Source organism: Tursiops truncatus, chromosome 20 (assembly GCF_011762595.2).
Source record: "Tursiops truncatus isolate mTurTru1 chromosome 20, mTurTru1.mat.Y, whole genome shotgun sequence".
Taxonomy (NCBI): Eukaryota; Metazoa; Chordata; class Mammalia; order Artiodactyla; family Delphinidae; genus Tursiops; species Tursiops truncatus.
In genome coordinates, this window is record NC_047053.1 from 41093734 (window position 1) to 41220085 (window position 126352).

Below are 126352 nucleotides of genomic sequence, written 5' to 3' on the forward strand. Positions count from 1 at the left end.
AAAGAAAGAAAAACAGAAAGACAAAAAAGGTAGGTCCTCACATTCCCAGAGATCCCAGTCTGATGAAGGAGGCCAGATGTCTCCTGGGAACACAGACAGAGATCAGGACTCAGAGATAGAGAGACACACGTCTCTCCAGTCGAGCCGCTCAGGCTCTGGACATCTGGACTTGGGGGGATGGGGAGGGGCCAGAGGGATCAGAGCCAAGGGCTGGCAGGAGTCCAGGAAGAATATTGGGAGGGGAGCATCTGAGCAGAGTTTACACTGTGATTTGCAAAATGATGTTTCATCTATTTTTTCTCACATCTGACCTTGGTATTACCTGGTGCTGGGGGAAGGTGAGCAGGATGGGAAGGGTGGTGGTGGGAGACAGATTCAGAGAGGATTCACAGACACCCCCTCCCCTTAGGCCCTGCCTGCCAAGGGCTTACAGTTTCCACTGGGCGACAAGCTAAGTGCCGTCTCTGGTGACCCAGAGTCTGAGGCCGTGAGAGATAAGGGTTCAGGGCCTGGGCCATGCAAGGGACTGTGGGAGACGGACTAGAGGAAGGCAGGCACTTCTGATGAGGTTGAGGAAGGCTTCACAGAGGAGGCAGCATGTGAGCCAGGTCCTGCAGGCCTTGGGATTCCAATAAGCAGGAGGGGGTGTGGAGAGGAAGGGTGTCGCAGGAGGAGAAAATGGCCGGGGCAAAGGCAAGGAGAGTGGACTGAGTGCAGCAGGTTAGCTGACCCCACAAGCTGGGCTGAAGACAAGGCTCCTGCTTGTGGCGGGAAGAGAGGGCTCTATGCTAGGGGGGCTCTTTGAATGCCAAACCCAGGGGTCCACAGTTGAATTTGGTAGGCACTGGGAATCACTGCCAGTCTCTAACTGGAAAGAATGGGCTTACAGCATTTTTTGGAGACAGTATGTCTGTGGGGGCAGCCCTGTGCGGGATGGAACCAAGATGGAAGAGACCTGAAACAGGAAGAGAGAAAGTGTGTGTGTGTGTGTGTGTGTGTGTGTATGGGGGGAGGGGCTATGTGTGTACATGTGTGTACGTGTGGTCATGTATATACATATTTGCATGTATATGTGAGTGTGTGTGTGTGTCTAGAGCAGTGGTTCTTACTCTTAGGAGTCATAGATCTCTTTAAGCCTTGACGAAAGCTTAGACCCTTAGCTTAGAAAAATGCACGGACTCAAAATTTTGACTTCAGTGATGGGGACAGGAGACGTGTTCACGGATCTCCTGAAGCCCATTTGCTGGACCTCCTAGGGTTCAGATCACCTTAAAATCCCAACTCTCCTGTTTCGTTGCAGAGTCTGCAAAAAGCTGTAACTGAAGGCTCACCACGGTCTTGGTCCTGGGCAGCCTGGAGCCTCTCCCCATATCCTTCCTCTGGCAAGACAATTCTGCAGCCAGGACAGGGAGGACCAGTGGGTCATAGGGGCTTCAGGGCCACTTGGGCACAGGATCAGCCAGCCCGGGTGTGAGAGCTCCAGGCTGCCGGGTGCCCTTCCCTGGTTCCCAGCATCAGCAAAAAATGTCTGGCTAGACCCAGGAGAGCTGCCTCCCTGCCAGCACTGAACGCCCTTTGAGTTGCCCTGAAGTAGCCCTGTTCACTCCTTTTCACAAATCCTAGTGCTGAGAGCAGCTGAGAAGCGGGACCTGGGTGTCCTGGCCCCCAAGAAGGGAGCTCCAGCAAAGCTGTTTCTGGGTTTGCTGTGTCACTCCTGGGGAATCACACCCTTTCTGGGCCTCTGCTCCTGCCCTCTTCCTGCGGCGGAAGCCAGCCTCCCCCAGGAGTAGGGTGGCCCCAGCAGACCCTGAGAACACACCCAGCAAAAGCCACCCAGGATGGGACGGCCTTGGAAGGGGCTCCCCTGCCCTCCCTCCTCATTTTCTCTTTCCGTCGCCCATGCTCACGGCTTCGGAAGCATACATTCTTTGTGTAAGAAGCCTTTCTACCCCTGTTGAAATGGTGTTGATCATGACCATGCCCTTTTGATCGACAGTGGAGCTCAGAGAGGGTCTGTGCCTCAGATCCCACAGCCAGGAAGCAAAAGCTCCAGGAATGAAAAGAGTGTCCAAGTCCAGCTGGCAGGCTCTTCCCTCCACACCAGGCTGCTCCAAGGCCTGGGGGATGCCAGGGGGGGATGCCCCGCCCCACCTCCCTAGGCCACTCACTCCTCCCAGCCCCCACTGAAGCCACTCTCCCCTCCCCATGCTCTGGAAAGCTCCTGCTAGAAACATCCCCCTGACAACTGCATTAAGACTAATACCCCTTGGGACTTCCCTGGTGGCGCAGTGGTTAAGAATCCTCCTGCCAATGCAGGGGACACGGGTTCAATCCCTGGTCTGGGAAGATCCCACATGCCTAGGAGCAACTAAGCCCCGTGCGCCACAACTACTGAGCCTTCAAGCCACAACTACTGAAGCCCGCGCACCTGGAGCCCGTGTTCCACAATGAGAAGCCCGCGCACCGCAACAAAGAGTAGCCCCCACTCGCTGCAACTAGAGAAAGCCCACGTGCAGCAACGAAGACCCAATGCAGCCAAAAAATAAAAATAAAAAGTCTAATGCCTCTTGGTCCTCCACTGAAGCCAGAGTCTGACATTAGACTCTGGCCTATGATTCCCCCATCAAAGCTGGTGCATTTGCCCTGTCGTTAACAGTGGGCTCCTTTGTACCTGCTGCCACTCACATAAGCGCTCCAGCACATGAGAAGCAATGGCCACGCCCCCTGGGACGCACCCACTGTCCCTCCCACTCGCGATCTTCCCCTTGCCCTCCCCACCTGGCTTCCACCCCTTCTGCCACCTCCTTGGAGATGAGCATATTCAATGAGGCTCTGTTGGGGGAACTGTTTCTTTAATTTACGCCCCCCGCCCCACGTCTGTCCCTGGAATGTGATAAAAATACCCAGCATTGATTTTTTTCTTCCCCTTCTGCCGGGGATAATGTTTACCCAGGTGTCAATCAGGAGAAGAATTTGGCTTCCTAATTTCTCTTCTCCTCCCTGGGGGCCGTGCGTCTCCCAGCCTCACATGGACACTGAGCTGGAATCAAGGTTACTAATAATCCCCCAGCACACACAGACACCGAGAGCACATATATTAAAGTCACATATTGATTTATGTTTTCGGGTCCCTCTGCCTTGCTGCCCAGCCTCAGCCTTTCTCTCTGCCAAGGAGAAAAAAGAATTACACAGCTCTATTTATCGCCAAGATGTTTAGTGCAAAGAGCACTGTGTCCGAAGGTAATTTCCACCCCACACCCTCTTTGGGGGTCTTTTTAAAAAATAGTGTGGCATTGCCTATCCATAAGCATTTACCTTTTGTTGTTCATTCTTTAACTTTTCCCTGAAGGAAGCAGTGAGACATTTGAGGTAGACTGTCAGATGGACTTCCTGACGTGACAAATGATGGCTGCCGTCCCCACGGAGGTGGTGGGGTTGTCTTGCCAGTGGAGATAATCTTGTGGCAGGTGTGCGAAAGGGATGGGTAGGATGTGTGTGGACAGTGGGGCAATGGATTCAGTAACTTCTAGAAGTCACCCACCAGTCCAAAAGGCACCTTGTGATTAGTGGCTCACAAGTTATGGCCCCATTTAATAGCTGGGAAATTCAATAAGGTGAGGAGTGAGTTTACTTCCCAAGGCTTCAGGCTTGCCTTCCATCTGGACCCTGAGTTTGATGGGAAAAAACTTTCCTCCAGGCATGGGTGACTCCTACCCTGAGGTGACTCCTGCCCTGGGGGCATAGGTCTCTGGCTGGGGGGAGGTGGAGGCGGGAAGGAGGACAGACAGTCTGGAGATTCTGATTCTTTAATGTGAGATGGGGTAAGGAGGGGCTCTCAGAGCCCTAAGCCTGGCAACCACAGCCTCCCGCCACACCTCCCCTCCCACCCAGAGTGCGAGTCGCTCCTTTTGGTGGGGCAGCCATTTAAAAATGCCAAACTGGGCTTCCCTGGTGGCGCAGTGGTTGAGAGTCTGCCTGCCGATGCAGGGGACACGGGTTCGTGCCCCGGTCCGGGAAGATCCCACGTGTCGCGGAGCGGCTGGGCCCGTGAGCCATGGCCGCTGAGCCTGCGCGTCCGGAGCCTGTGCTCCGCAACGGGAGAGGCCACAACAGTGAGAGGCCCGCGTACCGGGGAGGGGGAAAAAAAAAAAGCCAAACCATTTGACTCCAGTTCCCCCAAGGAAGCTCTTGGAATGGAAGCAGTGCTGAGCGTGGGAACTCACATGGACTCAGCACCACTCTGTCCATGTCTGTCAGCGAGTTTCCTTCCCTCTCACATAAATACATCATCTCCTTTATACTTCACAAATAACTCTGGGAGGGAGAGGGTGTCAGCCCCATTTTACACATTGGAAAACGGAGGTTAAAGAATTTGCGCAGGGTCCTAGAGCAGGGGAAAGGCAAGCCTCGACTACAGCCCAATTCCTGATTCCTCCACAGAGCTCACCTGGGCCCCTGCCATGGGCGCAGCCACTGGTGACCTTCAGATCCCTCCAGCCTCCTTCCCCGGCCCAGCCTTGAGGGCATGGCTCACCTCCAGGCCCAGCTAACTCTCCATCCTTGGTACTGGAGAAGCAGTTCCTCTTCTGATTGTGCCCAGATGTACCTAGGCTGGAGGTCAAAACATTCCGTGATGGAGGCTGACCCAGGTGCCCCCCCCCCCCCGCCCGGCTTCTGCCAGGGACTCCGGGGGGCTGGCTGCCCCCTGCCTTCCCTTTGCTGGTCTCCAGGATCTTGGCTGAAGTGCTTACAAACCCAGTGTCCCTCACTTCATTCTGGAAGTTATTTTACCCCTCTTGCAGGGCTGAGAAGTAAAGCCACGATACGCCAGCCCAGGGCAGGGCAGGGTCCCTCTGCCGTGTTAACCCCATAACCCTGCAACGTGAATGTTGAGCCCCATAGTACAGATGGGGAAACCGAGGCTCAGGGAGCATAAGCAACTTCTCCTAGGTCATCCAGAGGATAAGTGGAGATACTAGGGTTGGGTCAAGTCCATGTGACCCGAAGTCCTTGCTCTGGAGCTCCCTCTATCTCACTGCTCCTCCCGGGCTGTCCCCATCTGACAGGCTGGATGACGGCCGGGGCGGGCGTGTGGGGGGCAGACAGCACAGGGCGCGGCGGGAGTCAGCAACGAGGACCCTCCCAGGGAACTTTTCCCATTGAAAATCTGTCCCCCTCGCGGCCACGGGTGATGTAGGGCTGGAGCTGATGAGAAGTGTGCGGCGGAATGGAGGCGGGCGGCGCGGGCGGCGCGGGCGGCCGAGGCTGGGGCAACGCATTGAAATTCCGCGGGGCGCGGGGGGCGGCGCAGGCCCTGACACGGGTCGGGTAATTGATCTGGAGGTGCCAATTTGCAGCAACTAAATATTTGGTTTCTGCCTCTGCCCGCTTCGCACTCTCCTCAAACTTCAATTAAAAGCGAAAAGCGAGGGGGTGGGGGGCTGCGCGCCCGGGTCTTCGCGGCCCGATCAATGGCGCGGAGCCTGCGGGCTGCGGAGAGCGGCGCGCCGGCCGCGGGGCACCGTGGACGAGGGCGGGCCGGGCGCCCTCTTCCGGATCGCCGAGCACCGGGCAGCGGGCCGCCCGCGAGAGGCAGCGCCCGAGGGAGGGCCCGCGAAAGCGGCTCCACCAGCCTGGAGCCGCGGCTAGCTCTCAGCCTCGCAGAGCCGAAGCCGCCCGCTTTGTGCCAAACAGGGCCAGGCCTGACAGCCCCATTGCGGACGTCCAAGCCTGTGTCCTCGGGCAGGGATCCCGGGGAAGGAGGGGCCCCAGGTCGCTGACCCCCTCTCCCCATGCACCCACCACTTTGAGGCCGACCTTGGCAGTCAAGAGCATTTGCTCAGCCTCTTTCCTGAGAGCCGCTGGGTGCCTGGGGGCACTGGGCGCAGAGGTCTGTCTCCTCTCTGGTGTCTGCCCACCTGTGTACCCTTGGGTTGGCCAAAGCGCCAGGGGTAAATCCAACCCAAGCCCCTCCAAGGGTGGGGGTCTGAAGGAGACAGGGCAAGATGCTGAGAAATTGGGGAGGGGTCCTGGGGAGGTGGCTACAGCCTGGAGCAGGGAAACGGATCACTGGGTCACAGCTGCTTCATATCGGGGTTCCAGATAAACATAGTACCCTGTTAAAATTGCTGTATTGTTAATTAAACAGGTGTAATAAGCAAAAAAAAAAAAAAAAAAAAGAAAAGAAAAAAAGAAAAAAAATCCCCTGCATTAGCAGGTGGATTCTTAACCACTGCGTCACCAGGGAAGTCACTGTGTGCAGTTAGTCCCTGTGGAAATTCCTGTCTGTCAAGGATCTTTCACTACTTTGGGGGAGAGACTCCAGCACTGGTAAAGGGAGCTAATCATTGGTGCTGGGAAGCAGCGGGACCTCAGGGTCTGTTGGGTGGGGCAGCCTGGAAGTAGTTAAGGCAGTTCTGGTAAAGATATGATGAGGCTTCTGGATGAGGGTGGGGGTGACAAACAGGCATCCAGGTCAGAATGGAAGGTGGGGGTAGATTCAGATGGATGGAACGTGAGGGAGTGGGGATTGGGATCTTTTCATCTGAGTGAAGGTTTCTTAAGGGCCAGAGCTGGGAAGTAAGGCAGAGGGGCTGGGAAGGTAAGTGAGGAAGCCCTTGTCCCCTCCCACATATCTGTGCCCCACCTTCTGGGGTGGAAGGATGCTACCAGACTTACCCCTTCACCAAGTGAGGCTGCTGCTGGACCACGCAGCTGCAGGCTGCAGCCCCTTTCCTCCCCTCCTCCTCTTTAAGCCCCTTCTCCCTGTCCCCCCAGGATTCCCTTGGTCTGCGGCTGGGTGTGGAAGCAGGGTCCTGCCCGTGTGGGCCCCAGCTTCCAGGTACTCAGATGGCCCTGCAGGATCCTCTGGACCAGGGAGGCCTGGGTACCAACCCCGTCCCCAAACACAGGGCTCTGGGGGAGGTTGGTCTCACCATCCCCCCTTTCCACCCCCTTCTACTCCAAGCAGAGGCCTCACCTCCTGGGCCCTCCTCATCAGCCATCAGTCCCATTCTCTCTCTTTGTGGCTTGGGCCATGTTTGAGGATGAGGAAGAACCCCTGCTGGGCCACCACCAGAAACCTCCCCATCTACCCCTGCTCTCCCACCCCAGGCCCTCCCTGGGGCTGCAGCAGGCCCCACGCAAAGCCAGAGCCCCTTCCCAGCCTGCAAGCTGGGTGCTTGCTCCCTCACATTCCCTCCCTCCCTCCCTCCCTCCCTCCCTCTCCCTGGGCCCTGAGCTGTGGAGAAGAATGATTTCCTGTAATTGGCCAGCAATCCGGCTGCCCGACTTGTTCTATCGACATGCTGGTTAGCTGGAAATTGTATTGGAATCTGAGCGATGGGGAGGGGAGGGTGGGGAGCAAAGGGAGGAGGCTCTTTGGGCCCCAGCTGGGTGCAGCCGCAGCTCTGCGGGTGGGACAGAGGAGCCACCAGCCACATCTCCCCTTCCCGGGGAAGGAGCAGGAGAGCAGCCCACAGAGCCTCAGCATCTCCTGCACTTTGCTCCTTTTCATCTGCCATCTCTGGGGTCTCCCCTGGCCACCCCATGTGGCCCCGAGGCCTCGGGTCATCACTGCCACCCTACTGCCTCTCCTGCTCCTGGGACTGGTTCCTCCTGACCTGGAGTGCCTTTGTGACAGCAGCCCTGGCTGTCCCTCTCCCATCCAATTTCTAGCCATGGTGGCCTGTTATGGAGTGTCCCAAACCTTCCCCTGCCCCTCCCTTCACCCTCCCAAGACAGAGAGAGACTGAACATCTGAAGAAGAGTTGACAATAACTCCTAGCTAAAGACCAGAGGCGTCATTAATGGGGACAGTGCAGGTAGTGGGAGGGGCATTGTACTGGGAGTCCAGAGCGTGGGATTATGCCTATTGGTTACTTGGGCCCCCGTGGCTCAACCTCTGAGGCTCCTGCACTCCTTCTCAGAGTTGAGGGACTTCAAGGAGATAGCTGCGGGATGTGCTTTGGAATCTGTAAGGCTCTGCTAGGTACCCTATGGCCAGCCTGGGCCTGGGGATAGGGATGGTTTTAGGGGCCCGCCTGTCCCCTTCATCCCCCCCGCCGCCGGGAGGCCGGTGCGCCTGCAGCCCTCGCTGGCGTCTTTACTGCTCCGCGCCGGGGCGGTGAGGCCCAGAGTGGGTGAACGGAGGGCAGGGCCCGAGCGCGCGGTTGCACGGTGGGAGGCCTGGAGAGCGTGCCGGTCGCCCTCGTACGGGGTGGAATGGGGACACATCCGTCCGCCCGGCGGCGCCAGCAAAGAGGACGCAGCGAGCCGCACGGCTTGTTAATTAGCGCCCGGGCCGGGGCCTAGCGCCCGCGCCTCCGCGGCTGGCGGGGGGATCTGACGCCGCCGCGGCACCGTAGGAAAGGCGGAAACGCCACCGGGAGAAAGTTAGTAACCGCTCGGCGGGCACCTGCCGCCGAGGCCCGACCCCAACCTGGGTGGGTGCTGCCACCTGCCGGCCGGAGGGGAGACCGCCCGGCCGGGCGCGGGGCCGGGGCTCCCGGGGTCCTGGCTCCTGCTGTCTCCAAGGGGCTCCCGAGCGACCTAGACATGAAGCGACGCCCCAGGGGAAGTAGGATTCTTGTAAGGCCGTCTTGGGCCACCAAGCCTGGGAAAGGGAGGCCGTGGGGAGGGAGGCAAGAGGAGGTGAGTGGGAGCTGTAGGAGGACCTGGGCAAGGGGAGGACCGGATGGCATTTTCTCCACACCTTAACAGGCTGGCCATCCTCTGACATTCTGACATCCAACTCAGTAGACTAGGCCAGGGAGGAAAATAACTCTGGAACTCTATAGTTTGCAAAGGGCTTTCGCTGTTCTCTGACATAAGCATCATGAAGTCAAGAGGTCACGTAAGTAGGAGACAAAGCCCGGTGGGCCAGAGCGATGCCAGGTCTGCTGCCCCTTCCAGGCAGGCCCAGGGACACAGCAGGCAGAGCTCTGAAGCCTGGCTCTGACACGAATAAGATCATCCCTCTGGGCCTGGAATCAGAATAATCCATGCTATGTTACCTCCGGGTGTCACACATCCAGCAGCTGGCATGCCACGCCTTCAGGAAGCACCGTCTTCTCAGTGACCAGGGTAACAGGGCACTGGGAGGAGTCCGTACCTGTCCTCCCTTACCCGCTCTTGCCAGGTCTCAAACCGGAGAAGCGGCTGCCCTCTGCCATTCTCATCCTGCCCTGGCCCTCACCCCACAGCCTGACACCACCTTACCACCCCTTGGCCCCTCACCGGTTTGCAGTGAGTTAATGAGCTGCTCTGAAGTATAAGCAGCTCTGGGAAAGGGGGCACTGAGTATGGCCACCACAGCAATCGCATTTGTCACACTCATTTCTGGTCTTAATAGGCTGCTGGCCACAGGATCAACACATCAGCAGATCTGCCGGCTCTGGCAAGGGGAAGCTGATGTCTACATTGGTCTAATTGGGTTGGGGAAAGAAGATGGAGTATGTGGGTGTGAGGCTGCCCCAGCACCTCCACCCACCTCCCACACAGGTACATCTGGACCTGGCTGGAATCCTCCTGGGACCCCAGAAGAAGTCAGAAGGCAACTGTACCTTCTGGGCCCAGGGAAGTGAGGAGCACAGGTCTTAGTGTGGGAGGAGGCCAAGTCTAACCCCAATGGTACCAGCCAAGTCTGGGAACCTCGGTCAGTCGGTGATGCTGGGGGAACAACGGCAGCACAGGGCATTTCAGATCAACACACTTTATTCAGCACCAATGGCGAGTCAGGCTCTGCACCAGGAACACGGATGAATAAGACACAGTTCCTGCCCTCAAAGGGCTTACAGTCTAGTAGGAGAGACTAACCAGTTTTTGGCTGATTATTATACTGTGGATTCAGGTAAAATGTGGGGCAGGGGGTAACCCAGAGCACCTAACCCAGCCTGGGGCTTCAGATGGTGCCTGAGCTGGAAGGTTGCCAGTTGTAGGGAAAAAAAAAAAGGTTTTCCAGATTGGGAAGCAGCAAGGTGAAGGCAAAGAGGCCAGAAACAGCCTGGTGCACCGCGTGCAGCCTAGCAAGAGCTCAGGGAGGTAGAGTGGTAGGAGGCGGGGAGCAGGGTGCGGAGAGTGCTAGGGAAATGCCACGGTGGGACAGTGGGTCATCCCAGAAGAGGCCTGGCCTCTGCCTCACTACAGCATCACGACAAGGGGATTGTTACTGCCTCCTGGCCAAGGGCTTCAATCTACAGGGGAATCCTGCTTGAAGGCAGCCCTTGGTCTAAACTGATTTCCCATGGTCCACACAGGGGGTTTTGGCCGTGACGGGGCACGTGCTAGGAAAGGGTTCAAGCCCAGGGACCCTCCCAGCTTTAAACACTGGTGACGTTCACTGAAGGTGCTCCTCACCCCCGCCCACAAGAAAGTTACAAGAGTCTACCACTGTTGCTTCCACAGCCCGTGATGGTCACTGTTCCAGAGGGAGGGGCACTGGGGGAGGTGGGAAGGAGCATCTGCTGACAGAGGGCTGCTTCTCTGCCTTGGACAGGATGTGCTCCGAGGAAGGGTCGGCCCAGTGCAGGGCTCCAGCCCAGATCCAGAGTGTGTGTGCTGAGGGGTTGGGAGGAAACCGGATGCATTCATTACCTGGTTTCAGCCTCTGAGGAGATGGAGACCCAGGAATTCCTGCCTTGCAGGGTCCCGCTAGGGGGAAGGCAGGAGGTAGTGGGTGAGCAGGTAGAGGAGACTGGCGATGCCGGCCAGCCCCGTGAGGACCCCGAGCCGCAGTGGCAGGTACTCCAGGGAGCGCTCCAGCTCGGCGTGCAGGAGGACCACCTGGCGTTTGGTGACGCTCCACTCGCCCGAGTTGTCTAGAACGTGGCGGGCCATGCGGGCCTTGTCCTTCAGGGGCAGCTGGGCCTTGATCCGGGCCTCTGCGTCGTCGCGGTTCAGGTTGTTCCGCTGCATCAGCCGGGCCAGCTGCGTGTCTCGGTCACTAGGGACCGGGCAGAAGGGCTGCTCAGACATCGCAGGTCCTGGCCTCCCTCCCAATGGTGCGTGACAGGGGTGGACAGCCCTGGAAGCTCCTGGGCTCCCCCACCACACCCCACTCTTTGTGAGCACCCTGGTAGCACTGTGAGCTACCTGAGCCCCTTAGTGTAAATGTGGAGGGAAAGGGGCAGCTGCTGTTTCCTGCCACCAGGCCCGAGACTCCCCAGTTCTAAGATGGGAGGATTTGATCACCTGGAATCAGCTACATCCTGCATCCCTGGATGGATAAGCTTTACTGAAAGACCTGTGTCTGCAAGCTGAACACTCCCTTCAGCTCCCCTGGGGGCCTGGCCCTGCGGCCTCAAAAACAGCTTCCCGGTCCACCACAAAGAGCCCTCTCCTTGTCTCCCCACACCTAGTCCCGCACATTCAGAGCAAAAGGACTGGGCTGAGACGGTGGCCACTGGGCTTGATGCCACCGATGAAGTGGGATGCACAGAGCCCAAGAGGAGCAAGGACTTGAGAACTGGATCCCCTCGGTCCTTGGGACAGGACTGAGCACTGCACAGTAAGCCAGGCAACGCCCAGTCTCCCAACGCCACAAAGGATGCCTCTCGCGCGCTCTGATGTTACCACCTGGGTCCTTCCTCGGCAAACTCCCTGTCCTGCTTTTGGCTACACAGGAACTGCCCAGCTGTCCTCTGGAATGGGGTCATCTCTGTGAATGCCTAAGCCCTCAATAGGAACAAGGCGGGAAAGGGCTGCAGCAGCTGTTTTCTGCCATCTGGGGTCTCTCTGCTTTGCCACTAGGCCTGAATTTTCCTGGTTATAAGATGGGAGGATTTGATGACTACAGTTTAGTCCCCTCCTACTTGTGGCCTAGACCCAAGGGCCTCCTGGGATGTGAAGGCAGACTTTCCAAGGACAGACATAACTGAACACTAGCCAATCCTAACGCCATTCAAAACTGAACGTGCCAGGAAGTCATTTCTGGCTGACTGATCAGGGAAGACCCTGTAGAAGGATGGCATTTGCACTAGCCTTGGAAAGTAGGTAGGACTTCTGATTTCCTTTGTTAGGAGGACAGCATACTGTCAAGGTCATGGGGCCAATCCCTGCCTGGCTAAGAACAAGGACTATAGCCAACCCTAGTCAGGGACACTGCAGATCTGTGGCTGGGAAAGTCTGGGTGAGAGAATGGAGATGGCCTGGGGCCACCAGTGAGCGCACACCCTTCAGACGGTGAGGCCGTGACCGGGGGCCTCCTGGGGTGTGAAGGCAGAACTCTCTGACAGCCCTTCCTGGAGCTCAGGGATAGTCCCAGAAGGTTAAAAGACTGACGTTGTTTGTGGTAAGGGAACTTTTGCCCAAACATTTATCCCACAATTGGCAAGCTCCTTGAAAAAGTGAATAATCACATTTTGGTATAATCACACTTTGGTAAACGCCCATATTATTTCAAATGCCAATTAAAGGAGTCCATGAGGGGGTCCTTATTTTTGTAAAGCGTGGATCCCTTTTATGAAAAGCAAATAATCACTCATTCATCTCTTGGGCATCTCTCAAGAGCCATACAACCACATGTGGTAAAAGTGGGGCATGTATGGTACCCGAGACCCTGGGAAAGGCTGCTCTGGCTGGTGAGTGGGGCTGGAGGATCTCCTGGGGAGCAGGCAGAATCTACAAAGCTGCAATTATGTGCCAGGAGCCACAGCTATCTCTGCTCTTAGCAAAAGGAAAGCATAGGATGAGGAAGGTGGCAGGGAAAGCGTGGAGTCACCTGGTGACTGCAGACGCAACCAGCCCCTGTCTTGTTTACTCACCTACACTCTAATAAGACTTTTTTTTTTGAATCCCTTGGTACAAAGTTTCAATTGTATTAAAATTCCAAGGCAAAGAGAACTCTGTCCTCCTGGAGTTGGCTTGGCCTCAGTTGACAGTACTTCACAAACGGAGAACAAAGAACCCAGAGAGGCTGCAGGATTACAGGGCGAGACACGGGCCAGTGGGGGAGCGAAAAGGATGCCTGAGTCCCTGCACCAGGCTCAGCAGATTCAGGCTGCCTTTAAATGCCAACCCACAGCAGGGCGCTGGGGCAGAGGGCAGGGTGATGCTTAGGGCACTGAGCGCTCCAGGCCCCGCCTCCAGTATGCTCGGAGACTCCCCCACCATTAGTCTGTTGAGAGCAACCCTGTGCCCAAAGTACCTGCAGAGCCAAGTGTCCACCTCTGTGTCTGCTGTACTTATGGGTGGCATCCAGGAAGTTTCTGGAAGGCAGACACACCCTGAAGCCTCATCTGCACTCTCACTCCGCTGGGACTACGACTCATTTTCTCTGACAGCTTGATCCTCCTCTGTTTGCCAAACCTGGATTCTGGTTTGCTTCATGTCCTGGGGGACATGAATAAAGCTCCTTCCTTAGCTGGGTTCTGACAACTCCTTCTCGGCAACTTTCTGTTCATAGATTTTGCCGATGGGTGACCCTGGACAAATTCTGTAACTCCCTGCCTTGAGTTTTCTATAACTCAGAAATATCAACTCCTGTCCTGACTACCTTACGTTGAGAGGTAAACTGAGGGAAGTAATAAATGTTTGCAAAGTTGAGAAGTGCTGCAGGAGGGAAAAGGGAACCAATGAATAAGAACACGGTCGCCCAGGGGAGGGCCCGGCATCTGGGCTGAAGTGCCTCCAATAGCCAGCAGGGGGAGCCCTTCCCAAGCACTAGAGAGACCTGGGGGCCATCACTCCCCCACATCTACTCCCAGGCACATCTGGGTCAGGCACAGAGGTCAGTTTCTATAGGCTCTGGGCCCTGCTCCCCAAAACCTCTGGGCCTCCTGGCCACCCTGTGGGGAAAGGGCGAAATGCAGGGGGCCATTTTGCAGGTACACGCCTTCCCCCAGGGGTCCTCCCTTCCAGCCTCGGCCAGGCCAGGCCGTGCCACACACTCACCAGTATACCACCACCGTGTGCTTCATGTACTTGAGCAGCTTCTTGGTCTCAAACAGCAGGGGGATATCCAGAATCACGTAGCGGTATCCTGGGGGGAGGCCAGGAAACCCACAAGTTCAATTCTGCAAGCACACACAGGACTATGTGCTCAGTGTGGGAACAGCGTCCAAGCCACCGCCCCCTACCATCAGGAGCTGCCCGGCAGAGGGGGAGACCTTCCGAGGAGAGGCATAACCTGAATGCTAGCCAGTTCCAATGCCATTCAGAACACAAAGCTGCAGAAAGTCATTTTGGGGTGGATGATCCAAGAAGACCTTACAGAAGGGATGGCATCTGTATTGGCCTTGAAGAGCGGGTAGGACTTCTGATACTTGAAAACGAGCAGGTGGAGGTGAGGGTTCCAGGAAGGGGAAGAGCTCTGCCGGAAGTGGAGGCCTCGAGCAGAGTGAGGCGGAGCTGACAAGGTGGTCGGGGCAGTCACAAAGGGCTGGGTTCACTTGATCTTCAACCCAAAGAGTTGTTATTTCTGAACAGGGAGGTGACACAGCCAGAGCTGTAGGAGACTGGAGAGAGTTTCCAGGAATAAGTGGGCCTATTCTGCCCTACTTCACCCACTTTTCCTCAAAAAAAGAGAAAAAAAAAAATGATAGGTTCTCCACCAGGAGCCAGGTCCTGCACGGCGCTCTCTGCCGACTCTCCACGAGAAACTCCTATGGGGTGGTGGCCGCAGCAGCCCCAGAGGGAAAGCAGCTGCTTCTCGGCGTCAGAGGCCGCCCCCAGCCAAGGATTACAGGTACGACTCTGGGGGGTGGGAGTGGTTATGACTCATACTACAGAAGTAACTCCCGTGGGGTAAAAGGCACCGACTAGCCCTCCCACTGCAAGCCAAGGCCGGCCAAGTGGGTGCAACCTCACCCACTGTGCGCGGGCATGTCCCTGGGTTACTCGCCCAGGAACACCTGGGGCTCCCAGTTCTCTTAGGCATGTGACCGCTGTGTAAGTGTGGAAGAGCTGGCAGGGATCCAGGAGCAGTGAGAAGCGTGTGTGTGTGTGTGTGTGTGTGTGTGTGTGTGTGTGTGTGTGTGTGTGTGTGTGTGTGTGTGTGTGTGTGTGTGTGTGTGTGTGTGTGTGTGTGTCATGAGATGGGCTCAGATGACACGCCTTGGTTTGTCGCCACCACTGTCTCCCTTTGGGCCCCTTACCAAACCTCACCTGTGTGAATGAGTGAACAGATGGCCCGCTTCACAGGAAGACGGTAAGGATTACATGAGCAAATGCCTGTAAACCCCTCAGCAGCCCCTCACCCAGACCCTCACTCACTGCTCCACAGATGATGGCTGGCTGTTATTACTACAGCTCCCTGGAGGAAGGAGGCTGGCAGTGCTGGCTCCCCAACTCCTGTCCAGCCCAGAACAGGGGCCGAGACCAGGTCCTCACTGGGCCTCTTACCTCCCTTTTCTGCTCCACTCCCGTCCCTTCCTCGGCCCTTTCTCCTCGGCCCCTCTCGGGAGCTCGCGGACAGCTCTATGCTTCGCTGGCAAAGGGCTATTCAGCTGTCACATCCCTCCTGCTTGATAAGCTCTGCAAACCACCCTGACTCTATTAAGACATCCGTCTGCCTACGCGGAGACCTCCCAACAGCTGGTGATCTTATCTGACGTTTGATTATACCAACTCTGACAGTTGTATTTGTTATACTCATCAGGGGAAAACTGGGACTGTGGAAGCCACAGCTGTCGTCCCCATTTTTCACCTTATCGAGCTGAAAAGAGCTTTCTAGCTTTTATTTAAGTGGTGGTGGCTGGGGAGAGGGGAAGTTGGGTGGATGACACAGCGGGAGAACTTTGGAGCGGGTGACATTATCCGATGCTTAATTTCAGAAGGGGAGAGCCACTGCTGCCTCAAAGCCCTGCAGATAGATGTACTCGCGCCTGGCCTGGGAGCGAACGCGAAAGGGCAGGAATGAAAGGCAGAAGGCCTCGCTCCTGGCGGGGGTGGGCAGTGACGGGAGGGGTCTTGGCACAGATACAAGAGGCAGGACAAAGGTAGCAAGAGTCCTGAGACTGCCCTTGAGGGAGGAGGGAGGAGGCCTGCGGCAAGGTACTGAGATGGGGAGCAAAAGCTGGTCCAGCAGGGAGGATGCTGGGAGCCAGCTCCTGCCTGGCCAGAGCTGGGGGGCGGGGAAGGGAGGGTCAACATCAAGGATGTCTGTCAAGTCATCCCTTTCCTTCTGGAGGGAGGTACTGGCCAGAGGGGACAGCAGTGGGGAGAGGGTCCCCACTCTGTACATGAGAACTTGACGCACGGGAGAATTTGGCCATGATCACAGTGCAAAAGCCCGAAGAAAAGCAAGAAGCCTCCCCCATACCCTCCAGGAAGCAAAGTCTCAGCCTCGTGACTGACGGGAGACAATCAGCCAGGCCTTCAACCCGGAGCCTGGGCTGGAGGCTCCAGGGCCCAGCGGCTGACAGGCCGCTCTGTAGGGGCCCTGGGCCAGCCTCTCGCCTGATCTTAAACCATTGCTCTCAGCTCTCCCCCTTCTCCTGGGGACTGACCCCATCCTGGACAGTAAAGATCAGGTCACCCCTGCCCAACGCCATCCTGAAGAACCGTGCTTGGACTGTAGCGTACGGCTTGGGAAAGGCTGACACAGACCCCAGCTTTTCAAACACTCTCCCCTTCCTTCAGTCCTGCCGCATCACTTGGCCGTCCCTGAGCACGCCAGGCTAGCTCTCTCCACTGAGGCCCAGCCCCCAAGGATCATCCTCCACTTAGAACCCACCCCCACCGGCCCTGGCCATCCCGGAGCCTCCCCACCTTACACTCTGCAAACTTACTTTCCCAGGCGGCTCAACCAGCACCAAACCTGACTGACTACGGTTTACATTGTCGTGGTGTTTGACAGTCACAGCGTAGACTTTTAGTCTCCCTAAGAACTTGCCTGGGTTGGCATTATCAGCCTTACTATGCAGAGGAGGAAACAGGCGCGGGTGTGTGTGTGTGTGTGTGTGCACTCAACAGTCACACCGCTGGAAACCGTGAGGGCCAGGACTTAAACTCAGGTCTTATGACTCCATTATTCGCCAGCTACTATGACTCCCACCCTATTAGAAAAATCAGCTTCCTGGGGTTCATGGCTCAAAAGCCTCAAGTGTCTCTTCTCATTAAACTGTCAGCCCCCTTAAGAGCTGAGGGACATCACTTCTCTCTGGGGCTGGTACAGGGCTGCACGGAGGATGCCGATGAGCAGAGCGAACTCAACAGCCTGGATGATAACCAGCTCCTCCCCCCGCTCCCACCCCCACCCCCGCCAACCTTTCTGCAGAGGAGAAGGGCCTGGGCCCCACCCCGTCCCAGGCCCCGGGTCTTACCCCGGAGGAAGAACTTGAAGGTCTCCTTCATCATTTCCTTGCAGATCTCAGGGTGGGTGATGGAGTTGAGCAGGTGCCGCCGGTCGGGCTGGTTAAAGATCAGGTCCCCCAGGACCTTTCGATCGATGTCGCCATTCTCCAGCAAGACCTCAGTGCCGAAGGCCTCCACGATGCGCCGGTGGGCGGGGTACCCTGGCTGGACGACTGTGGCATGAAGAGGAGCCTGGGTCACTCGCTGGAGCCTCCAGCCCAGCCAGGGGACTCTGAGTGACCAGAGGCAAAATGATGGCGGAACCCAGGGGTTCTTCTTTCAGTTGCAGCAAAAACAAGATGATGGGAGGGAAAGCAGAGAGGAGAGCAGAGTGCACAGAATCCCTGGTGTTGGTCATAGGGTGAGGGGAGCTGGAGGGAAGAGTGGGGGTGGGGCAGTAAGGGGCAGGAGACCAGGGCTGATGGGAAGGCCCCCCCCCTCCTCTGAGGGCTTGAAGAGCCTTATAAAAAGGTGAGGCCTCATGGAAGGAAGGGAGCCCAGGGCATCTGCTGTGTACAACCCGCCCCCCCAACTCACCATGCCGGGCGATGACGTCCACATCAATCACCGCACAACCCAGCTGCTGGAACACCTGGATCACCGAGCTCTTGCCTGAGGCAATGCCCCCTGTCAGGCCCACCAGGAACATCTTCCTAGGAAAGAGGGAGGTCACCGGAGGCCAAGCTCCCCGGTTGCGATGGTCCCGCACAGGAAAGCTGGAAGGACCTGCCTGTGGCACAGAGCAGGCCTGGTCAGTGTGGAGCCAAATGGCTGGGGGACAGCAAGGCAAAGGCGGGGGAGGGAGACACAGCTGGCCAGGCAGAGCCTCCCCTGTGCTCGGGAGGCTCAGGGTCCACCCGAGACAGAAAACTCTTTCAGGAGAGGCCTCCGGTGTTCTTTTAAAGACACTCATGAAGAAGGCAAACTAACACTATAAATTTAGCAATCAAAACGCTGAGCAGGCAGAGCAAGGTCGGGTGCTATTAAGCAAAGAGAGCTTTCTGGAGGCTGCCGTACCCCACTGCGGGCAAGCTCCCATAGGAAAGGGACACCTGTCCCTCTGGGGTGAACCCAAGGGGCTCTCCAGATGGCCCCAGCCTCCGCTTTCTAGTCTGGGACACTGAGGCTCACGGGGAGGAAATGGCCTGCCTGCCACACCCTAGCACCGGCACCAGGAGGCCTGGTGACTGGTGTACACTGAGAGTAATAATCCCTCCTTCTCATCTAGGAAGCAGCCCAGGTGGGGAGCTCAGTGAGAGGCAGTGGCTGAGTGGCCACTAAGCCTGAGGTTTACAGAAGTGTGGATCATGCCAAGAAGGAACGAGGGAAGGAAAACAGGCTTGGTGGGGAGGTAGCCTTCAGCCTGGCGTGGTGATCTGCGGTTCTCAGACTGAGCAGTTGCAATACAGCACAGAGGCTAGGAGCACACACCCTTCAAATCCAGTTGCTCCACTTGCATGCTGTGCAACCCGGGGAAAGTCACTTGCCTCTCTCAACCTCAGTTTTTTTCATCCATAAAATGGGGGTAAAATGCAGATGACAGAACCTGCCTCCTAAGGCTGTTGCGCAGACTGACTGAGAAAACACATCTACAGCCCTTGGTGCACTGCCACTGATGTGGTAAATGCCCTGGAAAGGAGGTGAGGGTGCTGGTGCAGGACGGATGCTGTGGTCAGTCATACTGCAAGGCATGGAAAGAAAAAAAAGACTTTCATGAGGTCAGGTCCCCATTCCTGCAGCCTCAGACGATCTCACAGTAGATTTTAAGCCGTGTTGCATTTTCAGTAAACATGGTTACCATGTCCTGGACTCTGTTCCCAAACTGGGAGAAATTAAATCAAAGGCCAGGTCTCTCCCATCCTTCCTTCAGCATCAAAGGAAGGATGTCCAGGACCCTGAAACCTGTCCTAGGACTTTTTTTTTTTTTTTTTTTTGGTTAAACAGCAGATTTACTGTCCTAATTACAGTTTGCTTGAGCTTATACTGAAATGAGTCTGCTTCCCCTGAGGACACACTAAACGACAGGGGGAGGCAGCCGCTCGGGTGTGGGCTGAGTGGATGGGTGGCTTGGGGCAGCGGGGGACCAACCTAGATGTTTAAATCTGCCCGCGCTCATTCTCACCCAGGGAAGCCAGGGAGGAGAGAGGAAAATATCCACCAGAATCATCATCCACATGGAGAGATCTAACTAAATTATTAAACCGTTTACAAGGCATTTCTCTACAATCTCTCTGAGACTGGAGTTGCCCCCAGGTAGGTCTCCCTCCAGCTTACAAAAGAGGAATTAAGGATAGGGTTCACTTGCGGGGGGAAAAAAAAATTCATCCACTCAGCTGAAGCTTTTAAAAATTTTTTTAATTAAAAAATTAAAAAAATTTTTTTTTGGCTGGGCCGCACGACTTGTGGGATCTTAGTTCCCTGACCAGGGATTGAACCTAGGCCCTCAGCAGTGAGATCGTGGAGTCTTATCCACTGGACCACCAGGGAATTCCTTATTTATTTATTTTTGGTGAAGCTTTGAAATGGGATATTCAGCACCAGCGTTTTAAATCCAAACTCTGTCCTATTGTCCCTAAAGCACTGGGTCCTCTTCTGCGGAAGACCCATCTTGAAAACAGGCCGCAGCTGAGGGAACGGGCAAGGGCTGGTTCTCCACAAGGCCCTGACCCCTCATCGATGAAAGCAAGCCACTGTCACCTGGTCACCCAGGTTTGCCGAGTTGGGTAAGGGGGCCTGTAAGACCATGTGGCCGAACAGACCTCACCTCCTTCCTGTACACAGGACCAGGATCCGCCTCGAGACCTACTGAGTCAGATCTTGGTGTTGGCGGGTGGAGGTACCCAGGCAGTTCTGCTGTGCAACAGGGCTTGGGATGGGCTCTTTGTTTACGATGGTAAAGACTGAGGACCAGAGAAGAAGGGACTTGCCCAGGACCACAACTAAAAGCAGAGCCTGGATGGAATTCAGGGCTCCTAACTCCAAGTCTAGACCCCTGCCTTAATGTACCCCGGGAATGGAAACTTAATTTACATTTAGATTAAGACAAAATAAGGATGGCGCATCCGTCTGTAGGCAAATCAATTTGGGGCCAAAGAAAAATTATTTCTTGATGATCACACTGGTGTTTTCCCCTGCAGAATAGGGGGCCGGATCTTACGGACAACCACCAGGGCACAGAGATAAATTCCAGGCTCAATTCTGCCCCAGCCTCCTTGGGTAACCCAGTGAAGAGCTTCCCTTGTCGGGGCCTTGGATGACCATCTGTAGAAACAGACTAACAGCTGCTTGGCCTCTGCCAGGAAGGCCGAGGGGATGGAGGAGCACATGCCCAGGGAAGCTGTGGGCCCCTGGCTTAAAGGGGCTGGACAAATAACAGCTGTTCCCATTTGACAAGCCCCTCCATCGCTCACTCCTTCATGAACCGCTGAACGAGTTCCTCTGGGCTTTGCAGCAACCAAAGGAAAACACAGGTCTTGCCCCACAGGAAAATTCTGAGAGACAGACAGTAACAAATGGAACCAACCAATAACAGAGCACTGACAGGTGAGCGAGAGCGATCACGTGGTACTCACCCTGGGCCTGGGGAGGGTGGGGGATGGGTCTGCCCAAGAGCTGCACTGACCGAGAGCCCACTGTCCCCTTAAGGCTCAGCAGGGAGGTAACGAAGGTTTAGGTTCCCAGCTGCCTCAAAGTCAGGCACCCAGATCCACGCAGACCTGTCCCGTAGCTCCTCTGCAGGCACCTACCAGAAGAGTGACCACCTTTGATATCCTCTTCTTGATCTGGCTCAAAAATCATCGAAAAGCTCACGATATGTGTGGCGGTGCTGAGTGGGAGAGGGCATCAAGAGTGACGGGGGTCATTGTTTTAAACGAGGGACCAAAGCAGTCACTCTGAGTGAGGACCTGAAAGCAGCGAGGAAGCAGGCCACCTCTCCCGGTGCAGCCTCGTCCACCCCCCAAACCCAAATCAGGCCTCTGACATCTCTCACCACTTCATTTCCTCTCCTTCCCTTGTGCCCACTGTGCTTTGTACTTTTGTGTGACTACGTGTTAGATAAAATAAGCTCCACAAGGTCACAAGCTGTGTCCAGTTTGGACCCTTTTGTCTCTAGCATCTAGCCTGGTGTCTAGTGACTGTCAGTCGCTCACCAGGTGAGTGATATTGGTCACGTTATTTAAGCTTTCTTTGACTTAGTTTCTTCACCTGTAAAATGGAGCTGAGGACACCTACTCTGGGTTGCCATGCAAAGTAAATGTGTTCATACATGCAAAGCACTTAGAACAGTACTTAGCACACAAGGACCCTCAACCAATGTTCCCTTCTTGTTCTGACAGTGTTTGATAACTATGCGTAGAATGAATGACTGAATGACTCCAGAAGCAGGAAAGGGAATGGGAAATACTTGGGGGTCACATTCTCCCCTCAGTGGCAAAGGAGAGGCTCCCAGCCTGCTCCTCTTTCCATAAGAACATGCTGCTCACTGCCAGTAAATCCCTCCAGGAGAAAAGTGCAAACAAACAAAACACCCAATGGGTTCAAGCAGAATAAGGAACTGAGGGACTTCCCTGGTGCTCCAGTGATTAAGAATCTGCCTTCCAGTGCAGGGGATGTGGGTTCGATCCCTGGTCAGGGAACTAAGATCCCACATGGCACGCCACAACTAGAGAGAAGCCTGCGTGCTGCAACTAAGACCCGATGCAGCCAAAAATAAATAAGTAAGTAAATAATGTGGGTTTTTTAACAAAAAAGAATAAGGAACTGATATGTGAATGGACACACTTTCTTTCCTCCCTCGGGAGAGCTCGGGACTTGGGTTGGAGGCGAGTTCTCTTGTTTTGCATCTCCCAGTCAACAGCCCCACACCGGCCTGCCCAGCCAGGGCCCGCTCCCTCATGAACTTCCAGCCTCTTTCCTCCTCCTTCTGCAGCCTCTCAGGATTTCACCCTGGGCATGTCTGACCAGCCACACGCTTCTCCTCTGAATTGCTTTCCAAAGGGGATGTATCCACGTTGCTCCAATGATCAATATAATCATTCATGAAAACGAGTTGTTCCCTGCCTTGGGACCCAATTATTTTCTTGTGGAAGCAGTGGTTGCAAAAATATATTGTTTTCCAATTAACTGATAAGTGCTATTTTTATCTACAGTTTCCTGGCTCCTGATCTTTCATTATTGGTGAGAGGTTGCTGTTCAAACCTGGGTCCAAGTTCTCTTCTCTTTGTCTGCTGGGCCTATTAAGTCACCACCTCCTTCTCCAGGCTGCCAATGACCTGGAGGGAGGCCCCAGAGCAGGTGCTGGCGGTCAGCCTCCCTCTCCCTCGGCCCTCACCAACACCAAGGGAAGGGAGGGAGGGAGGGAGGGAGGGAGCAGGTCTTTCTTCTAGAGCCCTCTCCAGGCACACACCATCACTCCAGGGAGCTTTCATGGGTGGACAGGGAGGTCGTTTGGACGGGACTACAACACTGGTGTTGATGCAGAAAAAAGGATCACGGGGAATGCCAAATCTCAGGGTCTGTGAATGCAGCCACGTGGCCTAGGGCAATTTACTTCAGAGCTGTGGGCTTCTATTTCCTTGCATATAAAACGGGATTAATAATGACTACTCACAGGGGTTTCGTCAGGACTGAATGAGGTACCATATGCCCCCATCACCTCATCTTCCCCAACTCAATGTGTGACACGTCGGTGACTGCTGTCTACTCCCTTTCCCTGAAGGGCACCTCCGTCCTTTCAGCTGCTCAGGCCAAAACCCTCGGCACCCTCCTGGCTCCTCTCTCACAATCTTCATCCAACTCACCCCGCGCCCCCTGCCAGCTCTACCTTCCAGCTTCACCACCTAGACAGACATGCCCGCCGCCCCCCCGACAGCCCCGCCAACCCCGCCCACCGTCTTGCTCCTGGATTACTGCAGCAGCCTCCCAGTGATCTGCTGCCACCTTTGCTCCCCGACAGTCTGTTCGTCATAACAGCAGCTAGTGTGGTTGGATAGTGTCATCCCTCTGCCAAAACCCTCCAAGGTCCCCGTCTCACTTCAAGCCCAGTCCTTAGAGTCCCGTAGGGGCCTCCTGACAGACACAGCTCCATTCTCTCCAGGCACTCACCACTCCCCCGCTTGAATGAGACCCTCCAGCCACCCTGACTGCCTTGCTGCTCCTTGACCGTGCTGAGCACTCCCACCTCGGGCCTGTGGACACGCTGTTCCCTCCACACATAAGGTCCTTTCCCCCAAGGGTCTCACGGCTCACCCCCTTCTCCGCTCAGTTGTCACCCTATCAGAGACTGCCGTGAATATGTAAAATAGCACCGTTTCCCTCGTGTTTCACTTTTCTTCACTGCACTTATCACCCCTCAAATATTATGTCTATGTGATTATTTATTGTAATCTTCCTCTCTCCCTAGAATCTGAGCACTATTGAATTCAAGGTGCTTAAAACAGGGCCCGATGAGCAGCAGGGCCTCAGACAATATCGGCTGAATACTGTACATAAAGCTCACAGCAAAATGTCCAGCTCATGGGTCAGCAGGAACTCAACAGTAACTATTTTAAAATAAGAACATATCTGTTCCAGAAAACGTACTGTGACAATCACAAAACCTCTTCCACATCACTTCCCACCCCCACATTCCTGGGCTGAGATATCTTGGGCTCACAAATGAGGAAACCGAGGCAAGGAGTGCCTAGGAAGCCGAGTGTCCCAGCAGGCAGGGACTGGAGTGTAAGAGCTGCCATCCACCGTCTGAGCTGCTCCCTGTGTGCCTGGACGTCGTGGATCCCATCTGATCAGCACAACGACCCAAAGAAGTCAGTTCTTACTTATTCCCATTCTAAAGGTGAGGAAATGGAAGGTAAAAGAAGTTAGGTATTTGCCCACCGTAGTTCCAAGTGGTCTTCGTACTGGAGGAGGCACGAAGATTTTCCAAGGGACACAAAAACATGGTTTAAGAGGAATAAATTTCAACTCAGTTTGCCAAGTGTCTCCCTATGAGAACAGATCAGACTTGGAACATGCTGCGGGCTATCTTTTCCCAGGTTCCCAGAAAGGTGTAACTACCCACCCATGCCAAATTTTACTAAGGTGCATTGTTCCACGGTGCAAAATACCCCTGACACCCAAAGGGGTAATTCAAAATATAAGTATTCATGCCAAGAATGTGATTGTTTATAGTGACCACGTAACAAATTCTCCTGCTAAGTCCGGTGCTTTCTAAACCTTTGCCTTCAGTAAAGTTAAAGGAGGACCTAAAAGAACTGTCAGCTGACAAGTCATTAGTAATTGACATCACAGTGATTTTTTGGCCCATAACTCAAAAGATGTTCAAAGAGTTGAGTATTACTGCCACAACGAAATGTCTTCAACTCCTCTGTATTTATTTACAAGAACCAACTTTTTCAATGCTTACGGGCATGAAAGAAAAAAAAGCTCTGCTCTTTCTAGCAAATATACATGGATACGTATATGAATTTTTTAAAAAGTTCCATTTGGCTTATTAAGAGAAGCATTTTAAATAAAACTTATGTTTAACAATGATCAAAACTAGTTGTTGTGGTCAATTGGGTATTTTACAATTTTTGAACTCAATCCAAAAGAAAATGTTTAATATTATGACAATACAATTTTCAAAAGTGTTTTAATTTTTGTCCGTATTTTTGTTGCAGAGAAGTAGGACAGCAAACCAAAGACTTCGAGCATAAAATTGATTTTACTAGAAAAAAATTCTGTGGAGGAAATATAGTGGAAATACGAGTTCAAGGAGGAAAAAGGAACAATGTAAAATTTCAACCGTTAAATAAAAACTGGTGGAATTCCCTGGTGGTGCAGTGGTTAAGAATCTGCCTGACAATGCAAGGGACACAGGTTCAAGCCCTGGCCCAGGAAGATCCCACATGCCGCGGAGCAACTAAGCCCCGTGTGCCACAACTACTGAGCCTGCTCTCTAGAGCCTGTGAGCCACAACTACTGAGCCCACGTGCCACAACTACTGAAGCCTGCGCGCCTAGAGCCCGTGCTCCGCAACAAGAGAAGCCATGACAATGAGAAGCCCACGCACCGCAACGAAGAGTAGCCCCGGCTCACGACAACTAGAGAAAGCCCGCGCACAGCAACAAAGACCTAACACAGCCAAAAATAAATAAATAAATAAATTAAAAAAAAAAAAAAGAATCCGCCTGCCCATGCTGGGTACACGGGTTCAAGCCCTGGTCCCTGGTCCGGGAAGATCCCACATGCCGCGGAGCAAGCTCGTGCGCCACAACTACTGAGCCCAAGCGCCACAACTACTGAGGCTGAGCTCTAGAGCCCATGAGCCACAACTAATGAAGTGCGCGCACCACGATGAGAAGCCCGCGCACTGCAATGAAGAGCAGCCCCCCCCCCCTCGCCACAACTAGAGAAAGCCCCCCGCGCAGCAACGAAGAGCCAACGCAGCCAAAAGTAAGTAAATAAATAAGTAAATTTATATATTAAAAAAAAACCCTATATATTAAAAAAAACTGGTTCATGTATTCTTTTCAAAGAATGAGGGAAATCAAATCACTATGGTATTTAGATTCCACTGCAAATTTAAGTGCCTAATGTAACAGTTTTATTTTTTAAATGTCCATATTTACAATTAACCAAAAATCATATCCTTTGAAACTTTCAGAGAAAAATTTTTGCAATCTAAAAATGGGAGAGTGGGTAGTTTTCAAAACAAAGCTAAGCTCACTGCTACTGCTGGCCTGCCTTCAGCCCTAAAGGTACAGGTACTAAGTGAGGTTCTGAACCCTTTAACCAGATTACCCAGGAGGACACATTCAGACCTTGTTCGAAAGACAGAAGAGGATCTGGTGGGAATTTAGGGCTCGAAGGAAGAACCACCCCAACTGGCCTGTCCACTTTCCGTCATCAGCCAGATCTCTAGCATTTCATCGTGTCCCCAGGCCTGTCTGCACCCTGCCAAATCCATCTGCTTCATTTAGGCAAAATCTGCACAGCTGGCCCCCAAAGACACCATATGCAAAGGCTTCCATTTCCTCAACTTTAAAACTAGGACTTAACGTCAAAGTTCATTCGGGTGACAATTTCTGCATAACTGGGAGAGAAACATCTTTGAAAACTTTGTAAACAAACTCAGCTCCAGAAGCGCCAAAGCCTCCGTTTGCGAAGCTGGGAGGCGGAGAAAAGCAGGGGGTCAGGCTGCCCTCTTCATCAATGCATAAGTGGGAACTCCATGCCTCCAATTTTTCACATGAGCAGAGTCGGAAAGGTACCCAAGATCACACAACTATAAGTGGCAGACGCTGGATTCAAAAATCAAACTTATATCTGACCACAAAGGTCTGAAGTGCAGTAGCTTTGGACTGAACCAGAGTTTGAATTCAATTTCCACCGCCTTCTAGCTGTAAATCTTTCTCGGTTTCCACAGCTGTAAAACAGGTAAAACATCACCTTACTTAGTAGGGCTGCTGTCAAGGCAATGAGCCATGGAGGTAAAATAGTATGTGCTCAATAAACTGTAACCAAGGCTTGAAAGAAAGGCGCGTACTCTACGCTACACCACGCAGCACGACTGGTGCGCCCAGAGCCCGGCACCGGGACACAATACCTCCGGGGTGGACCCAGCTCTCCGGGGTGGCCTGAGCTCCCAAGAGAGCAATGCAACCCCGGGAGCCGCCGCCGGGAGCCGCCGCCCGGCCCGCCCCTCCCCGGGCCCGGCAGCTCCCACTTGCCCGTGCGGCGCTCTACGTACCCGGGGCCTCTGACCCGACCTCGGAAGCCGCGTTTCGCCCAGTCCCACAGGCGTTCACTGGGTGGCTCCCGGAGGGCAGTCGAGGCCTCAGGAGCGCGCGCACGCGGACCGGACGTCCGGCCAGCGGAAGGGGGCGGGACCGGGGAGGCGGGGCGGGACCGGGGAGGCGGGGCGGGACCGGGGAGGCGGGGCGGGACCGGGGAGAGGAGAATCGGGAAAACGCGCAGCCCTAGAGCGCTGGGCCGCTGGGGACCGCGGGGTTACTCCTCTCTCCGAGCCAAAGCCTTTCCAAGCTGGGGGAGACAATCCGGAGAGTCCTAGCTTCGAATTCAGGACTGGCCATCACTAGCTGTGCAGCCTCTAAGCACATTGTACCTGCCAGGTCTTAAGAGCACTCTGTAGGCATTAATTATCTCATTGAATCCTCACAGTCCTTGAGGTAGATACCGTCATCCCCATTTTACACAAAAGGAAACTGACATTTAAAGGTTAATCTGTTTGCCGTCTCTTAAAATGTACGTTGGCCGCAGAGCTCATTATGTCCATACAAGCCTAGTAAGTCACTTTACCTCTCACTCTCTCTCCTCAAAGTGCAAATAATCGCTACTGTGCTGCTTGTTGAAAGAATTGGAAATACATAAAAGCATCTAATGGTGCCTCACATATAGTAGGTGGTCCTTAATTAACTCCTACTCTACCTCCTTTCCCTCTCCCTTAACTGTACTTCTGCTTTCCGCTTCCTTTAAGGTAGGAATCTTGTCTATCTTCACCACTAGTATCCTCAGTGCCTAGAACAGTGCCCATCATAGTAGGGATCCAATACACTGAAGGATGAAGTAATCCAACATCTTTCTCTGATCCCTCCAGTCCCTGAAACCTTTCTCCTTGATATCAACAGCACTGGCTGACATCACCCAATAAATAGGATTGCATCTCATGATCAAAGGGACCATTTGGTCCAAAAACCTGTCTAGATCATCTCTGCTACCTCTACTTGCACATGTCCAGAGTCAGCAAACTCACTGTCTTTCGAGACACCTTCATGCTATCTTTGAAGTCCAGTCCTGGCAGTTAGAAAGTTTTTCCTTAGGTAATATCTCTCCTAATTCTAATCCATAGGGTCATACTAAAACATTTCTAATTCCTATTCCATAGCGCCAGATCTAATGGCCCAGTTCCCTTCCTGGACCAAACAACTTTCAGATAACCTCGATTTGTGGTTCTCCACCTTTTCCCTACTCCTGACACATCAGAGGGGTACTCAGACTCCCAACAGTAACCATGGCTGGCCATGGCAGTGATAGGAATAGGAAGATGCCTGCCTCTCCCCCAAGGTATAAAGCTCTTCCTGGGGTACATTGTTAGGAAACCCCTGCAAGATGATCCTGCTTTTCCCGGATTCTGCCTTACAGTATTGTGAGCTACTGATGTACAAGTGGGGGCTCTGTTTTCTAAGTAAGCATCCTTGTGGTCCAATCTGCCAACAGCAGATGCCTCTCTGCTCTGGGATGATCCGGGAAGAAAGGCTGAAGGGCTGCTGCAGGGGCTTCAACCCAAGAACCTCCTCTGAACTGAAGCTCCACCTTTGCAGTTTTTTTTTTTTTTTTTGGCGGTATGCGGTCTTTCACTGTTGTGGCCTCTCCCGTTGCGGAGCACAGGCTCCAGACGCGCAGGCTCAGCAGCCATGGCTCAAGGGCCTAGCTGCTCCGCCGCATGTGGGATCTTCCCGGACTGGGGCACGAACCCGTGTCCCCTGCATCGGCAGGCGGACTCTCAACCACTGTGCCACCAGGGGAGCCCCCAACTTCGCAGTTTTGAGGTGTTGCCATCAAGGGCTTTTTTGGCTCAAACACATATCCTCTGTTATTCGGGATGGCAATAATAAACTTTGAGCTGGCTCTGGCTGCTTACACAATCTCACTTCATCCTGACAATGACCTGCATCTCAGTCACCCCTGTGTCCTTAGCATCTAGCGTAGTGGCTGGACTACAGAGTTGCATCAAGTTGTGTTTGGTGAACAACCTTATGAGTCCAATAGAGATGACTCCTTTGACTCCTGGGTCTTTGACTAGCTTCTTAAAACTAAACTTACTTTCCATATGTTTATTTTAAATAAATATTAATATGCAATTAAATTTATACCATCCCTCACAAATATCATTAATATTTATCCTTTATTAAACAGCTTAAGAAAACTTTCCCAGCTGGGAGATAAAGTCCAAACTCTGAAGATAAGCCTGAAACTTAAGGCCTTCTGTAACCTGGCCCCTGATCACCTCTCCAGACATATGTCTCACCATATGTCTCACCATATGTTCCCCCCCTGGGAAAGGCAAAGGAGGAAGGCAATTTAGTTACTACACCAGACTTTGTGTTAAAACACCAGGTTCAAGTCCAAACTCATCCTAGGTAGCAGTGAAACTTTGGACAAATCATTGCACTTCTTGTTTTCTGACTGTAAAACAGGAATAAAACCAGCCCTGCTGGGGCTTCCCTGGTGGTGCAGCGGTTAAGAATCCACCTGCCAATGCAGGGGACGGGTTCGAGGCCTGGTCCAGGAAGATCCCACATGCCACGGAGCACCTAAGCCCGTGCGCCAAAACTACTGAGTCTGCACTCTAGAGCCGTTTTGGTCACAACAGTCACATTGCCTGCCTACCTCCCAGAAAGGCTCTCCACTGAGCGAAAACTGCTCAGTTTGCAGTGAAATACAATGCAGAGTGTCTTACTTAAGCTTCGAATTGCAAGAATGGCAGGGGCCACAGACACCAGCACCATCATCCTCTACAATCACTCTTCATCAGTCATGTTTCATTAGCCTTTGTTTAACCTCTATGAATCTGTGGGAAAAGAAAATATAGGGCTGGGAATTAGAATAACAGAAGTGGGTTCTGACCTAAGGTCTGCAACTAGGTATCACTGTGATTTTTTTGTTTTTTGCAAGCACGATTTTCTTCAAGTTTCCTTCACAAAGTCGCATGAGGTATAATAGGTGAAACACTTAGAAAAGTTAAATCCATCTGACACATGTAAGGCTTTATTATTATCTCTGACCTCCTCCCTTTGCCTTCACTGCATATAAGGCATCGCAGCAGTCTTGGCCCTGGAGAGATGAGTGTGGGTAACAGCTCTCAGCCTGAGTGGGTGTCTTTGCCTCCCGAAGTTAAATATAAATGATTGGGGGCTATCTGCTGCTTTGGATCATATTTACTTCTGCTCTTGCCACTGATATAAAAACCAAAAGTTAACTATATTTAGCTGTTTTATTTGTTTTGTTTCCCTGAGTCAGATGGGAACTATTTCTTCCTACTCTATTCCTCTTCCCACGTTGAGAGTTTCCCAAAGGCAAAGATTATTTCCCTTTTTGGCCATTGGAGCTCTCTGATGATAAGAATTTGTCCTTCCCTCACCACCCACCATAACCCAACCTGAATGGGAAATCTCTAGGAATGCGACCCTTGTCTCTGGGCTTTGCTTCAAGAATCAGGTGCGATTATTCAGTCACAGGAGTGAGACCCAAGGGAGTGGACCACTCAGTCAAGGGTAAAAATAGCTTAAGATGTCAAAATTACCTTCTAATAACTGATTTCCTTGGGTAGATGTATCAGACAATGGGACTTTTGTGGTGGTGAAAAATTCAGAGGGCCTAAGACAGATCCATATTTGTACACTGATTTTGCCACTTATTAGCTATGTGATTGTGCAATTTACCGACCAATCTGGGCCACATTTCTTGTCTGTGAATAACGGGAACAGTGCCCACATTCTAGGCTTGTTGACAGGATTAAATGAGATGTACTAAAAGCCTTACCACAGAGCCTGGCATGTAAGTGCTCATTAAGATTAATTGTGAAGGGTTGCTGCGGAGAATGAAAGGGACTGTGGGTGTGGAAGACCTTCAGTATCTTCCGGCCAATTAAGCAGCAAGGCCTGACAGAGCAGTCAGATGTCCTTGCTGAGGATCACTGTTCCGCACATCACAATTCACCGCCTCTCAAGAGGCCTCGAGCTACCAACGACCAGGGGCTGCCCAGAGTCCCGAGTGAGGAAACGCGACCAGGAGCCAACCTGGCTTCTTGCAGTAAGGGCTCTTCAAGAAGGCCCTATGCATTTGGGCTCCCAGTGCGGCACTGCCGCGGGCTTCAAGGCCTCTTACTTACCCGGGAATGGTAACAGTCCTTAACGGCAGCCAATAACGGCTCACCTGCGGCCCAGACACTAGCAAGGGCGGGATGAGGTCAAACCTTGGATTTTGGAGCCCACGCCCCAAACCCTAGACCTGCATTGAACTACAATTCCCAGCATGCCACGCGGCCGCCCGGGTGGCAGAGCGTGGGCCTCGCCAACCTTGGGCCGTTCTTTCTTCCCGCGCGGCCGAACTCCCAGAACTTCCGGGTAGTGCTGTCTTCCCACCCACGACAGCCTCCCCTCTTGATTTCTGGGTATTGTAGTCCATCTTGTTCCGGTTTCCTGGGAATGACCTTCTCCTAGCTACGGATACCTTCGCCACAAAAACTACAAAACCCAGAGTGTCGCGCGAGTTCCCCTCGTCCAATAGGAACCCCCCATGTAGTGAGGCGCGGAGGCCGGCTCTCGCAACTCAAGATGGCGGACGAGAGTGATACAGCAGTGAAGCCGCCGGTACCTCCGCTGCCGCAGATGATGGAAGGGAACGGAAACGGCCATGAGCATTGCAGCGATTGCGAGAACGAGGAGGACAACAGCTACAACCGGGGGTAACAAGATCCTCGGAGTCCAATTCCTATCCAGTCCCCCACAACCTGGGTCTCTGGGGTGCGGGGAAGTCATCGGGAGCTTAGTGTATCCCCACCCCCAGCTTCTTATTGGCTGAGACATTGGAATCCTGCCTGGCGATTCGTTGCTGTCTTTGTCATTTATCAGGGGTGGGTGGTTAGTATATTAAGACCCAGAGACATTCAATACTTTTATTATATAAAAGTTCTTCTGTGTAATGTTCCACTCGTGTGGCTCAGGCGCGTCCGAGGAAAAGAGCATGTTGGACGATGGTCTTCAGTGGCACAACACAGGTCAATCTAACAGTGCAGTTCGAAAGGAACGTTTCTTATAAGGTGTGTGAACAACGTGATTAGCAGTAAACGAATAATAAAACGTTTCACTGCAGTTCACCTTCAATGAGGAAATTCATCAGGCTATACCAACCATAATTATGTTGTAAAATATCACTACTAGAGAATCCCAGGATATAAACTCACCTTATAAACCCTGCGTAATTACTGTATGATAATGTTTGGATGTATACCGTGTCTGTTGCTCCAAATAATCCATAAGTTTCCTGAACAGCACATAATTAGGTCTTCCAGTATCTTTGCTCTGTTAACTTTGCGAAGTAGCCTGGCGCTTCTAGAAATTGAGTGATGGTGCTTCCTTGGACAGTGTTTGGAAGTGGGTTTAATACTGCATCTCCTGTACTTGAGGGTCTTGCCTACTGGTAACTGTTCCTCGGGTAGAATAAATGCATCAGGCGTTTGAGTGTTGAGCTTTCAAATCAGTGTTCAGTCTTGCAAGCCACACCCTATCATTTCTCTTTCTCCATATTGTTAACAGTGGCTGGCGCTGACGCTTGCTCTCCCTGTCTATATTTACATATGTGTTTTCTAACGGAAAGTCATGAGAGGCTGTTTTGGATGTATAACTTCGGCTGAGTCTTTGGTAGTCTGATTTTCATAGCCATCCTGTCGTTTGCTGTATCGGTTGGTGGTAGTTCTGGAGGAAAAAGTAGAAGGTTGAGACCTTTGGATAAACTTTAAAGAGAAATTCTGCTACCTTAAGGCAGCGGGAGAACAAAGGATTATTTAAGTGGTTTATAAGTGGCTTGTGATGAAATCTTAGGTTAAAAGATCTAGCTTTATGTTCTTCAATCAGCTTTAAAAACCACAAGAAGAATGTAGGGGAAAAGGAAGCTTGTCAAATTTGGTTTTTATAGGACTGTGTTCTTTTGCACACATCTCATGTAATGAACGCCTTGTTTGGAAGTGTGAGATTCCTGAGAAAGGAAGAGCTGAGAAAGAGGAAGTAGGAACAGGAAGGAGGGAAAGTGCAGCCCTTCTGAGTAGAGATTCCAGTCATGTGAGAGTTCTTGAATTTGAAATTCGTTTCAGAAGTGAAAGTATGGCTTCATCTTTGCTGTGTGTGTAGTTGCTTTTAGTTTTCAATGCTAAACTGTCGCCTTAACCAGTGTCTGTAGCTCGTTAATTGGTTTATAGTCTATGAATCACTTTGCAAGACTGTTTGGCGGAAAGTTCTGTGTTTTATTTAAAGTACAACAAAGTGGTAACCTAAAAAAAAACCTTTGGAGGTGTGTTGTTGTTGTACATGGTTATGGTCTGGGTGAACAAATTCAGTTTTTTAGCAACCCGAATCTAGATATCTGTATAAATAAGTTTGGAGGTGGCAGGTGAAAAACAGAGGACCCAGCCTGGAGGACAGGGTCTAGTTCTGACACTTAGAATCTGGGATGGAGTCAACATTTTTCCATCAGTTGTCAGAGGAGACAGTTTTGGGAAGAAGCTGTGTGGTATGATGGGAAAAGCATAGACTTTGGAATCATTCAAACCTGAGTTCAAAGCCTGGTTCTGACACTTAATAGTCCTGTGACCTTGGGAAAGTTAGTTAGCCTCCAGTTGTAAAGATTAAATGACATAATATCTGAAGCAGCCTTCCCCTTTCCTTTTATTCTTCAAATCTTCCCTGTTCTCCTTCCCCCAGCTTGCCCCCCCCATCACATACTGTATTTTTTTTGTAGCTTTTATCATGACAGTAGTTAAATAACATTCATGTCCAGTCCATGTCTTACCTACTGTGAGGTCTCAGCACAGGGATCCTGTCTTTGAGATGCCTGGCAGTTAGTGGGTGTTAATGAGTGTTTGCTGGATGAATGAATGACAAATGTTGAAGTTTGTAGCCCAGTGTTAGTGGAGCTTCATTTCTCCTCACTGAGGGGAAGGAAGGATGTCATATTTTCTTACATGTACACTTCCTTTTCGCAAATAAGTCTCGTAAGCCTTACTACAGTTTTAGTGAAATAATCCACAGATATCAAGGATCCTTCAATTTTTCGTGGTAGTTTTCCACTGTTTTTTGGCTTCTTGAAATTTTTCTTGCCTTTACTTAATATTAGTTTAAATGTTTTCAAAAGTGATAAAAGAATTGAAGGGGAATATCTCCTTTTCATGCTAACAGTTCTAAAAGACAGTATGCAATAAAAGTTAATGATAGTTCAAACTAACCCTGGTTCTCTTGGGCCTTTCAGGATGGGCTCAGTGCTTTACACTAATGAAGTGAAATGCGTTCATGTACTGGAATAATAGGAAATACAGTTCTGCTAGTTCTTACATCCCTTCTTTGTGTAGAAGTTTAGTTCTTGATTTTTTTAGTCATGTGTTTCTTCCATAATTAAATATTTGGTGAGTATAAATTTTATGTATACATATAAGCATACATGTGCACATGTGTGCACATATAGTATATAGGTGTGTGTGTGTGTATGTATCTGCCTGCAGTTTTTCTATCTGCTATTTTTTTTTTAAATCCACTCAACAGAGGAAAGAAAGAGGGGTAGCGTTCCACCCCTCCCCCCTCCCCAGTAACTTGCCTGGCATAAGTTACCGTGAGCAATTGAGTGGAGAGTCAGACTAAGATCATCTTTATGCTGTATCTCCCTGCAGGTGATGATTCACCTATGGGTTTAATTTGCTTGTTTGGTTTTTCCCCTTTTTAAAATTAAAAAAAAAATTTTTTTTTTATTGGAGTATAGTTGCTTTACAGTGTTGTGTTAGTTTCTGCTTCTTGTTTGTTTTTAGTGAGAAACTTATCGCTAAAGAATAAATCTTATCAGCTGGCAGTAGATTTTAATTGTGCGATAACAAACAAGTAAAGTTTATCTGGGTGTTTTGGAAAGGGAAAACTTTTAGACTATTTTGTTTGTAGGATTCGTTCCTAGAATTTATTCTGCAGTGTCATCGATAGCACTGAGATGCTGGGAAGCCATGGATCAAGAATGCTTTGATAAGGGATGTCTGTTTCCCATTCTGTTCTCTTACTCCATGGGGACAGGTTAATATGGGTTCTTAAAAGTTTTCTTCACTTCCTAATCATGAGATATTCTCCTTTATGAAGAAACTTAAGAGAAAAGAAAGGTCTTTTTGAATGGAATTCCATAAAGCTATCCTTACTTGCTTCTGTTTTATTCTTCAGATTCTCCAAGAGTGGCTCTTTCCACATTTATTTGACGGCTTATAGCTGTATCTGGCTCTTAGAAGAAGAAATCTTTTTAGTTCCTTTTTCTTAATTTCTCTCTTCAGCTTTTGGTTTTTCAAAACTAGATCAAAGCAGAAATGAAAAGAGAGACCTCATCACTGATATCAAATAAGTGTTCTAATTTTATTTCCCAATTAAGTGGCAATTAAAAAGAAACTAATCAAGAGCTGCTTCAGAGAGAAGGGACTGGAGAGCAGAAGAAATGAAAAGTAAATGAGAGCCTATTTCAGGGAGACTGCTGTTCATGGCAAAGCAGTTTTGCTGATTTTTCACATTGTTTAATGTGCTCGCTCTAAAATTTCCCAGCTTTACTAAGTCTGCCATTAACCCTTTCCCCGCAGAGTCCATAAGTTTTGGGACCATAAATTTAGTAACTTTAGGAGGATGCTGCTTTAGCTCTTCCTTTTAACCTTTTATCTGAAATCTCTGCCCTGCAAGCCTCTCTTCCAGTTCCCCAAGGACGGCGCTCTTGTGATTGTTGCATTTAAGGCACACAAACACTATGTTCTCTCTTGAGAGCACAAAACAAAACGAAACTAATATTCTTCAACAGGGTCTGTACTTGCTTCAGAATTTTTTCTACTGCTGCTTTCTTCGAGAGGGAGCTAAGGAGGATTCACTGTTGTTAAGTGTTCAATAAATGTTCTCTGTTGCTAGCATTACTATGTGCTGGGCACTGTGCTAAGCCCTTTACATGGATTATCTCATGTAGACTTCCCTTATAAAGACTGATTTAGCTTTTGTAATGAGGCTTGGGATTTGCAAATCCACCTCTCCCTTTGACACCCAGGAGGATCCATTCTGAACTTGCTGGATTTCTTTTCCCTCCTACATTGACTCCTTCCTCCTCACTCTGCCAGCAGTGTGAGTCCTGTCTTTGGATGCATTCAATAACCCACGGACTTTCCCAAACTAGGGAGCCCGTTGGCGATGGAGGTGACTGGCCCCTTTAAACCGTCCTTGATAGACTGATATCTTTTTCAGAGTTCATTCCAGTGTGTGAAATGGCTGCCAGCATTGAGTCACTGCTCTGAAAATTACTGAAAATGGTCTCTGAACCGCATTTGACTTGACCTAGGAGTTGCCAGGTTACAGTCTAGCTCACCAAACCAACCCAGAGTATGTAGAATTTACATTTCTGTCTCATTCCCACTGTAAACTACTTAGTGTATCAGAGCTTTTGTGACCCGTAAAAACCAATTTTCCTTCATGACAGGAATTGGCTTGTGCGCGCTCAACATTCTGGCTAACCATCCCCGGGAGGGCAGAGGGTGGCAGTAAAAGCAGTAATCCTTGCCACAAACTGCCGTTCTTTTCACAGGCCTCCTGGGTACCTTGATGGCAGTAGTAGAGTGTTTTTATTTTTACAGTAATTTAGGACTCACTAGCAGCTTTTTATAAGAATAACTGATTGGTGGGAGTTTGCAAAGTTTGGGGGATTGCATTAAGGGATCCTGCAGTCTCAGCACGAGGACCGGCAGCTGATACAGATTCATGCCATGTAGTTTCTACCTGGGCCCCCTTGTAAATGCCATTGCATTCACCTGGCTTTGGGCCTTCTGAATACTGTACCGATAGGATTGCTGGTAAATCATACCTCATGAATAAATTGATTTGCAGAAGGGGAGTTCCCTGGCGGTCCAGTGGTTCGGACTTGGTGCTTCCACTGCTGTGACCCCGGGTTCAGTCCCTGGTCCAGGAACTAAGATCCTGCAAGCCACTGGCATGGCCAAAAAAAAAAAAAAAAATTGATTTGCGGAAGGATTTCCTGATGTCTACAAGTAGAATCAAAAGGATGTTAGAGGCTAGGATTTATTAAGTTTCTCTGGAAATTTTGAATTTTAGCCTAAAAAGTTAACTTCCAGATTTTAGGGGTAGAAAACAGGTAACCAAAAGTCGTGAATTTTATTTTCTGAACTCTTTTTTTCTTTTGATCTCATAATCAAAAGTAAACCATGGGGCTTCCCTGGTGGCGCAGTGGTTGAGAGTCTGCCTGCCGATGCAGGGGACACGGGTTCGTGCCCCGATCCGGGAAGATCCCACATGCCGCGGAGCGGCTGGGCCCGTGAGCCATGGCCACTGAGCTTGCGCATCGGGACTCCGCAACAGGAGAGGCCACAACAGTGAGAGGCCCACGTACCACAAACAAACAAACAAAAAACTAAACCATGGTCTGTGTTTAAGACATTGGAACCGTTTGAAGTCGTTAAAGTGGAGCTTTTCTGTTTTAACTCTTATAGAAATAGAACAGGTCCTAAGGAGGGAGAAGACAATGAATAAGAAAGTTGATAATTTCATAAGAAATTTGATAATTTAAAATCTCAAACAGTGGCTCAAAAGAGCACAGCATCGCCACTGCTTTCATAGAATGTTAACACAGCTGTCCTATGGAAACATTGCTAAAGATGTTTTGCTGACCCTCTTTTGGGTTCTAGCTTTTCAGGGTTTTATTTTAGTCTATTATGCCTGGAAAGCATCAGTCAGGCACATATTTGTTGAACTGTCAACTGTGTGCTCAGCATAACTAGGGATGCTGTGGGAAACAGCTGTGAAAGATATGGTCCCTATACCAGGAAAATTTTTATCTCATTGGGAAGCCAGGCAGCAACACATTATATATATGAAGTATTAAATTGTGTGGGAGATCATAATCTTAAAACAGATAGACATCAATGAGAATGAGAGCTGGAGGAGTCAGGGAGGCTTTCTGGATAAAACATGGCTCCCTCTCCTCACTGCCTTTACTGTCTGCTCCTCTGATACGCAACAATTTGTTTTAGGGCTTTCGAAGGTTCTCAGATAAATTCTCACAGGGAATGAGACTTCAGTGTTTGGGGAGGAATGGGCCAAGTGGTTAGATTGGTGACTTGTCCCTGGGTACTAGTTGGTTAGTTGATGCCTCACGTCCCTGGGCCTTGGTTTCCTCTTCTGTAAACAACAGGTTAAGCCAGATGGCCCTGAGATTCCTTCCAGCTCTGGTGGTTTAGCTCCCAGGAAAACAACTTCTGTCCCTCAGCCACGCACCTTTGAGTGGATTTTGTTATCAGTAGGATTAAGAGGAGGCCTGTGTCATGGACCTGCGCTGCTGCTGTTATCTGGAGGTTGGCAGCTCGAGCTGCTCTCTGTCAGCTTGCCCTTCCCTCCCACCAGCACACACTCTGGTGCTGCATTCTATTTCTAGAAATAAGTACTGAAGTTCATTTTCCATCTCCTCCCCCAGCCCTGACTTTATTTTATTATTTATTTATTTACATTTTATTTTTGGCAGCGTTGCGTCTTCATCGCTGCACACAGGCTTTCTCTAGTTGCGGCGAGCGGGGCGCTGCTGTTCGTTGCGGTGCGCAGGCTTCTCATCGCGGTGGCTTCTCTTGTTGGGGAGCACGGGCCCTAGGCGTGCGGGCTTCAGTAGTTGTGGCACGCAGGCTCAGTAGTTGTGGCTCGCGGTCTCTAGAGCGCAGGCTCAGTAGTTGTGGCACACGGGCTTAGTTACTCTGCGGGATGTGGGATCTTCCTGGACCAGGGCTCGAACCCGTGTCCCTGCACTGGCAGGCAGATTCTTAACCACTCCGCCACCAGGGAAGTCCCCAGCCCTGACTTTATACCAGAGCATCCATAGGATTTCTTATATGTTTGAACTTAGAATATTTTGACCTTCATTTAAAAATGACATTTCTTGATTACTTTACTTCTCTGTTCCTGGTTTGTCATTCTGCTCATTCATCCCATATTCACTAGGTTGGTCGTTAGTGACTTGAGTTGATCAACTTTAGAATGTACATTTCAAAATTTTTATGTGAATTCCCATCTCCCTTTCCACTGCAGGCAACCCCTCCCCCCCCAAAAAGGGGGCAAGTTTCACTAATTCTCTGCTCATTATTTTGGAACCAAATGAACCAAAGTTAGACTTTGATTTGCTGTATTCCAAGGTTTTGGCCAGTCCCTTTGAAGTATGTTAAGGTGACTGGCAGGTTTAGAGAGATCTCTGAGAGATTTCTGTTTTAATTTGCGGAGTCCCAGCATGCCCAGGGATACTCACCCAGTGGGTATGGACTCCAGGTCCCTTTAAAAATGAAGCCAAATTCTTTTGAGAAGGACCAGCCTAGCTTCCATGGGGTCGTTTGGTTTGGTTCTTCCCAAATCCAGATTGAAGCCATCCTGTGAAATGGTATTGGCTTCCTAAAGACCTGCTCTCAAGGCCTCTGAGCTTGGTTTCTTATGGATAATTAACGGTATTATAATCACCTGGAGAGCTAACTCTACTGTGCTCCTTGGAAGTCTCTTCTCCGAGTCAGTTGTCTTCCTGTTTGGGTTGTTGACTGTCAAACCATGTTGAGCTCATAGTGTTCTCATGAATATGGCTCAATACCTGGTAGCTCAGTGACAGTGACTTTTTTTAAACTTTCCTTTGTTCTTCAGGTGTCTCCGTATTCTTGATGTACAAATTGAGACAGGATCGTTGCTCAGTAGCTGCATGTGCAAATTCAAGCCAATCCAAGGAAAATGAAAGTAGCTCTTTGGTTTTAGTTTGGGTCTTGGAGTTTGCTGGGCACTTTTATTAATAATGCATAAAACAGAACAAGAGTTCTACCCAGGGTCTGTCCACAAAAATGGGGTCCAGAAAGAGATGGCTACACGGAAGTGGCTCCACTGAATTGCAAGAGCAAAGGCAGGAAGGGAGTTTTTAGCGGTTTTGCCTATTTGTGAAGATGTCTACAGTCGGAGGAAGTAATTTCTTCTATTTTCCTTATGTGAAATTGTGTTTAGTAAGTATTCAGTTAGTTAATATGCAGCAGTTCTTCACTTTAACCTTTTTGATTCTTTTTTCCATAAAAACAGTTCTTATGGTAATTCATATACAGGGACCAGATAATTCATTCCATAAGCTGAAATGAATAAGGACTTATAAATTGTATCAACAGTGGAATGCTGCTTTGTCTCCTACCATCAACCAGCTTTTTGTTTTTTTAAATTTATTTATTTTTGGCTGCTTTGGGTCTTCATTGCTGCACACAGGCTTTCTCTGGTTGCGGTGAGTGGGGGCTACTCTTCGTTGTGGTGCGTGGGCTTCTCATTGCGGTGGCTTCTCTTGTTGTGGAGCACGGGCTCTAGGCATGCGGGCTTCAGTAGTTGCAGCACGCAGGCTCAGAAGTTGTGGCACACGGGCTTAGTTGCTCTGTGGCATGTGAGATCTTTCTAGACCAGGGATCGAACCCGTGTCCCCTGTATTGGTAGGTGGATTCTTAACCACTGAGCCACCATGGAAGTCCCCATCAACCAGCTTTTAAACCTTATAATGCTGCATACAATCCGGAGACTGAAGTGAGACTGTCTCTGGAATCAGAAAACCACACAGGCTTGTCATAGGCTGCGAACAGGCCTGTGCATAATAACAAAATTGAGATAATAAGAGGAAAGCTTTATCTTCAGTCTGTAAATGGCTTTATGGTTCCTATTCTTTGCCATGGCCTTGGGGGTTTTGCTGAGCATCTGGTTTTAAGGTGTTTACCTTATTCCCCCTCTGAATGTTATCGGTCTTCCTTCCGTGTTATGCCTTGTGTGTCCCATTAATATGGTATCTAGGAGGTGCACTTGCATCTGGATGTCAGAACCTTACACTTCGACTAAAGTCAGGACCTTACTTGCTCTCCCTGGCTTTAGTCTTTCTGCAACAGGGGCCTGGTGAGAGGCCTGGCCCCACGGGTGCAGGCACAGTTATTCCCGAGCAGGGGAAGTAAGGATGGATGAGCTAGATGGGAACTGAATGTGATGGGCCGAGGGGAAAGCGGGGCTTGATACCCTCCAGAATAAGAAGCTGCTGTCACTGTAGGCTTTCAAGCGTGGGAGGGACTCATGGAAAGCCATTTTCACAGAGGTGAGTCCCACTGTTATGTAGCGTTTAGGAGGAGGCAGAGAAGTTGTGATGTCAGGGAGATCCAGGAAAGGCTGGAGATAACTTTAGTCCAAGTGCAAGGTTGTGAAGTCTGGATGCAAGCACTCCTAACCAGACTAGGACAAGAGAAATCTTAGGACATTCTGCAACGGGAAATAGCAGCACGCTACCTTCTCCCTATACAGTACCACGTGCTATGAGATGATAATTAATATTCATAATAACTCCAAGGCACTTTAAGACCATGAAGCCTTTCTGAATTATAAAATAAAGCTTAAATGATACTTACCATATGGTATATAAAATGTATTTTATACTGTTTGAATTCTTTGAAAAATTGATTATCTAGACTGTACAGCTAAAATAAAACCCTGCACTTAGCTGATTCTGCAGATTAGGGTTCACTGTACCCTTGTGTTCGACTCCTAATTTAGACTTTTTAATGGAAGATTTCAAGGGAGGATGGCAGAGTAATAGTCCGGCATTACTCCCAGTCTGACAATGCCCAAATCAATTTAGACATGGCAAAAACCAACTACAACAGTAAATTAGGGGGCTTCCCTGGTGGCGCAGTGGTTAAGAATCTGCCTGCCAATGCAGGGGACACGGGTTCAAGCCCTGGTCCAGGAAGATCCCACATGCCGCAGAGCAACTAATCCCGTGCACCACAACTACTGAGCCTGTGCTCTAGAGCCCATGCGCCACAACTACTGAGCCTGCCCTCTAGAGCCTGTGAGCCACAACTACTGAAGCCCGTGCACCTAGAGCCCGTGCTCTGCAACAAGAGAAGCCACCGCAATGAGAAGCACGCGCACCTCAATGAAGAGTAGTCCCCACTGGCCGCAACTAGAGAAAGCCCACACGTAGCAATGGAGACCCAACACAGCCATAAGTACATACATACATACATACATAAATCTATTAAAAAACCAGTAATTAGGAAAGCAGCCTGCAAGCTGAACCTTAAAATTCATCAATAAAATGAAGGAAACCCAGAATCAAAACTATTATCCTAAAATCAACAGGAATTGGGAAAAAACATTTGGGAGCAAATGAATGGAAAATGTTAGCAAAACACAGTATAATATATGATTTGTGTCTCAAAAATATTGGGAGACAATACAGAAAACGATAATGAAAGCCTGTAGGAAACTGTTAAATGTGGCTAAGAAACTGTTTTTGCTGCCTTCATTGGGTGACTCATGCAGAGGGAAAGCAGCATGAGAAATCCCCATTACTGTGGTTCACAGACACACACGTTTCATGTAAATCTCCTTTTAGCAGGGGTGGCTGGTTGTTCATTGCTGTTGTTTTCCCAAGATTCCTAGTGCCGTGTTTTGCTGGTGGTGATCACCCAGTCTGAGCCGGCTGGTGGTGGTTCTCAGTCCTACAGGCCTGATTTAGGTATTTCTCATGAGCGTTTGACTATTTTGGACACAGATCACAGCCACATTAAACTACCTTTTTCCTTGTTCCTTCGTCCCTTTCCAGTACTGCTTTGTGCTTTAGGTCCAGATGGGGCAACTCAGAAAACCTAATGCGTCAGGAGGGTGGGAGCAGAAGCGAGGGAGAGTTTCCAGAAGACCACTTTGGGCTGTCATCCCTTTAAATTCCAGGCTCTAAGGAAGTGTTGGTGGTATGAATGCCCTGTTAACAATTATCATTTGCCTTTGCTGCCAGCAACCTGGCAATCTAAAGAAAATAACCATTGGAATTCCCTGACTGTCCAGTGGTTGGGACTCCACGCTGTCACTGTTGTGGGCCCGGGTTTGATCCCTGCGGGGAACTAGGATCCCGCAAGCCACGTGGTGCGGCCAAAAATGAAAGAAAATAAACCGCATAAAATAAAAGCAAGAACAGAAAAGGTCCTTTCAAACAAATAGGCCATCCTTTGCACATTGCTCCCTCCCTGGGCTCTGGTGGGAGTGGAGAGGAGAGCTGTGTCTGCGGGTGTCCTCCAAGTGCCCCTTCTGGGCCCTGGACTCTCTGGTCTGCTTCTGAAGCCAACGGGCTTGATTAAGGAGGGTCTGGCTCTACAGAAAGCTCTTTGTCAGTGTAGCTCAAAACAGATGATTTTTTAAAAACCCTGCATCAGTATTTACTTTGTCTTACAGTGGTTTGAGTCCAGCCAATGACACTGGAGCCAAAAAGAAGAAAAAGAAACAAAAAAAGAAGAAAGAGAAAGGCAGTGAGACAGATTCAGCCCAGGATCAGCCTGTGAAGGTAACAAGGAGTCTCTGTTTTCTGGTGACAGAGTCGCTTTTTCAGATGAGAGGGTGTTGGGGTAAATGTATAGGAACAGTGTGGATTGACAGTCCCCACTGGTATTACTTCGAGAGGGAGGAGTTGGATCCCTCTGCTGCCCTCTGCTGCCCTCGACCTAGGTGATGAAACTGCTATCCTACCTTAAAAGGCACAGCACGTTAGACATTGACTCCCAAGCCTGGTGCCCCCTCAGAATTTATAGGTGCGTACCTGCATGGGGTGTTGTGCCGCGTGCCACAGAGCGATTCCCTTGTGACCGCCCCTGTGGCCTAGAGCAGTGGTTCTCGGCCTTTTCTGTCTTCAGTCCCCACCACTATGAGAATGAAAGGCCTGTTCCTATTAAGGCGGACCTTTATATATTGCAAGCATTCTGTTGATGCTACAGTTATTGTAATGAGAACTGAGACTCCCACAGAGCCCATTTCTGAGTTCCATAGTTGAGAACCATTGGCCTAGAGCTTACCTCTGAGACTGACACACCGACACAAAACCCAGAAGTATGGGTAAGGATTGTTTTGTTTCTTAAATAAAGCCACATTAAAAAAAGAAAAGCTTTTATTTCAGGTAAGTGCTGTCCTCTTCCAAGTAGGCCCTGGAGGAAGCTCGAAACATACCCATAATTCTTTCAGAATTGCCTCAGTTTACAGGCCTCACGAGAAGTCCAGTCTCATCATTCCAGTGTACCCGCCCCTTGCTTCTTGCCTCCAAAGTCATACTCCAACTTGAATCTCCTACCTTACTGAGATATGGCTTCAAGTCATTTTTTTTGATATTTTCAATACCAAACCCACTGTGAAAAAAAAAATCCTACCGTTATTGACCACCATGCTGGCCAGCTAGGTTCTTGCCAGGCACATGGTTTAAATTAACCCCAACCTTCAATTTCTCTACAGGGTAGGTGGGGGTCTTCCCATTTTAAAGACGAGAGGCGGTGGTTTACCCAGGTCTTTCAGTCAGGAATCCTAGCCCAAGCCCATGCTTTGGCTTTAGGGATTCTTGTTTGTTTCTTTGTTTGTCTGGCGGTGGGTGTTTGGATGACTCCAGGGGGGTTTGAACTGAAACCTTTATCAAAATGGTTCACTTTGAGATTAGAAAATCTCAACAAAACACCATTTATATAGCCGTTCTGTTTTTCTCTTTATGAGACTGTTGGAATACATAGTAAAGAAATTAGAAAAAAACATAGCAAGAGGAAGAAAATGAAAATCATTTCCAGTTCTACCTCCCAGGAATAAGCAATGTAAATATATTGGTTTATATTCTCTCTTTCCTTCACAATTTAGATGAAAAAAAGATGTCGGAAAGTAGAAGTGTTAGAAGTTATGGGTACTTGTATAATCTTAAGTTAGACATAAGATCCAGAAGCCATAAAAGAAAAAGTGACAGATTTCAAACTTCTCTGTAAAAGTCAAGAGGTAAACAACAAACTGGGCAAATACTTGCAATACATGAATCAGTAAATTTAAGAGAATGAAATGAGTAGGCCATTCACAAAGAAAAAAATCAAGGTTTTTATATGAAAAGATGGTTAAATTTGAAATGAAAATTAAAGCAACATTTTTTTTCCCCTAGATTGGCAGAGATTAAGATTTGGTAAATCTGATGATGAGGGTCTTGAGAAACACACGCCCATACACTGTTCACTGGGTTGATTGATATTCTCTTTTTAGAGAGTAAGTTGACAATATATATAATCTCAAACATGCATCTCCTTTTACCCAGCAAGCCTCCTTTCTTAGACTTTATCCTGTAGAAATACGTATTCAGTGAGCAAAAATAGATGTAGAAGAAAGTTCATTGCAGCATTGTCTGTAAAACTGAAGACTCAAATCACCAAAATGCCGTTGGTAGGGGGTTGGCCAGATATATTGTAGTCTGTGCACGCAGGGGACTCAGTTGTTGGAATGGGCAGGTCCATGTGACTGCGTGGAATGGTCTCTAAGACATAGTGTTTGAAGAAGAACAGTCAGTAAAATAATACTGTACGATCCAATTTGAGTCTTTGAAAATTGTGTGTGTGTTTGGAACTTGCATGCAAAAAAGTCTGAAATTATATTTGCCTCTTCTCACCCTACCTCCCAAATTTAAGACTGTTGATGACAAGGATTATATTTGAGGGATGGGACTGTTGGGTTTTTTATCTTCTGTGTGTTTTTACATTTCTGCATTGTTTGAAATTTTACGCTAAGCCACGTTTTGCCGTCAACCACCGTAAGACTAAGAAGAGGAGAAACCCTGTAGGAAGCACCTCCCTATCATACTGCTCGTCGTCGACCACTCCTTCTCCACTTGTACTTCAACAGCTGATCTCTCAGGAACCACACCGCTTCTTTGAGTTGTACCCCCTTAACTCTTGGACTTGAATGAATCAAAAGTGTTTATTAATATAATGGGCCTTTTCTCTCCCCAACTTTGTCTTGTTCAGATGAACTCTTTGCCAGCAGAGAGGATCCAGGAAATACAGAAGGCCATTGAACTCTTTTCAGTAGGTCAGGGACCTGCGAAAACCATGGAGGAGGCTAGCAAACGAAGCTACCAGTTCTGGGACACGCAGCCCGTCCCCAAACTGGGTATGTATTCGCTTTCTTCCCCAGACGAAGGCAAAGGCAAAGGCAAGGGCAGGGGCGAGGGATGTGCCTCAGCCGTGCTGAGGGTTCTATGCTGGATTTGTGAGGGAGGACGAGAGAGTTCCGTTGTTCCTTGGTGGTGGTTTTTAGAGGATAGTCTTTACAGTGCAGTTCAGAAAAGGCTGTTGTCCAGGGACCTTATCATTTCACAGTAACACATATTGAGAACAAGTAATGGTCCTTGTAGTGCATCATCATCCAGTATAAATCTACAAAGAAAAACAGGGCGTTGGCACATGGTGAGTGGGGATGTGCGCTCATGGACCTGTCTTCCCACATAGGTTTTATGGGGAGACTTGTTTATCTGGGCAGTGTTTAATCTGGAGTGGGCCAGTCCCCAGCCTCTTCCCCTTGTCTCTCAGACAGTGCGTGCTTCATAGATGCAAAATAATTTGACATTTTGCTTCCCAGTGATAGTTTAATTCCACCTGGAATACCGTATGCAGGTTTGGTCGGCACCTCTTTGAAAAGCTATGATGAACTCTCAAAGGAGTGGGGCAGGCAGAAAATAAAAGGATTCTGGAAGAGACTGGTCGTAGCAGAGTTAGAGATGCCTGCTGAGACTGAGCCACAGCTCACCTTGACGGCTGACTTCAGAGGGTGTTACTGACAGAACGTTTTTGCAGTGGGTTGCATCATGCCCCTAGACCCATTGATAGCCCAGTTCCTATTTTCTGTGTGACTGGGAAAGTAGGTATGTTGAGAAAAACGTGTGTTAACAACAAACATGAGTGACCTTCAGGCTGTCCATGTTACTGCTCCCCTCCAGTGACACAGTGAGGTTTGACAGTGTGTTTGGTGGGGAAGAGCGGGGTGAGGGCAGAATGAAAGCCTGGTGAGGGGAGAGGGGCAGCTGTGCCCAAGGAGAGTCGTCTACTCCAGAGTGTGCCCCTCCGGCCAGCAGGATGGACATTGCTTAAGAGCTTGTAGAAATGCAGAATCTCGAGCCCCAGACCTGCAGAATCAGAACGTGCAGGGGATTTGTGTCCACTCTGCAAGTTTGAGAAGCTCTGCTCTGGAGCAGATGCAGTTTGTAGACAGCTTAGTCCCAATCCAGAAGCAAGCTGAGACGTGCCCCCCAGAGGGTGCAAAGCAAGGCAGTGCCTGGATGGTTGTGAGTCGTGAATCAGCAGCAGGCACTGTTCTAGAACCCTGCCCTCACCCATCCACCAGGTCTGTTGAGCTGTCCCGGTCAGCCAGGTCCCAGGCCACTGGCTAAGCCCTCCAACAAGGCTTTGGGTCACAGCAATACTATTCTTAGGGTATTACAGGTAACGGGCCCCGGCGACCACTCCCCCACGAAGCAGCAGGAAGAATCGAGAGCCACACGCTCCACCTCTGAGTGAATTGCACGAAGAGGCATCCGGGGTGGGGGGCTGCTGTGCACCTTGGCTGTTTTCAGATGGGGTCTTGGTTTGGTTTTATTTTTCATTAAGAATTTGCAAATGGGTGACTTTGCTCCATTCTTCATAGACATGGAACCTGGTGAAGAGGCCAGTTGGGATTAATGGGCTTCTCTTCTGCTTTAGCTCATTTACTCTTTGATGTTTGCCTCAGTTTCTCCACCTGTATGTAGACAGTACTCCCGTTTTGTTCTCAGAAAGCTCGTGACAAAGCCACACTATTGCTCACAGGGACCTAGATGGCCTCGGGAAGGTGGAATGGGGCTGTTTTGTTTCTCCTCGATGTGCCTTCTGGGCAGTGTGTGGTGTGGGGCTCTGGGGAAGAGTGATCACTCCAAGCTTCTGGCCAGTCTGCCTTTCAGGTCCGCGGTCAGTCAGGTCCAAATAAAGGATTCCTTTGTGTCTGTGAGTCAGCACATAGAAAGTACCACATTATAGGCATCAGTTGGTCCACGTGGCTGAGGTGTCACCCCAGTTCTGCTTCTGACTGTCCTTAGGGTAGAGTGATTTACAGCTTCTTGCTTTAATTTTTTCCACTTAACTGGGGGCTAATAATTGTGAGACTCAAGCATATCAAGTGTACTGTGTTTGCAGCACTCCCCAACTTGTGGTGAGAGTTAGATTGCATTTCACTCAAAAGACTTAGAATTCTTTAGGAGTTTAAAATCATCTGGGACTTCCCTGATGGCGCAGTGGTTAAGAATCCTCCTGCCAATGCAGGGAACACGGGTTCAAGCCCTGGTCCGGGAAGATCCCACATGCCGCGGAGCAGCTAAGCCCGTGTGCCACAACTACTGAGCCTGTGCTCCAGAGCTTATGAGCCACAACTACTGAGCCCGCGTGCCACAGCTACTGAAGCCCGCGCGCCTAGAGCCCATGCTCTGCAACAAGAGAAGCCACCGCAATGAGAAGCCTGCGCACTGCAACGAAGAGTAGCCCCTGCTCTCTGCAACTGGAGAATGCCTGCACGTAGCAACGAAGACCCAACGCAGCCACAGATAAATAAATAAATGTATTTTTTTTTAAAAAATCATCCTAAGTTCACCATTGAAAGGCCTGTAAACAGCCAGTGTCTTCAGCTGTATAACAATTCTTTGTGCTCCCAGATCAACTTTTGATCTCCCTTTTCAGACCATGTCCTTCTCCTTTTTCAGTCACCCCTTTTCCTGCGCTAGTCGGGGGGTGGTGAGGAATCCTTTTACTTTGCCTGACCTTAGTGGGGTGGAATCTGGCCACTGTTAGATTAGTTTAAAAAGTAACTCTCCCGAAGAAAGGGAGAAGGCGGACACGTACTTGGTTGCCCCGGGCCCTGAGAGAGAAGCTTCCCCACTTTGTCCCTTGTCCTGCTCGTTAGGCTTAAGGTCTCCCAGATCTCACATTCTTTTCTCCCAAGTCCTTCACAGGTGCACCGTGGCGCTTGGTTTTGGATCTCGGTGTCGGAAGGCAGAGAGAGCATTTGGGGGTAGAGTGTACAGAAAGAAACCTGTTGAAGGTCCAGGGTTTTCTTTCAGAGTTCCCAGTGTCCTCCTCAGCTGCTCGCTGGCTCATGGTGGCCTAGAGACAGTTGGCTGCATTCCTGCCGTGCTCTGCAGAGCAGCCCGCACCGACTCAGCCAGAGGCGCTCAGGAGCCATTGGAAGGTGGCAGGCAGGAGCCCTGGGCCGCTCTCAGCCTTACTGGCGCCCCGAGCCGCGAGTCTGCTCAGAGTGCTGCTTTTCGCGGTGTTTGCTCTGACTCTGCCTCGCCAGCTATGTCTCGCAGATGGCACACAGCCTTGAGATAACCTGTGAGAGCTGGTTTGTCAACACGTAGATGAAGACTTACCAATTGAATATTGTATAAAAGTTCACTCAGTAATGTCACTTGACGAGCACTTACTGAGTGCTCTTTGTAAAATTCAAATCTCAGGATGTCACTCCTCCCTCCCCTCCCCCTTAAAGACCCGTTCAGGATGTCCCACAGCCTTGAGGATGAAGTCCAGCCTCGGTAGTAGCTCGCAGGGTCCTCCACGATCGGTCCCCGCTCTCCTCTTCAGCCTCCTCTCCTAGTTTCCTTCCTTCCCCCCACTTCATCTCCAGGCCTTGACTGTGCTGTTCCCTCAGTGTACCCACCCTCCCTGCCCCACCCAGTCCACTCCTGCCTAATTCCTAATTATCCTTGAGATCACATCTTTAGATATTTCTTCTGAGAGGTCTTTCCTGACCCCTCCCCCTCCTACCATACTTCATTGTCGTGGACTCTCATTATACTGAGTGACAGGTGCCTGCTTGCTTGTCTCTTTGGTACCCATGATGATGAGGACCTACGTCCATTTCATTCGCCAGCTCCTGCCCCAGAGCTGGAGCATTCTAGGATTCTGTGAACACATGGTGAAGGCGCAAATGGAAGTGCTTGGTGCATGCAGGACCTAGTAACCAGCCTAAATGAAATGATTTGGCCTTGAGACTATGGTCATGTAGTGGCAAAGACCACCAGTGTCTTGTCCATGAAATCATTTAGGGGGAAAAAATTGATAAAAAAGTTCTGAAGTTTAAAAATGTCTTTTGGAGGGCTTCCCTGGTGGTGCAGTGGTTAAGAATCCACCTGCCCATGCAGGGGACATGGGTTCGAACCCTGGTCCAGGGAGATCCCACATACCGCGAAGCAACCTAAGCCTGTGCGCCACAGCTGCTGAGCTTGTGCTGTAGATCCCACGAGCCACAACTGCTGAGCCCGCGTGCCACAACTACTGAAGCCCGCGCACCTAGAGCCTGTGCTCTGCAACAAGAGAAGCCACTGCAACGAGAAGCCCACGCACCGCAACGAAGAGTAGCCCCTGCTCGCCGCAACTAGAGAAAGCTCGTGTGCAGCAATGAAGACCCAACACTACCATAGATAGATAAGTGAAAACGTCTTTTGCAAAGGGTATAAGTTCAAAACAAGATAGGGAAAATTGATTAGCACCTAGACTAGAGTAGAAATCCTTGGTACCTTCCAAGGGTCCAGCCCTTGGCTTGGTAGGCTCAAAAAGTTATACGTGGCAGGGAATTGAAAGTGGATTGACTTATATTAAACCAAGTCACAAGGGCTGCTTTATGAATTAATCAAAAGGCCAATTTCTAAACCAGGGAAAAAATATATAACCGCTTTCCCAAGGAAACGTATTTGGGAGCCCCTTATAAATAAGAGTTAGCTGGATTCTTCCCTGCTGTGTCCCCATTGTTGCCTGTACTTTGCAATTTGTGACCCTTAGCACGTTGGTAATGACTCATTTCTTGAATATTTCCCCAGAAGATGGTGTATCTTGTGAGGCCAGGGACCTTGTCTTTTCTCAGCTCTGTCCTGGTACGCCATGTCTGACTGGTGTTCAGTAAATGTGCCGGGCGAGAGTTAGACGGTCAGTCCTGATGGTGTTGTGCTCAGCCCACGGCTGGATGCAGCCGTTTCCACTACACCTGCCCCACAGATCCGTCACTGGGAGGGTCCACAGCTTCCTGTTACGCGTTAGAATGGTGTGTTTGGGCCAGGAGTCCGAATGTCAGTAAAAGCATGAACTGAGTGCCTAGAGCCTTGTGCTGGGAGCCGTGTACTGAGTGGTCCCCTGAAAAGACTGTTTTCAAAATGTACTAAACATTTCATTCTTCTAAGTTGTGAATATGAATGAGCTCTGAATTGTAGAATCTGCCAGGGCCAAATAATTCCAGGGGCCAAAGTTAAGTGGCTGATTTGTCTGAGTTTATCAGATAGGTCTGATTTGGCAGGGGTTGGGAATCAGGGCTCTGTCTTCTCAGTACCCCCCTCACTTCTTATGTACTCCACAGGGGAAGGGTGTCCGTCCCGGGTGGAGATGTCCCATCGGAGGGTAACTTCCCAGCAGCGTGGTGTAGACTCAGTGATTCAGCCTGAAGGCGCTCACAGGGCTCTGTAAACACCGAGGGCCTGAGCTGGCAGCAGCAGTTAACTGGCCCACGTTGTTCAAAGCCAAGGCTGGCGGGGCCCATAGTGAGCCTGGCGCCTGGACGCCATTGTCTAGCTCAGGAATAGGCCCAGTACGTTGTTGTTGCTGTTGACACAAAAGCGGCCTTGTTGCAACTCCTTACAAATCCATCCAGGTCGATGGGCCTGGGCCAGGGCCATGACAGCACTCTACACCAACCAGGAGGCAGGGAGCCAAACTAGTCAAGATAAATGTTTGTCATTCAGGAACCAAAGGGAGATTTAAAAGAATGTCCAAGAAACCAACCACCTTGGATCCCGCTGATTGTTCTTAAGCTTGGCCATGAATTGGCCCTCAGCTAGGGGCCAAGGGCAGCTGGAGAGATGGTCTGCAGTTGCCAGGAACAGAGTGTCCTTGAGATGGAGGGCTCCTAGGGATAGGAGGAATTTGCTGAGGTCAGTCTTTGAGCTGAGCCCCTTCCTTCCCTAGGAAGCCGAGGGTGAGGCTTATGGCTGTGCTCTTCTTCCAGGGGAAGTCGTGAACACACATGGTCCCGTGGAACCTGACAAAGACAGCATCCGCCAGGAGCCCTACACGCTGCCCCAGGACTTCGCCTGGGATGCCTTGGACCTGGGGGACCGTGGTGTGGTGAGTAGGCCTGGGTGGGCCAGGAGTGTGGACCGGCTGCCACTTTCACTAACAGGCCTGCAGTCACATCGAGACGGCTTCTACTCAGGCCTTCCTCAAGGGCTGTCTTAAGAGCTGAGCCAAGCAGGTCTGAGCAGAGCCCCCATCTGTTGCCCCTGGGGCCTGCCCACGACTCCACATAAATAGCTCTTGGCTTCTCTGGCAGGTTGAGAGTTAACCCCTGCCACTCCCCGAGGCAGATACCTTTCCTTCATGCTTTCATTTTTCTTGTTCATCCATTTATTCAGTCCCTTGTCTTAACGATGGAGTGGTTGGTTAGTTGGATGACATTCTTGGTCTGCCCCTTCATGTACTTAAGTCTGCCACTCTACCCTTGGTGGCTCAGTTTCCTATTAAGCACTAGGGTACTTGTTCCAGGAGTCCCTGCCATGAAAAGGATTTGGGAGATGAAACATAATTGTTGGTAGTTTGCCTTGTCCTGAAAGGCTTGGAGCCCCAGGGTACTGGAGTTCGTCCCCACCCCTGGCAGAATACCTCTAAGGCAGCTCCTCCTCCCTGCAGCTGAAAGAACTCTACACCCTCCTGAATGAGAATTACGTGGAAGATGATGACAACATGTTCCGATTTGATTATTCTCCCGAATTTCTTTTGTGGTGAGTTGTAAGGGCTTTCTTATTAAGGTTCCAGAGCCAGGCATAGAGCAGAACAACGACAGGGCACCAGATTTTTCATCCCTGCTAAGAGCCATCCTTTTAATGACAAATTAGTATGCGATTTTTGAGTTTCTGCATCTGAAGGAGACTTGCTTCTCGTGGAGCTTAGAATCAAAACCTTATTTAAGACAGAATGACTGGGTGAGGGATTCCTTTATGGAATTGGTACCCAGAAGAAAAGATCGTCTACTGTATAGTGACTTTATGTAAGAAGGGAGGGAGGGATGAGACCTGCTAAGATTTAAAAGAAAAGAGGTCGTTTTCTATCCATGTCCTGAGCATGCTCAGTAGTATGAAAATGACCTCGCCTGGCTGGGCCACCCACCCTCCCGGGCCTCGTTTAATATCCGGGAAGGTAGAGGCATGAGGCCAGCACGGTGGGGGCCTGCCTGAAATGGGAGGGAAAGGAAGACTGGCCAAGCGGAAAGAGAGGAGGTGATGGTGCTTTGGGGAGGTGGAGCCCAGAGCTCCAGAGGCTCCACAGCCAGCTCCCGACCATGGGACCCACTGGACTCAAAGCCAGGGAGGCCGGTGCTCCGGCTCGGGCTGTCAGAGTAAGTGAGCACAAAGAAACCGGATCAGGATGAAATCTTCACTGTGACAGCCCTGGGTTGGATGAGCAAGTAGGCCAAGTGGACTGAGCAGAAAGAGCGAGCTGTGGCTCCATCCCATTGGTGTCCAGGAGGGTTTGGCCCTAAAGAGAATTAGGAGAATTGAGCTGTTCACCCCCACTCAGGGAGGTGGTAGCACGAGCTTAGAACCAGACTCGGCGGCGGAGCCCAGACAGTCCCCCAAGGCCGCTGGCGAGCAGCACCACGGCTACACCCCCGTCTCTCCTCTAGGGCTCTCCGGCCGCCTGGCTGGCTCCCCCAGTGGCACTGTGGGGTTCGAGTGGTCTCGAGTCGGAAACTGGTTGGGTTCATCAGCGCCATCCCGGCAAACATCCATATCTATGACACGTAAGCACCAGCGCCACTCCTACCCCCCGCATCCTCACCATCCTGCTTGGTCTGGGAAGGTGGGGGGGAAACACGCACATACTTACCGTAGAAGAAAGAGGGAAGTTCCCACGAAGGGAGGGAACTTGGGTCATGGGAAGAAATTCATCATAGGAACCACCTGTCTGGCTCTGAATTGTTGCTGGTGCTCTTGTCTGTGGCCTGGGCTGGAAGGAGTCCACCCTGAGGGCCGGTGCACTCCCTGACCAGCAGTTCAGCATTTGCATTTGTGCCACTCACGGATTGACACACTCAAGCCGCCGCTTCAGAAGTGGCGGGTGTGACTCACCACCACACGGTCACGGGGCCTTCAAGCTCTGCTCTTTGCTTTCCCTGGAAATGTCAGAACCATCTACCACAGCCTTCTGGGCTTAGAGGCTGTGGGTTCTTGGGGGAGTCAGAACCCCTGCAATCCTAGAATAACCCTTGACTTACTCTGTGGGGTTCCTGACGGCTAAAGGTGGGACCCCGCCAGCCTACTATTGGGGCTTCACCAGGGAGATGCTGTGGTGCCTTAAATAAAGGAGTTTGCTTGAGTCCCACTTACCTTTGGAGGCAGAGTCCTTAGAGAGTGGGCCCCTTGCCTGGTGCAGCAGAGCAGGGCAGTGGGAGGGCGTCCGAGTCCCGGCTGCTGAGTGCAGGCAGAGGCAGGACACAAGCCTGTGCTGAGGGCCCGGTCTCTGCAGGGCGCTCCATGTGCTGGACAGGATTACCTTGCCTGTTAAAAGCCTTGTCCCTGGGTTTTTTCCTTCCTCTTCAGAGAGAAGAAGATGGTAGAGATCAACTTCTTGTGTGTCCACAAGAAGCTGCGTTCCAAGAGGGTGGCTCCAGTCCTGATCCGTGAGATAACCCGGCGGGTGCACCTGGAGGGCATCTTCCAAGCTGTTTACACTGCCGGGGTCGTATTACCAAAGCCTGTTGGCACCTGCAGGTAAAAAAATCTCTTCTTTGCAAGGTCCTAGAAACGGCGACATGCCTGCTCTAGTTTGAGGAGCTTGTGTCACTGTGAGTCACAGTTCTGCCCCTCCGCGTGTGCCCTAGAGCGTCTCCTGCTCTGGTGTCTGATGAGGTGGGCGGTGGTCCCCACAGGAGCCGGGTGGGAGGCTGTAGGAACAGCAGTGTGCACAGAGCGTGCCCTGCCCAAAGGGGTTAGGCTTTCTTAGGTCCCCCCGATTCCTTCCATTTGGAAATGGTGGGGGTCAGTCTGCTGGGGTTTTGTTCTCGTTTTTAAGGATGAGGCCAAATCTGGATCTTTATGGTAAATGTCCTAAAGTTTTAAATGGTTGGCTCAATTTTGTTTTGAATATTATGTGGGCCGAAAGAGCATCCCTGTGTGCACCAAGCACAACCTCTGCCTTCGAAAGTTCTTTGAAACAATTGAATACTCTGCCTTAAGAACTTCAAAAGTGAAAACACCAGACAAATGCTGGAAAGGAGGAGGCAGAGGCTAAACATTCAGAGAACTAGAAGTCTTTTCCATTGACTTGATTCCAGGAGTGGTGATCGCTGTTCCCAGACAAATACTGTTACAGAGGAGTGGCTTGTGAACTTGACAAAGAAAATATAGGAAGCGCTGTGGCCACTCTGCACTCACTGTGGGGAGGTTGGCGATCTGGGGCGACGCCACTGGCTCAAGTGGGGCCCGACGGGTCTCTTACGCCACCTGCCGGCCATCTTGAGATCCCTGTGCAATTGTCCTTTTTTTTTTTTTAATATTTATTTATTTGGTTGTGCTGGTTCTTAGTTGCGGCACGTGGGCTCCTTAGTTGCGGCATGCGAACTGTTAGTTGCGGCGTGCATGTGGGATCTAGTTCCCTGACCAGGGATCAAACCCAGGCCCCCTGCATTGGGAGCGCGGAGTCTTAACCACTGTGCCACCAGGGAAGTTCCGCTGTTGTCCTTTTAATGAGACTTGCCATAGTCCTCTGAGGACAGGACATTGTGTCCCCACAGGTACTGGCATCGGTCCCTAAACCCACGGAAGCTGATTGAAGTGAAGTTCTCCCACTTGAGCAGAAATATGACCATGCAACGCACCATGAAGCTCTACCGACTTCCAGAGGCCAGTGGTGCTTCGGGGCCCTGGGCAGGGGCAGGAGGGAGGCCAAGGAGAGCCTTGCCCTCAGCAGGAAAGGAGCGGGGCCTGGGGGGGGGGTGGAGGGGGCTCTTACCAGAAAAGCAACTCAACCCGTAGTTTCTGGGTTCCTAGCCTTTCCATCCTGTCGTTCTGTTATCTGTAGCAAGGTTTTTATTTTAGTTGGACTTCCTCTGTTCTCCTGAGCCTACACCTGGGCTAGTTTCTCTGCCATCTGTTGGCAGACTCAGAGAACACCTATTCCGTGTAATTTTAGCCTAAGTGAAGCATAATGGAGAGAGGAATCCACTCACTGGTACGCAGCACATCCCAGGACCCAGCGGAAATGAGCCACAGAGCATCTGCTGCTCCCTCTGCCGAGTCAGGTGGAGGAGAGGTGGCTTGAGGTTGTGAGGGGAGCCCAGATTTCCAGTCCCAATCCTCCCGCCCAGATTTTGCCGCCGAAGGACTAGGCAGCCTGCAGTGAGCTGGTTTTCTCCTCTGGGCCTCGGTTTGCCTAGTTTGCCAGTGAGACAGACGCTCCTTGTTCTCCTATTGTGCCTGTCTTCAGGAGCCTAATGGATCTTAAAATCCCTTCTCTTCCCTCAGAGCTCTTCCGGGCAGTGTCAGCACAGTTATTGGATGCCTGCTGATCAGAGGGCTGCCCGCCTGGACTCATCAGCCACCAAACTGGATTAATCGCCCTGGGATTGGGCTGATCCACCCCTGGATTGGGGTCATTAGTGCCCTGCTTTGAGAGCCCGCTGCAGCATAGTTAGGCACTGCCCAGGAAACCAGCTTAGGGAGCCATGATGAGTGTCCCCTTGGGCCACTGGAGAGTGTTCTTAAAGTGTAGCAGCTGGAAGAATGTCTTTGGATCTCCCCGCCTGTGGGTGAGAACCCCAGCATGGCTGCTTTTTCAGTCCAGGATTTGAGGTGTCATTTGGGGAGCTACCATGTAGAAACAAGGTCACTAAGTGTTCCCTAGAGACATCAGGATTAGCAAGGAATTATGGCAGCTAGAGGTCCTGGAACTGCAGTTTTAAATTTATTTATTTACTTATTTATTTTTGGCTGCTTTGGGTCTTTGTTGCTGTGCTCAGGCTTTCTTTAGTTGTGGCCAGCTGGGGCTACTGTTCGTTGCAGTGCACGGGCTTCTCATTGCAGTGGCTTCTCCTGTTGCGGAGCACGGGCTCTAGGTGCACAGGCTTCAGTAGTTGTGGTGCCAGGGCTCAGTAGTTGTGGCGCACGGGCTTAGTTGCTCCGTGGCATGTGGGATCTTTCCGGACCAGGGCTCGAACTCATGTCCCCTGCATTGGCAGGCGGATTCTTAACCACTGTGCCACCAGGGAAGTCCCCTGGAACTGCAGGGTTTTTTTGGTTTTTTTGCGGTATGCGGGCCTCTCACTGTTGTGGCCTCTCCCGTTGTGGAGCACAGGCTCCGGACGCTCAGGCTCAGCGGCCATGGCTCATGTGCCTAGCCGCTCCGCGGCATGTGGGATCTTCCCGGACCGGGGCACGAACCCATGTCCCCTGCATTGGCAGGCGGACTCTCAACCACTGCACCACCAGGGAAGCCCGGAACTGCAGTTTTAAAAGCAATTCCTGTCCCCAATAAAGATGTTAAAAAAAAAAAAAAAGCAGCAATTCCTGTACACCTGAAACTAACACAACATTGTTAATCAACTATACTCTGATATAAAATTAAAAAAAAAAGAAGAAGAAGCAATTCCTGCATTAGGAAGCAGTTGTGTCAGGCAGTGACTGAGGTATATAAACTAACTCTACCCTGATTTCAGACTCGGCTGACCCCACCTTTGTGTATTAAGCCTTTGGGAATGTTCCCTCAGCCCCAGTATTTACTCCAGAGCATCACATGGGTTCATTCCACTGAAGCATTTTCTAAGGAGAAGCAGCTGTGGGGTGGGATTCTGGCATGAGATTAAATCCTGGGAGTTCTGTACTTTTCTTCTGAATTTTACTTGCAGCAGTGTCCTGCCAGGGGCAGTACTGGGGTAGTGGTGTCCAAGTGGATAGGCAAGGCGGGCATCCAGTGTAGGCTCTACCAGGCCCGGGCTTCCATGGTGCCTGTGGCTGGGAGGCTGTCTGTGAAGTGCTCTAAGTCTATAGGAGAGTGAGCAGTGTAGGAAGAGATGAGCTGCAGTTCAGTGGGAAAAGGTTGTGAGGCTCGGAGGAGAGGGGCCAAGAAAGGCTTTACTGAGGCCCAGGAGTAGCACCGGGCTGGGCCTACCCCAGCACATCCATGGGGTGGTCAGGGTTTCTCCACCATGGCACCATTGACATTTTGGGTTGGGTAATTCTTTTTTTTTTAAATAAATAAATTTATTTATTTTTGGCTGCATTGGGTTTTCGTTGCTGCATGCGGGCTTTCTTTAGTTGCAGCGAGCAGGGGCTACTCTTCATTGCGGTGCGCAGGCTTCTCATTGCGGTGGCTTCTCTTGTTGTGACGCACGGGCTCTAGGTGTGTGGGCTTCAGTAGTTGTGGCTCACGGGCTCCAGAGCGCAGGCTCAGTAGTCGTGGCGCACGGGCTCAGCTGCTTTGCAGCATGTGGAATCTTCCCGCACCAGGGCTCGAACCCGTGTCCCCTGCATTGGTAGGCGGATTCTTAACCACTGCGCCACCAGGGAAGTCCCTGGGTTGGGTAATTCTTCATCACGGAGACCGTCCTGTGCGTTGTAGGATGTTTAGCAGCATCCCTGACTTCTACCCACTAGATGCCATCGCACCCCTCCCTCTAGTTGTGACAACCAAAAATGTCTCTGAATATTGTCAGATGTCCCCTGGGGACAAAATTGCTCCTGCTGAGAGCCACTGGGCTAGAGAGACAGAAGATCACAGCCAGAACAGCCACTGGTCCCGAGGGTGGAAGGTCTTGTGTTCTGTGTTAGGGAGTTTGGAACAGGGAGGGGTGTGACGGGCTGTGTTTTCTTAGGAAGCCGGCCTGGGCCATGTGGATAAGAGATTGACGCAGCCTTAGTCAAGGATGGCAGCCTTAACCACGAGGGAAAGGGCCAAAGACACTGCAGGGGCAGGACTTGTGCCGGAGTGGATGTGGACAGTGGGTGAGAGGGAGCTGCCTGGGATAACTGAGGAGTCTCTCTCGAGGGCCTGGGTGGATAGACTCAGGGTCGGGGTAGGAAGGGAGACAGTGTGAGGTTTTTGGTTCATGTAGGACTTGAGAGGGAGCCAAGGTGCTCATGGTCAGCACACCTGATGCTCTCTGGTTCTTTCTTCCAGACTCCCAAGACAGCTGGGCTGCGACCAATGGAAAAAAAGGACATTGCAGTAGTGCACAAGCTGCTCACCCAGTACCTGAAGCAGTTTCACCTCACGCCAGTCATGAGCCAAGAGGAGGTGGAACACTGGTTCTACCCCCAGGAGAATATCATCGACACTTTTGTGGTGGAGGTGAGTGGGGAGGGGTGTTCTGGGCCTCTGCCCCGTTGGCGGGGAGGCGTCCTCCCTAAGTGGCTGGAGTCCCCAGCCTCGGTGACTGAAGAGCGATTGATGGGAGTGTTGGCACCCTAGACTTCCTTGACCATCCGTGCTTGGTCCCCACTAAAGACAGGAAGTTGTAGCTTGCGTTGGCTAAGATGAGCCCTTCCTCTCCCCCTCCCCCACCCCCACTGGTGACTCCCAGTAGAGAGAGCTGAGCCCCTCTCGGTCAGGTGAGCCTTCAACTCCCTGTCTGTCCCCGCTTGGTCTGGTGCCGGCCGGGTGTGCTGGGTCCTGGGAGCTGTGAGAAGGCCCTGGCACCACAGGCGGGGAAGGATCATGGCAGGTTCAGCCCATAGCCCCTCCTGGATTTTCCTTCCAGTTCTGTCCTCAAGTTCCCCCGGCCATGTGTTTTCTCCTCCGTGCATATCCTGTTTCAGTTTCCACCCATTCATCTAGAGCGGCAGAGCTGCCTGAGGGTGGTGGAGTGCAGTAGAAAACATTTTATTCCCAGGTTGCAGGAACCCTGTGCCCATGTGACACTGCCTTCTTCCTATTGTCTGCCCTTCAGAATGCAAACGGTGAGGTGACCGATTTCCTGAGCTTTTATACACTTCCGTCCACCATCATGAATCACCCGACCCACAAGAGTCTAAAGGCTGCTTATTCTTTCTACAACGTTCACACCCAGACCCCTCTTCTAGACCTCATGAGCGACGCCCTCGTTCTCGCCAAAATGGTAAGCAGCAGATCAGAGGGAAGGGGCCGTGGGGCGGTGGTGAGCACGGCTCGCAGGTAGCTGCCCACAGGCTGGGAGCTTTGAGGCCTCCTCCCCCTTGTGCTCCACCAGCCTAGCACTTTTCAGCCAGCAGCTCAAAACTAGGAGGGAGCAAGGAGCGCCCACACTAAGTGAAGGCATTGAACTCCTGATTTATTTCAGTGAGTTTTGTTCTCACGGTAGGCACTGCCAAGGAGCCCGAATAGCCAGGCCTGCTCGGGGAGTAGAGGTGTTCTCCTTACGACCTCCCCAGGGTGGGAATGGGGAGATCGGTGTCTGTTGCGGTGAGTCATTGGAGCGGCTGACAGTAGAGCATGGGGGGAGGGGCCCGGGCTTCTCTTACACTGGAGAGGTCTCCAGGCAGTCCTGCCCCATGGGTTCTGCCTGCGCCTGGCCCAGCCCACTGTGCGCCAGCTGAACAATGACAGGCCAGTCGCTGCCCTGGGAGAGCTTCTGATCAAGCTGGTGAGATTTAGGAAGTGTCTGTTGCAGCCTCAAAGCAGCGTATCAAATGTCGTAAAATCCCTCGGTGCACAGAGGCCTCGGAGTTGGAATGTCAGGGAGTGAGGGAGCAGTGCAAATGCCCAGTGGCTCATGGGAGTCAGCTTTTCAGAGGAAAAGGTTCAGGGCTTGGTCTCCAGAGAGGGCTGTGGAAATTACGAGAGTGTTTCAGGGAAGTGTAACAAGGAACAGTGGGAGCGGTGGCCTGGACACTGAGTACACAAGTGTGTACTGAGGCGCACGCCGAGGAGAGGCCGGGCAGGGTGCTCAGAGCATCATAAGAACCACCCCCAGGGAGCGGGGTGCTGGCCGCAGTCTGGATGTAACATGGAAGCAGCAGGAGCTTCTGAAGGAAGATTGCTCCCCTGGCCGCCTGTGGATGGTTTTGATATGATAGAAAAGGGCAGGAAGGTAAGGTAGCTTTCACCTGTCTTCACCTGTTCTTGTCTCTCCCTGCTGCCATGCAGAAAGGGTTTGACGTATTCAATGCACTGGATCTCATGGAGAACAAAACCTTCCTGGAGAAGCTCAAGTTTGGCATAGGGGACGGCAACCTACAGTATTACCTTTACAATTGGAAGTGCCCCAGCATGGGGGCAGAGAAGGTACGTACGCGCTAGGTGCCGCCTCCCACCGAGCTCCCTCGCGGTCAGGCCCTCGGCTGGGCCTGTGTGGGTCAGGGAATTGGCGTCTCCAACGGAACCAGGACCTCGGGTCTGGGATCCAGCATCAGTCTGGACCCTTGAAAAGTCCCTCCCTCTGGTGACCAGACTAGGAGGGTCCGTATTCTCCTTTCAGTGGCTGATGTGAGGGTGGCGGAGGGCATGGGCCCTAGAGCCGCGCAGAAGCAGGAAGGTAGTCTCCAGCCTCTCCTCCCACCCGGTGAGCTGCCGCATCCAACTGGGGGCAGGGCTTCAGGACCGTCTCAGGACACTGTGCGAGTCGCGTGCCCCCAGTCAGGCAGGAAGGGAGAGTCTGAGGCCCTGAGGGGGTTTTCCTCTGCTGGGCTGCTGCCCTTATCCCAGTGTGGCCCTCCCTCCCCTGCCAGCTCCAAAAGGTGGCTCAGGGCCATGGGGGTAGCTGGCGTTTACGGGATGACTGACAGGTGAGGGCACCCTTGTGCCCAGTAGTCCTCAGGCTGCCGCAGCTGCTTTCATTAAAAGATCTGGTGTATAAAGCATCAGAGGAGGTTGGGTGAGAGCCCCGGGCTCACTGTGAGCCTGCTCACTGAGCACGGTGGCGCTCTGCGGGCTCCACCAGTCATTGGGACTGCAGGACTGGGCGGGGGAGTGGGAGAGGCTTTGGACAGCTGTCACCTCAACTCTGCCTCTCCCCCCTTGGCTCTCCTAGGTTGGGCTGGTGTTACAGTAACCAGTTGCCAGTGAGATTCTGGATAAAGCCACTGAGAATTCAAACCAGGAAATGGAGCCCCACCACTTGTTGGTCCAGTTTTCACAAACGTGAGAATCCCTGGCAAAGGGACCAGAACTGAACTGGTTTTACAAACCGCCACTGAACTTGATGATTGTATTGCAATGGCGTAGGCTGCGTGATGTCACCTCTGGCCGTGTCTCTGGTCTCCCTGTTTTCCAATTAATCACATCATTATGCAGCCATGGTCAAGGGAATGTAACTGCTGAAAACTAGCTCGTGATTGGCATATTATGGAATTAACGGGTGAATAATAAAAGTATATATATATTATATATATATATATAAATATTTTAAATATCTTTCATGTTCCAAATGTACAAGGATGTTTGGTCTCTAATGAAAAACTGAATCCAGATCATTCCTCAAAATTAGAATCTCAGGCCAGTGCCAGACAAACACGTTGGTGCAGTGAATTGTTTCCTTCTGAAAGCAGGCATTGACTTTTCTTGGGGGAGCAGGAGAAAGAGGATGTGGGGAATATTATCCAGTTCCCCTCTGAATCAGCTGGAATACTGGCTTCGAGAAGGCGGGCTGGGGTGGAAGGGCTGTGCAAGCTTTGGGGAGAGCTCGGCTCTCTTAGAACGGCAGGGGGAGTCCTGGCTGGGGCTGACTCAACTCGGAGCTTTTCCTGCAGGGGCCGCGCCTTTTCTGCATCCTGAACCTGGGCAGCGGGGATGAGCTGTGGAAGCGGGTTTCATGAATCAAGTCCCTCTTGCAATCCTCTTGGCCTGCTCCCTGTAGGAAGTCATCCTGCCAACTGAGTTTTAAATCAGGGCTCATTAGCCAGCTGTTGCCAACCGTATGTTACGGGGATCAGTCCCCTGTGAGATGATGTTTTTCCACTGCCTGGGGTGACTGGCAGTTTGAAGGGGACCTTTGACCTCCTTGTAGCATCTGGATCGTTGTGGAGACCACATCAGTGCAAATCCTGCTTAGCTCATCTTAGAGCAAAGAGCCAGGAGGACCCTGATGCCCCCAGGGTGGTTGGGCAAGGATGGCGTGGGGCCGACGATACCCAGACCTCCAGCCACCAGCCCTTGGCCTGTGCCTTCCAACCCATTAGCCATCTCTCATGCTCCTTTCCGAGACACACAGCCTGCGAGTAGCGGCAAGGAGTGGTGGCTAGACGCTGATCTGGACTTGGCGACAGAAATGATTTCCTGTTGTCGTTGTCTGAGTCTGATTTTCACTGATGGTGTTTTGTGGATTTTTGTGGTGGTGGTGATGGTTGCTGATGCTGCTGGTGGCCCCCGGAATAATGGAGCTTCTGGTCGCACGGCTGTCGTGTAGGCATCCCTCAGTTGTGCTCAGCCCAGTGGCTTGGGGAGGATCGGGCTGTGAACTGTCGGCAGCAACCCATGTCCAGGCTTGTATGTAAGTTTTGCTCTAGGAGGAGGTAAATGGTGTGGGGTGGGGTGCTTCCACCTGGCTGCTTTCACCTCTCAGCTACTTGTAGAGGGGAGGAAGCCTTAGCTCGCAGGCCTGTAGGGCCGTGTTGCAGGCTGTGGGTTTTGGTGAGCTATGCCAGAGGCTGATTCTGCAGGGTCCCCAGAGCTGGAGGGAATCGTGTGCCTGGGATGGGGCTGTTCTGCCCCTGCACACGCAGGGGTGCTGCCAGCTTCCCGCAGATGGCTGCTGGAGCCAGCAACTCCACTGATTGGCTTTTCATCAGAGGCCTCTAGGGGCCTCCCTTCTCCTTGTCGTCCCCGTGCTGCAAACTGCAGGCACTGATCATGGCTGACCTTTGACTCCTTGACTCCGAGATGCCCAGACCAAAGAAGCTGCTGTTCTTAGCAAGGTGTGCACTGCATTCCACGGACGGTGGGAGTCGGAGAGGCAGGGCTCGCCCCACAGCCATCGGACACACCCCAAGGCCCAGAGCAGCCCGCCCTGTGCAGGCTTCTAAGGATGTCAAAGAACAGAGTGCCCAACTCTCCTACCTTGGGCAGGACCTGGAACCTGGAAAAGCTCCCTGTCACAGGCTCGGTCAGCTCGGGGCCAGGTCCCAGCCCGAGCTGCCTCTGAAATTTGAGGTGCACGACAGCGCCGGGAGTGAGCTTTGCCTTGGTGACTGAAGTCACGGAATGGAAACTGTGAGGCCCGTGCCTGTTCTGGAAGAAACAGATTTCCTGGAGAGGCCCCAGTGTCTCCCTCCAAAACCCTGCGACTGCTCCTTGGACTCTGCCGTTGTCTCCTGGTAGGGACCCTGCCGCCTTCAGCGCCGCCGCCGCCCAGGTCTGCGGGAGTTGGCTCGGTGGTTGCTGTTAGTCTCCTTTTTGCCCAAACAGCCCCTGGGTTCTTCACGCGACTCGTTCCAGGACTTCAGGTCAGAGAGCTCAGAGAGAACCAGTGCTTGGGGTTTGGGGCCTTGCAGGATGGTGGACCCGTGGCTGGCTTGAACCCAACGAGGGAAAGGCCCGGGGCCTCCATACTCATCCGTGGGGACCTGCCTTGGGCAGCTTCTCTTGGTGGGCTTCCCGGGTGTGGCCCTTAACCTCTGCCTCCAGCGCTGGGCTCTCGGACTCCATGTTCCAGATGTTCACTCCTGCCTTTGGATTGACTCTGCATTTGACCCCTGACCCTGTGGCACATTCCCACGGCCTCCTCACTCTGTAAGGAGAGAGCTGGGGAGAAAGGAGGCCTCAGCTCTGGACTGAGGTCAACTACATAGGGCTCGTTTCCCCCACGCGTGCCCACTTCCGAAGATGCGGACATCTGGTTTGAAGGCCGGCCCACACCAAGCCACTTCAACACCTCGGTTTATGGAAAATTTCAGGCCTTGCTGCAGCTCCCTTCTAACTGCCGTCACATACTTGCTGAAGCCCGGGGTGGGTGTCTTGAATTCTTTGTCCAAAGATGGCCCAAAGGCCTGGATAGCTTCACAGAGCTACAGCCAGGGAGAGGGTGGTGGCAGGCCGGGGTGGGGTGTAGGGCAGGAGCGTATTTCTGGCCGGTGCCTCCTCACCCAGGGGCAGCCTTCCTGAGGCCTGGCCCGCCTGCCCCAGAACCAGAGGAGAGCTGGGGCTGTGGTTTACTACTGCAAGGTGACGGCAGGCCTGCAAACAGACCGTCCCTAGGGACGCCGTGGGGGAAATTTCACTCAATTCAGTGCAAAAATATTGACTGCCGGCCGGCAGGGTGCCACATCGGGGAACAGGGAAGTGGGAAGCTTCACCTTTCTGTCTTGGCTTTTCTCCGGGCTGTGGGAGGGGCATCCATTTCCGGGGTGGGGGGAGAAATGCCAAATGCATTGTTGTTCTGCTTGGTACATCTCACTTGTTTCTAATAAAGGAAGCAGCTGAACAAAACCCTCCCGCCCTCCTGTATTCCTCTGGTCAGCAGGTGGCCGTGGAACCGATGCAGCCCCCGGCCTGGGCTGGAGCCCTCTCGCTCTGCAGGGAAGGCCCTCGTGACCACAGCACCGGGCAACTTCTGAACACCTTCCTTTGACAAGGCTGCCCTTTCAGGGCCAGCTTGGCTCTTTGCCCCTAACCTCTCCCACCCGCCAGCAAGGAGCCGGTACTGACTCAGGTTCCTCTGTGTAAGAGGAGCAACCAGGCTCAGCGCCAGCACCCTCGGTCCGGGTCAGCGTGGCTCCTCTGACGGAGGGCGCAGGCACCACCCCTCCCCCTTGTCCAGATGTCACACCTCCCCTTGCAGGCCAGGGGCCGGGTGGTTCTGTTGAGACACCGGGGGTGCTTTTAATGCTGCAGGCCGGCAGGTCCCACTGAACCAGAAAGGTTCCCAGGAAGGGCCTGAGAAACCGCATCTAGACTTCCTGTGTGTCGTGTGTGTCCCCCCGCCCACCCCCTCTTCTCTTCCTCTGGACCTTTTCATCCATTCCCCCCATGGCTGGTGCTTCCGAGCCCCTTCCCAGGGAACCTGGGCCCTGAGCGGCACCCTGAGAGGACACAGGATCTGCCCCTGGGATCATCCGTGAGGCCTTTCCCAGTCCTCCTAGACCCCCACCCTACGTCTCTCCCCAGCCCCAGAGCAGCTGACTCCAGCTCCTGACAGCGGGCCTGCGGGCCTTCGCGCCCGTCTTAGGTTTGGGCTGGGAGAACACAGCCCTGTGGGTGGTCTCCACCCAGGGGTCTCCAGAATTACGAGCTGTGTTTCTTCTTTGCCCCCAGCTCCCATAATCAGTTCCTGTCAGCTTTTTTGCCTTAAAGACTCTCGCCCTTTGAAGGCCATCTTCCCAGCCTTCGGGCTCTTCTCCTAGCAGTAAACCCTTACTCTGCTGCACCACGCCAGAGACGAGAAGCAGGACGGGGGGCTCAGCCGGGGCGCCCGTGTTTACCTGACAGGAGCCCCAGCCCAGGCCCTGCGGGCACCGGACAACTCTCAGTTGCCCTTCATATGCCAACACTGGACCTGGCCTCACCGTGCCCCCAACCGTGGGGCTGCAGTTTGGCTGCCTGCCTCTCCTGACAGCCGTGAGTGTTGTGTACCAAGGCCGCCCAGCCCATTCCTTCACGGTTCCTGGACAGGGGGGCATCTGGGCCCCTTCAGAGTCTGATTGTCTTCTTTCAGACACACTAATTCCTCAGAACCGAATGCCCCTCTTGGTGTAAACCGAGAGCAGGGTGAGGCTGTCACTTCTGCATCAGGCAGGAAGGTGGAGACAGCCCAGCCCTGGGTTCTATGGGAGCAGCTTCCAGCCCCAGCCCAGCCCAGCCCTGCCCCAGCCCACCCTCTGGGAACTGCCGTCAAGCTCAGCCCTTGTTGCTTGAGGGAACCCCAGATGCCAGGGCTCCACATTTAATCCCAGAAAGTCACCTTTCTGATAGGTCTCCTCTGGATTCTGCCTTCTGGTGTCTGGGCACCTCTCCCAGCATCTCTAGGGGGGCCTGGGGCGGCCCGCTGCTTTCCAGGCCTTTGTCTAGAAGGCTGGTTGGCTGGTGGAAGGAGAGTTCCAGGTCTCTGGGATTCGTCTACTGAGCAGACAGGGGCCTCGAACCCAGCTGAGCCTGGAAAGGGGGACTCTGTCTGGAGTCCCTCAGAGGCCTGTCCCCGCCCCCTTGAGGGCCATCACAATCCTGCTCTGGCAGAAGCCCACCTACCTGCCCCGCTCCCCGTCCAAGGCCCCTGGTGTACGTGCTGTAGGGGTGGCTTTGTGAGCTGCTGTCCTCACAGTCTTGTGATGCTGGCAGCAGCTTTGAGCCAAGAGGAAGGGTCAGGGCTATTTTGAGCTGCGGCAGCTCCTCCAGCACCCCTGGCTGTCTTAGACAGGGAGCCCAGATGCAGCAAGAGGCCCAGGGGACGCTCCCTCTGCCCCGTCCCTCCTCATAGGCCTGTGGGTGTGGCCTCAGAGGTGCTCAGGGCGTGGCAGTGGTAAAGTAAACTTGCTTCTTTATTTTGTTCTGCTGTCCTCTCCAGGGCTCTTCTAAGACAAGTTAAAAATCTCCTCCTAGGTTTACCCAGGGCTGAGCCTCCCTCTCCCTGCTTGCTTTAACAAGGGAGTGGCGCTCAGGTTCCAGAGCTGGAGGGAGGAGCCCAGAAAGCCTGGAGGGGGAAGGAGGGCCTTACGGGGTGGCTAACGCCTGGGGAGGGGGCAAGGGGGTGGCTGGGCTCCTTGTGGGAAGGAGGCTGGGACGGGGCAGAGAGTGGCTGAGGGCTTACATGTCCTGCTCCCCAAGTCTCCTGGCAGCAACGGGCCTGGCTCTTCAGAAGCCACGACGACCAGGTGGGCTGAGCACCCGAGGAGCTGGGGGCATCTCACAGCCCAGGGAAAAGATCAACTGCCTGTTCTTCAGGAGGGGCTGAGGCGGCCCTCAGCACCCAGTTGAGAACAGAGCCTGGTGGGCAGGCTAAGTGGGAGGCTGGAGGGCTGGCCCTCCGTCACCCCTCCTCTCCAGAGGAGGAGACGGCCTCCGCTGAGGGATGCAGACTGGCACCTGCAGAACCCAGGGTGGCTCAGCTGTGCCGTCAGGAGCGCTGGATGCAGATGTGGACAAAGAGGGTGGCTGGTGACAGTGAGGCCCCGTCCTTGGAAAGCAGGTGGATGTGGCGGTATCCTGCCGGGAGGGTAGCCCGGTGTCAGCTTCTCTGCCCACCGCCCTGTGGGGCCAGGCTCTCGGAGGGAGTGGGCAGCCCGGGTGAACAGGGTCTTGGAGGCCCGGCGCCCCTTCTCTTTCCACCCCTGTCAACCCCACCAACCTTGCTTCAGGCTGCTGAGAGGCAGTGTAAACTGGCCCACAAAGTCATTGGGGGACGTGGCATCATAATCTTCTACCACGAACCGGACCAGCACCAGCTCCGGAGCCCGCAGCTGGAACTGCAGGGTCTGCCCCCAGCGGGGGTTGAAGCCTAGGGCGCAGGCCTGACCGTCAAGAGCCCGCCCTGCACCTGCCCCGCTCCCCGCTATCTGCCCCCAGCTCGCCCCAGCAGGGCCCCCACCGTTGTTGAGCACGTAGTTGGTCTCCTTGCAAGCACAGTCTGCGGGCACCCCGTGGATCTCAATGCGCACCAGCGGGTCCACGATGGAGTTTGGCTTCTCGGCATTCAGCTTGGGCAGCTGCTGCGCGGTCAGCACCTGCGCGGGAGCGAGGGGAGCTGCAGCCTAGCCCGAGGGGCTCACACCGGCCCTCCCGCTCAGGACCTGGAGGCGGACCACCCTCCCACGAGCTGTCCCCAGGCCTCTGCTATCCTCAGGCTGGCACCCCGCAGACAGGGACCCCAGGCAGGGTGTGGTCCAGGCTGCTGACCTGGATGGTGAAAGTCGTTCTGGGGGGTCCAGGACACTCAGGGTCAAAGGTTGTGTCAGGCTGCCGCAGACAGGCAGGTTTCAGGACATAGCCGCACTGCCCATTGATAAGGAAGCGCCCGGCATTGAGGTCCATCTCATAACCTGGCGTCTGGAAGTTCAGGGCCACTGTGGACACAGCGGGGGCAGGGCAGGGGCTCTCAGTGGCCCTCTCTTCACTGCTCAGTTTCAGGAGTCTCACTGCCCTCCCCACCGGACACACCTCATGGGGCGAGGACTCAGCTCTCTCTAGAGAGGGCCCAGGGTCCCACTGCCTGGGTAGTGATATCCCACCCCTACCATGGCTGGGGGGTTTCACGGCAGCCTCCACAGCTGGAGCCGGAGGGTGGGGCTGGGCCTGGGGCCGGGCCAGAGGCAGGATCCAAGGAAGCCCCATGTTTCCCTCCCTGCCCCCAAGGGGACCAGGCTCCTCTCCTTCGGCTCTGCTCGGCCTCCCTCCAGAACACGCGCTCGTCAGCGTTGCTTAGTGGGGACTGCTGGACTGTGTGCGTGTGTGTATGGGGCACATGGGAGCGGAGGTTTTGAATTTCCACCTGCATGAAAAGTTTTGAGATTGTGCACTAGCTCGTTTACACAAACGAGCCTGCTCTGTGTTTCCCCACCTTCCTTGTTGATCAGTCTTTTAATCACTGGCATCTATAGGACTCATTTCTCCACCTTCTGGAAAGCTGTGCGGCCTCATCACCGCTGGGGCTGCCGTGGCCCCCTGCCCACCCCCTCTCCCCGGCGCTCCCACTCACCCAGCTGACAGCCCGAGTTCCACATCTCCTGGGGGTTGTAGTTGGCGGAGTTCATCCGCAGCCCCAGTGGGTAGACACGGGTCAGTTGGCAGGCATTGTGCCTGATGAAGCTGTTCCCTGAGGGAGAGTTGGGGCAGGACTGTGACAGCCCCTGGGCTGTGGCTCACCGGGTGCCAGGGCCTGTCCCCTCCCCTCCCCCACCTCCAGAGACAAGCTGGGAACAGAGGCTGAACTCCCATCCCCAGCTCCCCCGCCCCGGCTCCTTGTTCTCTCTGATGAGGGGACGGGGGTCCTCACAAGGAGGCTGCTGAAGTCCAGAGAGGGGCAGGGACCCCCCCCCCCCGCTCCCGCCGCCTGACACTGCCTCCCACCCCAAGTCCCCACGTTCCCAACTTGGTGGGTGGAGCACTTGGCCCCAGGCTGGCATCCCCTGTCTTTCATGGCTCATCCCACAAGCACTCCTCCAGCCACGCCTCTGGTTCCAGGAACCCTTCCTGTACCTCAAGCCTCCAGGCCTTGGGCCAACCTGCTCCTCCTGTCTGAAGTCCCCTCCCCCTCTTCACCTGGCTGCTTCCGCCTCATCCTTCAGTCAGGTGTCTTCTCAGCCACCACTTGCTCGGGAACCCTTCTCTGGTCTCACCCCCTCCTGCTGGGCTTCCCCAGGCTCCATCGTGCCTGTCCTGCCCGACTGATCACCCGGCACCGTAATTATCCATCTGTGTCTGGCCCCACCACTAGGCTGTGAGCTGGTGAAGGCAGCCAGCAGCCTCCCCTTCCTGTGCCCTTTTCCCTCTATGTACGCCTGGCCGGGTGCCGGGCGTGTGCTGGGCACTCATTCCCTGAGCCCCTCTTTTCACTGCCCCCGAAGCCCTTTCGCACTCCTTTCCAGATCAACTTCAGCATCTACCACCCACCAGCAGCCTGCAGGTCCCCCAGAGGCCCGACGTCCCGGCTCCTACCTGCCTCTCGGATGAGCTTCTTGGCCTTGCGCTCGCTGAGGGAGCTGACCTGGCAGGGCTGGGGCGGGGCTGGGGCAGGGCGCAGGGTCCGCAGGCGGCTGGCACAGCAGTACACGGCCAGGGCCGACAGCTCCGGGGAGATCTGCTTGGCCTGGGAGACGAGCCTCAGCGGGGGTCTGCCCACTCCAGACCCCTGGTCCTCCCACCTTCCTTCCCTCTGCCACCTGCCCCCAAGCTCCACAGTGGCCTCAAGCCCCTGCCCAGCCCGGGCTGGCCCAGCCAGGCCCACTCACCCGCCGCCTCTGCTCTGGGGCCCCCGCCTCCTCTTCTTCGTCCTCGTCTTCGTTGTCCTCCTCCCGGTCTGACAGAATTCGACCGTCCTCATTCCGAGCAGCTGGCAGCCTCTTCCCCTTCACCAGGACCCGGCCTTTCAGCTGCTGTAGAGACCAACACGGAAAAATTAAGCCCTTTTGCCCCTGTGTCGGCCGGTCAGTCTGTCACTCAGCCACCACTGTGTGAGGGGCTGGCCCAGGGTGGCGAGCAGCGAAGGAGACACAGATGAGTGATGTTTCTAATAGGAAGAAACCTATGAGGGAAACAGCCCCATCCACAGGGGACTGGCTAATGGGGTCCCTCTAAGCATCAGCATCCTACACAGCAGCCAGTAAAATGAATGAGGCGGCTCAGGGTTGAGAGAGACGGTGCTCTCTTCAAAAAAGATCTCATGTTAAAAAAAAAAAAAAAAAAAAAAAAAAAAAAAAACTCGTGAAAGAAGCGCATGTAGAATACGTGTTCACGTGATCTTCGTGCACCATTTGAAAGAGAAGATAGCTGTGTACATAGCTATATATATGCGTGGGAAAGTTCTGGAAGGATACACAAGACACTGTTGAAGATGCTCACTTCTCCAGAAATAGGACGGGGGGAGCCTGAGTGGAGGAAAATCCGTGTTCCATTGTGTATGCTTTTCTGCGGCTCCATCTTTTCTTTTACCATATGTATGTTATTTTCATACCGACAAAAAAATCACACACAAAGGTGAACCTACATTCCTTGCATAATTTGGGATTGGGAGGAGGAGGAGAGTTTTCTCAAAGAGCCCCAAAAGGATGAGTGTCCTGAAGGGGCAGATGAAATGCTCTGGGGGTTGGGAGGAAAGGAGGAAGGACCACTTCTGGCCAGAGAGCTGAGGAAGTTGTTAAGGCCACAGGAAGAGGCCCTTTACGCTGAGCTAGAGCTCTAAGCAGGTGGCGCTTGGCGAGCACAGATGGCTAGGAAGGGAGCTTCAGATGGAAGAGACAGTGTCAACCAAGGCCTTTGAGATGGGAATGGCCAAGCCTGCAGGGACTCCGTGGGCAGGAGGCAGAGCGGGGAGGTCAGGGCCAGGTCGTAGAGGGCCTTCGATGCCAGGTGACAGGGTGGGGTGTGTCTAGTCAAAATGGAAGGCAGACAAGTGACTAGACCACAGGGTGGCAGATGTCAGATGAACGGAGAAGCGGAGGAAGGTTAAGACAGAGAGGGGAGGGGCCCTGAACAAGGGAGGTGGATGTGGACCTCGGAGCCAGACCCTCCCCCCACCCAGGCTGGGGGTCCGGGAGCATCACCTCTGGGGACGGCAGCTCTTCAGGGTTCTGGGAGTCCAGCAGCTGCGTCACCAGCATGTCCCCCAGGATGGTGTGGAGGTGACGGGCCATGGCAGCCTGCTGCTCCAGCCCACAGTGGTTCTCGAGGGACAGGATGACGGGGTACGGAGACAGCTGTGGGAGGGAGGGTCAGCAGCTCAGTCACTCACCCCTCCCCCACCAGGACCCCTGCTATGCCCGGCCCCCAACCCCTTTCAGGCCAGGCAGGCAAAGGCAGGGCTCTGCAGAACCCACTCTGGGGGAGACTGAGTGCGTGGATGTGGGACACACTGGGGTCAGTGTGCACGTGGAGGGGCAGAGGTCAGATCTGGGGCCTCGGGGAAGGGGTAGAGTGTCTGGGGAGCTGAGGGTGGCTGCAGGAATGTTTTTTTTTTATGAATGTTCTTTATCTGTTAATGACACTGACCATGTCGTTTAGGTTGCACACTTTTGGTCCCAGCCCATCATTTGCTGACGGTAAGGTTTGTATAGCTCGACAGAAGTTGCAATTTTATGTAGGTGCAACACTGAGCCTCTCACGATTTTCTCTTTGCGAGTCACGATTAAAAGGTCCTTCCCTACCCACAAGGTTTTCTTCTGGAAATTTTACGATTTTAATACATTTACTAAATATAAGGGTGGGAGAAGGGAGCCTCTCACCCAGCTTTATTCTACCCCATTGGGCAGTTGTCCCAGCAGCACTTGGTGAAAGTGAGTCCCTGGGCAGGGGTTTCTTTTGTTTCGGGGGGTTTTTTGTTTTGGGGTTTTTTTGGCCGCACCACACGCGGCATGCAGGATCTTAGTTCCCTGACCAGGGATCGAACCCGTGCCCCCTGCAGTGGAAGCACAGAGTCTTAACCACTGGACCACCAGGGAAGTCCCAGGGGTTTCTTCTGGAAGGACTGAGACCAGCTGATGTCATGGGGAAGGCTCTGGGGCTGGGCGTGGGAGTCCCAGGGCTCACCGTGAAGGCATGGTCACGCACTGCCTGGATCACGTCTCGGAAGAGGATCTTGGAGGTGAGGGTGTGGCCATGGTAGATGACCGGCTCCCCTCCTGGCCCCTCCCAGCAGTCAAGCTCCACACAGCGGCATCCCTGGGCAAAGGCTCTGCGGACAGATGGATGGATGGGCAAGGTGTCGTATGGGTGGCACAGAGCAGGGCGATGGACAGGCCCCCAGGTAGGCCCCAGGAAGCCCATGGCGGGAGCTGAGCCCCATGTCCATCCCCAAACTGGCTCCCAGACATGTTCACTCCCACCATCCCCCCCACTATGGTACCTAACATAGGCCTCGGTGCTGCTGGGCCCACCGATCTGAGAGTCGGTCAGGTAGGTATTATGGGAGGAGGAGATGAAGTAGTGGGCCAGGGACTGGTTCATGTCCTGGAACACACACGTGTGGGCCGGGTTCAGGGCAGCCCCCTCAGGCGACAACAGGTACATCATGAAGCCATCCAGAGTCATCAGCTCGTGCTGCTTGGCTGAAGGAATGGGCAGAAGAGAGCATCACGGGGGACCCCTTTGTCTGGCCCTAAAATGCCTCAAAGCTCACTCAACTTAGTAATAGTGAGCACCTGTCTACTGACTGGACTCCACGTAAGTTACGCCTTTTTTTTTTTTTTTTTGGCCACACCTCGCAGCTTGCGGGATCTGTTTCCCGACCAGGGATTGAACCCGGGCCACGGCAGGGAAAGGCTGGAATCCTAACCAGTAGGCCACCAGGGGACTCCCAAGTTATGCCATTTAATTTCAACCCAACCCTGTGAGGACGGTACATTACTATGCCATTTTACAGATGTGGCAGCTGAGTCTCAGAGAGGCAAGGTAACCTGCCCAAGATGGTGCCCACAGCCTGTAATAGCAGAGCCCACTTAGCTGGGAACCCGGACCTGTCAGATGCCGAGCCCTGGGCCGTGTTGGCCCCAGCCCCATCTGTCAGACCCCTCACCTGTCTCGTTGAGCTCATAGGTGTGGATGAGCTGCTGGGCGTGGGCCAGTGTGGCGTCATCCTCACCCTGGTCCTCCAGGAACTCCAGCAGCTCGGGGGCGCTCAACACCCGGTCCTCGCCCGAGTACCGATGGAAGATCTCCTCCAGCTCGGGGCGTTTCAGCAGCCGTCGCAGAAACTCCTCGATCTCAGGCCCCTCCAGCCACTCATTGTTGGAGCGGTCACACTCCTGGAGAGCAGGAGGGAGAGATTCAGAGGAGGAGGACACCCTGGGAGAGCTGGCCTGCGCTGACACACCCGTCATCCACCACGTCTGGGAAGGAGGCACTGTCCGCAGTTTCACAGGTGGAGAAACTGAAAGCTAGCCAGGCTCCGGATCTCACTCAGACTCACACAGCTGCTAAATCACAGGCTGGGATTCTAAGAAAGGACTCTGGGGTTCATTGCCTGTTCCTCTGCCCCACGACCTACTCCAAGAATCAAGATGTGGGAGGAAAAACTGTGAGCCCTGGGCAGGGCTGAGCCCCGGGCAGGGCTGAGACCCGGTGCCAGAATCCCCGCTCCCGTGTGTATACGCTACCGTTCTCAGCCTCACACGTTCACACCCAGGGGCAGTGAGCAACACATAACAGAATTCACGTGGCGCTATCGGCCCAGGTGCACTGGTGCCGTGGCCCCTTCTGTCTTTTGGGGTCACAGTCAACATCCACACAGGTATCTCCACGTGATCCAACTGGGCCACGGATGCACAGCCCACCTCCGTGGGCCCCTGTCTGTGCTCCCACATGGGGGGTGTACATGGTCACGTGTGGAGGTGCCACACATGCCACAGTGGAGGGGGTGCGCTCCTGTGTGTACCCATGAGCCTGAGGTCCTCCCTACCTGGGCTCTGCCTGAGGGTGAGGAAAGGAGCTCTGGGCCAGCACTCCCATCCTGGCCCAGTGGCTTCACTGGGTTGAAAGTGTACCTAGGCCCAGATGTGGCCTTTCTGCAGAGAGAGGCCACTCTCCACAAAAGCTGGCGGGTGGGAAGGGGGAGGGAACTGGTGGCTCAGATGGCTGGGGAAGGCAGAGGGCAGGTGGGAAGGGGGAGGGAACTGGTGACCCAGATGGCTGGGGGAAGGCAGAGGGCAGAGGCCAGAATGGTGGCAGATGCCCACCTTGAAGAGGCCGTAGGCGTACATGTCGTTCATGTCCACGTTGACCATGCGGAGCAGGTTCTTGATCTCCTTGAAGCTCATCTTACTGTCCTGGTTGGAGTCCGCTCGATGCAGATAGAAGTGGATCCAGGTGTGGGTGCTCAAGAAATACTAGAGACAGGCTGGGCCCAGCCCCCTGCTGACAGGTAACTGACAGGTATGGCATACCCCCAACCCCGCCCTGGGGGCTCCCAGGTTTGGGGGCTGTGGTTTCCCCTCAGCCTGTGGACCCCCTGATTGCCCCAGCCGCACGTCCTCCACGGGAACGGGCTCCCCGTCACCACCCTCGGTTCTTAAGACAAGGGGCTCTATCTCTAACCGCGGGTCCCTAAGGGCGGAGCCACGCCTCCCCTGGGCCTGAGGGTCCTCCCGGCACACGGCCGGCCCCCCTCCCCGCGCGGTCCGCTGCCTTCCCCGGGAGGATATTGGTCGAGGCGCTCGCGCTGGCTCATGGCATCGAGGCGCGCGCGCAGCTTGGCCAGACCGCGCACCCAGCGCTGCGCCTCCTCGGCCGTGGGCGCCGCCAGGTCCAAGTTCTTGCGACGCCCCTTGAAGGCGATGGTTAGGCAGCGCGCCGGCTCGAAGGCGCCCCCGAAGCGCCGCAGGCCCTCGGACTGGTGGCCCTCGCGGACGGCCTCGATGTGCTGCACGAAGACTGCGGAGAGGGACGGGACGCGCGCGGCCGGGTCAGGGCGGCGGGGCCGGGCCTCCACTGTCCCCAGCCTGCCCGCGCCCGCCCGGGCCCCAGCTCACAGATGTGCTGCGAAGGCGCGCGCGGGATGCGCCGCTGGAACCACACGCTCAGGCCGTCCTCCTGCAGCCGGTACAGCCGCTCCTTTTGCCATGTCCGCGAGCGGATCTTGCAGAGCCGGGAGCCCCGCAGCATGGCGCGCACGTCCTCGTCCTCCGTCAGGCCTGCGGGGGTGGGAGGTGATGGGCATCCTGGCCGGCCCTGCTTGCAGGTTCCCTCCACCCTCCTCCCAGCAGGGAGGTGCGGCCTCCTCCCCAAGCCTCCGTAAACTCTCCCAGGCGGCTCTTCCTCTCCCTGTAACAGGCCCCAATACCGGCTTTGGCTGTAGGCTCTTTGGCCCCAAGGCCTGTGCTTGGTGTGTCCCACCCAGGCCACCCTGGGAGGGGTGCCAGTAACAGGCCTGCCCTCCCCCGTGTCAAGCAGCCTCGTCCGGAGGCCCTCAGAGCAGAGCCCAAGGCGGCGCCTGGGACTCAGGCCTCGCTAAAGGTCACTCTTTCTGCCACTCCCCTCCATCACGGCCTCCAGCCTTCAAGCCTGGGATCTGCCATCAACAGCCTTTTCCCTTGACACGAAAACCTGACCATCAAGAGGGTAGTCTCACTATCTAACCTAAATCTTTCCTGCTGCAACCCAAGCTCCTCACCTCTGCTTTCCCGAAGACAAGGGAGGACAGCAGAGGTCACTCTGGCTCCAGGGTCTCAGACCAAGCATGCCAGGCCCAGTCCTGCCTTGGCCAGCCTGGGGCTGATCTCCAGATGCCCTGGTGGGGCCCAGCTGAAAGCATGATCTCCTGTGACACTTGGTATCCCCCTTGCCCAGTCACTGTCACAACCCCATGTAACCCCTGAGCCCACATGTGCTCTCCGGTCACAGCGTCCATCCTTCTTAATAAGACAAAATGCTTACAAAGTACCTACTACATGCCAGACCCCACTCACGTGTTAACACACGAGAAAACAAGTGCAGAGATGCTTCAGCAACTTGCCAGAATTCCATGGCTGGGGAGTGGCAGAAGCAGGCTTCAGACCCTGGAGGTCAGGCTCCAGCACCTTCGCCCTTGGCCACTACACTGACCCCTCTGCTCCTTCTATCCTCCTCCCTCCCCCAACTCCCTGCAACCACCCTGGGCTTGAGGACCTAGGAAAGAGCAGGGTCCGAGGAGTCAAATACCAGCTCTGTCACTCCCCAGTTACACGGCCTTGGTGGCACTACCCTGTGACAGCTCTAAGCCTCATGTTCGCCATTCATAAAATGGAGACCACAATAGTAGCTGCTACAAAATCCAAAATTCAGTCAAGATGCTGCCCATCCTGGTGGGGCCACACCCTGCTCAGATCTTCCTCAGCAGGGGTCAGAACCAAAGGTTTATGAGCCAGGGGACAACAGAACGTGTGGAAACCAGACAAACTGTAGGGTCCACACCCTTCGGAAGGACGGAGGCAGCCAGGAGTGGATGAAGGCCCAGAGTTCCCAGAGAACCGAATCTGGATTTATATGTGACGCCTCCAGATTTTTCAATGTTGGCAATTAAATCAAAATTGAAACAAAAAACCCCAAAACACCACTGTTTGGGCCAAAAGAAACAAGACAGTGGGCCTCTCTTCCTCCCTTTATTTTAACAAGCTCCCAATACTGGGTTTGGCTTTAGGCTTTGTGGCCCCAAGGACTCTGCTTGCCCAGCTGCAAACCCTGACCTGAGGAATCAAGTCTAAATTCCTGGGGCTTCCTCTCACTCTCTCTAGGAGCCTTTGTAGGATCATTCTCCCATCTCTTCCTCAGACTGGGGTCCTTCAAGGACCACCTCCTCCAGGAAGTCTTTCCTGATTTGTCCTCAAATAGGAGTTCTCCTTCCCTGACCACCAGCAACACTTTTTACTTTAATTAAATCACCCCACCTAAACTGTAATTTCAGTGGACCTTAATAAGCCCAAGCGCTGGGATATCCACACCTCAGTGCTTGTCCCAGAGCCAGGCTTGCAGCCAGTGTTTTCTGAAAGGGGAGGCAGATGGACAGACAGCTGGGGACTAAGTGTATTCTAGCCCCAGCCCTGAGCCATCTGTCCAGATGTCAGGGCAGCAGCCTTGTGGGTCAGGGTTTCTCAACTCCGGCTGTGCATCAGAATCACCTGGTGGAGGTTGCAAAACCCATGACCCAGAGATTCTCATCCAGCAGGTACAGGTTGGGGGTTGGACATCTGTATGTTTAAAAAGCTACCTTATGAAACAAAAAAAAAGCTACGTTATGACTTTGAGAGTGACTATAATGGAGAATCATGGACTCAGGGGCAGGAGGAGAAACCTGCCATCCTTAAGAGGCTATGGTCCCCCTTGGGGCCAATTTGTGACCCTAATGGCTCCAAGGGGTCTCTCAGGGTTTAGACTGTGGCCTTCTGGAAGGGTCAATGCCCACTCAGTGCCACCTAGCCAGGAAGGGGAGGTGGAACCCTCCTTCTTCCAGGTAAAGAGCTGGAACTTGGCATGGGCCAGGCCAAGAGACTCACCAGACCCTCAGGCCCCTATCCCCACAGGTTCCCCACATCCAGGCAACCTCTACATTCTCTCATCCTGAGGAACAACAGAGTGGGGGGCAGGGCATTCAGGGGCACCTGCAGCGCCATCAGGGCTGAGCCCACCCCTCCACCACCCCCTCAGCTATGGGAAAGGGGACTCCTCATCCCCATGACAGCCAGGCCCTGCAGCTGCACCCACCTCCCCTGACTGGGCCAGCCCTGTGATGCCAAGGCCAGAGGTTGGGGGGGGGAGGTGGAGGAGGGGGGCTGGTGCATGACTAAGGCTGGAAATGGAGGTGAGTCACTGAAGGCCTCTTTTGTCCAGAGCCTGCTGCAAACAGGACATGGAGAAAGGCAGCCTGAGCTCCCGACCAGCACCCCACCGGGACAGGTTCCCACGCTGAGGAGGCCCCTACTCCTGGCTCTCACCCCCAGCTCCCCAGGAGCCTGCTGGGGGAAGGGGTGACATTCCATTCTGCCCACCCAACCAGCACAGGCCCCCCGGATCACACTGCCCCTTGGACCACACTGTCCTCCAACCACACTGCCAGAGGAAAAGCCACACAGAACGAGGGTGAAGTGCCCGGCTGGGCCAGGTGCCGAGTCCCTGGGTGGGTGCCTCTATTTCTCCACTGCTTGAGCTTCTGAACCCTAGGGTAGTGAGGGGGCTGAGCTGTCAGATGGGAGGGGCAGGACCAAGGGAGGTAAGGGCGTGAGGTCAGGAAGCAGGCCCAGGCCCTGGGCAGTGATACTGAGAGGGGCCTGGCCCTCTGCCTAGCCACCCAGTAAACATTTATCGGTCCCACCAGATCCAAACCCACAGATGTTTCCTCGACCTCATTCCTACCTGCTTGGAGCAGGAGTGCAAGCTGCCTGCCTCCCGTGGTTTCCGTGGATTCTCTATCTATCCATCTCTGCCTTGAACCTGGAGCTGGGCTGGGCCAGCACCATGGCCACCTCAACCGAGCAGGTGGGGGAACAATCACGAAATAACAGTAGTAAAAATGAGGACAAACAGTACCAAAAGGTGGAAACAACCCAAGCGTCCATCAACAAATGAATGAATAAGCAAAATGTGGTCTATGCATACAGTGGGTTATTATTCAGCCATAAAGAGGAGTGAAATCTGATCTCTGTTACAACACGGATGAACCGTGAAAACATTATGCGGGCTTCCCTGGTGGCGCAGTGGTTGCGAGTCCGCCTGCCGATGCAGGGGACGCGGGTTCGTGCCCCGGTCCGGGAGGATCCCACATGCCGCGGAGCGGCTGGGCCCGTGAGCCATGGCCGCTGAGCCTGCGTGTCCAGAGCCTGTGCTCTGCAACGGGAGAGGCCACAACAGTGAGAGGCCCGCGTACCGCAAAAAAAAAAAAAAAAAAAAAAAAAAAAAAAAGATGAAAACATTATTTTAAGGGAAATAAGCCAGACCCAGAAGGACAAAGGATGTACGATTCCATTTACATGAGATACTAGAACAGTCAAATTCACAGAAACAGATTTTATATCACTTATACCTCAATTTAAAAAAACTCAGAGACAGAAAGTAAATTAGAGGTTACCGGGGGCTGGGGAAAGGGAAGAATGGTGACTTATGTCCTAATGGTTACAGAGTTTCTGTTTAGGGTGATGGAAAAGTTTTAGAAATAGCACAATATTGTGAATGTAATTAAGGCCGCTGAATTACCCACTTCGGAATGGTGCACGTGGCCAACTTTATGTTAGATATATTTTACCACAATTTTTAAAAATTAAGGGGCTTTGCTGGCGGTGCAGTGGTTAAGACTCCGTGCTTTCAATGCAGGGGGCACAGGTTCGATCCCTGGTGGAGGAACTAAGATCCTGCATGCCACACAGCACAGCCAAAGAATAAGAATAATGATAATGTAATATGCCAGAAACTGCTGTACACTTTACATGGTCGAATGGTATGGGATGTGAATTAATTCTCAATAAAGCTGTTGAAGAGGCACAGAGCAGCTAACGAACTTGTCCAGGGTCACAGGGCAGCTGGGGTGCGTTCAGAGTTGGGGGGCCTCACCCAAAGGGCTCTGTGTGACTGAAGGAGCACACAGGGCTCTCTGTCTGGGGCCTGCCCACAGGAGGCGCACAGTAAATGATAACAAAGAAGGAAACCAAGGCAGTGCCGGGGGTAGGGGGGTGGGCAAGGACCCGGGTATTCTGCTCCATCCCTGCTCCTCAGTCCCATGGCTTGCAGCTGGGCCCCTCTCCCGCCCAGTGTCATCAGCTAGGGCCCAGACACCTTCCCTGAGCCGCTTATCTCAGCCCCCAGAGAGGGGCCAGGAGGTGGTGAGGAACGGGCAGCCCCACAGTTTCCCAGTAACCACCTGCAGCCTGGGCGGGTTGGGCTGTGTGTGGTCTGGGGCCAAGGCTGCGGGCAGGAATCTGCCTCACTGGCAGAGCTGCAAGGGGCTGTGGGGAGGCCAAGTTTATCCCTGGCCCTTCAATCCCACCTTTCTCACAGGTGGGCCACTGATGATTAGAGAGGACTCGCTGTGTATGCTAAAAACAGTGTGGGTGGCCCAAGGCAGGGGTGGATGCAGGGGCCATGTAGGGGGTGGGCAGAGGCCAGAGTGGGCTGGTGGCAGGGGTGGGAGTGCTGTGTGGTCACGGGGCGTGTATGCAGAGCAGGGTGTGTAAGGAGTGAAGGTGTGTGTAGGGTGGTGTGTGCACATCAGGTGTGTGTGTGTGTATGGGGTTGGTGGGTGGGAGGTGGTCAGCTTGGCATGGAAACTAAGGGGTGTGTGTGTGTGTGTGTGTGTGTATGGGGTTGGTGGGTGGGAGGTGGTCAGCTTGGCATGGAAACTAAGGTGTGTGTGTGTGTGTGTGTGTGCGCCAGTGCACACTCAGGAAGGGCCCACGGGACTCCAGTAGGAATGTGAGACATGCAGGGAACAGCGACAGCCGACAGCTTCATGCCAACGGGGGGAGGGGAGGAAGAGCAGCTTTTCCCGGTGACTGAGGCCATGAGGCTCTGGGAGGGGACAGGCAACGGCAAGGGGTCTCAAACTCCTTCCCACCGGAATCCTCAAGCCAGCAGGTAGCCTCAGCACCTCGGGTACCAAACGCGTCCCCCTCGCCCTGACTGGCTGCCACACCCAAGGCTAGAGCCTAGCGGAGCTCAGTGCCAGAATCCATAACATTCCTTGAAGCATCAACAAAGTCAAGAAAGGCAGGCGGTGCTTCCCCTGCTCTGGGTGGACGTAGTGCGATAAAGGTGGCAACACTCTTCTCCGCAGGGCCAGACCAGGCGTGAAGCCTGTTTGGGGGCTGAGATCGTGGAGCGGGGCTCCTCAGAGCTGAGGAAGGAGGAGAGGTGAGGGGGGCCAGGATGCAGGGCAGAGCCAGCCCCCCAGCCCTGCCTGGCACACGCCGGCGCGACCAGGAGGGCTGCCCACCCCTCCCACCACCCAGGCCAGGCACCTCCCCAGACCGGGGGCTGCTCTGAAGACCGCCCCACCTGCCAACCTCGCCCCTGGCAGCCCCACTCACCCTGCAGGAGATGCCCTGGGCAGGCCATCGGGAGAGCCCGCTTTCCCTGCGGCACTTGGCGGTGTGTGCCGACGGGGGAGGGAAGGCAACAGATTCTGCCCACTTAGTGCTCTGCTCACAGGAGGATTAGCGGCAGGGTGGAGCATCGGGGCACAGGGACAGTTCCAGGCTCTGGGGAGATAGGGCTGCCAGACAAAATTCAGGATGCCCAGTTAAATGTGAATTTCAGATGAACAAAAAATAATAATATTTTAGTATCAAATATTTACATAATTTGGGACATACTGATATATATATTTTGGCAGCCCTATGAGGACACCCCTGGCAGCTGGCAGAACCACTATGGGAGAGGGGTGTAGCAGGCCCCTCCCCACCAGGCTTAAATCACTCATTCATTCATTGTGTTAGGAGCTTGGACACTGGGCCAGACTTCCTGGGTTCAAATCCTCTCTTAGCTACTTCCCAGCTTGGAATACGGGGCAAGTTACTGAACCTCTCTGAACCTCAGTTTCCTCACTTGTAAAATGAGGCTAATGGTCCCACCTACCTCATAAGGTTGTGACATTAAACGAGCTAATACAAGAAAAGCGCTCGCACAGTGTTATAAAGGTGGTAATTAGTATTCATTAATTCCAGCAATAATGAGCTCTCATTGAGGGCTTCCCTGGTGGCGCAGTGGTTAAGAATCTGCCTGCCAATGCAGGGGACATGGGTTTGAGCCCTGGTCTGGGAAGATCCCACATGCCGCGGAGCAACTAGGCCCGTGAGCCACAACTACTGAGCCTGCGCGTCTGGAGCCTGTGCTCCCAACAAGAGAGGCCTCGATAGTGAGAGGCCCGCGCACCGCGATGAAGAGTGGCCCCCCCCTCGCCGCAACTGGAGAAAGCCCTCGCACAGAAATGAAGACCCAACACAGCCAAAAATAAATAAATTAATTAATTAATTAAAAAGAAAAAAAAGAAAAGAAACGCTGTTTCTTATTAAAAAGAGCCCTCATTGAAAACGATGGCTTTGATGGCAGACAGACGCTGCCTCTTAACCGCATGGCCTTGGGCCGGTGACTTCACCCCCTCCACCTCAAGTTTCTTATCTGTGAGGACAGTGACAGCACCTTCCCCTGGGGTGGCCGAGGATTAAGTAGGATCTGGGCTACTGCGAGTTCAGCCCTGCCCTGGTGCTCACTGGGCTCCTCTTCTAGCTCTTCAACTGTTCCCTGGCTTCCCTGGCGCAGGCCAGGCCAGCAGCCCAACCTGGGGGCGGGAGATGGGAGCAGAGTGGACCCTAGGCTCCACAAATGACTCCCACTCAATGCGGGGGCTGCTGTCCGTCCCCCCTCATCTCGGTTTCCCCCAGTATGGCCCCCCTTTCTTTTCCTTGGGCCCCTCTTCACCTTTGACTCTGAGCCACTCCCTGCTCTAGTCTCTTGACCTGATCGGAAAGAAAATCTGTCCTCTGTTAGACTAAGGGGTGTGGCAAAGGCGGTGACAGGACACAGCCCTCAGGGTCATTTCAGGAGAGGCAGCAGCTGCAGGGGTCATCGTGGAAGCTACCTGGCTGGTAGACCTAGGACTGGGCCTTTATGGCCAGGGCAGTTGGGCCCCAGGACAGCTGGGTTTCACCTCCACCTCCACCTGGACTCAGTGAGGCCTGGGGAAGGGACATTCCCCACAGACTTGACATTCCTCTCTCTGAAGGCAGTCACTCAACAGGACGGTGCCGCAGTCAGCGGGGAGGGAGGGTGGCGCAGATGGCATTCTGACACCCACATAGTTCCCAAGAGTGTCACTGTCACGGGGTGCCCGGAGCTCCCGTTCAACATTACTCAGCCAAAGGGGAATGAGTCTTGGGCTCAGCTGTAATTATTTGTCTACAAGTGGCTCCTGGCACTAGACTGTTCATTCCCCCAGGGCAAGGTGCTGTGTCCTCCATCTCTGTAGCCCCAGCCCTGACACTGCGCTCTGGCATGCGGACGGGGCTTAGCAAAAATGTATGGAATGAGGAGGCAGGCAGGTGTGCGGGAGCATCACCTCAGCCCTCCCAGGGTACCCATAACCCCCGCAGGCAGCTGACTCCTGGGGCTGCTTCTCTGGCCCAACACCAGCCCTTGACTATCTCAGCAGCACCTCAACTCCCCATGGCCATCGACCTCTCCCCAAACCACCACTGCCCCTTAGACCACAGGATGATGACGCTGCCACCCATTAGAGACACCTTCCAGATCCCACCAACTGCCAAGTCCAGCCCGGTGCATCTCCCTGTAGTTCTGGAATCCATCTCGGCTGTACCGGCCCACTTCTGAGCTCCCCGTCCCCCCCGCACACACACAGCTTGCCCAGCTGACTCCTCAACCTCCCTCCTGTGGGTCTCCTTGTTTCACCCCTGCCTTTGTCCAACCCACCCCTACTCTACACAATTCCTGCCTCTCTCCTCCGGCCTGAGACCTTTCCCGGGCTCCCGTCACCCTCCAGAGAAAGTCCATAACCTTATAAGCAGGGGCCTTGAGGACCCAGCCTCCACCTGCCTCTCCCCTTCTGCCTCACTCTAGTCTCCCTCCAGCTCCAGGGTGCAGCCAGGGCTCGCCAGCATCTTGGTCCTTCCTTCACAGCCTTATTTCTTTGCTTCATTGTCTGACATCCTTGCTGGCACTTCAGCTCTCTGAGGGCCAGGACTGTGTCTGCCTTGTTCGTTGCTGAATCCCCAGGGCAGAGCATAATATAGGCACTCAATAAATGTTTGTGGAATGCATGTGTGATTGATGAAAGGTAGGGCAGAGACCTCGTCTTCTGTCTCCATAAGGAGAGTGCCAGGCACGGCGCTCAGAACACAGCACTCAATAAATTCAGGTCAAATGAATGAGAGGAGGCAGAAGTAAGAATAGGGGGGTGGGGCTTCCCTTGGTGGCGCGGTGGTTGAGCATCCGCCTGCTGATGCTGGGGACACGGGTTCGAGCCCTGGTCTGGGAAAATCCCACATGCCGTGGATCCGTGCACTACAACTACTGAGCCTGCGCTCTAGAGCCCACGAGCCACAACTACTGAAGCCTCTGCGCCTAAAGCCCATGCTCTGCAACAAGAGGAGCCACTGCAATGAGAAGCCCGTGCACCTCAACAAGGAGAAGCTCCCCTCGCCGCAGCTAGAGGAAGCCTGTGCACAGCAACGAAGACCCAATGCAGCCAAAAATAAATAAATAAAATAAATTTTAAAATTTAAAAATCTTAAAAAAAAGAACAAGGGGTGGAGGACAGTGGTAAAGAGAAGGTAAGACCGGCTATCGGGACCTCTGATTTTTGCTCCAAGATTCACACAGGTCTTCGGGCAGCCCTGCCCTCTGTTCCCTCAGCCCCACTTCATTAACTATTCTACCGACCACAGTTCTACTACACCACTTCACTTTTACAGTATTTTACATTGTATAAAATGTAAAACTCTCACACATAAACCCCCTCGTTCAAGCCCTCAACCCCCCAGTCAGTCCCACTTTGCCCTGGTTCTGAGACGGGGCCAGGGGCAGTGTGGGGTACATACCAACTTTTGCCCTCTATTAGCTGTGTGGTCATAGACAAATTCCTGACTTTCTCTGAGTCAGTTTCCTCATCTGTGAAATGGGGATTATACCACCTGCCTCTCAGGAAGGTGAAGAAGATTGAAGGGCACCACATCTGTAACCACCCAGTGCTGGCCAGTGTCTGGGAGATGCTTGATAAACCATAGTTACTTTCCTTTCCCCCACTGACTTCCCTCAAATCTGAGAAGGCAACTCTGGCTTTCTGACCCGAAGGTAGGGCGCCTCCTGGTGGAAAACAAAAGCCATCCTGGGAGCCTCGCTCGGACCCCAGGACCTCGGGTGACCCCAGGTGCGACCTCCCCTCCCCCGCTGGAACGGTGCTGGTCTTCCATCCCTCGCCGGACTCCCCACAGCCCCATTGGGAAGCCCACCAACGGCTCGCCGGAACACCCCAACCCTCCCAGGCTGCGCCCCCGGGGCCCGTCCGCACCCACCCCGAGCCGCCCCAGCCGCTCACTGACCCATCTTCTTCAGCGCCCGCAGCCCGGGCCTCTTGTTGCCGCCGTCCTGGGGTGCGGGCGGGGACGGGAGCGCGACGGGCGCTGCGACCTGGGCCGGCACCGGGGGCTCCTCGCGCCGCCGATGGCGGCTCCTCCAGCGGCCGCACAGCATGGTCGCGGGGCCGGGGCCGGGCCCAGGGTCTGTGCGCGGTGTCGAGCGAAGAAACTTACCGGCGCCGTGAGGGAGTCGGGAGGAGGAGGTGTCGGGAGGAGGGAAAGAGGGAGGGACGAGGGTTAGGGAAGGAGGGACCCGGAGGGAGAGGGCGGGGCCAAGGATGGCGTGGGGAGGTGCGAGGGGGCGGCGAAGGGGGCGGTGACCCAGGCGGGGAACCGTGCCCTAGAGGAAGTGTGGGGAGGGGGCCTGACCCGCGACCCCGAGTCTCCGCGTTAGGCCCCTGCTCCTGAGTCCGCCTCCCCATTCTCCGAGCGTTCCTGGGATCCCGGCCCTAACGGAGTCCTGAGCCCCCATGGTGCTGGGGGGAGGCATCGGAGGGAGCGACGGCCGCCCTCTGGCACAGACACCCTCTCCTTTCCCCGGACCCTGACTCAGTGTGGACTCAGGACCCCTCTCCACCCTCCTCCTCCCCGTCCCGCCTGAGGGCTCAGAAGGAAGCCAGACAGGGGATAGGGTCCGCGAGCCGGATCGTCCTGGGCCTAGGGTCCGCGGGCCCGGAAAGCCCCGGGAGCTTAGCCGGGCGGCAGGGCAGCCCGAACCGGAGGAGTGGGGGGTGGGGGGGAGTGGGAACTGACTGGAGGTGGGGAGGGAGGAAGGCTCTGGCCATGACGTCATAGGATTAACCCTCTCCTCGCCCGGCTAGTTGCCGTCCCCAAAGGGGTAGAAGACTCCAAGCTGACTGGTCTGGAGAGGATGGGGTGGCGCGAAGCCTGGAGACCCCGGCAGAATCTGTGGTTGGAGGCTTGGACAGGTTGGCACCCCCGCCGGGCCTTTGATCGTCCTCGGACGGCCACCGCACGCTGCGTAGATGTCCTTGACATCAACTTGTGGATGAGCGTCGAGTGCGGGTTCCGGTGACCGTGTCATGCGTACACTTACTACATAAGAAACCACCTGCGTATTTGTGCGCGAGGGGTGGGATATGTGCGTCTTCTGCAGCAAGTGCCCTGGGTCGGGGGTGGAGGGCTGGGTGCACACCGCCACTCGGCGGCGGCCGGGAGTGTGTCATCCCAAAGATAAAGCTTAGTTTCTCAGGACCTAGATTTGCCACCTACTGCTCTACTCCATTTTCAGATATCCCGGACTCAGAGATTCCGTCCGTGCTGGCTGGCGTCTCCACACCTCTCTGGATATTCTTTCTAAATATTTAGTCTTCTCCTCTGTACTTTTGATCCTGCAATTCCTTCCTCCAGAAATGACCTTCCTCATTCTTCTCGTGGCTTACTCTTAAGGCTTCCAAAACTCAGCTCCAGTGTCCCTCCTTTAGAACCCCTGACCTCAGAACATGATTCCCCCTTTTATCCCCAGCGCCTGTTAAGTGTCTGGAGAGCTGAGTTGCGTGGCTCGAATCTGGGGGACCTGGGTTCAGCTGACTAGCGGGTTTCCACCAGAGGGGGCGCAAGAGACAGCGTCATTTCACGGTGTCCACCAGGGGGCGCTTCCGCCTGCCTCTGGCGATCCAGGGTTGAGGAACCAACCCGCGGATTTGCCCCGCCTGATTGGGAGAGGCACGGCTAAACTATTTGCATAATCTCGAAAGGGCCGCGTTGAGTGGTCGAGGTGTAGAAGAAATCTGAAACGGGCTCTCTCATTGGCTTAAATTTTCCCCCTTGCTCCGCGACCCCATCCGGGCCAGACCCGGCCAGGAGGTCAATCGGAAGCTTCCGGCTAGTGGCGAGCGGGAACCCAGGTGTCCGGGCAGTGGGCGCTGAGGGTGAGTGTCGGGCGGCCGGGCAGCTGAGCCGGGGTATGGGGGGCCGGGGTGGGAGGATGTTTGCCCCGCCCTGTCTCCTCTCGGCTTGCGGGTTCTCCTGTCTAGGAGTTGGAGATGTGCATCTAGAGAGGCACTTGCCACCTGTCTCTCCACCCACACACCGAGGTCCTCTCCACCCATCCTGGCCCCACCCACGCTGCCTTGGGGTAGGAAAAGGTGTCTCCTCAGTCGCAGCTTCTGACCTCCCAGGGTGTCTCACTCAGGCCTCTAAAGAGCTTAGTTTGCTCCTGGAAAATGGACCAGTGACTTACAGAGGCGTGTGCCAGGGAGGAGTTGGGGCGGGGGGCAGGTGGGGCGGGCTGGAGCCTGCTCACACACAGGTTTGTTCTTGCAGAGTCGCTCAAAAGTAGGGCCCCAAGGCTCAGAGCAGCTGGGTATGGGTACCGAAAATGAAAATCCAGAGCCGGACTGCCAGAAACAGTTCCAGGCCGCAGTAAGCGTCATTCAGAACCTGCCTAAGAACGGTGAGGGCATGGGGACCCGCATTTGGGGGTCAAGACGACTGGGGTCCGCCTCCCAGGAGGCTTTGATCCTGGCAGTTTTTACAGACAAGTCCCTGCCTGAGTTGTCCTGGGGGTCCCCTCTGCCACCTGCCCCTGTCCAGCTGCCCTGGTGGGACCCCTCGCCATCTCTGCCCTCCCCAAGGGTGGTTCTCCCCCCACCTCCATCCTCTTGGAGCTGGGAGTGATGCTTTCTCCCCCACTTCCCAACCCCTGCCCAGGCTCTTACCGCCCCTCCTATAAAGAGATGCTGCGATTCTACAGCTACTACAAGCAGGCTACCATGGGGCCCTGCCTGGTCCCCCAGCCTGGGTTCTGGGACCCTATTGGACGTTATAAATGGTGAGCTCCCCATCGGCTGGGCAAACAAGCCTCAGCTGTCAACCAGCATTTCACAGCCTTCTGTCCCCCAGGGATGCCTGGAACAGCCTGGGCAAGATGAGCAGGGAGGAGGCCATGTCCGCCTACGTCACTGAGATGAAGCTGGTGGCCCAGAGGGTAGGGAGAGGCTGCAGACTCCTCTCTGTGACCAAGCTCTCAGCCAGGTGGCCTGCCCCCCACCCTTCCAGTCTGACCCCCATTATGTTTCCTGCACGTTGATACCCCTATGGGAATTAACCACCTTCATGCTGTTCCCCCACCCCTGCCTGTCTCTGGTTCCTGACTGGGCACAAGGGGGAGAGGTATGACAGGGCAGAAGCAGGGTAGAGGCGGCCCAGCTCAAGGGGGCAGTGGTGGGAGGGGCCAGCCCTTCCCCATTAGACCCCCTCCTGCACAGGTGATCGACACGGTGCCCCTGGGCGAGGTGGCAGAGGACATGTTTGGTTACTTCGAGCCCCTGTACCAGGTGATCCCTGACATGCCGAGGCCCCCGGAGACCTTCCTGAAAAGGGTCACAGGTCAGGCCCCCAGGCTGGGAGCTCCACTAGTGCTGACTGAACTGTCTCGGGGGGCTGCTCAGTTGGAGGGGAGCCTGGGGGCAGAGGGCTCTAGGTGATGTCCCTGTAAGGACCGCAACCAGTGCCCCTGATGGGGTGGGTCTCAGGCAGAGTCCATGGCTAATTGGGGAGCAGGGGCCTGATGTCTTCCCAGCCCCACCTCTGGGTGTTGTGTCTCCGCAGGTTGGAAAGAGCAGGTGCTGAATGGAGATGCTGAGCCTGCCCCAGAGCCTCCCTGCCTTCCCAAGGAACCCGCACCCCCAAGCCCAGGTCAGTGCCTGGGCAGGAGGGGCAGAGGGCAAAACCCAGGCCGGAGGTGGGGGGGACCTCCAGGCAGGGTGGAGGGTAGCAGGTTAGGTGCCACGCTGTGCCTATCACGCCTCGTGCCCAGACACTGAGACCGCCTGCGTTCCCAGAGGCCAGGGGCAGGTTCTGGGATTCCTGATCCAGAGCCCCACTCAGGGAGCCATCTGTGCCTCTTGTGGCAGTATCTCTAGTGTGCCCTGGACAGATGCCTCTGCCTAGATGCACCCCCCTCCCCTCCCTCCGTGGCCTGCCTCTTGTCACTAACCCTACTCATCCCCTTCTCAGAGTCCCAGCCACCCAGGGACCAGGACTCTGAGGTTTTCTGTGATTCCATGGAGCAGCTGGAGCCTGAGCTGGTGAGACCCACTCCCATTGCCTCCCCTTCCCTACCCCACTGGGCCTTAGCTGCTCCCACCACCCCCCTTGGACTTTGTGACTCTTCTCAGCAGGTTGGGGCAGAGCAGAGGGGCGCCCTGGGAGGAGAGCTCAACACCAGAAACAGCACCGAGTCTCCTGCAAAGAAAGGTGAGCCCCTGACTGACCCTTCACCCCCTTTGGCCGTTCCCATGGTTCTGGTGCCCTGGGCCTTCCCCTGGCTGCCCTCGTGGGAAGAGGTGAAATCCAACGCTAGGCACTGGAGAGAGTGCCTAGCCTCTGCCCAGGAAGGGTTAAAGCCAGACACTGGCCTGGATGGGCAAACTCACTGCCCGGCCTCCTCTCCGAGGGCCGCCAGGAGTCTGTACTCTTGGCTGGCACTGAGGAAGGGCAGCTGGGGTAGAATTCCTAGACCAGCTCTCTCACCTATACCTACGTGGTCTTGAGAGTCATCCTCTCTCTCTGGGTCTCCCATTTGGGACTCTCTTAGGACAATGAGTTCTGCCCTGTCCCTTTCTAGAACTTCCAGTGTGCCACGTCCCATAAGGGCACTTTCATAAATATTATCTCCTTTATTCCTCAGAGCGAGCAGCCCTGTGAGGGAGATGACATAATTTTCAGTTGACCAATGAGGCTTAGAGAAGTTACTGACTTGCCCAAAGTCACACAGCTAAGCGGTAGTCCTGCTGGGATTCAAACCCCTGGCAGCCCATTACTCAGCCACATGGATGGGCTTCACAAGACTCACACTTGGTACAGGGATCGCACTCTACTCTTATTCTCCCTGGACCTGCCCCAGCCTGCCACCACCCTGCCCCTAGCTGAGCTGCCTCCTGAGTCCCCTTCCCTGTGTGTCTGTGCACTGCAGGGAGATTGGAAAGCACCCTGCTGGGGCCCCAGGAATTGGACACATGGCTGGTGGGGACGGTTCGGGCGCTGCAGGAGAGCATGCGGGACGTCCAGGGGAGACTGCAGAGCCTGGAGAGCATGCCTGTCCCCCGCAAGCAGGTGAGCCCTGTCCGAAGGCCCAGGGCAAGGCTGGGGCAGCACTTTGAGGGTCTCTTTTCTGGACTCCTCATCCAGCCACTTCCGTCTTTGTCCCCACGTCTCTGCCTGCTCACACCTCTGCCTTCTCCAGAGAATGTTGTGGCTCGTGGCGCAGGCAAGGAAGTCAGGGGGTCTGTAGTAATGCTTCCAGCCTGGAACTGGGAGAGGCCCTCCTTTCCTGCTCTTATCTCCCTCTACCTGAAGAGTAACTGAGGACAGATGGAATTCCAGCAGTTGGAGGGGCCAGAATGTGTCTGCTCTTTGCACTGGGGCTGGGGGGGTGTGTCCCTATTGCCCCTCAGTCAGGACTTCTGTTCCCAGATTTATTGTCTCGCCCTACCCAGATTCAGCCCTTGCATCCCTCACTCCCTTCTCTCAACTTCTAGGTCTGCTTACCCTTTACACCTCTGCTTCTGCAAAATAAATCACAGCGGCCATTTCTGGAACCCCAGCTGTGTGCCAAACACATTACCTGCATTATCTCATTTTATCCTCAAAACAAACCAGTGAAATAGGTTTTCTTTTCATTTCCCTTTTACTGATGAGGAAACTACAGCTCTGAGATGTTGAGTAACTTACCTGAGGGTACACAGCCTGAGAGCTGCTTTGAGGATTAGATGACATAATGCATGTAGGTGCTTCCGCAGTGCCCGGGGTGGGGGACTTCTCATATGGGGTTCATTGTTAGTATTAACGTTAAGTAATGGAGCTGGGAGTGGCCCTAGGTCTGTCTCCCACCAAAGCTGGCATCCACCACTCACTATGAGTGAGTCTGTTCTTGCGAAGCCTGGAGTGGTGGGGGCAGGGGACGGCTGAGTTCCTGGATGCGGGGGAATCACTCACGTGACTCTTCACCCCCTTGGCACAGTGGGTGTCAGCCAGGTTGGCAGGAATTCCCTCAGATCCACAGTGGCTAACCTTTCAACACTCACCCCCCAGGGTTTCATTTATTGTTTACCTTTTACTAATTTTATATGCTGAAGATTTTAAAGGTTTCCACCCTGAGATACTTGGATTTGCATCTCTAAAAACAGGACATTCTACTACCTAGCAAAAATAAAATTTTATCACACACAGTAATTCCTTCATATCATCAAATACACAATCCACATTCAAATCCCCTTTTCCACCTTCCCTGTCTGTCCAGGCCAGGAGCCTCTGTTCTTAAGACTCTGTTAGTCTAGACTAGTCCCTCTTCCCTGCTACTGACTTGCGGATGAGACTGGATAGTGGTCCTGTAGAATGTTCCACTCTTGTGGTCTGTCTGATGACAGCCTCCTGGCTAGTTTACATGACCAGATTACATCAGAAGTGATGTTCTTTCTTTACATCAAGGGACACATATTTGGATGTCCTACCGTGAATGATTTTAGCGTGGACCACTAGCAGGGATGAAGGGGTGACAGTCTGTTCCCACCACTTGCAGCCAGGGAATGTCCAGTTCCCCATCAAGCCCATTTGACATACAGCTTTTGACAATTGATAGATACTCCTTGCCTGGATCAATAATTTATTTACTGGTTACAAAAAACAATGTTGACTTTTAAATTCTATTATTCCTTTAACATTTATTAGCTGTCATTTTTCTGTAGAGTTTCCCTGATCATCTAGGATTTCCCTGAAATACAGTGCCTTATGGAAGGCAGAATAAGTGCTTAATTCTTTCTCTTTAATTATCTATTTTTAGAGTAAGGAGTTGATTTAACAGCCACCTCAGTGGTGATAAATTTCCCCTTTCTCTTTGAGTATCATCATGAACTCATGGATTTTAAAGACTCAGTATTTCAGTCAACTGCAATCATCATTCTTTTTGATGCCCAGGCTGTCACAACTTTGGTGGGACCCTTTCAAGCTGGGTCCTATGTTCTGGTAATTTGACCTCATTAATCTTTAAAAGCTTCCTTGCTTCCTGGTACAAGACGTCTCACATTCAATTCTACCTTCCCTGCTCCAGACCTAAAATCTGCCACTTCTCCATTCAGCAGAGAATGGTATTTAGAAACTAAAATCTGAGCACCCAGGGTCCTCATTTGAAATATGTGGCATGTCCTTTACAATATGGGGTCTTCGGGCCACACCAACAGGGTCACTGCTTTGTGGCCCAGAGGAGACGCCTCGAAGCCAGTCTCTCCACTCAGCAGCCTCTCCAGCCTTCAGCCTTCTCGGCACCTTGGAGGAGGATATGGGAGGGAGTTAGGGCTCAACGTGTCAGGGACAAACTGGGAGCCCCAGTCCTCAGACTGGGGAGAGGGAGGCAGAAGCTCCCACCTGAGCTCTGCAAGCAGGTTGCGAAGGAGGGCCCAGCCTGTGCTGAGGCCCGGGCTGGCTCCTGACTCTCTCCCCTTGGCGGCAGAGGCCAAGGCCCGGCACTGGGCTCTCTGTTCCCACGCTGCTCTTCTTCCTCCTGTGGCCCTTCATCGTCCAGTGGCTCTTCCGACAGTTTCGGACCCAGAAGAGGTGACTCTCAATGGAGGAGTCTCTGCAGCCAACGGAGGAGACTTTGAGCCTTCCTAGAGTTTAGGAGAACGGCGTTAAACCCCGCTCCCACCCCCTTCCCCAATTAGTGTTTGCCTTGGCACCTCTCCCCTAATGGGGAGCCGGATAGGACTCCACTCTTCCTGCAGCTCCACAGAACTCCCCTCCTCTCACCCCCAACCACCTCAGGCTCCCTGGGGAGGCTGCACGTGTGGTGCACGTCCCCAGTTCAGGGTTGGCGGCTGATTCTGGGGCGGAGCTGCCGGGTCTCAGCCTCTGCCCTCCCCAGCCTCTGGGTCACCTGACTCCTTTCCCACCCTAGCCTCTCCCCGAGGAGGCTCAGCTCGTGGGCAAGTTGGGACTTGGGCCGGGGCCTGGAAGAATGATTGGCTGGGAGGCCTGACCGAGCTGGGGAAAGGCGGAGAGAGCTAACCCCGGGGGAGGGGAGTCTGCTCCGTTTTCCTGGCCGCCCTACCCCCACATATACTCAGGACGTCTTCACTAAACATTAACTTACAAAAGAGTGTTTCACTAAATAAAATAAAACCTTCATCTTCTGCCGTCTGGGCTGCCACGGATTGAGGCGGGAAGCGGGTCCGGGGCGCGCGAGCCTCAAGTCCCTTCCCTGCCCCCTCCCCCGCTGCCCGTGGACGGCCCCGAGAGGCCAGCGGGCGGCGTCCCAGAAGCATTTCCCAGCTACCCGGGCTAGTGGAGGCACCAGCCCAGGGTCTGGAACGGAGGCGGAGGAGATGCGCCGTGGTGAGGGCGGGGCCAAGGCCGCGGCCCCGCCCCCCGCCCCGTCGTGGCCGGGGGGAGGGAACCGGCGAGCTAGGGGTGGCGGGAGGAGAGGAGTGCGGCGGGGCCCGGGCACAGGCTCCGTCCACGCCCGAAGGGGAGGGCGGCTACTCCCTGCTCAGCGCGCCAGGCGTAGGGTCGGGGCCGACATCCCGGCCCCAGAGGTGCTCACTGCCCCCTTCCCCCTCCTCAGCTGCTCGCTCCCCGTTCCCCCTCCCGGTGACCTCTGCGTTCGGGCTTTCCCAGGGAACTTTCTGGAAGGCCAAGGCCGGCGGGAGCTTCGTTCCCGCCCCTCCCAGAGGAGTGGGGGCGGGGCCCTGCGCGGGAGCCCCGGTCGGGGTGGGCCCAGTGCCGGAGCGTGCAGAGACCTCCGGGGGTCGCTGGCTGCTGCAGACTGCTGGGGCTCCGAAATTTTGAGTTAACCCGTGTGTTAAGGATGGACAACTGGAGGGCAGTGGAAGAGGGACCAAATTGATGCTGGGGATGCAGGAGTCGGGCGGAAGCCAGCTCCACCAGTTGCACATACTAGCTGTGTGACCTGGGCAAGATTCTTAACTGCTCTGAGCCGTTGTGAGATAACGATGAAGATCTTTGTGAGATAACGATGAAGATCTCTTCATCATAAGGCACTCCAGGGGTTTAAGTGACCAGGACAGGGGCTTCCCTGGTGGCACAGTGGTTAAGAATCCGCCTGCCAATGCAGGGGACAGAGGTTCGAGCCCTGGCGCGCCACAACTACTGAAGCCCGCGCGCCTAGAGCCCATGCTCTGCAATAACAGAAGACACTGCAATAAGCCCGCGCACCGCAACGAAGAGTAGCCCCTGCTTGCCACAACCAGAGAAAGCCCGCGCACATCCAACAAAGATCCAACGCAGCCAAAAATAAAAATTAAAAAATTAAAAAAATTAAAAATAAATGACCAGGACCTGTAAATGCCTAGCAAAGAGTTAAACCTCAGCTAATATCAAGGTGCGTGGCCTCCTTTCATAGAATTCTAGAGTTACGAACTATCAGTCTGGCCACCCCTCCCCTAATAGGGCAAATGAGTCCATATAGCTGAGCCCTGTCCAGTAGACTGAGGTTGGGCTCAGTTTACCTTCCAAATCCCCTGATTGAGGGTACCCAGGAGTCCTCAGGCGTCTGAAAATGGAACAATTTGGAAGTCTCTGACTCTCGGTCGAGTTCTCTGCAAAGACTCTTTTCCTCGGGGAGCTCCCAGTGTGAGGGGCAGCTCTTGCTCCCGGGAAGCCTCCTGTGTGACTGATGAAGCAGCACAGAGGAGGGGCAGGCTTTTCAGATAGACCTGAGTTCTTGGAAGCCCAGGGAAAACAGGCTAGGATGTTCAACCTCAAAACACCTGGATGTGCCTCAGGGTCACTCTTGCTTGCCTCTCCCTCTGGGCATACCCATCACCACTTCCCCACAGAACCACTCCTGAGTCCCCAGACAAGACCTGTCTTGGGATGAGATGCTTGCTCTTCATAGAATGCCCTACTTCATGCTACTCTGCCTGAAAATGCTTCGTCTTTCAGAGACAGCCAAGAAGTCACCTCCTGCATGAAACCTGTCCACAATTCTCAACTCCTAAGCAACTTGGCTCACAAGCTCCTACCAGGAGTTTCTTCACTTGCTTACTGTGGTTTGATGGCCTCGCTACACATTACCTGAGTAGCAAGGATGACATTTTATTCACCATTGTGCCCTTCTATCCGATGTTTGCTAAGTGAAGAAGGGCCTGGGGTACTTCCCTGGTGGTCCAGTGGTTAAGACTCCCCGCTTCCACTGCAGGGGGCCAGGTTCGTTCCCTGGTTGGGGAACTGAGATCCCTTATGCTGTGTGGTGCAGCCAGAAAAAAAAAAAAAAAAAAAAAAAAAAGGTTGGGGGAGAGGGTAAAAAAGGAGAGAGAGAAAAAAGAAATAAGGACCTGAATTAGGCTGAAGTTGTTGGAGATGAAAAGGAACCAAATCTAGCGTTCTTACGAAAAAAAAGGAATTCTGTGTTTGTGACAGAAAGAAAAATGGCACGGGGTCACACACAAAGACCTTCGCTTTAGCTGAAATTGCCACTCAATTGTCATGTGACCTTGGACAAGTCAATTTCTGAGATTTCTTATCTCTAAAATGGAGACAATAATCCCTACCTTGCCTAACTCACTGGGCTGTTGTGGTGGGGCAAATGGTTCTGTGTGTAAAAGAACGTTGTGCGGTGGAAAGCCGTTGCAATGTAATACACGGCAGCTGAGGAAAAAATAGTAAGAACAGTAAGAATAGAACGGGTCACTGTGCGTATGGCAAGTGGGAGAAACTGAGATTTCGGGGTGATTTTAGGCCTAAGTGAATTGGGCGGAGGGTTTGGGCTACTCCCGGCCCCTGTCCTTTGGGCGGGAGCTTGGAATCTGGAGAATTTTCACAAGGAGACTATGTCGCCGCCCCCCTCCACTCCGCCATGAATCTGTCCCACAGTTCTGGGCCAGAATCCCCCTGCCTCCATTTCTGGGCAAGGCTTCCTCCTTGCGGAAGCCTCTGGCTCTGCTTCCCTCCCGGTATTGCCCAGCGCCCACTGACAAGGAAGAGCCTCTGTGGCTGATTCCCCCTTCTCTCTCGACTAGCCAGGCTCGATTATTTCAACTCAGCATTAACTTCGAACCCCTCCCCCAACAAAGAGGCTCAGCAGCAGCCCTGGACTCTCCTGTCCGGGCTCAGGAAAATGTCCTGGTCGGTTCCCAACTGAAGAGACCAAGACGGCCCCAGAAGACCATTTTCTTCGATAGAAGCTGAGGCCCGGGGAGGGGGAGGAGGGGGCGAGGCCTTACAGGCCGGGTCTCGGGGGAGCCCAGGGCGCACACCCGGTGCTTCCCGGCCCAGGCGAGAGCCTCGGTCACGGCCCACCATTTTGCACTGGCCCCTGGGGCGGCGGTGGCCCAGAAGGACTACGCTGGGGCTGGGACTCGGCCACTTTCGGCCAAGGGTCCCGAGACCAGTCCGAAGGCGGACATCAACCGGGACTCGAACCTGCTTTCTCATTTTCCGAGGCCTAGTCCGAGGTTGCTGCCCTAACGCAGTCACACTGTCCCTTTAAGGCGGCACTTTTTATTCTTCATTTGTTTACTTCTTCATGCGCCTTTTTAAACAAAAATGTGTTCACAATATCCTTCCGCAAACGTCAATCCCAGTCACTAACCACACACCTTAAAGACATTCCTATAATTTTAAGAATCGAGAATTATTAGCCATGGGCCAATATCTCTCTTTACAGAATTAAATCCTCGTTTACACTTTAGGGACTACTTTTTAGGAGTAAACCATTCTTGCTTTAGCTAACAAGTGTTTATGACCTTCAGAACCTTTCCGCTGAGGACAGAATACAATAGTAGCCTTTAGGACGCACCTTTTCATAAAAATATTCTGTGCGGGCCCTCATAGGCCATCGAATCTTCTCGTATTCCTGAAGCAGAATGGTATGGTCCAGAACCCGCCCCATCTTCTCTGCGATCGGCCTTCCTTCCTCGGCGAGACATGTGCCTCTTGACCAATGGGCGCTCACGTTTCTCTAGCGAGGGATAAACGATGGAAGGAGGTGGCCTGGAAGACGCCCCCGACGCGCCCTGGGATTGGCTACGTCGCACGGCGCGAGAGGACGGCGGGCCTGAAAGATGGGAACTACGACTCCCAGCTTCCTGCGATGGGGACCCCGTTACGCATGCGCATGGGCGGGGCGGACCGTCTTCTATATAAAAGGGGCGCAGAGGACTGGGAGGCAGCAGTTGGAAGTTGGCAGGTGGAGAGGCAGGTTGGGAGGGGAAGTTGGGGGAGGAGGCGGAAGAGGAGCTGTCGGAGGGGGGAGGAGGGAGGGAGGAAAAAGAGGAGGAGGCGGAGGAGAACTGAGCTGAGCAGAGCATCGAGCCAAAGGGGAGATGAGTTTGTCTGTCCTCGGCTGAGGCTCCGGCCGGGCCTAGGGAAGTGGGAGCACGGGTTGGAGCGACACCCGTGGAAGTGGGAGGAGGAGGCTCTGGGACTTTAACCCCTTGTGGGCTCTGCGGCAGGGGATTTAACCCTTTGTGGATCCGGCCCCTCGGAGTCAGCGTCATCGGGTAGTTTTAACCCCTTCGGGGCTGGGTTTAGCCCGTTGGATTTAACCTAATCTCCTTGCCCACCAACTCCTTGATCGCGGGGGCGCTCTGCGGGGAGGCTTGAGGCCCACCCCCCCCTGCACAACACCTACTGTTCCTGCTGCTGCACCCCCTTGGACCCGCTAGCCGGCCGCGCTGTGGGCCCTTAACCCTTTACTGACTTGAGCGCCCCCAAATTGCAACTGGAGTTTGCTGACAGAAGGACTGGCTGAAGGCATCACTGCAGGAATTACAGACCGAAGAGGACTGTGCTGCACATTTTTGAAAGAAAAGAAAACCCTTTTTTCCTTAAGGACTTACAGCCAAAATTCTTCAAACTCCGAGAAGAGGATTCTATTAGCAATGGCCGAGCCACTCTTGTCAGAGTATCAGCACCAGCCTCAAACTAGCAACTGTACAGGTGCTGCTGCTGTCCATGAAGAGCCGAACTCTGATCGCCCCCCAGGCGCGGAGGAGCGGGTGCCCGAGGAGGACAGTAGGTGGCAATCGAGAGCGTCCCCCCAGTCGGGTGGCTCTCCGGGGCTGGGCGGGGAAGGGAGCCTGGAGCTCCAGCCGCCTCCCGTGCAGACCCAGGTCTGCCCAGAATCCAGCTGTCCGGAAGCGGGTGAGAAGGGCCAGAATGGGGACGACTTGTCCGCTGGCGGTTCCCCCCAGCCGGCGGCGGGAGGGGAACAGAGGCCGAAGGCCAACAAGTTGGGAGCTTCTACCGCAGGGGGCGAGGAGGCGTGGGGACAGCAGCAGAGACAGCTGGGCAAGAAAAAACATAGGAGACGCCCCTCGAAGAAGAAGCGGCATTGGAAACCGTACTACACGCTGACCTGGGAGGAGAAGAAAAAGTTCGATGAGAAACAGAGCCTGCGAGCTTCGAGGATTCGAGCCGAGATGTTCGCCAAGGGCCAGCCAGTGGCTCCCTATAACACCACGCAGTTCCTCATGGATGATCACGACCAGGAGGAGCCGGATCTTAAAACCGGCCTCTATCCCAAACGGGCCGCTGCCAAATCTGACGACACCAGCGATGAGGACTTTATGGAAGAAGCGGGCGAGGAGGATGGGGGCAGCGACGGGATGGGAGGAGACGGCAGCGAGTTTCTGCAGCGGGACTTCTCGGAGACCTACGAGCGGTACCACGCGGAGAGCCTGCAGAACATGAGCAAGCAGGAGCTCATCAAAGAGTACCTGGAGCTGGAGAAGTGCCTCTCGCGTATGGAGGACGAGAATAACCGGCTGCGGCTGGAAAGCAAGCGGCTGGGCGGCGACGACGCGCGGGTCCGGGAGCTGGAGCTGGAGCTAGACCGGCTGCGCGCCGAGAACCTCCAGCTGCTGACGGAGAACGAACTGCACCGGCAGCAGGAGCGAGCACCGCTGTCCAAGTTTGGAGACTAGACTGAAACTTTTGGGGGGGGAGGGGGGCAAAGGGGACTTTTTACAGTGACGGAATGTAACATTATATACATGTGTATATAAGACAGTGGACCTTTTTATGACACATAATCAGAAAAGAAATCCCCCCTGGCTTTGGTTGGTTTGGTAAATTTAGCTATGATGTAGCTTGTGTGCTTTCTCCTGTTCTTTAATTATGTGAAACTGAAGGGTTGCTTTTCTTGTTTTCCTTTTTAGGAGTTTTTTTCTTTTTTAATGTGTAATTTGACCAAGTTATAAAGCATTTTTCTGTTAAAAATCCCCTCCTTAAATGGAGCTATAAGGTGGCCAAATCTGACAACCATTCAATTCATTCTAGTTATAATAAATTTAATATTTGTAAATGTAATGTAGTTTCAGTGTGATTTCTAGAGCTAATTCAGAATAGTACTGATTTATGTGATTGCGTTTTTGGGGGGGTAAAGGAATCATCTAATTTGTCCATTTTCAAAAAACAATCTTTAATGGGAGAATTTTCAATTTGCCCAGTTTTCCCTTGAATGGGTTTTAGTGTGCTACAATATACAGTTCCGGCAAAATATAAAGATTTAATTATCTTCAGTACTTAAGTGTGCTTGTTTTCTAGTGCCTTGGTTTTCTTTCTTGATGCTGGAGAAATAAACCAGTGTTGGGTGTTTGGGGAGTAGAAAGTAACTACAATCAGCAGCTTAAAATTTTAATTCTGCTTCTCAATAGCCGTTCAAAAGTCTATTAACAAAAACGTGAGCCTAATTTGGCAGTTTGTCAGGTTCGACAACTGACAGCCTCATTTCATTCCTACAAGTGTGGTTTTAGTCATTCCCCTCTCCTCCCAATAAGGCTGGAAGTTGTTCTTGGATGCCTGGAAAAGGCTCTTCGTAAACCTCTTGCTTTCTTAGTGCAAGCAATGGTTGGATAGACTTGTGAGGCAGCTCTTTATGTTAAAATATTCAGAGGTAGAGAATATTATATTTATAGAGGAAATGGCCATTTGGGGCATTCCAAGGACTTAACCCTAATTGTCCAATACTTAGGTGCTCCCTATACCAAAAAAAAAAAAAAAAAAAAAAGGAATAGAAGCTGTCCACCTTTCCATGAGAGTCAAACTAAAATTAGAAATGCCCCCTCACTGCAAACCAAATGTAAAGCTTCTGGTTAAGGAGCTAAATTAAGTCCTTAGGGGCCAAGTGGGAACCATGCACCTTCCCTATACAGCTGCTATTCTCCTCAATCTCCTAAACTACTGATAGCTGCTTAGTCCTTGAGTAGTTCTGCTCTTGAAAATGCAGGAAGGCCCTGAGAATTAATTTCTGCCCCCAAATCAAAATAGTAAGAAATTGTAAGATTGTTCCCTCCTGTCACCATGATTAACCCAGCCCATCTTTACCTGCCCTGTGTCAGTGTTTCCCTAGAGCAACTGCATTGTTCAAATCACTAGCACAGGGGTTCCTTCACATGGGGCCTTAGAAACCATAGGGGGCCTTGGGCTCCATGAACCCCATGCAATTTTATGTAGACTTGTATTATGTGTACATTTTTCTGGGGCGAGGGTTCGAGAGAACATGAAGTTATCAAACTCCCTGAAGGTTAAGAACCCTTGGGAAAAAACCTCCCATTGGGAAGCTTGCTTTTGCAGCTAAATGAAGTAGTGGAGGTGGTGGGTATGTCAAGAGTGAAATGCACCTTATGATGCATGAGAAGCAACACAAATCCATGAATCAAGGGAAATTATGGCAGTTAAGCCTGACTCAGGGCCTTCAAAGCTGGACTGAGCTGGCCCTATTCTGGCAGATGGTCCACTGGAGACGATGTATGATCAGCTTTTCCTTTGGCCTAAAAATTACATTAAAAGTCTATTTTGAAATAGTTTTTGTGTTTTTAATTTTCCTTCTGCCATGACGTCATGCAGCAGTCCCAGAAGCAGCAACACTGCCCTCTGCCTTTACAGTGCACAGCAGAAGCCTCATTTTGACTGAACTATATAGGATGCAGCAGTGATGACCTCTGATTTCAGAAACTCTTCTTACTTAACAAGATGGATTTAAATATAACCATCTTGTTTCCCCGACTATTAGTCTTAGAAAGACTCTTAGTGCATTTATCATCAGGAAAAAAGTGTAAGTTTTAGGAGACATTCAATCCAGTCTTAAAAATATATATAAATATTTAGCTTTAAGTAACTGTCATAAATTACTTTGATTTACCTTGAGATATGCAACTTTGTCTGAAGTTTGCTTTCAAAGGCACCGACATTTTACTGCATTTATTGCATTTATGCTCTTAGAATGATGAGATTTGTGCAAAATTTCAGTTTTCTATCACCACTTTCTACATTGAAACACCTAACATATTGCTCTAAGGGCAGAGAGAAAAGACTCTGAACTACCTATACTAACAGGATCATGACAACTGATCCTCAAGTCCACTCTAGCCTTTCACTAAACGCTTTTCTGCTAAACATTGTAAATGAGCTGCTCCAAAGATCATGCTTACACATTAGCAATTTCAGTTCTCTTTCTTATACTGGGGCCTGGATATCCAGCCAGGGCAAAGCACTTCCCAAATTTTGGAGACAGCTGGCTGGACTGCTTAATCCTCCTCTGAGTAAGGAAAACTTTTCTTGGGCCAGCCTATAACCTAAAGTGACCCTCAAGAGACAGAGCCCTTTAGATTTCAGTTTGCAGGGGAACAAGCCAAGGAGCTCCAGATTGGTTTAGTTCTGAAAAATGGACTAGGTATCTAAAGAGAGGAAACATTATAAAATTAGACCAGACTAGGAGTCAAAAACCAGGTTCCTAGTTATACCTTTGACAAATACTAGCGGTACAACCCTGGACGCATCTCTTATTAAACTCTCTAAGCCTAATTCTTCATCAGCAAAATGGGGCCGTGCCTACTTCACATAACTGCTGTTAAGGATTAAAGGAGACAGCATGAAAATAGGCTATCCAAAAGTAAGGTACCATTGGTATCATTATTGGTTCTTTTTAAGACCAGAGCAGTTGCCCATTTGATCAGTATTTTAATTTTCACTTTGTTCAGAGTAAAATAAAAATCCTTTGCTTGGGGAAATATAAATAAATATACTTTAACCCAGTGACTTCAAAAGTGAGAGAAATCAAAGAGGGAATCTACAGAAATAAACAAAATCCACAACTAAATAGTCTACCTTCAGAAAACCAATGTTTAGTCAAATATTAGGTAATGTACTACAGGTGTCCCCCTGTCCACTTACACCACCAGAAAGGAAACAAGTATTCACAACAGTGTGACAGAAAAGCCGGCTAGAGTTAAATAGCACTGTACTTGTACCTAAGTACACCTGAGTTTGTGAGTTCTTTTAAATGATTTTTCACATTTCTCAAGCAAGATTATTGGAATAAAATTCCACTATCCTTTCTCGTGTAAAGTGTAAATGGTTGTTGCTAGAAATAAAAACTAATTTTTAAAAGAAAATGTCAAATTCAGGCCCTGAAGAGTGGGATCTGCTTACCAAAGGGTAATAGTCATACTCTGTAAGTAAGACAAAATATATGGTCTAGGTGGCAAAGATTCACGATTTGGCCAATTTCTGCCAGTTGTCCTTGAATGCTGGAAAGCATACAACCTCATTTCATTTCTTGTTGAAAAAACAAAGGCTGGTTTCAGACAGATCAATAACACAGCTCTCACAAATCCTCCTGAATGAAGTTTTTCTTGGGCTTTACTTAGAGGCAGTCCAATTATGACAAATGATGTAACATGGGTAACAGCAGGAATAATCCTAGTAGTTTACTAACAAACTTCTGCACACCAACAAAATTCTTTCAAATGGTTGAGCTGGTACCAGGAACTGTTGGTAAGCCTCCTGAAACAGCTAGTGTGATTCTTTCCCTCAATACAGCACCAAGAGCAGTTACATCTGGCTTAAAATTTTCCAAAAAGAGCAAAAATTCAGAAGCGTATTGTAAACCCTCATCTGAAGGCATATTCTATTTGATACATCCACTGACTGTGTGTGAAGTGTTAAAAAGCCCTGGATCTACGGTGATCAAAAAGGATATTCCTGAAGGAAAATGTAGGAATTGTAGAGTGTTCCATGCACAAGAATTTGAGAAAATGACAGCATGACTGCTCTCGTAAACTACCGAGTAGAATTTGTCCTAAACTCCAGAGCGTCAGAGAAGATTTGAAGTTCTGAAGTTGGCTTTAAGCACGCAATTCTGCAGACCTGGATAACTCCAGGACGACTTTCAGTCAAAGGCAGAAGACCAACCAGAGGATGGAGGGGAATGTCTAGGAGGTTAGTTCTACCCTCCTCTCTGGGTCTTACTAAAAGTGCATTTAAAAGAGCAAACGTTTGAATTTAAAAAGAGAAAAGACAAAGAGGATGGTGAGGGCTAAACAAAGTAAAAAACTAACTGGAAATCAAATAGTTCAGAAGCAAGTATCTTCATCCTGAAGAGGAGGACTGCTGCAAAGAACTACTCCTACCTCTGTCAATGAATGCTGCTCACGCATAGCCACTACTCCCAGGAGGTGGCCATCAGGCAGACGTAAAACATCCAGGACTTGCGGTAACAACTGCTTGGTACCCTGAGACTGACCCTCGTTCAACCTATTTGGATGGCCCATGGCAACCAAGGCCACACTTTGGTAAGGTAGGCCTCCCAAATGCCCTAAATAACCTTTGAAGCAGAAGTCCTAAAGTTTCCAAGTAACGAAGTTAGAGCAAGTAAATGTTTACATGGCCACTGAAGAGTAGTTACTGAAGGTATTTATGAGGGAGGCTGCATTGATACCATTTTCAAATTAGGAAACTGAGGCATATAGGGTTTGTCATAAACCACAGAGCAACTCATCTGAAAGAGGAGAGCTGAGGAGGAAGTTGAAGGTCTAGTCGAAAGTTAGACAACAATAGACTCAGCAACAAAACGGCCAGTTTGGCCTCATCTTCAGGATTTGGCCTCTAGCCAAGCCAACCAAATCTGTGGTAGCACACACAGAAATAGAACCTGGGAGTTCCTAACTTCCAGTGCTGTGTTTTGCTCAGTAGATAACCAAGGGACCATTAAATGAACTGATTTTACTCCCAACTTCTCTTATCAAGGAAAGGAAAAGCTTATGGGTCAACCTTAAATATGATAAACTTTCATCTTTAAAAACAAGTACCAAATTTCTGCACCTGGTACAGTATTCTCCACTTAGTAGCTTCCAAAGGTTTAACTATAGATTACTTCACAATGGAGGATAAATCACAGTCTGAGATCCTCCGCCATTAAATTCTTGACAGAGGAACCACAAAGATAATCTTTAAAGCCCCTTTCAGCTATAACTATTTAACTCCTACCAAGTTAGTGTCAGCTTTTCCTAACTGGCATATTCTCTTGATCTGAACAACAGTGTGAAGTGAACATGACATAAGCCAATTCAACCCACAGCATGAATCAAGTGTCCTGAAGCTTTATTTAGGATAAGGGGTTCAAATTTTAGATTAACCTGAGTCAAAGGTGATCGTATTTTTGCAATCCAGTTCTAAGACTTTCTCTGAGAACATATGGGGGGCAAAGGGAGAAAACAGTTAAAGCTATGGAACTGTCACTCTTACAACTTAAAAAAAAAAATCACTTTATTAATAGGAGGAACAGGGCTTCAGTTCTGAAGAAACTTTGCTATTAAGGCCAAATGCTTCGGAACGATTTGACCATCTGTAATCAGCAATGAGACGCATCACAAGGTACCCTCTAAGATAAAGCTCACCGCCCAGTCACTCTCCTAATTCCGAGTCTACCTAGGCATAATTTCAACTGACCTTTTAGCAACAACATTAAGCTACCCCTGACCTATGAATCTCTCTGAATTTAGATTTCAAGCAGTAAGAAACAAAATGGTTTCATCTGCAATTCAAGAAAAGAATTTCACATCAAACTTCAATCCTTAAGAAGCTGCTACAGCTATACGGTTGAGTGTTTATTTTCTCAAAGTAGGTTTCCCCTGCTCCCCCAAACGCCACATATATGAAGTAGCTCAAAATTGCAATTTCTATTTTGGTGGCCATCTGGGATCCACAGAAGTGACTTTCAATTACTTGTTATTTCAAAATAGAGATTCCCTAGTAACAATGCACCAGTGGCAAAATACTCCCCCATTTTGTTTCGTCTGTGGGAGAAAAGTTCTTTAAACTGGAAAGAATTTGTAGCCTTATAAAGACTACGTTGGACTTAGTTCGTTTTTTCCTTTAGGAGGGCGGCCATCTCCAAAAGTTTTGGTAAAAGTTATGGCTCAGATTTCAAAATGCAAACAGATGTTCCTGAAGCATCCGAAATGGGCCACTCCATGTTTATTCCCAGAACCGTGGCGACTCCAAGTTGTTTTGTGTCCCAACTCTGCAAAGGGCAAAAGCGCAAACCCCTTTGGTGTAAACTTTCAAGAGACGTGGAACAGCACACTTTTGGAGTTTCCCAAAGCGGCTGGCGACGTGCGAGGTCAGGTCGTTCAGAGAATCGGGGCTGGACAGGAGAGATCTCGAGGGCAAGAGCGCTCAGAGATTTCCACGTGCCCCGATCTAGCTGGTCCCTGGGGAGAATTAGTGGTTGCTACAGTAGGAAGAAGGCTGTGCCTGATCACAGCCCTGGCCGCGGGATGGCCTTGGTGTACGGGGGGAGATGGTGGGTGCACCTGGCTCTCTGCCCTCGGAGTCTCCAGCTGACTGCCACGCCAGAGGAACGCGCAGTCGGAGCTGCGACCTCCACCCGCCCCCGCAGCGCCCATCGAAGTGGGGGTTCCCGCTACGCCGGGCCTCGCCGCTATACCCAGGCCGCATGGGGGTGGGGAAAGAACTTAGCGGAGCTCGGCATCGGGATCTGCGCCCCCGTGGAAAGAGCAAAGGAGAGTCATTTCACCCGGTCTCTACTCAGCTGGGGTCTCGGGAAATACGCGGTAATTACCCAAGAACCCCGCCCTCTGTGAGAGGCGAGGCTGCGGGGCTGCCGGGATGGTTTGAGGACCGGGCCCGGCCAGAGAGACTCCAACCTTCACCCCCCAGCGGTCCCCGGTCCCACCCCCCGCCGTCTCCCGGCGCCGCCACTTCAGGCAGCCCACTCGGCCCGGCCTCTCCCCGCGCCCGGACCACCCCCCATGGGGTGCTCTCACTGCGCAGCGAGTCCCTCCGCTGCCTCCTCCCAGCCCAAAATGGCGGCGGCGGCCACCGATCCTTCTCGTCGCCTTCCTCTAGGGCCGAGGATCCCTCCGCGTCCAAGCCCCTCCCCTCTCAGCCGGATCTGTTTTCTGCCCAGTAAAGATTAACGCCATCAATGAACTCTTTAATTGAGCTCGGAGAGGCGGTTGGATTGTGCTTCCGCACAGCTAATCGTTGACGAAAAAGGGAATATTGGCAGGCGAGTGGACCAATCAAAGGGGCATCGGTGAGCGCGGGACGCCATTCGCGCAAGGGTAGATGGGTTTTAGAGTTTTCTGTGTGTCTGTTGAAATTACAGGATCTTGATCCGCCTTCCCTAGCTAGAAGAACTACAATCCCCAGCAGGCACCGCGCTGCCAGGACGGGGTGGGGGGCCTCCCCCCAACCTCAGTGCCTGAGCGGCTTGACCAGAGCTGCAGCAACTGCAGCAAGAGGTAGGGCTGAGCCGTTGGGAATTGCAGACAGGCGGTCGCACAGAAAGACACACAGATGTAGTCCTGTGCATAGCCCCTGACAGCAAATAGGTCAGTTCCGCCTTTGCAAAATCTCCTTCCCGGATCATTTCCCCTCTTCCAAGGAATCCTTCCTTATCCCTGTTGGGTTTCCCTCCCAGCTGCCTGTAGTGCGAAGACTTCTTACCCTTTCCTCCGTTTCCCATCCTGAGAAGAAGGAGGGAGGCAGGCCAGGCCCTGTAGGTGAAAAGGCCTCAGCCCCAGGCTGGGCCCAGTCGTGTGTTTTGAGGTGATGACTTCTGGAGCCCAGCCTGGGGAGGAGGTGGGGGCCTGCAGTCAAGGTTGGGGCCGCTGGAGGCAGTGGGGAAAGGACTCCTCCTCGGGCTTGTCGGAGCCACCGACCCACTCCACTCCCAGCCTGTCCAGGTCATTGCTGTGTCTTCGCCTCCCCAGGCAGTCTTTTCCCCTCTTTGGTTGCTGGGGGAACAAAGCTTAGGCCTAGCTTCCTAACTGCCAGCCTGCCTCAGTGAGTTTCAGGAGAAGAGTATAGGATGTAAGCCCTGGCCTGGGGCCTGAGGAACAGGACTGGGGAGATGGCCCCTTAATCTCCATTTGACCCCTTGCTGGCGTTAGGTGTGAAAACCAGGCTGGAGGCGGCCCTTCATTTGAAAATGAGGGTGTGCAGGTCTGGTGCTACAAAATGGCTGCCGCTGACTTGGTAAAAATTTGCTGGGTAGCCAGAGTCTTCCTGAAAATTCTCCCTCGGGACTTAGATTTCTATTATTTAAAGCAGGTGTCACTAGTTAAAAGGCATCTGCTGAAAGATTTGGAACAGAAGAAGGTGGCTACTCCAAACCAGACCAACTGTTAACAGAGTCACCAGCAGCCCTGGAGGAGGCCAAGGTAAGCCCCATTCTCCCAACCACCTGAGTGCCCTGCGCATGGGCCCTGCCAACTGGGATCCCGGCTTCTTGTCTCAGATGTGTTAGTGGATTTGGAAAACCAGTATTTTTAAATGAGTCCCCACTATGCGCTGAGCAATATGGCAGATTTAATTCTGCGCTATCTCATGAAATCCTAGTAGCCATTCAGGGTAGAAATTACTATTTCCATTTCAAAGAAGCTGATGTTCTGAGAGCTGACATGCCTTTTCTAGAATCATGCAGCCAGCAAGCAGAAGACCCAGGGTTTAAACTTAGCGTCTTAAACACTGCCTTGCATTTTGTCTAGGCTGTGAACCAAGTCTGAAGCAGGGAGAAGAGTTTGAGCCATCGGTTCATAATTTAGGATGGAGGTTAGGGGGTAGGAAATCACCCAGGAGAGAGGGGAGAGACAGATTGTATCAGAGAACATCTAATGCATGCCCTCAGAGAACGTCACCTTCTGATCTGGCAACAGGAGCCCAAACCCTCCCACCCTATGCTCTCTCTCACCGGCCCCCACCTTGCCCATTCTTCTCCCCTAGTCCACAGCTCCCTGTAGGTAAGAAGGGAACTCTAGTCCTCTGATCCACCCTACCTAGCTACTTCCAGTAAATTTTCCAGATTTATTTAATTTGGAGTTCATGGCATGTCAGGGCCTGAAGGTTCAGAGAGGGCAGATGACTCACCCGGGATCACACAGCTTATCTGCAATAGTGGTGATGGTGGAAAGGGGACAAGCCTTCAGGAGGGAGACAGCATGTGGGGCTGAGGGGCAGGGCTGGCTTGGGTGGGGGGCTGGGAACGGGTGAATGACTGTGCGCACCGAAGCAAGCCCCCTTGCCTCGGACTTCCAGTGGCCTTGCCTCTTCCTGGGTGGGGCAGAAGGTCTTCTCAGTTGGCCCAAGACACTGGTGGTGACAAGGCCTGTCACTCTTGATTGTATTGTTACTTTATGACATTCTCCCTGCAGGTAAAGTAACAATACAACACAACAAACAACACACACGTACACACACTCCAACGTACCCCATCCCAAATTATGAAGAGAACTTTGGGGTCTCCAAAACGCACGTTAACACACCTCCAGCTCTTAAACAGGGCTGCGTGCACCCCCCAGTACACTCCCTATGCTCGAGTAGACTCTTAAACAGGGCTGCATGCACCCCCCAGTACACCCCCTACACTCATGTAGACTCTTAAACAGGGCTGCGTGCACCCCCCAGTACACTCCCTACACTCGTGTAGACCCATGCTCAGATGTCTCTGAACCGTGTTGAACATTATAAAACACTGTGCCAGTGGTGGTGGTTATTATTAGAATTCCCCAAACCACAAACTTCCAGCAATTCATTCTCCTCCCCCAGACTCAGTACTTCCACCCTCACCACGGCAGAGATAAACAGATGCCCTGAACACACGCACGCTTGACAGAATCCTTTCCGCCTCTTAGATAAGGAGTAGAATTCTCTGGGCTACAGACTGGAGATTGGCCCTTCCTCTCCCTAGTGCTTTCCTGCCGCTCATGTAGAAGAGTGATACCAACTTGCCTGGAATAAATACACTCCATTCACCCTAGAATGACAGAAGCGAGAGTGTCATGTTCCAATATCTTTTGGATCCCCCCCCCCACTTCTGGGCTTATGTCATTTAACATATATTTATTGAACACTCACCTTGGGCCATGCTTAGCGACACAGTGGTGAGCTGAACAGACACGACACATTCTTCTAGGAGAAAGACAAGTGGTAAATGGTAATGTGCTAAATGCTAAGTGGGACATTAACTGTCACATGACAGGGAGTCACCGGGAAGGGGAATGGGGGCTACTTAGATAGGGTGGTCAGGGAGGGCCTCTCTGAAGAGCTGACATTGGAACTTAACCCTAAAGGATGAAAAAGAATCAGTTATACAAGTAGCTGGAAGCAGGATTGGCAACATGATTTGTGGGGTCAGTGCAAAGGGCTCTTGATTCAAAAATTACTAAGAAGTTCAAGACAATGACAGCAGAGCATTAAGCAAGGCATGGGGTTTTTCTGAATGGGGGGCTCTGGGGGACTGTACAGGCCACTTGCAAGGAAACCAGCTCTGTCTGAAAGATAAACTTTCTAGGAAGAGGGAAGAGCAAGCGCCGTTTGGGCTTCTGATCAACCAATAATATATCAGGAGCCGCTTCCCATCCCATTTCAAAGAGTATTTATTGAATGTCTGCTCTGTGCCAGGTGCTGTTTCAGGCATTGAAATTACAGAGTGAAATACACAGGCAAGATTCTGGCTCTCACCATGAGTTTGCTTGGGGAGGGTTGGGGGACAGACAGCAGACAGGTAAGCCCAGAAACAGACAAATGGTTGTAGAAGGTGCGAGGCTAGAGAGGGACCAAGTGAGCTGGGTGTAGGCAGGTCGGCTTCAGGCTGGATGAACAGAGGATTGTACCATGGGACGGGCCATCTGTGATCTGTCCTCCATTTTCCTCTCTCTTTAGACCTCTCGTGTTCCTGGGAGCCCCAAAACATCCCCTGAGCCTCATGACCCTGGAGGTTCCCTGCCCCTGACACCCCGGGTGGAGAGCCACTCAGAGGAGGAAGATCCTCCCGGCAGTGGCCTAGGCTGGAACGGTAGGGGTCCCCGGGCCCAGAGCCCAGGGCGCTGCTCAGTGGAGGCCGTCCTGGCACGGAAGAAGCACCGCCGGCGGCCTTCAAAGCGCAAGCGGCACTGGCGGCCCTACCTGGAGCTGAGCTGGGCCGAGAAGCAACAGCGGGATGAGAGGCAGAGCCAGCGGGCCTCCCGGGTCCGAGAGGAGATGTTCGCCAAAGGCCAGCCCGTGGCGCCCTACAATACCACCCAGTTCCTGATGAACGACAGAGACCCCGAGGAGCCCAACCTGGATGTGCCCCAAGGGGCCTCCCACCCAGGCTCCAGTGGGGAGAGTGAGGCCGGGGACAGCGACTCGAGGGGCCGAGCCCATGGGGAGTTCCAGCAGAGGGATTTCTCCGAGGCCTATGAGCGCTACCACACTGAGAGCCTGCAGGGCCGTAGCAAGCAGGAGCTGGTGCGCGACTACCTGGATCTGGAGCGGCGGCTGTCGCAGGCCGAGGAGGAGACGAGGAGGCTGCAGCAGCTGCGGGGCTGCACCAGCCAGCAGCCCTGTCGCCAGGTGGAGGAGCTGGCCGCCGAGGTAGAGAGGCTCCGGACGGAGAACCAGCGGCTTCGGCAGGAGAATGAGATGTGGAACCGAGAAGGTGGCCGCCGTGGTGGGGAGCGGGGCACCTAGGGGTGCCCCCCATCCAGGCTGACCCAAGGAGAAGGTCCCGTTTTGTACACACTCAGGCCAGCCGAGTCTCAAGGAGGCAGGTCTCAGCACCTCTGCGCCCCCTGAGAACAGCTAATTTAGGTTCCGGCTTCCATCTTGTCGTTTCCACAGTTTGTTCTTTGATGTCATCTTATTTTTCACAAAGGAATTAAATGATTTTGGTGAGATCACTTGGGAGTGGCTAGCATTGATTTCACTAGGGCTGCTCTGAGAATCAAAGCACTTCCATCGCAGAGAGGCCTGGGGCTGCCCCCAGCCTGGGAGGACAGCGGACCCTGCATCGGGGGCTTCTCAGCGTCTCCAGAGTGCCTGAAATCTGCTCCACGTATCTGGGGGCCATCAGACTGCTCTGAAGGTTTTAGAGAGGGGAAGGCAGAGGCGGGAGGGGTCTCAGTCAGGAGTCACCAGGTTCAGCCAGAGCCTGACTTAAGATGCAAGATCGCTGTGAGGACCTGGGAACTCCCCCGGGAGGGGAGAGGGCTAGGCCCAAGTACAGGAGTTTCTTCAGGGTTTGTTCCCAGGCTCCCTGTATTTTCCCTGTCCTCCCCACAGTGTAGACGGCTGGGCTGGACAAGGTCTGGGTGCCTTGTGTCTCTCTGTGCTTGACAGCCTCCCATCACCCAGCTGGGGGTTGGGCAGGAGGTTAGGTTTGCCCCCTGACCTCCTAGAAGAGCGCTTACAAGTAAGCGCTCAAGGGGACTTTTCTCCTGATGGAAAATAAGCCCAAGGCTGGATGGACAGGGGATCGATCCTTAGCAGAGCCGGAGGCTTGGCCTTCGGGGTGCCATCCTGCTGCTTTTAGCCTAATCACCTGTGTGGTTAATTCCCTCTGAGGTGAGCCCCTCACCTGTCTGTCTGATAGAGAGCTGAGTCAGCCCGGATATGCCACCAACCCACCAGCAGTCTTGGGCTCTGAAGCGAGCTCACACGCCCCTCACACGCAGACCCACCTCTCCCCAGACACCTTGTCTCTTGTTCTTGTGCTGCGGAGTGTCAGGCTGCGGTGGTGGAGGGGAAGTTAGTCAACTCACCAGTGAGCCTGTATTGGCTCTGCCACCGTGCACAGGGAGGGGCAGAGGCCTGGCGGGCCCGGCCTAACCTCGGTTCCAGGAGAGCTCATCTTGACAGGCCACACTGGGCGAGAGAAGGGCTCAGGCCTGGGAGCCGCTGGGATGGAAATGTTGAAAAATCCTGTGTGTTGCCAGGACAACTTTCATTTCTGCCCTGTCACACCCAGACCTCTCCAGCGTCTTCTACAGCGAAGTAAGGCCAGAACGGATCCTAGGAAGGGATGGGTTTTAAGAGAGCAAAATCTCCCATCTTTGGGGTCTCCCCCCACCCAACCCTGGCTGGGAGTCCTAGCCCCCTCCCCTTTGATCCCACACACCTCTGTCAGGAAGGGCTAGAGGAAAGATTGTCCCCACTTTGCAGATGGAAAACCCAAGGCTCAGAGAGGAAGCGGCTTTTGGATTCCAGGAAAGCTGGCCCTAGGCCGGCCTTCCCCTGTGGGGTGCTAGCCAGGGACCTGAAGGCCCCTGGGCAGGGTGCAGGCAGCCTCCCAGCTGCTGCATTCCTCAGCGTGGAGCTGGAGGGAGAGGGGAGGGCCAGGGCCAGGACAAGGTTGTTTACCCGGAGGCGCGCGCGTGTGTAAAAGTAACTAGGAGGGGAGAGGAGATTCCAGAGGGCTGCCGGAGTGTGGGGGAGGGCTGTGGGTGCAGCGTCGAGGGAGAGGGTGCTGGAGGTGTATCCCTGAGCAGGCAGGAGCTGCACATGGGGGAGGGGAGAGGTGAGGAGCTTGGCCTTTCTTGGTCAAGGAGCTGAGGAGCCTGGAAAGAGAAAAGCTGCTGCAACCCCAACAGACAGACAGACAGACAGACACACACACACACACACACACACACACACAATGGCTGAAGGGCTCTGGGTCAGGGTCACACTGAGGTGGGTTCATTTTCCCAAGGCTGCTGGGGCCCAGGATGGGGCAAGAAAACAGAGGAGCAAAACAAAAACAAAACCAGAGGAGAAGGGTGTGGGATGGGAGAGTGTCAGGAGGGGCCGAGAGGGATCAGTGAAGAGTCAGTGTCACCTCCTTCCCCCCACCTGGGTCCCTGACCTCAGTACCCAGAACCCAGGGTAGAGCTGGCGTGACTCGGGGATCGGCACTGGGGAGGGCCAGCTCAGCCCCGGTGGCCAGATGTGGGTTCTTTTTGCTTTTCCCTCTTGAGCTGCCTGGTCCTGGGACCCCACCTCAGTGAGGAAGCTCCAGTTTACAGCCTTCACCACCCTATCTGCTGGGGAAACCGGGCTTAGACACACTCCCCTTTTCTCCCCAGGCCTTTCCAGAGCAGATGCTCAGTGCCTCATTCCCTCATGGCCATTTGCTTTCCAGGACCATCTCGGTCAGCTGGGCCGGGGGAGGGAGGCCCAGAGAGGCAGGTAGTTCCCAGGAGGGATTTCGTACCCTGGTCTGGGATCCTCCTTTCTTCCCCACCCCAGGTGGACACCCCTGTGTCCAGTGGACAGTCCCTGCCTGCAGTGGGGTCAGAGAATGAGAGGTGATGGGGTGCACAGAGCAGCTGAGGCGGCGGGAGGAGCTGCCAGGACGTGGGGAAGGGGGTCTGAGGTGAAGTAGTTCGGTATGAGTGAAGAGGGTGGCCAGTTCCCATTGCGCCCCGTTGGGCGCGGGCAAGGATGGCACTGGCCCTTTAAGTGGGGATGCCAGTCAAGGCCCTCCCCCAGCCAACCCAATTCGAGGGCACACTGAGCATGTGCAGGAGCTGTGGGAGCCGGAGGGGAGGGAAGTGGCTGGAGAGATTCCGGAGGGAGCACCTCTCCCCCCCCTTACTTCCTGTAGCTGCCCCCTCTCTCCTTCCTGGGTCTGACAAAGGAGCCCACGGTGCTCAGCCAATCCCTTCCCCCCCATCCCAGACCCCCGGTGGGTGCTGTCCTCTGGGGGCTCTGGGGCCTGCAAGGGGGTGACAGGTGGCCCCTCAGCCCTGGGAGGTCTCCGCAGCCCCCCTGCTGCCCGGAGGTGGCACCCACACGCAGCTCAGTGCCGTCCTCACTTCCCCGCTGTGGGAGGGTGGTGGGTGCTCTTCCTGCTGCTTAATGTGTTCGATTTCATTCCATTGGTGCCAGGATTTCTAAAGGAACTGCCTACCTTGATGATGCTCTGCTCTGAAAATTAAAAGCATTTAAGAAGATGAGGTCCCTGCCCCCACCCCCGGGAGCATCCAGTCTAAAGTCTGAGAGGAAGCAAACGGCTCGCAGGCTAAAAGCGCCTGCCCCGCTCCCCCTCCTGGTTCTCCCTCCTTCCTCTAAAGGGCAAGGGCTCCCAAGTTCACGGGATCAAACTCTGCTTCCTCAACCAGCTGCATCCTCCAGGCCACCCTCCCCTGCAGCCTAGGAAACCGCCCCCCTCAAGCCTTTCCCCCACCTCCAACTCCCCTGTTTCTGCAACGACGTCCTCCTTCCTCCCTCACATCAGGCTCTCCTTCCCTTCCCCCTTTGGCACTTGCCCACTCTTCTTCCTGTAATCTCTTATCTACAGGTACCCGTTTTTCTTTTTTTTCTTTCTTTATTTTTTTGCCGTGCCCCAGCGGCTTGCGGGATCTTAGTTCCCCCGACCAGGGATCGAACCCGCGACCCTGGCCGTGAAAGCGCAGAGTCCTGACCACTGGACGGCCAGGGAATTCCCCAGGTACCCTTATTTTCAATTGAGGTGAAATTCACGTAACATAAAATCAACCATTTTAAAGTGAACAATTCAGTGGCGTTTAGTACCTTCACAATGGGTACAACTGCCACCTCCGTCTAGTTCCAAACATTATCAACCCAAAAGGAAGCGCCGTCCCCATTTCTGCCCAGGCAGCCATCAACCTGCGTCTGTCTGTATGGTTTTACTTATTCTGGGTATTCCGGTGGTAGAGACAAGAGGGAAAGACTCGTCTTCTGGGGCCTGTATACCGAAAAGCACAGATTCCCTGAGGGCCTTCTGTGAAGGGAGCGCTGGACCAGGAGTCCCGAGCCCTGTGATCCATCCCAGTTCTGCTTCTAACTCAGGAGCCTCCCCTCCCCTGTTCAACGGGGCTGGGGGGGCTTCAGGCCAGGATCCTGGGCCCTCCAAGGGCTTACCCCTGGCTGGGAGCTTCTGTCTGGGATTGTGATGCCGGGCCTGAAAAATCTTCCTCTTTGGGCTTCCCTGGTGGCGCAGTTGTTGAGAGTCCGCCTGCCGATGCAGGGAACGCGGGTTCGTGCCCTGGCCCGGGAAGATCCCACCTGCTGCGGAGCGGCTGGGCCTGTGGGCCGTGGCCGCTGAGCTTGCGCGTCCGGAGCCTGTGCTCTGCGGCGGGAGAGGCCACAACGGTGAGGCGCCCGCGTACTGCAAAAAAAAAAAAAAAAAAACCTTCCTCTTTAATACTCTTGGCTCCTTGCTGCCGGGTCCAGGCACTGAAGGTGGCCCCAGGAGACTGTGTGATTAGTACCGTGGGGTTTGGGGTCAGAGGCATGAGATGAGGAAACTTCGGCTCAGAGAGGTTGAGAAACTTGCCCAAGGTCCCACAACTCCTGCTTCACTGGGGTAGCAGCTGGTGCTATCTGATTGTATTCGAGCTCTTGACCACTGTGTTCTCCTGTCTTCAAAGAGATGAAGGAAGTTAAGGGCTTAGCAAGGCGCTAGCCGTGTGGGAAGTGCTCTCAACTGGAAGCAGCCATACATTTTACTACTTTGCGGAGCCTTGCATAGCCCTGAAGTGAATAGCTCCATTCCAAGGTGGTTCTTGGGAGCTCCCCTCACCCCCCCTTACCTTATCTTTGTCCTCCACTGGCCTCCTTAGGAGGACAGCTTCTGTGGGGACTGAGGGGCTGCCTGCACCCTGAGCCTTTAAGGCAGGTGGGAGTGAGAAAGCGTGGCTCCCCTCTCCCCTAGAGAAGGAGATGTTATTGCTGCTTTCAGCAGAGCTCAGTTCACCCATTTCTCCATGGCTGAACGTCCACCCCTGCCCCGCAAACAAAAAGGACTTTGTGGACCCAGGGGAGGGAGGGGACTGCATAGGCCTGGCCTGGCAGCGGACAGACTGAACAGCTGGCTCCCCAGTTGGCCACTGTGTCCAGGCTGCCTGTGAGCATGGACATTCCAGAGACCACCTGCCCCAGAGATCCTCCCGGGACCCCATCCAAGATGGAAACGCCCAGATCAGCCCCCTGGGCACCTGCTGTCTCCTGCCTCAGGACAACCAGGATGGGCCCCCTCCCCTGCCCCATCCCTACCCCACTCCAGTGGCTCTGAGAGGAAGTTCCCAAGGAGACTAAGTTGTGAGGAGACGTGATGAGCGTGTCCAGAGCCTACCGCGGCCACAGCCCAAGGTTACACGGAGAAGGAAGGGAAAGGGGTCTTTGGGGGTCTATAGTCTGTCCTGGCTCCTGATCCTTCCAGCACCCTCCTTGGGGTTCTCCTTAGGCCCACACACACCCAGTCAGCCATTCAGACTCCTTTACCATAGTGTGAGGACTTGGACACAGGGAAGCTGCCGGATTTCTCACAGCCGTGCCCGGAACCAAGCCCTGTGGCTGCCCAACTGGCCAGCATCCTCTCTTACTGTTGTGCCCTCAGCCCCACTGTCCTCTCTGGCTAGACTTCCCTTCCTTGGCTTCTCCGTCCCAGCCTCAGCCATTTCCCTCTTGGGCCTTTGATAAACAGGATCTTTTCCTCTGGGCCCCTCGTCCAACTGTCCTCACTTGTAATCCACATCAGCTGTGTTTGTAGCCACAGGCAACACCCCTCCCTGGATTCACCCCACTTCCAGGATCCTTCTCAGCTCCCCTTCCTCAGCTGCCTCTCCCCCCTCCTCCCCTGGGCTTCAGATGCTAGACGCCTTTTTTTAACCTTCCGCATGAATTCCCCAAATCTTAACACTATTGAAAAAGTCTTTTCATCACGATTTGAAATTCCATGCTTGTCAAAAACTACCTTCACAAATGCATTTGTGAGTTTTCTATTCCACTAATTTTAAATCTATCTCATTTATTGATAAACTAATCACATTAAAAAATTCTTATCGCTACTTAATACGCTTTAATATCTGATAGCTCTATTGTCTCTCCTTACCCTTCTTTTACTAAAAATTCCTGGATATTCTTAGATTTAAAATTTTTCTAGAGTACATTTAAAAGCAGTATGTCCAGATACCCTCCCCAAAGCATATCTTTATGTATCTATATATAAAGATATAGATAGATATGCAGATATAGACACAGATATAGGTATCGTGGAAGGAAGCATGTGAGAGAGTTCTAGATGTTGCCTAGTTCAATATCCTGTCTTTAGGCTGAATTAAATATCTTTCTAAATCTGTGACTCTTTCTTACATTCTTTTTTTTTTTTTAATAAATTCATTTATTTATTTATTTTTGGCTGCTTTGGGTCTTTGTTGCTGCACGTGGGGGCTACTCTTCATTGTGGTGCGCAGGCTTCTCATTGCGGTGGCTTCTCTTGTTGCAGAGCCCGGGCTCTAGGTGCATGGGCTTCAGTAGTTGTGGCTCACGGGCTCAGTAGTCGTGGGTCGTGGGCTCTAGAGTGCGGGCTCAGTAGTTGTGGCACATGGGCTTAGTTGCTCCACGGCACATGGGATCTTCCCGGATCAGGGCTGGAATCTGTGTCCCCTGCATTGGCAGGTGGATTCTTAACAACTGTGCCACCAGGGAAGTCCCTCTCTTATGTTCTTTAACCTTTTTTTTTTTTTTTTTTGGCCGCACCACGTGGTTTGCAGGATCTTAGATCCCAGGATCCCATCAAACTTCTCCCCCTGCAGTGGAAGCTCTGTGCCTTAACCACTGGACCCCCCAGGGAACTCCCAGTCATTGGAATTTTAAAGGCTGGGTGCTGGGGTGGGGTGTGGGCGTAAAGTGCAGGTTCAGCCAGGGCTGAGAACTAGAGTTCTAAGAGTTCCGAATGTTCTCTCTGCCCAGCTTGCCTTGGCCAGGTGTGTAGGTGCCTGGCATCTGTCCACATCCCTAGGAGACTCCAAGATGGCATGACCTCCAGTGGGCAGACGCCAGCAGTGAGTCAGGGTGTCAGGGTGTTTGGGGAGCCTTGAAGGGCAGACCAGGGGATGGGCAGAGCTCAGGTTAAAGAGCAAGGAGGAATTTCCACCAATCAGTGGAGGGTCCAAACTGTCCCTGGAGACTCGCAGCCTCCATCACTGGATGTGCCAGAGCTCATGAGGAAAGGCAGGAAGTGAGACCAGAAAACACGCTGAGGGCCCCTTCAGCAATCAGATTCTGAAATTCTGCCTGGCAGAGAATCATTGCCTCATGGCCACAGCGGCACAACCACTTGTGGTTTGTGTGCGATGACGATTCTGCCCCATCTGGGCGGGGCTGGGGTGGGAGCTCTGGACTGGGGATTACCCGGCCTCCTGCTACTGGCATCCGTCTGTGAGCAAGTGTTGTGTATGAGTCCGCCTGAAGTTTCAGGATCATATGCTATCCTTGCTTCCCTTTTTAGTGCCTTCTTGATTATCTCCTGTCCCATTTTTCCTTGCTTACCCAGAGCAGAGGTAGGGAGGGAGGAGGCCACTAGGAGGCTGGGCAAGGAGGGTTCTCTAGGGCCAGCTGGGCTTCTCCAGTGCAGAGGTGAAGAGCACAGACTCTGGCATGGGACTACTCAGGTTCAATTCTGCCTTATTCTGTCCACTGCTGCTCCCCACCCACTGCAGAGTAGGAGAGGCACCTTCCCCGTCACCTCTCTGGACACATACGTCCTCCTCTGCTGGTGAAGAGACGCCGTCTCTCACCAGAAGCACCATTTTTTCATCCAACAGATATTTACTGGCTGCGTTAGTCTTCTAGGGCTGCCATAACAAAGTCATGAACTGAGTGGCTTGAGACTGTAACGTCTCACAGTTCTGGAGGTTAGCAGTCTGAAGCCAAGGTGTAGGCAGGCCGTGCTCCCTCTGAGACCTGTAGGGTAGCAGTCCCCAACGTTTCTGGCACTAGGGACTGGTTTCGTGGAAGACAGTTTTTGCATGGTCAGGGGGCATGGGTCAGGTGGTGATGCGAGCAATGAGGAGCGGCAGATGAAACTTCGCTCACTTGCCCACCCCTCACTTCCTGCTGTGCAGCCTGTTTCCTAATAGGCCTCAGACCGGTATGGGGCGGGGTGGGGGGGGGGGCGGGTGTAGTTGGGGACCCCGGCAGGGGAAGAAGTTTCCTTGCCTCTTCTTAGGTTCTGGAGGTTTGCTGGCAATCTTTGGCATTCCTCGGCGTGTAGATGCATCTCTCTGATTCTTTGTCTTCCCTCTCTGTGTGTCTGTCTCTGTGTCCAAATTTCCCCCTTTTTTTTTTTTTTTTGCGGTACGTGGGCCTCTCACCGTTGCGGCCTCTCCCGTTGCGGAGCACAGGCTCCAGACGCGCAGGCTCAGCGGCCATGGCTCATGGGCCCCGCTGCTCCGCGGCATGTGGGATCCTCCCGGACCGGGGCACGAACCCGTGTCCCCTGCATCGGCAGGCGGACTCTCAACCACTGCGCCACCAGGGAAGCCCCAAATTTCCCCCTTTTATAAGGACACTAGTCTTGTTGGATTAGAGCTCACCCTGATAACCTCATTTTAACTTGATTTACCTATGTAAAGGCCTTATTTCCAAATAAGGTTACATTTTGAGGTATTGGGGTTTGGACTTCAGCATATATTTTTTGTAGGCGGGGGACACAAGTCAGTTCATAATAGTAGGTGTCTGTGCTGTGCCAGGCACTGTGCCAGGCACTGGGGGGTAGCACAGTGATGGACACAGCTCCTGCCCTCATGGAGCTCACCTTCTCTTGTTGTCTTTTTTCCCCTACAGCTTCTTATTTATTACTAACTCTTGTTGGTGAATCACACTTGAGTGTTCAAAGCGCTTTCATTCACGTGAGTTTCTTTGGGCGATATGACGAGGTCCCCACTTCACAGATGGGGAGACTGAGTTTTGGAGTGACTTGTTCAGGGTCACGTGACTAAGCAGTAGTAATGCCAGTAATGACAATATTCAGCAATTGCTAGATTCCAACCAGTGCAAGTGTCACACACTACATCACACACTTGATCCCCTCAAGCATTTTTCAAGATGAGGAAATTGAAGTCAGTTACCCAATGTCATGGGCTGATAAGAGGTTGCACTGGGACTTAAACCCAGATGGTCCAGTTCCAGCGTCCATGCTCTTAGCCACCACCACATGGCTCACTACAGCGAGATGCAGCCTCGTGCCTTTTTCTCTGCCCTCTGCTCCGCACCAGCAGTCAAACCTGATTTCTCAATGTGCCCTCCATGCCTAGCAGAGAGCAAGTCACCTCTGCTCTTTCTTATTGAACTTCTCTAAAGCTCTTTCTCCCTTCCTGCTGTCTTCTTGTCCATCTCACTCTGGACACAGTTGCTTTTTTAAATGTTTAATTTATTACATAATATTTTAGACATAAAACAAACACCTCACCACCCAGTTAAGGAAATAGCAGTATTGCTATTATTGTTGAAGCCCCAGCAGCAATCCCTCCTCAACTGCATTCCATACCCTAAAGGGAACCAGGATCCTAGATTGACGACAGTCATTTCCACACATCTTTAGAAACACAACGTTGCTTTTGACTGACAGTAAGGGATTTTTGAGTTTGATTCTTGACAAGGAAACATAGCAGGAGGTGGGGATCAAGGTGGAGGTGTAGCTTGAACTGACTCTTTTTTTAAAAAATAAATTTATTTATTTATTTATTTTTGGCTGTGTTGGGTCTTCGTTGCTGCACGCGGGCTTTCTCTAGTTGTGGCAAGTGGGGGCTACTCTTCATCGCGGTGCGTAGGCTTCTCATTGCGGTGGCTTCTCTTGTTGCGGAGCTCGGGCTCTAGGCACGCGGGCTTCAGTAGCTGTGGCTCGCGGGCTCCAGAGCGCAGGCTCCGTAGTTGTGGTGCACGGGCTTAGTTGCTCCGTGGTATGTGGGATCTTTCTGGACCAGGGCTCGAACCTGTGTCCCCTTCACTGGCAAGCGGATTCTTTTATTTATTTATTTTTAACATCTTTATTGGAGTATAACTGCTTTACAGTGGTGTGTTAGTTTCTGCTGTATAATAAAGTGAATCAGCTATACATAAACATATATCCCCATATCTCCTCCCTCTTGGGTCTCCCTCCCACCCTCCCTATCACACCCTTCTAGGTTGTCACAAAGCACTGAGCTGATCTCCCTAGGCTATGCGGCTGCTTCCCACCGGCTATCTATTTTACATCTGGTAGTATTTATAAGTCCATGCCACTCTCTCACTTCGTCCCAGCTTACCCTTCCCTCTCCCCGTGTCCTCAAGTCCACTCTCTACCTCTGCGTCTTTGTTCCTGTTCTGCGTCTTTATTCATGTTAGGTGGATTCTTAACCACTGTGCCACCAGGGAAGTCCCTGAACTGACTCTCTTTTGAAAATACATTCCGGGGCTTCCCTCGTGGTGCAGTGGTTGAGAATCCGCCTGCCAATGCAGACGACACGGGTTGGAGCTCGGTCTGGGAAGATCCCACATGTCGCGGAGCAACTAAGCCCGGGAGCCACAACTACTGAGCTCGCGTGCTGCAACTACTGAAGCCCATGCGCCTAAAGCCCATGCTCCGTAGCAAGAGAAGCCACTGCAATGAGAAGCCTGCGCACCACAATGAAGAGTAGCCCCCATTCGTCACAACTAGAGAAAGCCGGAGCGCAGCAACGAAGACCCAACACAGTCAAAAATAAATAAATAAATAAAATAAATAAATGTATTTAAAAAAAAGAGAATACATTCCGATGAAATATTTTAGACACAGAAAGGTATATAGGATGATAGACTGAACCTCCTCCTTAGGAAATAAAACATTAAAAAGAATCCCTAGGGCTTTCCTCCCTGATCGCATCCTCCCAGATGAACCACCCACCTGAATTTAGGGCTTATTTTGAGCTGAATCCTGGGGGAGGAGCAGGGGCTTGCAGTCAGGTGGGGGTGGGAAAGGGCATCACTATCAGAGAGAACGGCAGGGCAAAGGCTCGGAGGAAGGAGTTTGGCAAGCGGGTGTTGGGCACGATGGCAAGCTGGGTACGGGTGGGGGAGGAGGTTGTTTGGGAGGTAGCAGGCAGCCCCGCCCTCCTCAGGGACCTCACTTCCGTAATTCCCTCTGTCATTGCCCTAATTACATGGACTCACAGTGAGCTGTTAGCTTCACTCTGAGATCCTAAGGGTAGTGACCCTCTTAGTCATCTTTGTCACCCCTGCATCTAACATGGTGGGTGGCACAAATGGGGAATTTAGTAAATTTATTAATTTATTTATTTGGTGGCGCCGCACATCTCGCGAGATCTCATTTCCCCAACCAGGGATTGAACCCAGGCCACAGAAGTGAAAGCCCAAAATTCTAACCACTAGGCAACCAGGAAATTCCTTATTAATTTGTTTTCTCTCTCTTTCTCTTTTTTTTTTTTTAGCCCACCGCCTGGCACGTGGGATCTTAATTCCCAAACCAGGGATGGAACCCGTGCTCCCTGCAGTGGAAGCACGGAGTTTGAACCACTGGACCGCCGGGGAAGTCCCCCTATTAAATTTAAATTGGTAACTGAGTGAATGAGTAACTGTTTAACTGATCGCAGCCTGCCTTGGTCGGGGGTGCTGGTGGCAAGAAGGCAGTCTGAATGGAAAGTCTGAATGAGAGTTTTGGAAGAGAATCGTCATCTTTTTCCCCATCAAGTACAGCGTGGCACTGCCTTCATCTATGTTACCAAGCAGAGACCGTGCTGGAAGGCACATCAGTGAGGGGGAGACATCTGCTGTGCAGACAGGTGTGTGATGATGTAATGGATGACAAGACGGGCTTCTCCCAGCTCTGGCCGCCACCAGTGTCACTCACAACCCTTCAAAAACTGTTAGCTCTGGAGGTAAGTGAATAATCAGTCTCCCACAGGAGTAGGTAGGACCTATTTCTCTTCCTTAAAAATAACCCCCTCCCCTGTGTTCATCAGGCAGTTAAACTCTGCTGATTGCTGTAGAGGCAGCCGCTTGTTTGCATTCCTAGAAGACCCTCTCAGGGCTGGGCATGCTTCGGTGGGTTTTGAGTGGTGAGAAGTGCTTTTCTCAAGAGTCTACATTCCACAAGGGGCCTAACAAACAGATAAAACGCATCTGCAATTAGCGGCATCTCTTCACACACAAAGAATTAATGTGCTGAAGGCTGTTTGTTTATTCTCTTGCATGCGTCAGATATGACCCACAATCCTGTTTTGGTCAAACCTTGGCTTAGAAAGCCCCCTTTTTCTGTTCCATGGAGAGATTAAATGCACTAATACAAAAAAAAAAAAAAAAAAATTGAACAACCGTATAGATAAATCTTAAAAGGTTTCGGATAAACAGCAAGTTATTAAAAGATTTTGGCAGTATGATTCGCAGAAATTTAGGCCACCAGATTCTGAATTTGCAGAGTTCTGATTAATGAAGCCGTTTTGTTCCTTCTCTGTACCCTGTAATTCAGTAATTCTGTAATTCATCTCAGATACAGAGAGTGCTGAGTGAGGCTGAGGCCTGCATTATGGCTGTTCCCTCCCAGCCTCCCCGGACTTGAGGGCTGGGGAACAGTGTGTGGGGTGTGCCCTGGACTTGGGATTTGGCGTGGGGAGACCTGACATTGAACTTTGGCTCCGACGATTTTACTGGCCAAGTGATCTTTCATTCACCGACATTTGTTGAGTGCCAGGCACTAGATTGTCACCAGAAAGACAAAGATAAATAAGACACAATTCCCCCCACACACACACTTTTGTTTTCCTTTTTTAACGCTGAGGGGTACTTTTAAATATGTCAGGCAATCAGAAAAGTATAAAGGATACAGAATAATAAAATGAACACCCACGATAAGAACAACCTAGCTTCTGAAAAAAAGCTAGAAAAACATTTGAAGTCCCTTGTGCATAACTGAGTCCCCTGTCTCCCCCTAAAATGGAGCCTCTGTTCTGCATTTGGGGTTTATCATCCCCCTGCATGTCTGTTATTTGTACAACCTGGGTATGTATGCTTAAACAAAATGTAGTGTTAGGTGCTTTAAAAATTTCTATGAATCATACGACCCAAATCTTTTCATAATGTGGTCTTTGCACAAAAATGTTTTCAGATTTATTGATGGGATACAAGTAGCTCAATTCATTTGTCTTTTCTATCTTAGTGTATACTTTTTATTGAAGTATAACATTTATTCAAACAGGTGCATAACTCATTTGTACAGCTTAATGAATTTTCATAAGGTCAATACACCTGTGTAACCACACCCAATAAAGAAACAGGACACTACCAGCACCCCAGATCTCCCCAAGCCTCGCTTTTAATCACCAAGGGCAACCTCTATCCTGACCTCTAACATAGACAAGTTGGCTGTTTTGGGACCTTCTGTGAAAATAAACATGCTATATGTACCTTTTCTGTGCTCGGTTTCTTCCCACCAACATTATGTCCGTGAGATTTATCTATGTTGCTATGAGGAGCAGGTGATCATTTTTCATTGCTGTATAGTATTCCATTGCATGAATATCCTAAAATGCATGAATTCATTCTGCTGCTGCTGTGCATTTGGGTTGTCTCCAGTTTTGCGTGGATTATGATGAGTGCTGCTATGGAAATTATCTTACATATCTTTTAGTGCCCATGTGCACACATTCCTCTGGGGCATATATCTAGGAGTGAAAGTGCTGGGTCGTACTGTATGCATACAATTAGCTTTGACAGCAACTGCTAAATGGTTTTCCACTTCTACCAACTGAGTATGAGAGTTCCTTTGCTCCACATCCTTGGCCAACACTTGGTGTCTGCTCTTTTCATTTTAGCCATTCTGGTGGGGAAGGGCTTCTTTTTTTAAGTTAAATTTACTGTGCTAAGCACTTTCTATGCATTTTCTTATTTTACTGTCACATCAACCTCATGCGGAGGGTACTGCCATTAGCCCTGTTTTATAGATGAGAAAACTGAACTTGAAGAAATGAAGGAACTTCCTTAAGGCCACATAGTGAGGACAAGAGCAGGGCTCCCAGGTTTCACTGTCTCCCATCAAGTGGTCTGGAACCCGCTCTGGCACGGGTGGGGGGACCCAGGAAGACAACTGCAGTAACTGAGACATCATGTGAGGTGCAGGGGTCACCCCAAAGCTGAATGAGATCAACCCCACTGGGAGAGTCAGGAAGAGTCACAGTGGAGCACTGGATTGAAGTGGATCCCTGGACAAGCCAACTTAGAGTAATAGTGCCCGTCTCCAGTGGTCCTAGTGAGGATTTTTTTTTGGTTGTGAGGGCGGATTTAAAGTGCTGGCATTAGCTAAGACTCCTTGTACCTCGCACAGAGCTGGTGCTCAGTGAAGGGCTCTTGTAGGCCTTAGTGATCACACAGGATTTGGAGAACTTCACACAGTTAAATGGTCCTTCCTGCAGCCAGAGGGATGGACCAAATGACCTCTCTAGGCCCCTTTCAC

At 52.7% G+C, this 126352-nt stretch overlaps 6 protein-coding genes and 1 long non-coding RNA gene across 33 annotated transcripts; 4 read left to right on the forward strand and 3 right to left on the reverse strand.

Moving 5' to 3' along the window:
- Positions 1 to 9696: 9696 nt before the first annotated feature.
- Positions 9697 to 27145, reverse strand: DCAKD (dephospho-CoA kinase domain containing). Of its 17 annotated transcripts, none has more exons than XM_073797653.1 (5): positions 27026 to 27145; positions 17830 to 24121; positions 17262 to 17465; positions 13891 to 13978; positions 9697 to 10942 (listed from the first exon to the last, which is right to left on the reverse strand). In XM_073797653.1, the coding sequence occupies exons 2-5, from the start codon at positions 18203 to 18205 to the stop codon at positions 10651 to 10653; spliced, it is 960 nt and encodes a 319-aa protein (XP_073653754.1). In that variant the 5' UTR covers positions 18206 to 24121; positions 27026 to 27145; the 3' UTR covers positions 9697 to 10650. The 17 variants fall into 17 exon arrangements, 16 of the variants coding, with proteins under 16 accessions (XP_073653754.1, XP_033704511.1, XP_033704510.1 ...); XM_033848620.2 differs by having other exon boundaries at positions 17830 to 17941; positions 27026 to 27139; XM_033848619.2 differs by having other exon boundaries at positions 17830 to 17945; positions 27026 to 27139.
- A 4458-nt stretch (positions 27146 to 31603) lies between these two features.
- On the forward strand, positions 31604 to 62322 carry NMT1 (N-myristoyltransferase 1). 2 transcript variants are annotated; one of them, XM_019939491.3, is made up of 12 exons: positions 31604 to 31762; positions 43329 to 43437; positions 45905 to 46049; positions 51954 to 52072; positions 52634 to 52725; positions 53628 to 53744; positions 54544 to 54714; positions 55737 to 55845; positions 59117 to 59287; positions 59886 to 60053; positions 61061 to 61198; positions 61944 to 62322. In XM_019939491.3, the coding sequence occupies exons 1-12, from the start codon at positions 31632 to 31634 to the stop codon at positions 61962 to 61964; spliced, it is 1491 nt and encodes a 496-aa protein (XP_019795050.1). In that variant the 5' UTR covers positions 31604 to 31631; the 3' UTR covers positions 61965 to 62322. The 2 variants fall into 2 exon arrangements, with proteins under 2 accessions (XP_019795050.1, XP_073654572.1); XM_073798471.1 differs by lacking the exon at positions 61944 to 62322 and adding an exon at positions 61392 to 61910.
- Positions 62272 to 86839, reverse strand: PLCD3 (phospholipase C delta 3). Of its 3 annotated transcripts, XM_033847353.2 has the most exons (16): positions 86059 to 86196; positions 82033 to 82217; positions 76015 to 76176; positions 75688 to 75916; positions 75223 to 75352; positions 74064 to 74292; positions 73395 to 73596; positions 73079 to 73223; positions 72097 to 72249; positions 70786 to 70929; positions 70493 to 70643; positions 69534 to 69650; positions 68735 to 68901; positions 68427 to 68562; positions 68187 to 68336; positions 62272 to 68044 (listed from the first exon to the last, which is right to left on the reverse strand). In XM_033847353.2, exons 2-16 carry the CDS (start codon positions 82058 to 82060, stop codon positions 67956 to 67958), a joined length of 2232 nt encoding a protein of 743 aa, XP_033703244.1. In that variant the 5' UTR covers positions 82061 to 82217; positions 86059 to 86196; the 3' UTR covers positions 62272 to 67955. The 3 variants fall into 3 exon arrangements, with proteins under 3 accessions (XP_033703244.1, XP_033703243.1, XP_033703242.1); XM_033847352.2 differs by lacking the exon at positions 82033 to 82217 and having other exon boundaries at positions 70786 to 70926; positions 86059 to 86839; XM_033847351.2 differs by lacking the exon at positions 82033 to 82217 and having other exon boundaries at positions 86059 to 86835.
- Positions 86840 to 87073: 234 nt separating this feature from the next.
- Positions 87074 to 95379, forward strand: ACBD4 (acyl-CoA binding domain containing 4). Of its 8 annotated transcripts, none has more exons than XM_033847356.2 (10): positions 88043 to 88192; positions 88381 to 88510; positions 88768 to 88888; positions 88945 to 89044; positions 89325 to 89445; positions 89668 to 89754; positions 90076 to 90146; positions 90240 to 90315; positions 91034 to 91173; positions 93566 to 94245. In XM_033847356.2, exons 1-10 carry the CDS (start codon positions 88043 to 88045, stop codon positions 93671 to 93673), a joined length of 1104 nt encoding a protein of 367 aa, XP_033703247.2. In that variant the 3' UTR covers positions 93674 to 94245. The 8 variants fall into 8 exon arrangements, with proteins under 8 accessions (XP_019795053.1, XP_073654573.1, XP_073654574.1 ...); XM_033847355.2 differs by having other exon boundaries at positions 88044 to 88192; positions 90237 to 90315; XM_033847357.2 differs by having other exon boundaries at positions 88045 to 88192; positions 88960 to 89044; positions 93566 to 93722.
- Positions 92710 to 116410, reverse strand: LOC109550619 (uncharacterized). Its single transcript, XR_012328847.1, has 4 exons — positions 116008 to 116410; positions 112905 to 115050; positions 107145 to 112222; positions 92710 to 93722 (listed from the first exon to the last, which is right to left on the reverse strand). It is a non-coding gene; the product is annotated as an uncharacterized lncRNA (long non-coding RNA).
- On the forward strand, positions 98314 to 100598 carry HEXIM1 (HEXIM P-TEFb complex subunit 1). The gene has a single exon (XM_019939493.3). The coding sequence runs from the start codon at positions 98955 to 98957 to the stop codon at positions 99996 to 99998; it is 1044 nt and encodes a 347-aa protein (XP_019795052.1). The 5' UTR covers positions 98314 to 98954; the 3' UTR covers positions 99999 to 100598.
- HEXIM2 (HEXIM P-TEFb complex subunit 2) lies at positions 108343 to 112043 on the forward strand. The gene is given in 3 exon segments (XM_004320764.3): positions 108343 to 108508; positions 108511 to 108545; positions 111046 to 112043. Coding segments are annotated over 3 exon segments (990 nt in total). The 3' UTR covers positions 111835 to 112043.
- Positions 116411 to 126352: the final 9942 nt, after the last annotated feature.

Coding starts and splice junctions, on each gene's coding strand:
- DCAKD (XM_073797653.1), bottom strand. CDS start 18,205: ATGAGTGTCTTTAAAAGAACACCGGAGGCCTCTCCTGAAAGAGTTTTC. Junction 13,979..17,261: donor CTTCAAGTTCTTCCTCCGGG/GTAAGACCCGGG, acceptor GCCTCCCCCCAG/GATACCGCTACGTGATTCTG. Junction 10,943..13,890: donor CACACGGTGGTGGTATACTG/GTGAGTGTGTGG, acceptor CCCGGTCCCTAG/TGACCGAGACACGCAGCTGG.
- ACBD4 (XM_033847354.2), top strand. CDS start 88,043: ATGTTTGCCCCGCCCTGTCTCCTCTCGGCTTGCGGGTTCTCCTGTCTA. Junction 88,193..88,380: donor CCCACCCACGCTGCCTTGGG/GTAGGAAAAGGT, acceptor TTGTTCTTGCAG/AGTCGCTCAAAAGTAGGGCC. Junction 89,755..90,075: donor ACCCGCACCCCCAAGCCCAG/GTCAGTGCCTGG, acceptor TCCCCTTCTCAG/AGTCCCAGCCACCCAGGGAC.
- HEXIM1 (XM_019939493.3), top strand. CDS start 98,955: ATGGCCGAGCCACTCTTGTCAGAGTATCAGCACCAGCCTCAAACTAGC.
- NMT1 (XM_019939491.3), top strand. CDS start 31,632: ATGGCGGACGAGAGTGATACAGCAGTGAAGCCGCCGGTACCTCCGCTG. Junction 52,073..52,633: donor ACCTGGGGGACCGTGGTGTG/GTGAGTAGGCCT, acceptor TCCTCCCTGCAG/CTGAAAGAACTCTACACCCT. Junction 59,288..59,885: donor TCGACACTTTTGTGGTGGAG/GTGAGTGGGGAG, acceptor TCTGCCCTTCAG/AATGCAAACGGTGAGGTGAC.
- PLCD3 (XM_033847351.2), bottom strand. CDS start 86,209: ATGCTGTGCGGCCGCTGGAGGAGCCGCCATCGGCGGCGCGAGGAGCCC. Junction 75,353..75,687: donor CAGCGCGAGCGCCTCGACCA/ATATCCTCCCGG, acceptor GAGCACCCACAC/CTGGATCCACTTCTATCTGC. Junction 74,293..75,222: donor ACGCCTACGGCCTCTTCAAG/GTGGGCATCTGC, acceptor CCTGCTCTCCAG/GAGTGTGACCGCTCCAACAA.